General features: G+C 46.1%; 2 protein-coding genes and 2 non-coding genes across 6 annotated transcripts in view; 1 reads left to right on the top strand and 3 right to left on the bottom strand.

Moving 5' to 3' along the window:
* Sbf2 (SET binding factor 2) overlaps positions 1 to 14,521 on the top strand; it is a 365,757-nt gene extending 351,236 nt beyond the window's left edge. For 2 of the 3 annotated variants that reach the window (XM_052201159.1, XM_052201176.1), the window contains exons 33-40: positions 1,678 to 1,804; positions 5,249 to 5,376; positions 6,999 to 7,232; positions 8,129 to 8,233; positions 9,373 to 9,566; positions 10,067 to 10,154; positions 12,244 to 12,375; positions 13,059 to 14,521. In XM_052201159.1, the coding sequence (XP_052057119.1) occupies positions 1,678 to 1,804; positions 5,249 to 5,376; positions 6,999 to 7,232; positions 8,129 to 8,233; positions 9,373 to 9,566; positions 10,067 to 10,154; positions 12,244 to 12,375; positions 13,059 to 13,157 (1,107 nt within the window). In that variant the 3' untranslated portion in view covers positions 13,158 to 14,521. The remainder of the gene's footprint in view (positions 1 to 1,677; positions 1,805 to 5,248; positions 5,377 to 6,998; positions 7,233 to 8,128; positions 8,234 to 9,372; positions 9,567 to 10,066; positions 10,155 to 12,243; positions 12,376 to 13,058) is intronic. The other variant, XM_052201166.1, reaches the window with a different exon arrangement.
* Positions 14,522 to 40,390: 25,869 nt separating this feature from the next.
* Positions 40,391 to 100,507, bottom strand: Swap70 (switching B cell complex subunit SWAP70). Its single transcript, XM_052201308.1, has 12 exons — positions 100,303 to 100,507; positions 78,616 to 78,756; positions 66,420 to 66,593; positions 59,754 to 59,981; positions 57,880 to 58,026; positions 54,305 to 54,413; positions 52,390 to 52,571; positions 49,405 to 49,512; positions 47,945 to 48,111; positions 43,397 to 43,595; positions 42,171 to 42,267; positions 40,391 to 41,640 (listed from the first exon to the last, which is right to left on the bottom strand). The coding sequence occupies exons 1-12, from the start codon at positions 100,399 to 100,401 to the stop codon at positions 41,534 to 41,536; spliced, it is 1,758 nt and encodes a 585-aa protein (XP_052057268.1). The 5' UTR covers positions 100,402 to 100,507; the 3' UTR covers positions 40,391 to 41,533.
* Positions 59,511 to 59,641, bottom strand: LOC127676519 (small nucleolar RNA SNORA36 family). The gene has a single exon (XR_007975993.1). It is a non-coding gene; the product is annotated as a small nucleolar RNA SNORA36 family (small nucleolar RNA).
* Positions 61,122 to 61,252, bottom strand: LOC127676518 (small nucleolar RNA SNORA36 family). The gene has a single exon (XR_007975992.1). It is a non-coding gene; the product is annotated as a small nucleolar RNA SNORA36 family (small nucleolar RNA).
* Positions 100,508 to 144,179: the final 43,672 nt, after the last annotated feature.

The following is a 144,179-nucleotide window of genomic DNA, read 5'->3' on the forward strand; positions in this document are numbered from 1 at the left end:
GATCCACCTGCCTCCACCTCCCAAGTACTGGGATTAAAGGTATGAACCACCAGACCAGGCCAGAGGAACTTATTTTAATATACAGTGATAATGCTATAAAATAATGTTTCCTGACTTCAGTTTTATTTAATTATAACTTTAAACTGCCCAGCTATTCTTACTCTTTCTAATTAATTGTTTTTATACTGTAATCATAGGAAACCCATAGGGTCAATTTCCTATATTTTCATTAATTAGAAAATTCATACTACAGATGATTACAGTTCTAAAAGGCTACACTCACCAGTATTCAGAACATGTCAAAAAAAAGAGGTGCCATTTTTGTACAGGCCCACTAGATATACTTCAGATGCTTTTATTTAGCATTACTTAATAAGGTAAACATTTAGTTCAATCAAAAAAATCACTAAGAAAGTGTTCTGTGTGTGTGTGTGTGTGTGAGAGAGAGAGAGAGAGAGAGAGAGAGAGAGAGAGAGAGAGAGAGAGAGAGAGAGAGAGAAGAGAGAAGAGAGAAGAGAGAATATCACAGAAAACTGGATGTCTAACCAGATGATAAACTTTTCAATTTTTTTTTTATGGGTTTTTTTTTTTTTTTGTTTTTTTTTTTTTTTTTTTTGGTGGTGTTGTTGTTGTTTTTGGTTTTTGGTTTTTGGTTTTGGTTTTGGTTTTTTCAAGACAGGGTTTCTCTGTGTAGCCCTGGAACTCAGAGTGATCTGTAGACTAAGCTGGCCTTGAACTCAGAAATCCGCCTGCCTCTGCCTCCCAAGTGCTGGGATTAAAGGCATGCTCTACCACCGCCCGGCCAAATGTTTATTTTTAATAGGTGTTTTTGATAGCTTCATACATGAACACTACATCTACATCACCCTCACCCCTCCAACTCCTACCTTATATTTCTTCCCAGACTCACGATCTCTTAATTATTGTTACACATATAAACCTGTGTGTGTGTATGCATACATGTGTATGTATAGCTTATTGTAGTCCTTTAATTTTGTTTATATATAGCATGTCAAGGAATGACACCTTGGGCTCCGACCACCTCTGGAGGAGCTCATCCCTGGAGGAGTTTGAGTCTCCCTCTCTGAGCAGCCACTGCCCGCCTGTAGCTCTCATCGGGGGTCCCACTGTGTGGAGTGCCCATCTGCGGCAGCTTGTCAGCTGGTGGTGTCAGTGGTCTTGTTCAGGCAGCCATACTCACAGTTCACTGATCTAGAGGACACTATGTAACATAAAGCTTCCAGACCTCTGCCTCATACAGTCTCATGAGTCCATTTGTTTGTGTTTTCACACTGTTTGCCACACAACATAAGCCACACGCTATGTTAATTTATATTTGTCATTTTTTGGCACATTATGTTATGAATGGACCTAAACAACACATTATTCAAATTTGTGCCTAAAAGGTTCTATTGAGTGGTGTTGCTGACCCCAACCCTCATTACATGTAAATGGAGCGCAATAAGGCCTGTCTTGTAGTGTTGTAGAAATTATTTAAGAAGCCCTAGTCTAGTGTAGAGACTCAAAACACCTGCCCCTTCTCATCTCTGCAGTGGTGGAGTTTCAAGCTTTGTCAGATGATGGCCAAAGGTCTCCTGCATATTTCAGCTGAGCATCCCGTGGCGTGCTTTAACTCTTCTGTTGGATTCCCACTCTTTCTTTTTTTGTATATTTCAGGTTCACAACCAGTATCCAACTGAGTTTGAATTCAATCTCTATTACCTAAAGTTCTTGGCTTTCCATTATGTGTCTAATCGCTTTAAAACATTTCTCCTGGATTCAGACTATGAAAGACTAGAACATGGTATGTATTTATATGGCCCTGTACTGTCTTTTTTGTTAGTTTTGCATGTTTTTAGTGAAAAGTTCAACAACGTAAACTGATCCCAGGCACTTGAGTGTAGAGTGATCAGAGTTGTTGCCCAGTTCCAGGGAGATGTGCTCTCCTAGCCGGCAGCTACAGCAAGTACTCATTCTTGTCCTACCTTTATAAAGTTGAATATGCTCACTATTACAACTACCATTGTGTTGGAGACATGTTTAATTCGTAGTATTCCCATTCTTGCCTGCTCTGAAAGAATGGACCTGTCCATGGTGGCAGCTTGGGTAGCAGTTCGTGCAAAAGGCTCCACACCAAACAGACACTAAGGAAAATTCTAGCATCACTGGGCCTCGTCCTCCACATCTGTGAGGCGGGGACAGTGTAAGGTACAGTAGGGCCCTAGTGGCCGCAGGAGAAGCAGCGAGCAGCATATTTGCTTTCGTGTCATAAGCATGGAGGAATTGCAGACAACACTGTCATTATGGTTTCTAATAGCTATGTTTGTTAAAAAGTATATTCTGAAAATCTATTAAAGCATTTCCTGGAGGGTTGTTGTTAGGGAAAGAGGGAAATATGCATGACAATTTTTGTTAACACATGAAGAAGGGAGGGAGGGGGGAAGAGAGAGGGAGAGAGAGGGACTGCAGTCAGCCCTTGTCTAGTATGCCCAAAGCTCTGCGTCCTCTCCCTTACGTACATCATGTAAAGCAAACGTAGTGCTACATGCCTGTGAGTCTAGAACTCACTCAGGAGATGGGTAATTAAAGTAAAACAAAGTTGGTATTCTCTGTACATCATATGAAACAGTGTTTAGAAAGAGGACCTTTCATAATTAAAGCTTTACCAGTGAGCTCTGTTTAAAAGCTTAAGTCAAGAAGTCCTTCTTCAAGGGCATGTTGTTAAAATTGTCTATAATATTTCGCTTTGGGTAAAGGAAATAACACTGGCCAGACCATCCACCCTAGGCCTTTGTCACACACTGTATCACAGTCAGAAACAGGCTCTTAAGCAGCATGTCGTGGGGAAGGAGGTAGCAGGGATGGTGACAGCTCTGGATCTGGCCTTCAGCCAGCCTGGGTGTGACAGGCTGTCAGTGTTATCACTAAAAGGTGTATCATGTGCATGGATGGCTGTCAGTGAAACACTAAGCTAGTCAGAAAATTGCCTTCACCCCATGCAGATGTGGCCAGAGACCAAGATGCCTACTGTGCCAAATGAAGTGTCTAGTTACAGAAAGACCAGAATCCGGTACAACTGTTCTCTGACTTGACTAGGATTAACTGGGGACATCCAGGCAGCACCTCCAGCCAGTTGAATCAGAATGGGAGAGTGGGGCCTGGGCAGCCAGAGCTTCTTAAAGCTTCTAAGTGATTCCGCCATGTTGACAAGGCCGCGTGCTCCACTGACCCAGTAAGGATAGCATCAAAACTAAGATAGAAAGTGATGCAGTGGCTAAGCAGCTTCATCCCTCAGCCCCCGTCAGCCTGGGAAATGGCCACGGCCCTGCCCTGTCTGTGTCCTAAAAAAGATTAAACAGAAGATGAAAGGAACCAGATTAAGGGAATGTTTTGCCAAACATGTTGACAGGTTGCTATGATTATTTGAAAGTGAAATTCTTTTCAGGCCCAGCAATGGTGGCAACACATCTTTAATATCAGCACTCAGGAGGCAGAGGCAGGGAGATCTCAGTGAATTTCCAGGCCAGACTTGTCTACAAAGTGAGTTCTGTAACAGCCAACACTATACACAGAGAAACCTTGTCTGGGGGGGGGGGGAGGGGGAGAGAAAGGAAGGAAGGAAGGAAGAATGGATGGATGATTGCCATCCTGTGTCTCACGTGTTTTTTATAAACCACCTAACCTATTTAGAATCTAGAATGCCATTACCAAAGGGTTCTCTATCCAAACTGGCTTATAAGCCAGGCCAGTCTGGGTCACCTCGTTGGAGTCTGTCCTTGCTCGGTAGACATACCCGTTATGTAGCCTGCTCAAACTAATGTCAGTTACCAAGAGCTGTGAGAACCATCCTCCTCTACCTGCCAAGGTCAACAAGTAGCGACTAGGACTCTCACCACCACTGTTGTCCTTCATTAGACCTAACGCAAGGTTTCATCAGAGAAGCCTCATCACCCTGTCTCTGTCAGGAAAGAATAGTGTATTACTGCTTTGGAATTGGACCTTGATAGGGCTTGAACATAGTGTCTGGTAGTGCAAACAGTTTTTAAAGTGTTCCCTACATTGGTATATTACTCTGAGACAGTCATCTGGATACTGTAAAACAAAAAGAGTCCATTATCTTATGGTTCCAGTCACCAGGCAGCACCAAGATGAAGAGAGGAGTGTGTCCTGAGAAACAGGTGTCTCTTGCACCTTCTGCCTTTGTCCTATCTAAACCCTGTCTCAGAGCCTTCAGGGTGCTGCTTCCCGTAGTAAAGCCGTGATGTGCCTTTAACAGTTCAGCTTTAAATTCTTAAATGACTTACCTCCGAGGCACATCACATCCCCATAGATTATAATACAATTGCTCTGAAGGAAAACATGGGCATTGAGATTTTTTAATTTTGGTATTTCTAATGCAATCAAGGTTGAGAACCACTGAGCAGGACTCTGCAGTTAAGAGGGAAGGACAACACAGAAAGGAGACAGTCAGCAGTCTTGGGGCCTACAGTACAGGGATTTTGTATAGCCTAGGGCCTGAGGCAGTCTCTTGTGGTAAAAAGTTAATTTGTCACTGTATCATTTCCTGCAAAGCAAAGTAGTACTGCCTTTCCAGGATTGTTCTTGCCTCATCCTGGCATGTATATACCCTTCCCTCCCCATTTAAATAAAGGATGCTCAGCCAGGCTTGGCAGCACACACCCCCACACCCCTACATAGACCCACCCCCCACCCCAGCCCGCACTCAGGAGCAGAGGCAAGCTGATATCACAAGTTAGAGAGCAACTTCCACGACAGCCAGGGCTACAGAAAGACCATGGGGAGGGGGTGAGATTAAGTTTATTTAGTTAGTCACTTGAGGCACAACACACTGTCTACCATCCAGAATCTCTGTGACTATCATTTGTACCAAAAATAAACTTTTAATCAAGAATATGCTTTAAATAAACAAGTTTTCTTAATGCATAAAATTATGTTTTCAACTGCGCTTCCTCAGTCCATTTTCTATTAAGAAATGTGTAGCCTGTGTGCTGGCTCAGCTGGCTCTACATTCAGAAGCAGGCATGAGTGGGAGGCCCCGCTATCCTGGGCTTCCTCCAGGTTTGGCTAGCTTGTCCCTGGTTTTTGTAGCTTTTAGGATTTTTGCACATTTGCTGCTACTCTCAAGAATGTAAGAAATAATTTCACTTTCTTTTCTTCTCCATGTTTTATACTTTTAGGGAAAAAAACTTATTTTTTCCATTTTGATCGATTTTTTTTTAATTTACAGGAACGTTGTTTGATGATAAAGGTGACAAGCATGGCAAGAAGGGGGTTTGTATCTGGGAATGTATTGACAAGATGCACAAGCGGAGCCCCATTTTCTTCAATTACTTATACACACCAGTGGAAACAGAGGTAGAGCTAAGAGATCATTTGTCTTTTCTAAATGTTCTATATCAAAGTTTCCCTTCATTTTAATATATGTAAGCATTTGAGTGGGTTTTATCCCAAAGGTATTAAAAGTCTGAGGCAGCATAAGTTTGGGTTGTAACACAATTGGGAGACTATTCGCTGAATACTTGATGAGAGTCTCGGAACCAGCCCTCAGAGCTTAGAAGGGATAATGTCAACACACTCAAAGCAAAGCACTCTACCTGTGTGGGATTAAAGGTGTGCCACCACTCCAGGCGATAGCTGAAATTAGGAAGGGCACTGACATTTGGACCCCAACCCAGGAGATGGTATGTCTAAGGGTCAGCAAGACTTAGTCATATATGCATCTATATGACCTAGTCCCAAACCTGCTAGGTTTGACTGCCTAAAGCTGGCTCTGGTATCTCAGATCCCTGGAAAACGGCAAGTATTCGTGATAGTTGAACCATCTCTCCAGCCCATAATTTCATCTTTTACTTATCCGTGAGGCTCAGTGCCACTTAAGTGATAGGAGCAGGAGGAATCACATGTTTAAAGAGAAGTGCCAGCCTCTTCTACATTGTGAGTTCTAGGCCAGCCTGAGCTGCTTAGCAAAACTTTGTCTCAAAAACATCAATTTTTGTCCCAAAAATTATTACTGAATGGGAACAGTTTTATACAATACATAAAATACTTGGGATCTAGGCAGGTGTGCTAAGGAGAACTTCAGTGCTTAGGGGATGCAGAGGTCCCTGCCCTAGCCCAAGCATTTAGAATTCTATCTTGCCTTTCTCCAGTGGAACCTTCAACAAGAAACCAAATGCTCATTTTTAAGTGATGTCTTAGTTTGGATATCATTACTATGAAGAGACACCATGACCAAGACAACTCTTAAAAAGAAAAACAGTTAATTGGGGCTGGCTTACAGTTTCAGAGGTTCAGTCCATTAGCAGCATGGCAGCATGCAGGCTGGAGAAGGCACTGAGAGTTCTACGTCTTGATCCAAAGGCAGCCAGAAGGAGGCTGTCTTCCCCAGGCCCCAGGAAGGGTCTCCTCCTTACTGGACAGAACTTGAGCATAGACCTCAAAGCCCACCCTCACAGTGACTCACTTCCTCCAACCAAGGACACACCTCCTAATACTGCCAGGTGGCTTCTCCTCATCCAATCCATGCTCTGGTACCTCCACATTGCTGGCCTAAACCCAAGCCACTCAGCAGGCTACTTCCCAAGTCAGCACGCCTTGCCAGTGCAGAGTGCCAAAGCCCAAAGGAGCCAAGTAGCTGCTTGGCAAAGGCTGAACAGAGGTTAGCTTTGTGGTCCAGGGTGTACACAAATGTCCATGCAAGGCCAGGACAGGAGGAGAAGGGTAAGCTGAGGGGCCCGCCTTCCCCTGTGCTGCTACTTCCTATGAGTGACACAAGAACCTTTTATTTGAACCTGACCTTCCAAATCATTAGGAGGGTACATTTATTGAGGAAGGAAGGTTTCAACATGTTTTATTTGATGATTTATCAAATGTGTAAGTTTTAAATATTTTAGATGAATTTATGAACTTGCCTAGTAGTGAGTACCAAGTACTTCAGGGTTGAGATGAAATTACATCTTGGCATTTTCTTTACACAGGCCCTGAAGCCTAATGTCAACATCTCCAGCCTAAAGAAGTGGGATTACTACACAGAAGAGACCCTGTCTGCAGGTCCTTCCTATGACTGGATGACGCTGACCCCCAAGCATTTTCCCTACGAGGAGTCAGATGTAGCCGGAGGAGCTGGGTCCCAGAGTGGGAGGAAGACAGTGTGGCCGTGCTATGATGACGTGACCTGCAGCCAGCCAGATGCCCTCACGAGGCTTTTCAGTGTGAGTCAGCCCTGGGAAGACATACCTACAGGTGCTTTGAGCTCCAGGACGGCAGTATAGACTAATGCACATACTTACAGCTGTAATGGCTCCTTAACTCTGGGCTGCATCATAGATAGCATTCTGAACCTGAAGAATCCAGCCTTGATCCCATGCTGCAGTGGACACCACACTTAAACTCTTGGCAAAGGCACCCATGAAAGTGACTACAAGGAAGCAGCTGAGAAAACAGCCATGTTCCTTGGTTGCCGTGGCTACTTGAGTTAGCTCTGGGCAATAGCTTTTGAGGACGCTTTCCTTCCCTTGGGTAGAAATACGGAGAAATAGCTGATGGCCTGGTGGAGCACATTATGCACGGCACATTCTGGAGCGGAGCCGTCCTGGCAGTAGCCACCCAGGAACAGCTTTGTGTCCTGATGTGGGTCAGACAGCTCCCGAAGAGCCCTCTCTATTCTCAAGCCAGGAAGAACACGCTGCAGTGATGGCTGTCTCAGAGACCTGTCAGAGGAAAATCATTTTCATGAGAACCTCTTAGTTCATTCTTTGCACATCTGGTTTGAGTCTCCAAAGTTGAGGGGCTCCTCTCTCTCAAAAACTTGTAACTGCCCAGTCATTAGGATGGGATGTAGGCCCACACTTGGCCTTTCCCTTTGGTCATCAGATTTCCTACAGGCTGTCTAAGAGTGAAGGTGTTTGAGACACATACTACATTTCTTACTATTTAAGTCAATCTATTCAAAAAATCCTCCTGAGTCCTAATAAATCATGAAACCCAGCTACACTCTAGCCACACTGCTCACCTGTGCCTGGTACAGAGGAAACCTGTGCCTCTGGGTACATCCTGACCCTCTGTGAAATACTGCTCTGTCAAAACTATCTTTTTTATTTCTTTGCAGGAAATTGAAAAATTGGAGCATAAATTGAATCAAACGCCTGAGAGATGGCAGCAGCTATGGGAAAAGGTCACCGTGGACCTCAGGGAAGAGCCAAGAACAGACCGTGTAAGCTTGCAAAGGACCCTGAGCTTGGGAGGGTGCTAGGTCAGATGGAGCCTACAACCCACAAGCCAGCCATGCTTGTGGCCAGAGAAAATGGTGGAAAGAGGGGTCATGTCCTGGGGGGTCCAGGGCAGAACGTTCCAGACGACCAAATGCTTCCTGAATGTCTCATTCCCCACAGTGACATAATGCACATGTTTCAGGCATTGAGTCCAGAGGAAATTACTGGGTTCTCTCTCTCAGTGCCACTGTGGTCTCTGTTGACCTACCACAAGGGACAGGGAATGCCAAACCCAAGGCTGCTCCAGAGAAGCAAGCGAAGAAGAAGAAGAATTCTAAGACGGCAGCTTCTGCTGCTTTCTGTTTCCTGCACTTCCTTTTCTGTTTGCTTTCAGTTTCTTATATCCTGTTTCCTATTTCTGCTATTAGAAATGTTTATCAAATACATATGTCTAAGGTACTGAGCCCTGTGTAGTCCACAGTGAGTACAGTTTGTACCTCACACATTAGGAAGGCGGCAGAGACTTCTCACGGTTACTAACTGGCAGGGCCACCACTCAAACCCACCGCAAACTGACTCCCAACCAACACAGGAAAGTGAGACTCAGGAGCGTTATGAAGAGCTTGTCTGTGGGGAGAGAGTTAGTCAAGCGAGCTCACTGAGAAGACAGCCCTTGGTCAGGGCCTGGGCCGCGCCCACCTGACCTTCAGCCTCGCCTCCCATCACTACTCAGGGACTCTTGCTGCTTGGGCATAAAGCACCATCAGCCAGAAATAATATACTGTCTCTAGATTTTTTTATTATGAAAGTAAGAGTATACAGATATATAAACTAGAAATGAGATCCTTACTGTATGTGATATTTTAAAACCTACCTTGTTGGCACACGTGCCGTGCATTTGCATCATGTTGGTAGCAGTCTGTAACTCCACTGTAAAGGAACAACAGTTGTGGGGTTGGTTGGTTGGTTGGTTGATTTCTACTTTCCATACCAAAACAAACAAGCACAGTTTAATGCCTTTCTACACGTGTTGGCTCACTAGTGAGTGTTTACCCTGAGATCATTTTTATGAATAACATTATCAGGCCAGTCTCTTAAAGCCACTGGGAAACTTTCCTAGCTTCTATTCTGTCTTTTTCAGCCCCTAAGACACTCGCCGGGGTCCCCAGGAATTGCATCTACCAACATGCCTTCCTATCAGAAGAGGCCGGCACTGCACCCGCTGCACCGCAGCCCGGGCGAAGATCAAAGTACCACCAGCGCCCCATCCAATGGTGTCGAGCACAGGGCGGCCACACTGTACAGCCAGTACACATCCAAGAATGACGAGAACAGGTGACAGAGTTGGAACCCCATGGTGTTTGCCTAAGCAAGCCCTGTGCAGAACAGCCTTTGCAGACTCAAAATAGATTTGCTTTGGTCCTTGGGTTTTCTTAAATGCTTCATTTAGATGGTTCTGCGGGGACCAGTATTTGAGAGAATATGAATCAGGAAATACTTTTTCAGTAGTCTACATCACACCTCCTACTTGTCTTGGCTGAAAGAAAAGAATTTACTCACATAAACTAGGGATTCCAAGCGCATGCTAGTGTCCGTCAAGGAATCTTCAGACTTCTCTTTCCAGCTCCGGTTTCCCTCAGTAGTGCAGCACTCCTAGCAAAGCAGAAAGCATGGAATCCAACCCAGGGCACCTTGACCCGGCACAGAGTCAGCCTCTCCCAAAGGGCCAGGCCTGACCCCAAGGAGAGCTCTGACAAACAGAAGCCTGACAAGCACAAGACAGCGTTGTTTGATAATAAGGTCAGAATAAACTGTTTTGTTGTTTTTTCTTCTAGATCCTTTGAAGGAACATTATACAAAAGAGGAGCGTTGCTGAAGGGCTGGAAACCCCGCTGGTTTGTTTTAGATATAACAAAACACCAGGTAAGACCTGAAGACCCCTCTGTGTCTGGGCTCGGGCCCCTGCTTGTGTCTTTCTCATACACACCCTGCTCACCCAGGCCTCACCTGTGCAGGTGGTGGCTCTTCCTAGGCCCCAAATGCCCCTGAGCCCTGGTAGTAATCTTTGGAAGGAAGTGTTAAAGGACACTCTACTTAGAGCACAGCTAAGGCAGGACATTTGAGCCCAGTGTGCTCAGAGCACTGGAATGCTGATACACAACTGTCTCATCTTAACGTACAGGGCTGGGGGCAAACAGGAGCTTTAACCTGGTGCATGAGTGCAGGAGCTCGTGTCCGCCCCTCCCTTCTAGGGTACAGCTGTCCTTCATCCTTGCTGCAGAAAACATCCATTTATGACTGCATTTACTCAACAGTTATTATACTCCACCCCATCGCACTGGTTATTAAGCAAGGGTCTGCTGTTCTTAAAAGATGGGAGCACTGGGAGGGAATGTGCCCACCCAGCCCTGGGATACAGCAGACTAGGCTAACCCTTCCTTAAGACATTTCTGCCTTGCTTTAACTCTTGCCCTAACTACAGGTTAGACATCCCATCATGCGCTCTGCTCCTGCACTCCATCTGACCCATAGCACCTTCATTACAAGAGCAGTGACGCCTCTGCCTCAGGCTGACTTGTTTGTGGTCAGAATGTAGTGTCAGGAAGGACCTCAGCTGTGGGACCCCTTCCAGGTCAAGGCTGGTCTGGGGCCACCTTTTCCTCTGATTCAAATGTGTTCTTGGTTTTTTGTCTGTTGACCCATATAAAGACTGTTGAGATGTTTTCAAAATACAAATGAAGCCCTTTTTAGAGCTGCATATAAAATAGCAGTGTCCCCTGGAATCACAAAACCTTCACTGTGCAGAAAGGTTCCATTGAACCACTAAATATAACATAGGAAAAATCATGATTTTACTGTAATTTAAAATTATATCAAATTATACTTGCATTCTTACCAATCTTCTGGATATTTTATCGTGGAAAGTGACCGGTTTTTCCATTTAGTCCTGCTGACACCGTGCCTGGGGGGGGCGGGGGCGAGCCCAAGCCCCAGTGATGGAAATGCCAGTCGCAGCGCTGTCATGTACGTTGGAATCCCAGCTGGGCCAGGAAGGCTCTGACCAGCAAGCTTTTAAAATACTTCATCATTTCTTATTCCAAAGTAATACACGGTTATCGTGCCAAACTTACACGTCTCCAAGAGCTGGCAGCTGGGAGCTGTTGGTGATGTCCTCGGCGCCATTTTAGACAGCTTTCTTCTCCTTCCAACTGCTGTTGCTTTAAAAGCCTTCCTTGTCCTTGTCCATCCCAGTGCCATGCTGTCACTTAGAGCCAGTGCTCAGTGCTGAGCTGATAAACACTGCTCTGCTGAGGAGACTCCGCATTTCCTGCCCAGTGCAAAGCAGAGGTGGGGGAGGGGCTGCACAGCTCTCACCCTTCACCTAAGTCATCCTCCTCCTCCTCATCCTTCACCTGAGTCCTCCTCATCCTCATCCTTCATCTAAGTCCTCATCCCTCACCTGAGTCCTCCTCCTCCGTTCTTTCCAGGAAGGTTTCTAACAGCATATGGGTCCCCTGCACCTTGCTGGCTGTTGTCAGCACCATGGTATTCCTCAGTCAGAGTAAACACTGGACTCTGTCATTTCCTTTGCTGGGCCAGGCTCTCTGTAGCTCACCGGTGGTTCTTCTGTGACTTGCTGTTGAGATCCTTTGACCTTTTTCAACTAGATTAAAATCATCATCGAGGAATTCCTTTTTGTTGTTTGTTTGTTTGTTTGTTTGTTTGTTTGTTTTTTGAGACAGGGTTTCTCTGTGTAACAGCCCTGGCTGTCCTGGAACTCACTTTGAGGACCAGGCTGACCTTGAACTCACAGAGATCCACTGTCTCTGCCTCCCAGCTGCTGGGATTAAAGGTATGTGCAAGAGGCAGCCAGCATTGTTAGCATTAGGATTCTCCCATGCAGAGTCAGCACCCACAAGCAAGCACGGTGCAGAGGAATGTGATCAGATACAGTCTGGAAATCCATGTCATTTCCCCTTCCTGTGTCCTATGTGTCTCTTTTTGGTTCTAGCTGCGATACTACGATTCGGGAGAAGACACAAGCTGCAAAGGCCACATTGATCTGGCTGAGGTGGAAATGGTTATCCCTGCGGGCCCCAGCATGGGAGCCCCAAAGTATACAAGTGACAAGGCTTTCTTTGATGTAAGTTCCTCTTTCCTGTTCTGCATGTCTCGCCATGACCTCCAAACATTATAGGGCCCCCGAGGAGTTGGTAGTCACTCAAAAGGGGGTGTTTAATTAAGGCTGTGGGTGAGTGGCAGATGAGTCCCGAGGACTTTCCTTTCACACTGCTCAGCACTCTCCCCTCCTCTGCCTCTGCTACAGCACTGGCACTGCCCATAGTCACTGGAGTGGGAAAGGCACAGGCAGGTACAGTGCTCAAGAGAGTGGGAAAGGTCGGACACACAGAGAGCCAACACCGTCCCGGGGTTGCCGTTGATAAAGGAGATGGCGATGGGGTCCCAGGGCCAGCTGGTGCCCCTGGCCTCTCTTACACAGCAGCAAAGCAAGAAGACTGTGCCAAAGCTCTCAGGGGAACTGTGCCACCCCTTTTGTCAAGTAGAGCCATAACAGAAACCCAGAGCCAAGGAGCAGCACTGTAGCCTATCACTCCTACTTTAGGAAACTATCTTCATTGTAAGGACTAGTTAGTCAGGGACTAGGAAGTCATCTGTTTGCATGGCCCTTAAAATACCCCAAGACCTACTCATGATGTTAGAACGGGCAGTTATATCTGTCCAGGATGAGATTAGTTTGCCATTCACCCAAAGCCAAAAACAGTCCTGCTTCATTCATACCTGCCCTTCTGTCATTTGGTTCTGTAGCTCAGGACCAGCAAGCGAGTGTATAACTTCTGTGCCCAGGATGGGCAGAGTGCCCAGCAATGGATGGACAGGATCCAGAGCTGCATCTCCGATGCCTGATGCCCGTGACTGAAGCCCAAGAAGCAGAGGTAGAGGAACTAAGTCATCTGCCTGCAGGGCGATGGCCCAGGTCATCCCAGGGCCTGAGGTTCTGCTTGCCCTGTCCCTTCTTGAAGCAGTTGCCATGTCACACAGGTCTGGGTAGGAGCCCTGGCCCTCTCCCTGCAGCATTCCCACAGGATGTAAGTGGCTGGGGGTCAGAGGCTTCTCAGACCTGCTGCTGTCATCTCCTAGGCAAGGCGGCTCCCACCTGAGCCCCGAGTCAAGACTTCTTTTGTTCTCCAAAGCCATAACTTCCTTTGAGAACTTTGACAACAAATCCAAACCTTCACAGGTCACTGTCTCTCCACATAGGTCTCCCATCAGACGCCTCCTTTACTGCCTGACCCTTGAGATGCGTGCTTCCCTGGTGCTGCGAAAGGTGCTTTCATGGTCCCTGCCCAGGGCTTCACAGCAGGCGACATCACTGCTCAGTGCAGGCAAAGAGGGGGTTAACTGTGGCACAGAGGGACCTGGGCCAGTGCAGGAAACCACCAGTCTCAGGACACAGCGCCTGGTCCTGTGTTCTTCCGTTCCTGACAGCCTTCTGTAAAGTTAAAAGCCGGAGCAGAGCGTGCGACTCCACGGAACACTAGCACTAAACTAACCAAGGAGTTTTGGGACAAACTGAGGCCAGCTGCTGCCAGCTCACATGGGACACAGCCAGCTAACCAGACAGCACTGCTTGTGAGAAGAACTGCTCTGAAGGCCTCCCAGCTACGATAACCTTGCTTTCTTAAGCCTAAAACTCAAGGATGCTTTTTTGCATCCTTGCAAACTGGTGGCTTGATCAGTGGCTTTATTTTGAAATGTTAATATGTTAAATACCAAACTAATATTTCAAAATATGTATATATGATTTCTATATCCTGATTTTTCAGATAGCTTGCTTATAATTTAATATAAAAATAACTAAACCGATTCATAAGATTTTAGTAATAAAAAGTTGTTTCCTTTTTAAAGAATAAAAACTACTTTGTAGATTAAAAAAATCAAATTTTCAAATTAAAAATTATCAACACACTAGAAAATAGAACTGTATTAATATATAAGAAATTGGGAAATAAAAATGAAGGAGTTTTTTATCATATTCATTTTATAAATTTGCCACCTGTGAAATGGTTTTTGCACATTATTTGTATTTTCTTTGTATATGAAATCATTTTTTGTACTTTGTAAACTCTGGAGCCCAGAGCTGGAGTCAGCTCTTGGAAGCTGTGCCCACTGCTGCTTTTGTAACTGGATTCTTTTAACTTCCATGAAGGCATTGCGTGCCGTCTGGTCACTAACCACCCAAAATTAAATTTATTTCTTAAGAAAAAGAACCTCTTGCATGCTGTGAAGTCAGGTTCACTCTGCATTGTGCAGTACTCAGGAGCAGCATGGGGCCAAAGTAGCTCAGAGATTGATGGACTGCAGCCTGAGCCTCCTGTCCCAGACAGCACTGCGGCATTAGGGAAAGTCTCAGGCGTCCTCTCTGCTTCCCTAGTAAGCTGTGCCTGGTGCCAAGCTCCTGCCTCTCCTGGGCCACGGTTTCCTCTGGTGTGTGACAGATTATATTGATTTCAGGCAGAAGGCACTGAAGTCTTGCTGGGTCACAGACTTTCCTGGGTGAGGAGTTGGTTTCTACAGGGGACATTTTGTCCAATCGTCTTTGGAGTTTACTTCACACAGCTGAAAGGAATGCTGGTCCTTATGCCAACCAGGAGCTTTAGCCAGGGGTCACAGGCCTCCGCAGTGGCCAGCCTAGGACCTGCACAGTGCCATACTGTGTCCCTGTCGTTCAGTTAGGAGGGAGACTGGAATCAGAGCTGAGCAAATCCTGTCACAGCGTTGAGTCACCGCTCTCCACAGCCGCAGTCAGAGCTAGGGGAAGGGGGGGGAGAGAGCCAAGGCTGTCCTGGTCCTGCTGTGGCTCTGGGACTATGGGGGGTGGGGCTTGCGAGCATAGGTCCCATTGCGGCCAAGGCCCAGATCCTCCCATGTCCTCACCTGCTGCCCTCCTCCAGAGCCAGTGCTCACACTGCTAACAGCTGCCTCCTCCATGGAAACTGGCTTATTTAGCTATTTTGTCGTGACTTAGGAGTTATTGAATAATGCCATCATAGGATGAACACATCGTGAGAGCCTAGGGTGCTAGGCAGGCAGTGCCCTCGGAGGACGTGGGTGTGTGCCATCACATGCAGTCTCTTGTTAATGGCACTCTATATAACCCACATATTCAAGGACTATTTTAAAGTCATCAAAACTCATCACGAGGTGGTTCATAGTTTGTTCATACTAAGTCCTCAGAAGCCAGAGTGTACTTTATACACACAGCACATCTCAGCTCGGAGTACTGCTGGCTTTTCTTAGATAATAGTTCTGATATGCAGATTGCATGTCATTTTTTTTCCACACAGTCCTAAATCAAGTGGCTTGTCCAACAATTTGGTTCGGTTTTGATACCAACGCCCCGGAGGCGGCACAGTCTGCATGGGTGCACAAGACCATCCAGCACCACAGCTGCATGCTCCCAGGCCTTCTCCTTAGACTCAATTTGCTAGAGCAAACCACTGAAAGGCACACCTGCCAGTTTATCCTGAGAGACATAAACCTGGGAAATCACATAGGACATAAGGTAGGAGGGCCCTAGCTCGGCAGCCTGATGGTCCGTCCACCCTGGCCTCTCCTGATCTGACTGCTGAAGGATTTCAGTAATTCAACCACATGGCCACTCCAACCCCGAGATGGAAGGAGGGACTGAAAAATCCCACCCCCTCTTTCCTGTCACACCTTTTTGAGGGGCCCCCATCCCAAAGCTACCTAGCAGTTCTGCCCTGCATCGCCCCTTGGCATGAATGCAGACATGATTGAAAGAGGCCCCTTGCAGATGTGGAGCCTCCTGTTGCTCAGGACAGCAGCCATGTGGCGCCTGTTTGCATCTGCAAAGCCTTGTTTCTGCTGCTCCTATACAGGATGACAGTCGACGCAGTAGTCTGCTCACAGCAGAGCTGGCATCAGGAAGGGCTGTCAACAAGACACTTGGGTTGCCCTCGTTTAATTGTGTGACCTTGAGCCAATCCCTTAATTCTGCTGGGCTTTGACCTATGACAAAGGACGCGTGAGACCAAAGAGGTTTGCTCATTTGTAGAGTACATGGGGCACTGGGTCCGGTCTACAGGGATTCCAAATGCAAACCTTGCCTTAGCAAGGAGTTACAGTTTAAACTGAAGATTAAAAGAGCTACTGAAAAGAAAACAAATCATCTTGTTAAAATGAAGATTCCTAAGGTCAGGGGTGCTGCTGAGGAGTGGAGCACGTGCTTAGCCTCACCACACCCTGGTTCCCATCCCCAGCACCAAAGCAAATAAAAAACGATTCTAACTGAACAGGTCTGGGGTGGGGCTGCCATGGCAAGAGTGCAGCAGGCTGTCCCGTCCTCAGGAGCAGGTACCAATGAGAGGATACACAGACAGCCAAGAGGCCACGATGCAACCAGGTCTTGGGTTCATCTTCCAGGGATACTGGCCTACTTTGAGCATAGCTTGTTCTCCCTAATTGCACAGTCTTAAGTTAATCAGGCATCTCATGACCAAGTTCCTGAGACCTACTGAAAGCCCAGTCCAAAGGTACAAGTTCCCCCCAGTGCAGCTGAGTCAGTCACAATTGTCATCACGCTCTGAATGGCTCATGTCCAAAGACCGGTAGACAACAGGAACTACTGCATGCCCAGTGGAACTGAGCTTTGACACTGTTGCCTTGACACCTGGGGCCTTCGGCAGTGGCAGATCTTGCTACCATATTGGACATTCAAGGGAAGGGAACATGTATTTTTATTGGTATGTAAGAGTCCTGGCGGTGGGCCCTCCTGACATATGTGAGCCAGAGCGCTCCTTTGAAGGCAGTGGCAAGGACAGGCACCTGTGAGCTGTACAAATCATCCTCACTTGCTTAATCAATGCCTGTTCTACACTGGGTGCTTGCTGAGGGCATTAATATGTAGTACAAAAGCCACATGCTAGCCAGATGGTAGTGGTGCATGCTTTTAATCCTAGCACTTGGGAGGCAGAGGCAGGCAATCTTTGAGTTTGAGGCCAGCCTAGTCTACAGAGCTAGTTCCAGTTTAGCCAAGGCTACACAAAGAAAACCTGTTGAGAGCACAGGAAGGCCATGTCTGCTGCCACATCCATACCCAGCCACACCTGTCTCCCCCACCCCCATCTCACCTCTCATTCCTTTACTGACTGTCTTAGTCAGGGTTTCTATTCCTGCACAAACATCATGACCAAGAAGCAAGTTGGGGAGGAAAGGGTTTATTGAGCTTACACTTCCACATTGCAGTTCATCACTAAAGGAAGTCAGGACTGGAACTCACGCAGGTCAGGAAGCAGGAGCTGATGCAGAGGCCATGGAGGGATGTTTCTTACTGGCTTGCTTCCCCTGGCTTGCTCAGCCTGCTCTCTTATAGAACCCAAGAGCTCCAGCCCAAAGGTGGTACCACCCACAAGAGGCCCTCACCACTTGATCACTAATTGAGAAAATGCCCCACAGCTGGATCTCATGGAGGCACTTCCCCAACTGAAGCTCCTTTCTCTGTGGTAACTCCAGCCTGTGTCAAGTTGACACACAAAACTAGCCAGTACAATTGACCCCTTGTCAACTTGACACACAAACACATCATTACTAAGCCTCAACCCTTACTTTCTTATTCATCCCCAAGATCTAAATTACTTTAAAAGTCCCACAGTCTTTACATATTAAAAGTTCAATCACCTTAAAATATCCAATATCTTTAAAATTCAAAGTCTCTCAACTGTGGGCTCCACTAAAATACTTTCTTCCTTCAAGAGGGAAACATATCAGGGCACAGTCACAACCAAAAGCAAAACTCAAACTCCAATTGTTCAATGTCTGGGATCCAATTCACGATCTTCTGGACTCCACCAAGGGCTTGGGTCACTTCTTCAGCTCTGCCTTTGTAGCACACAGATTGTCTTCTAGTCTCCAGCTGCCTGTACTCCACTGCTGCTGCTGTTCTTGGTGGTCATCGCATGGTACTGGCATCTCCAAAACGCTGATATCTTCCACTGTAATTAGGCTTCACCAATAGCCTCTCATAGGCTCTCATCAGGGTGACAAGCCTCTGCTCCTATGCATGACCCCTTCAAGTCCTGGGCCATCAATTGCACCTGAGGCTGCACCTTCACCAATGGCCTTCCGTGGCCTCTCACTGTGCCAAGAGCCTCAGCTACTCTTCATGACCCCTTCATGCCTTTAAAACCAGTACCATCTGGGTGACTCTTACACAGTACCAAGTCCAGCCACAGCACAAAATACAACTGTGGCTATCTCTGGAACACACTCTCTGTGCTCTCAGAAAACACTTCCAAGAAGATTTCATCTCAGTGATGCTGGTCTCTGCTTAATCACCGCTAATTTCTTAGCTCCAGCTAACCAGCATCAATAGTCCCAGTAACACAAAGGTTTGCTTTAGTGGTTCTGGTATCTTGTTACTCACAGCTGATTCTTCAGCCCCAGCTAACCAAAACCACAGAATCTTCACAATCAAACATGGCCACTTTAAGAGTCTTTAATCTTCCCTCTGAAATTTCACAAGCCAGGCCTCTATCTTCTGCACTGTTCGTAACATTGTCCTTCCAAGCTCCTACAGAACTTTCCACAGCTTTTCTAGCTCAAAGTTCCAAAGTCCTTCCACAATCCTCCCCCAAAACATGGTCAGGTTGTCACAGGAATACCCCACTACGCTGGTACCAATTTGTCTTAGTCAGGGTTTCTATTCCTGCACAAACATCATGACCAAGAAGCAAGTTGGGGAGGAAAGGGTTTATTCAGCTTACACTTTCACATTGCTGTTCATCACAAAAGGAAGTCGGGACTGGAACTCACGCAGGTCAGGAAGCAGGAGCTGATGCAGAGGCCACGGAGGGATGTTTCTTACTGGCTTGCTTCCCCTGGCTTGCTCAGCCTGCTCTCTTATAGAACCCAAGAGCACCAGCCCAAAGGTGGAACCACCCACAAGGGGCCCTCACCACTTGATCACTAATTGAGAAAATGCCCCACAGCTGGATCTCATGGAGGCGCTTCCCCGACTGAAGCTCCTTTCTCTGTGATAACTCCAGCCTGTGTCAAGTTGACACATAAAACCAGCCAGTGCAGGCTTTTCCTTGTCTTTCAGCTGATCACACAGGACTGACTCTAAACGGCCACGTGTCCAGGCAGGAGAACAGGCTCCAGTCTCATGCAACGCGCTCGTTCCCTCTGACCCTTCCCGGACTCATCCCCAGATGGAAGCTTTCTCTGTTCCAATGGACAGCCTTGCTCGCCTCTCCTTAGGACTTTGTGAGTCTGTCAGAAGCCCACTCAGGAATAGCAGCTTCGCCTAGTCACCAGTGTGCAGATCTCTGTGGCTGGGATGGCCTGGATGTAGAAGCCCCAAGTCCTATACAGCAATTTCTGCAGTCTGCCACACAGTCACCCAGTCTGGCAAGTCACTGCTTGCACCACAGCCTGAAACTTTGGCCAAGTTCTTTGCTCTTGCAGGCCCTCTAAAACTGCAGTCTTTCATGCCTCCCAGAATTAACATGGTGCCTCTGATCTCCAAAAAGGTCACTTGGCACAATGTTTTCTTTACTGTGGCATTTCTTTAGCCTGGATGGGGATATCCCAGAATATTCCTAACTACTGGATCCCTTAAAACAGTGGCTCTCGGCCAGCATGGTGGCACATGCCTTTAATCCCACCACTCAGGAGGCAGAGGCAGGCCTGGTCTACAAAACAAGTCCAGGATAGCCAGGGCTTTGTTAACTCAGAGAAAGCTTGTCTTGGGAAAATAAAACAAAACAGTGGGTCTCTACCTTCCTAATGCTTCAACCCTTTAATACAATTCCTCATTTTGTGGTGACTCCCAACCATAAATTATCTTGTTGCTACTTCATAACTATAATTTTGCAATGGTTATGAATCATAGTGTAAATATCTGATATGCAGGACATCTGATATGTGACCCCTGTGAAGGGATTATTTAGTCCCACAGTTTTAGAACCACTGCCTTACAACCTTCACCAGACCTGGGCTCTTCATCCTCATGGGCTTCACATGCCTGTGAGACAGCTTTTTATACAAGGCACTCCTAGTGTAGCCCATTGACCCATGTGACATCATTGACATGTGAATGGACCAGAAATGTGGAGAGCCACTCCAGATGGTCCTGCTCTTCAGACTATAACAAGAAGCAGGAGAGTTGACACAACCCGTGGCAAAGCCACAAATGGATAACACTTATCTCAAGTGAATGTGAAATACACCCAAGCCTGTTAACTAACTGGAAGGGAAAGGACACATTTGCCAAGTAAAACCACCCTGCAAACCTCTCCTGTGGCTGGTCTAGAACCCGCTGTTAATAAGGGTCTTTATTTATTAATCTGTGCTATTAACTATGTCATATCTGCACAGCTGCCAAGGAGAGTGACCCCTGAGCAAGCCTGAGGCTCACTGTGTATCTGCAGGGGTCAGGCTGGAAACACAAGTGAAGAAATGATAGAGGCCAGCAACCCTGGTGGCACTAACCTCTGACAACCATTGCAGGGCAGACGCCATCTTTATATCCTTCATAGTTAAGGCAGCAGACTAAACACAACAGAAGTCGGTTTCTCAGGCTGCCAACAGGTGGACCATGATAAGGCTTTGAGTATAGGTGTTAACGTCAACTCAAGCTCCCTTTGCTAGTCTTTGACGTTTGTTGTTGCCTGCTGCTCGTCCTTGTAAACACACAATGGTGTGTTTAAGGTCCCTGCCTTAGTTACACTGACGAAAGCAACTTAAGGGAGGAGGGTTTCCCTCGGCTCCCGGCCGGATGGCACTGTCTGCTGTGTGGGGAAAGCATGCCGACGGTCTCAGATGGCAGTCACCGTGTACCTGTCCTGGGAGCAGGGTGCTGGTCCTCAGCCTGCCTTCCCCTTCTCTCCATCCTGGGACGCTGGCCACCGGCTGGGGTAGCCACATGCAGAATGGACTTTTGAGCCTTAGCTGACTCTCTGTGGACACACCACACAGACACACCCAGAAGTATGTTTCCATGATTATGTCAACCCCATCAAGTTGTCTGTGGACATGAACAGACTGTCACAGCACCTATTACGCACTGAAGGCTCGGTCCTCAGTCTCTAGTCTGTCACATGCCTGGGGCAGTAGGTCTGTCTACTTCATTGAGTGATGCCCACAGTGGTTCAGACTCCTAAGGGCCGCCTCAGCAGAGGCCGTGCTCCCTCTGGCTCCCCACAGGAGCACTCTCACCAGGATGCTGCCTCTCTACCCCTTTAACTAACTGCACATCTCAAAACCTAAATTCAGGCAGGCCAGGCCTGGCCCCAGCCAGTCAATCCTCACTCTTCTCAGAGTGTAGTCTTTTTTTCAGACCTAGCATGTCTTCAATTATTATAGAATTCTAATTCTAATCCTTGACAAGTCAAAGGATAAATGGAGATGCCTTTTGCCCTAAGAGTTGAGACCTCAGGGCTGGAGAGATGGTTCAGTGGTTAAGAGCACCAACTACTCTTCCAAAGGTCCTGAGTTCAAATCCCAGCAACCACATGGTGGCTCACAACCATCTGTAATGAGATCTGATGTCCTCTTCTGGAGTGTCTGAAGACAGCTACAGTGTACTTACATATAATAAAAAATAAATCTTTAAAAAAAAAAAAAGAGTTGAGGCCTCAGTGACCCTCAGCACAGGGCACAGCTCTCAGCAGGATGGTTGCTGCCTATAGCTTAGGCCAGAGAGGCCATGCCAGTGTCCTCGGGGGACATGAACCCCTAATTCCCACTGGTGACAGAGCTAAAGAGCCACCCCACTCCGAGCTCTTTTGCTGCCGCCCAGTGGCCTCTGGATCTGCACTGCAGGAAACGTGATTTCTTTATAAGCCACCACAGGGACCTCCGACCTTCATAGCTTCATGACCAGGCCACCAGCACATAGTCCATGGTGACCAGTAAGTCCTTCAAAAAGCACCAAGCCGTCCCTACATCATCCATGCCTCAGATGCTGAACCGCCACACCTGCTATAGCGTCCTCCCCCGGGGGAGACTTCCCCGTCACCTCTGCTGAGTACATTTAGCAGCCGACCCAGAGATCACCTCTAACCTATCTGTCACCTGGGATGGAACGGGACGGGCTCCCCATCTGATCTGTGGGAGATGGTCCCAACCCCACCTACCCATGGAGACTACTTGGACAATGTTAGATCCTCCGAGAAGCAGACACCAAACTGGGATCTAATATGCAAGAGATTTATTTCTAGGAAAAAGGCTGTGTGAGGGGCAAGGGCAGGGGCAAGCCGTGTGTGACCAGGATGCAGGTGCGATGTCATGAGGGACACAGGGACAGCAGGAAGGCTATATGGAGAAGCATCAGGCTCCAGGAATATAGCCATTTGCAAGCTGTGACAAAACTATGTGGGCTCAAGTACTTGCCTAGCATGTATAATGAATGTCCTGGGTCTGATTCCCGGCTCCACAGACCTAGGACTCCAGCACTGAGGGGTAGCAGTGGGAGAATCAGAAATGTCAAGTCGTCCTCAGCTACATAGAAAGTTTGGAGCCAACCTGGACTAACTACATAAGACCCATCTTAAAAACAATCAAAATTGTCATGAAATTTTGCATCATCCAAGAATGGACATCCTTAGTAACCAGCAAGAGCAGCCCACGGCCACAGCGATGCACCTCAGAGCAGCTGGGCCATGGCCAGGAGCACTCAGCCTTGGCCGGGACGCGCCGCCAGCAGCACAGAGCTTTAGCTCTCTTGGAGCTCTCTGCCCAGAGGGAAAGGCAGCAGCACCAGTGTGCACAGCACACTGCCCACACTGGCCGTGGGCAGTTAACCTCTCGGTTCTCCCAGCCTTCTGAGAGAGAGGCTTCACCTAGACGTGAGGAATAAAAACTGAAAATGTGGCAGAAGGAATCGCCACGAAACCTGACCACCTGAGTTCACTCCCTAAGGGAAGTGAGTCCTCAAATGGTCCTCTGACGTCCACATGTGCACTGTGGGACTCAGGTGTTCATGTAACACACACACACACACACACACACACAGAGTAAATGCAATAAAAATTGTATTTTAAAAACTGAAACAGCCAAGAGGTGGGTGACACACACCCTTGATCCCAGCACTGGGAGGCAGAATCAGGTAAGATTTGTGAGTTCAAGGCCAACCTGGTCTACAGATTAAGCTCCAGGACAGCTAGGGCTGTTACACAAAGACACCCTATCTAGAATAAACAAAAACAAAACAAAAAACCCTGAATATATACATGGCCCCTCCCTTAACAATGGTTTGACAACCTCTTAACAAGGGTTCGTTTGCTTGTTTTTTACTTTACAATAGTGCAGAATACAAATTCAATAGAAAACATAGTTCAAATTTTGACCTTACATCTTTTCCCAGGATAAAGGCATAGGCGTATCAGATCCATAGCCTGTGGGCAGAACCTCCGGTGAGCAGGGCACCAAAGCCAGTGTATTGTCTGTGTCACCCGACAGCAAGCACTGACTAATGCTATCAGGCCCCTGAGTGGCTACAGTGTGATCTGGAGAGACCATAGGCCGCCCCAGGCAGCCTCCCCTCCCAAGGAGATGCCACTGACGTGCAACAGTACACTGGGTTGACAAACAAGGATGCTAAGGAAGGGCTAGGCAGTTCACACATCTTCATCTTACACTAGCCTCTACTTAGGTGGATTAAACAGAACAGATCCATGCAGACCAAGGGATCTCCGTATATGCGAGTACTGTACCAGATAAGGTCTCAAACCGTGAGCTCACTGGAGTGACATAAGGACCTGCTGGTCCACAGCTGTCCTCAGGGATCTACCGTTTAGGATTCAAGAAACTCACACTGTAAGGTCAAAGTCAACCTTTTGTGTGGCAGCACAAAAATGGCCTCCACCCTCTATTCCCCGGGCCCTGGGACCCCATTGTCCCCACAGTAGAGGATGAAGTAAGGTTGAAGGTAGGCTGGCCTCAAGATGATATGCTGGACAGATGGGCCCAGTGCCGCGCCAACGAGGCCTACCAGTGGGGGATACGCTGGAGCAATGCCCACAGAAAGTCTCAGGCAGCCACTGAGGCCTGACAATGGAAGGACACTGTGAGCGGGGAGCACACAACCTCCAGGAGCACACGGTAACCACGGCAACGTGCTGCCTCTAGTCGATTGCCATAGCATCGTGAAGTTACACGCAGCACCAGACAGGCCCGAGGATGTGGGGAGGGGAGGAGCCTGGACCAGGAATCGGGGAAGGATGGCATAGGGTTAAGAGTCAGACACGGTGCCGGGCAGTGGTGGCACACGCCTGCAATCCCAGCACTCTGAGAGGCAGAGGCAGGTGGATTTCTGAGTTCAAGGCCAGCCTGGTCTACAGAGTGAGCTCCAGGACAGCCAGGGCTACACAGAGAAACCCTGTCTCAAAAAAACCAAATCCAAAAAAAAAAAAAGAGTCAGACATGGTGACTATATCTGGGATGAATCTCCAGCTGGGACACTCCCCAGATGGCCTTTCCTTCAGTCTCTGCTCTACACTTTATCTACATATTTGGGATCGGGGCTATGGGGGGGGCGGACTGGGAAAGGGGATAACATTTGAAATATAAAGAATATATCCAAGAAAAAAAGAGTCAGACACGGGGCAGAGGTGCCTCAGAGAGTGCGGGCTGGTGTCTGCGGAGGATGATATGCTAATGCAGTCATGTGCACACACCAGCAATACTGTAAAAAGCGTGTGCATTCACACGCACACAAACCACACCCTGGTGACATCAACTCCTTTTGGACACGGACACACCCTCACCCAGTTCCGCCAGGTTTTGGTGGCCTCTTAATACCACTGGCTGAGTTAGTGGATGAGGACACGGGCTGCCATGCCCATCCCTAGCCTGGCTGTGGGAAGGGGACTGAGAGCCTACCAGAAAAAGGCAAAAACACCTCCCTTCCCAGGACCCCAGGGTGTGAGGATCCTCCAACCCTCAGCCTTACCCCCACCCCAAGCATGGGACGATATATATATATATATATATATATATATATATATATATATAGAGAGAGAGAGAGAGAGAGAGAGAGAGTGAAGGACCCAGTCATAGGAAACCCCTGACCATTGTTTATACATTCAACATGCGTCCCTTGATACCCCGTGTAGATGCCTGCTCAGATTCTCTGGACCCTAAATAAAGTCTGCAAGTGTACCAGGGTAGCCAGAGCTGTGCGGGTAAGGGGCCAGGGCACAAGGCACACACAGCCTACTGGGAGGCAGAGTCTCCCTGACCGGTGGCATTTATGTTGACTCTTAGGTGCAGTGATGGCTGGGTAGAGGGGAAGGGGGTGGGGGGCACAGAAAGAAACCCAGCCAGTTGCGGGCATCTCCGGGGCGAGGCGTGTTCAGCGGGACAGGCAGGTTGGGAGCTGTTGAGTCTGTCCAGACTTGAGGAGGCAGAAGGGCCGGGTAGGTCTGGGCCCTATCTAGTGGGACTGTTGAATGGATTACCAGGTAGCCAAAAAATGGCCTGGGGAGGGGATAGCTGGCCAGGCAGGGAGGGGCCAGGCCCTGACAGGACACGTGTGTCGAGGAGACTTGGGGGGGGGGGGGGTAAACGACCTTGTCTGAGGTCACGCAGCAGAGCCCTAATGAACTAGGATGTGAGCCCAGAATTGTCCGACTTTATCCTCCGTGCCTTTCTTCCAGCCAGGCCAGAGGGGGGAGGGGCCTGTCGGCCCTGCCAGGCCAGGCTTCTGGACAGCTGTTCAAGCTAGGAGTCCCCTCCTGGGGACCCAGACAGGACATAAAGTTCCTTCTCAAGGAGGGAATTTGAGCCTCCTCGTAGAGAACAGAGCCCCAGCTGATTTAGCCCCTCACACCCTCTGCCACACACAACCAGAACACTGGAGAACACTCCAGAACACTGGAGAGGCACATCAGCCATTTGGCCCTCGGGGCCCCTTGACTCCCAAGAGGAGCCTGGCCCAGCTTGGCCCCACCCCCACCCGCCACAGCCTGACCATAGCTGAGCCTTCTAGGAAATCCAGGCCTGGGCAAGAAACAAACTGATTTGCTCTGGGCTCAGGAGGTGGCGCCTTGCGACCCCTGTGGGCCAGGCTTTTTCTCTCCAGGCTCCTGTAGCCTCGCTTCCGCGCCTCCAGCTTCCACTCTGCAAGGCCTGGCCTCAGTCAGCCAAGGCTCCAACAGCAGATGCCTGGACTGCCCCCACTCTGGCCACAGCAGATCCATCTCCTCATTCCCTGAGGTCCCCTGAGGTTCGAGGGCCTGTGCAGCCCCAGCCAGAGGAATGCGAGCCATTCCCGGCATCTCCTCCCCTGCGGCCAGCCTGGAGAGAGGCTGGGGCCTCCGGGCCGCTGACAGGAAATTAGCTGGGCCTGGCCTTCCCCACCGCCAGCTGCTCTGCTGACCCTGACCTGTGTTTTCTGAAACTTGATCCTGCGAATTTCAGGAGGCCTGTGGATCTCTGCACGGCCTGCAAGCCTGTACCCCACACTCAGGCTGGCCCCACCTGCCCTGCAGAGCCGGCTGGACCTGAGACTGGGCTGGATGCAAGGCTGGAGCGCTGTCCTGAGCAGACCCCACTCCTCCAGCCCATCGGCCCCTGATCTCCTGCAAGGCACAGCCGAGGGACAGTGGCTACAGAGGGGACCGGAGAGGCACCCCAAGACCACGTGTGAGGCTCCTGTGGGCTGAGGACAACGGTTCAAGCTCAGCCGAGCAGACGGAAGTGTCACGAGACACTCGGGTGGGACAACTCTGCAAAGTAATGATGGAGAAAGATGTCCACTAGTCACTGTAGGCCCGGCCATGGAGAGTGAATGACAGCCGTTTCAAAAGTGACTTCCTAGGTTTCCCAAGCCACACCTGGTGGCGGGATAGCCCCTCTCACTGAGCTGCTGGCACTGAGAGATGACCACAGCTCAGGCTGGGGAAGGGGGACTGCAAATCTCTGCAACCCACGGCACCAAGAGCAGACGGTGGGCTTTCAGAGACCCTCAGAGGAATGTAGGAGGCAGGAAAGCCGAAGTGAAACCGAGCCCGGGACAGCAGCATCGCGAGGGAGCGCGCCCTGGCCGTGTGGCCGGAAGTGAGCCGCACAGAGGGGGCAGAGGGGCGTCCAGGGGGCGGGCCCTAGGGGACAACAAACAGGAGTGTCAAAGAAAAGATAGGCTTCAAGCCAGGCTGTGGCCCGCACTCCTTTAATCCCAGCACTCAGGAGGCAGAGGCAGGAGGATCTCTGTGAGTTTGAGATCAGCCTGGTCTACAGAGTGAGTTACAGGACAGCCAGGGCTACACAGAGAAACCCTGACTTGAAAACCCAAAAAAGAAGGAGGAGGAGGTAGAGGAGGAGGAGGAGGAAGGAGGTGGCTCCAGAGGGAAGGCGGCTTGGCAGCCTGAGCTATGAGAGAAAACAGTCTCAGGGGTAAAAGGCTGAGGGGTCAGTGGCAGAACCCTAAGGCCATGGGTTTGGTGCCAGCATCCGAATAATTCAATAAACAGACAAGTGTGGTGAGGGATCTGGCGTCCTGGGGTTACCAGTAACTTGGGTTCCACTGGTGGAGTGGAAGGGGCGGAAGCCAGGCTACAGCGTGTAGGGAAGGAGAGACGAAAGCGGTGAGGAAACAGGCCGGATGTGCAAGAACTAACGGGGGTGGGGTGGGGGTGGGGGTGGGGTGGGGTGGGGGATGGGGGATGTGACTTCCAGGAGAGCAGAACGAGGAGGAGAAAGGGGCTCGTGGTTTCAGGCTACTGGAGTGGCCATGGGTAGCAAAGGTCTCTGTTGAAGAGGCTGGCACTAGCTGAGCTGGCAGGACTTGCCAAGGCCGCTTGACAGTGAGCTAGAGAAATATACAACCCTTAGTTACCCAAAGAGTCAGGGACAGCTCTAGGTCACCCCGATCCCCATGTGACCTGAGACGAGACACTGACCTGACGTGGATCCTGAGGTTACAAGTGGTGGGCGCAGCTTCCGGGCCCAGGGCTCCTCCCCAAGGTGCAGCACACACCTGGGACTGCCTCTAGCCCTGCAAAGCAGTTCCTGGCACCAAGTTGGCATTGGCCCCCACTGTGAGTGTCCCCCATGTCCCCACAACTCAGGCCTTGTGATCTCACTGCCTCTGGGGGCTTCCAACCCTGTGTGAGGTCAAGAGTTAATGTGCTGGTTCCATCAGCCCCTGCCTGGGAATCTGCTAGGCGGCATCCTTGAGGCTGGAGGCTACAGGTCCTTCCTTGTTAAGGGCCTGTGAACCAAGAAACAGATGTCTTCTGTCAGGCCCCCCCACCCCTGTCCCCATCATGCCTGATCTGTGTTCAGAGCATTGGAGGACACGGGGGTCCTCTCTGCTTCTCTCTAATCTCACAGTCTGCTCCCCTAGGTGTCCTTCCGTTCGCCCTTCCCGGTGTCACCTAGCATGGGGACTCAGCCCCTCTCTCCTGTTCACAGAAGAGCTTTGGTCACATGACTTCAGATGGCATCTAAACAACATAGTTGCAAACTTTATGTCCAGCTCAGGCCCTTCCTGAGCACCCCCCACCCCACCCCCACCCCCACCCCCAACCCTCCCACCCCACCCCCGTCTCCACAGCATTGACTGGATCGGCTCACTGTCTGACCCCTTTAAGAAGCCTGCTTCTTGTAGGATAGTGGGTCTCAGGCCTTTAATCCCAGCACATGGGAAGCAGAGGCAGGAGGATCCCTGTGTTTGAGGCCAGCCTGGTCTACAGATCAAAGTCAGGACTGTACAGAGAAACACTGCCTTAAAAAGAAAAACAAAAGAGTAGGAGAAGGAGAGAGAGAGAAAGAGAGAGGAGAAGAGGGAAGAGGAGAGGAGAGAGAAAAGGAGAGGAGAGAGAAGAGCGGAGAGGAGAGGAGAGAGGAGAGGAGAGAGGAGAGGAGAGGAGAGAGGAGAAGAGCGGAGAGGAGAGGAGAGAGGAGAGGAGAAAGAAGGAGGAGGAGAAAAGAAAGAAAGAAGTCCGCTGTTGCCAGCACCCAACCACGGCGGTGCCTGCCTGGGAGCCCAGCACTTGGGGAGGCTGAGACAGAATCACCAAGGGCAGCTTGAGCTGCACAGAGAAACACTACATCTCAACAATAAATCTCTTTTTTTTTTAATTTTTTTATTCGATATAATTTATTTACATTTCAAATGATTTCCCTTTTCTAGCCCCCCCACTCCCCGAAAGTCCCGTAAGCCCCCTTCTCTTCCCCTGTCCTCCCACCCACCCCTTCCCACTTCCCCGTTCTGGTTTTGCTGAATACTGTTTCACTGAGTCTTTCCAGAACCAGGGGCCACTCCTCCTTTCTTCTTGTACCTCATTTGATGTGTGGATTATGTTTTGGGTATTCCAGTTTTCTAGGTTAATATCCACTTATTAGTGAGTGCATACCATGATTCACCTTTTGAGTCTGGGTTACCTCACTTAGTATGATATTCTCTAGCTCCATCCATTTGCCTAAGAATTTCATGAATTCATTGTTTCTAATGGCTGAATAGTACTCCATTGTGTAGATATACCACATTTTTTGCATCCACTCTTCCGTTGAGGGATACCTGGGTTCTTTCCAGCATCTGGCAATTATAAATAGGGCTGCTATGAACATAGTAGAGCATGTATCCTTATTACATGGTGGGGAGTCTTCTGGGTATATGCCCAGGAGTGGTATAGCAGGATCTTCTGGAAGTGAGGTGCCCAGTTTTCGGAGGAACCGTCAGACTGCTTTCCAGGGTGGTTGTACCAATTTGCAACCCCACCAGCAGTGGAGGAGTGTTCCTCTTTCTCCGCACCCTCTCCAACACCTGCTGTCTAATAAATCTCTTTTTTAAAGAAAGACACTTTGTTTCATCTGCTGTGCATTTTTTTACAGTATAGGAATTTATGCCCTGGAATGGTAGAGCGGGGTGGAGATACCAGTACTTGCAAGGTAGAGACAGAAGGGTTAAGAGTTCAAGGCCAACCTCAGCTACATGGCCAACCTCAGCTACATAGCCAACTTGAGGCCAGCCTGAGGTACATAAAACCTTACCTGAAGAAAGTGAGGGTAGTCTTGTATAGGTACAAACACACACACAAACACCCTGGGTCTGAAACCTCTGGGAGGGAAGAGCGAGAGAGTCCCGGAAGGTGGCTGCCACACCACAGGACGCCTGGGCAGAAAAACATCACTGAAGGGACAGGAGACCACGGGGACCCTGAGGGCTCAAAGCTCCTAACTTCCCTTGTTTCATCTCTACCAGGCGTGCGTGCTGCTGGCAGACGAGCCCACGGGTTCCCGACTAGGCCCCTCTTTCCTTTCTGGTCTTTTGATTCCTTGCACTGAAAACAGTCTTGACTTAAACAGCTTCCTTCTACCTCTCTGCCTACCCATCTCTCCATCTCTCCGTCTCTCCGTCTCGCCATCTCTCTGTCTTGCCATCTCTCCGTCTCTCCATCTCTCCGTCTCGCCATCTCTCCGTCTCGCCATCTCTCCGTCTCGCCATCTCTCCGTCTCTCCATCTCTCCGTCTCGCCATCTCTCCGTCTCTCCACGTGCCCTGTCAGCCATACATGCAGTCCTCTGGTTGAAATCAGACGGCTAGTCAGTCCACCCACATGAGCTAGCCAATCACCCCTCCATCTCTGAGCCTTCAGTTTCTAGTGCTGTGATGAAACACCTCAACCTAAGCGACGTGGGGAGGAAAGGGTTCGTTCGGCTTACACTTCCACAGCACTGTTCACCATCAAAGGAAGGAAAAGGAAGGAAAACAGAAATTCAAACAAGTCAGGAACCTGGAGGAACCAGGAACCTGGAGGCAGGACCATGGAGGGTCGCTGCTCATTGGCTTGCTCCTCATGGCCTGCTCAGCCTGCTCTCTTATAGAATCCAGGTCCACCCGGCAGGTGAAGGCCCCACCCACAATGGGCTGGGCCTTACAGGTTTGCCTACACCTGGTTTTATGGAGGCATTTTCTCAATTGAGGTTTCCTCCTCTAAGATGACTCTAGTTGTGTCAAGATAACATAAAACTAGCTAGCACAACTGACCCTTCTCAGGTTGACACACAAACATATCACTTTTCAATTAGAACCTTTCCTGCCTCAGTTGTCCCCAGGATAGCATGTTAATATTAATATCTCAATATAAAACATAAACGACTTTAAAGTCATACCATCTTTATAGATTCAAACACCTTAAAAGTTTAAAAGTCTCTCAACTGTAGACTCCTATAAAACCAAAATAAGTTAAATACTTCCTTACTTCAAGAGGAAAGAACAGGGCACACTCACAGTCTAGAAAACGCAAAAGTACATTCCAACAGTGTAAATATCCCAGGGTCCGATCTCTGCAATCCACTCGCCCTTCTCTGGGCTCATCCTGAGAACAGGCTAACTTCTCCAGGCCTGCCCTCTACAGCACACCCTCCACCCTCCATGCTGCCGCTGTTCCTAGTGGTCATCCCACAGGACTGGCATCTCCGACATGCTGGCGGCTTCTGCTGCCACAGGGCTACACTTCCGCTCATACCTCAGCCTCTCTCCACGAGCCCTTCACTGCTGGGATTTCAACTGCACCCTAACCTATGGCCTCCCTGGCCTCTCACTGTGCCAACTTAGCTCCTCTCCATGACCCCTTGATGCCTTCAAAACCATGCCACCTGGGAGACCAAAATGAAACGCCGGAGCACAGCCTCTGTGTGCTGACTCTGAGGAAACACTTCCCAGAAGATTCCACCGCAGTGATGCTGGGTGCTTCTTAATCACCGCTAATTTCTCAGCTCCAGCTAACCACCATCAATTGTCCCAACAAAGCAAAGGATTTACCTCAGTGGTTCTGACCTCTTGTTAATCACAGCCTTTAACCCCAGCTGACCAGAACCACAGATTCTCATCTACAAACATGCTGTGGCCCCAACAGAAGCGATTCGCAGGCTTCCCTCTGGAACTCCGTTCCCAGTCAGGCCTCTATCGCCTACATTTCTCTCAACACTCTTACCTTCCAAGCTCCCACAGAGCAGCTCACTGAGCTTTGAACACGCGATGGCCTTTCTAGCCCAAAGTTCCAAAGTCTTTCCACAATCTTCCTAAAAATAACATTGTTAGTCTAGCACAGCAATACTCTGAAATGCTGGTACCAATTTCTGTCCGAGTTAGGATTACTGTTTCTCTGACGAGACACCATGCCGTAGCCTGCAGTCCTGCAGTACAGTCCCTTACTGAAGGCAGGTAGAAACAGGGCGGTAACCTGGGGGCAGGAGCTGATGCAGAGGCCATGGGTGTGTGTGGGGGGGGGGTGCTGCCTACTGACTTGTTCCCCATGGCTTACTCAGCCTGCTTTCTTAGAACTCAGGACCATAAACCCAGGGATGGCACCACCCACGATGGGCTGGGCCCTCCCACATCAGTCACTAATTAAGATGCCCCACAGGACTGCCTACAGCCTGCTCTTGCGGAGGCGTTTTCTCAACCGAGGTTCCCTCCTCTCTGATGACTAGCTAGTGTCAAGTTGACATAAAACTAGGCAGCACAGTGCCCATGTGACAGCCCTTGGAAACACCCAGGTGGGGTGGACCCAGCGGAGACATCTAACTTGCCTACTCACCTCTAAGAAATCACGGGGAGCCTTTCCAACAAAAAAGGCTGAGTCAGATCTTTATTGTAGAAAAATGCCCGACAGCTGTGAGCAGGGCAGAGCAGAAGGGACAGGAAGCCAATCAGGTAATACTGCAACTGCCCAGCTGCATCAAGGCATTGGGGTGGGTTGGGAGGGGTGTCAAGAAAAGAGGATTCTACCCAGTCCCAGTGGGTATATCTTCAAAACATGCCATGACTAAGGCTCAGGGAACAGAAAGATTGTTGGGAACCAGAGGATCAGCGTTTGCTGTGAGATCCTGTCTCCTAGTCGTGTCAGATGCTACACCCATGAAGTCTGACCAGCATGACTGCCTGAACATAAGCTGAATGTCAAAATACACGGGGGTGGGGGTGGGGGGCACGAGGCCCCAGCCCTCCATAAAGGACTACACACAAGCAACTAAGCAAAGTCTTCCTCAAGGAAAAACACTCCAGCTGATTATCTAATGTCAAATGGTCAGGCCTGAAAGTGTACATATGTACATACAAATGACATTATACACAGTGACTAGGTTATATTTAGGAAAACATGCATGCACACACACACACACACACACACACAACAACAACAACAACAATTAATGGGGGGGGGGGAGGAAGCCATGAATTGAAAGACAGCAAGGGGGTTATTAGGGAGGGTTTTCAGGGAGGACGAAAGGAGAAATGATGTAATTGCATTATAATCTCAAAAATAAAAGAAATAATAAAAAAAGGAAAGATTCCAGAAACACAGGAGTGGCCCTGGGAGCAAGCCCAGGCCAGAGGAGGGACAGCCCAGCAGGGGGTCTGGGTTATGCAATCAGCGGGCAGGCCCCTGCCTGTAGGCCCCAAACAGTGCCAGCCCAGAAGCTCTCTGTGCCCATCTGCACCACCCCTGTCCCATAGTCCCAGGGGCCCGGCTCGCGGCATTGACAGCTCCAGGCCCACAGTTCAAACCTGGCTGCGGGAAGCTGTGCATTTTCTCCAAGTCCACAGAGGCTGGGCCCTGGGCCCGGTGAAGTCACTGCCTGCAAAGCATCCGTGGCTCCCTGCCCATCCATGAAGGCTATATTTGGAGCAAGACAACTCCCTGCAGACACAGAGCACTGGACCCACCCTGAGGAGCTGCCCTGGCCAATTTTACCAAGCAGGGGAGTTGTCGCCCATCTCTTTATTTGTCCTTCCATTCATTCTGCTCACATGTTCATTCAACAAGTATTTTTGACACACACACACCCCAGTACAAAGCAGCCAGGACACTGAGCTGTACTTTAGGCACACGTCCTTATGTAGGCATGTGAGTATTTGCTTTTAAACAGGGATGGCAGAACAGACTCCCGGTGCCCCCCCTCGGAGCTGGCTGGCACCGGTGACTCACAGTCAGGTGCACCCTGCCTCTGTGTACCTGTGTACACATGCGAGCCAGCACGTGCTCCCCAAGGAGTGACAATGACTCAGCTGCACAAGGCATCTGGGTACCTGTGTGGATATGTCTGTGGGCACAGCCCTGAGTACAGGCTCTTGTTGCCTGGGGATTGTGACTCAACTGCACATGGTGACCCAGGAGCCCACAGGCCAGTTGGGTCTTCTCAGCTTCCACGAACTTGCCAAGCCAAATAGACAGTGGTGGGTGCAAATATTCTCACAGAGTGAGCCTGGAATAGTGTGAGGCCAGGTGACCTTGGAAGGCCAGAAGCCGGTAGTCTTTCTTATCCAACAGCAGGCCATGGACACCCCCACCCCACCCCAGCCCAGCGCTTTGCTGGCTGAGGCCCCTCAACCTCTTTGCTGATGCTTCCTGGAACTTCCGAGGTAACACTCCCTGACCCCATCATTATGTGGGGACATGAGCCTCAAGAGTCACACACACACACACACACACACACACACACACACACACACACTGGGACCCAGGCCCAGGCATTAGCGCAGTCCTTCAAGCTGGCGGTGCAGCCAATGTTCCAGCTACACCCCCAAAGTGTCTGTGGCAGCCCTGACAATCCCCCAACTTTTAGCCAGCACAGGGCCGGGTGCTGACCCCTGGGGCTCCCCACAGCAGCTGCCCCATCCTCACCTCTCTGCTCCATCTGTCCCTGGCTGTCTCTGTCCTTATCTGTCCCTGGTCTATCTTTGTCTCTTCTCCCCGTCAGGCTGTCTACTTCAGAGGCCTCGCTGGAGCCGAGGTGCTGACAGAGAGGGGGTGTGGGGTGGACACTTGGTGTCCCTTTTTCAGCCTTATCAAGAAAACTGAAGTCATTGCTCAGGGGGCTCAAGCTGGAATTTCGCCCTAGATGACCTTCCTGGGTTTGGGGCCTCCACAGAGACAGCCCGGGTCAGGGAGTCAGGAAACAGGCCCCTTCCCGCTGGCTGCTCACCCTCCAGCCTCCACCCTCCCCATCCCCAAGGCGCCTCCAGCCAAAACTCCAAGCCTGCTGGCTTGCTCCCAGTCGGCATTGTAAAGGATGGCCCGACAGAAGGCTGTGGTGAACACAGGGGACCAAGGATGCAATTCAGGGTCCCCTCAGCTCCCAAGGGAAACTGCCAGGAGCCTCAGGGACAGAGAAGCCATAGAACTCACACCCCATGCCTTAGGCCTGCCTGCATCACGGGAGTAGTGGGGACCCTTTGGCATAGAGGATCCCTCATTTGGGCTTTCTGGTCCCCAGAGCCTGTGACTCCTTGGGGAGACTGCCTGCCTTCCTGAGCCCAACTTTTCACATCTGTAAAATAGGTAAATTATGTCAACACTATGGGTTGGGGAGATTCTGTGAAATTAGGTAGGGTCTGGCCCCCGGCAGGGCTTACACTTGGGACTGTCCCCACTGACGGGATCCTTGTCTGCACAACACAGGCTTCGCAGTCTTAACCCGCGGACGCAGTGCACGGCTGCCACCTGGCGGCCGCCCTGCCAGTGAGCGCAGTACCGACCTTGCTCCCACAGCCAACAGACCTGAATCCTGCTGACTGCCCCAGAAGGTGAGCTCACAGCTGCTTTTCCATTTCCCACACAGGGTATTTATCGCATCACCTTGTGATAGTAAAAAGCTACAGAACTGTGTGTTAGGAGAAAGAGTTCAAACGAACCTGTCCATCAAGAGTCCGGGAAGTCCCTTCAAAGGCATGTGGGGGAGGGGGGGTTTCCACTTAATATCTGCTTTCATGAAGATTCCTGGGAGAATTGGAGACTAGACGCCTGGACTGGCTTTCTCCTCTTTCTTCTTCTTCTTCTTCTTCTTCTTCTTCTTCTTCTTCTTCTTCTTCTTCTTCTTCTTCTTCTTCTTCTTCTTCTTCTTCTTCTTCTTCTTCTTCTTCTTCTTCTTCTTTCTTCTTCTTCTTCTTCTTCTTCTTCTTCTTCTTCTTCTTCTTCCTCTTCCTCCTCCTCCTCTTCCTCCTCCTCCTCCTCCTCCTCCTCCTCCTCCTCCTCCTTCTTCTTCTTCTTCTTCTTCTTTTCTTCTTCTTCTTCTTCTTCTTCTTTTTAAATATATGACCTCCTCCTCAGAAAGAGATTCTCTTTGCCAGCTTTTTTTTTTTAATTTATTTATTTGAATACATAGTTGCTGTCTTCAGACACACTAGAAGAGGGCATCAGATCTCATTACCGATGAGCCACCATGTGGTTGCTGGGATTTGAACTCAGGACCTCTGGAAGAGCAGTCTTAATCTCTTAACCTCTGCGCCATCTTTCCAGCCCCTGGACTGGCTTTCTTTAGGAAGGAGACATTTGTCTCCAACGTCAGGGCAGGGTGGGGTAGATACTGTTCCCACAGCCAGAGCTGCGGGGTCCACTCAAGCTCAAACAGGTCCACAAACATCCAGGGCATGTTTGTGGACCAGGCATGTACGCAATGGGAAATCTGTCTGCTCCTGGCTCACCTGTGGGGGCAGCAGGAGCTGATCAACCCCGAACACAGAGCATCTGTGACCATGGCTTAAAACTTCAGTGGCCACCCAAGAAGTCACAAGGTGCAGGAGCAGAGATGGAGATCCTGGGGGACCTGCTGAGATATAGCAGTCCCGGCCCCTTGAGATCCCCTGACCACCTCCTTAGGGGTAAGGAGGTAGGCTATGAGATGACAGGAACTAGGTATTTCTGGGCCCCGTTCGGGAACTGTTTGGTTCATTCCTCAGAAGTCGCACACCTGCCTCTAAGCATCTAAGATATTCCCCCAATTCTCCAGAAGCCTTGCCTGAGCAACTCACAGGACACCTGCAGACAATCACCAGAAACCCCCAGCGCACGGCCTGACCTAGCTCAGATGGAAAGTCCCTCACCACGTGGCTTCCCCTGGCAGCATTCTGGGGTGTGGGGAGTGTCCCCACCAGCCTTTAAGGGGCAGGTGGCCATCTTGTGCTCCAGCGGTGGCACGCTGGGGACATCATCTGTGCAGTGCCATTCTCAGGGCACACAGCCTAGTCTAACCCTTTTAGTTGACCCAGTGAGCTGGAACTGTCACCAGCAGCCCTGGGCAACCCTCTTAGAGCCGCGGGGTTTGGGGGTTTGGTACAAAAAATGAGAGGGAAAAAAGTGGAGGAGGGGCTAGAGGTGCAGGATGGGGGATGGGGTGGGTATAATAGAGATACATTAAAAACATGAGATTGTAAAGAATAGAAAAAAGTATAAAAAGGTAAACTTCAAGTAAAGCAACTTTCTGAGTTTACTGTTTAAGCAGGAAGACACTCTTGAGGGAGGTCACACTCAGGAAAGGGACACTCCTGCCTCCACGGTGGTTCTCCACAGACCCTGGGGCTCTGTGAGCAGATTCAGGGACTGAAGAAGGCATGAGCCGGCGCACCCCTTTGCTGGTGCATATCAAGTTGTCCTTCAGGAGGCCTTCTGTAGGCACACTGTGTGTGCGGCTGGAAAAGTTGGTTCTTGTAGACAAAAAACAGAGGTTCCCCCCAGATGGACTGAGGACTTGTTCAACACACCACGTGAATCTAGTGGCAGGTGTTTCTCAGAAAGAGAGCACTGTCCTAACGCAGGAAACATCAGTGGTCAAAAACTCCTGGGTTAGCCCTGGAGTGGAGCTCAGAACTTGGTATGTATGGAAGCAGGAGTGAGGGGAGTTGTAGCCATCCTGCCTCAGAGCCACAACCAAGGGACTGATGCCCAGACTCCTTCCCAGGTGAGTGTTCTGATCCTAACAGGGGCAGGAAGCACAAACCGCTGGAACAGGCCCTTTCCTGCCGTCGCCAGCTTCCAGCTCAGGACAAGGGCTGCCGGCCTTGGGCCTCCGAGATGAAGTCTTTTCCCTAGATCATGTTCCCTGTAAACACTCGTTATCTCCTTGTTTTCATAACCGGGGGAGTGTGCTGGCTGTGCTGGGTGCCTCGAACCAGCCCAGCTTGGCAGGAGTGCTGCCAATTCCTGTTAAGTCTTGCTGACCCTTCTGAGACTTCCACTGCTGGTCTTAGGTAGTGGGCATGTTTGTGGGGGACACTGAATTCCAGCCCTGGAATGCTCTCCCGATACAAAACCCATGCCCTGGCAACCTAGGACAGCCTAACTCCCATTGGACACACTTTGAGGGTGAACAAGGAGGTGGCATCTGGTCTGAAACCAGTTTGAGGTGGACCCTGTCCCTGGGCTGCTCCTGGCTAACGAGAAGAGAGGAAACAGAGAAAGTGAGTCTCACGATGCCACCTTCAGAAACCCAGTTTAGGCTACTGGTTGTGTTTGGGGTGAAGTGGGATTTAAATGTGGAAGTGGGATCTGGCAGAATGAAGGCAGCTGGACAGAACTCGCCTTGGCTTACTCCAACAATCTCTCTGGCCCTACAGCTGCCATACAGGAGGCAGACACGGAGAGAGGCCCGTGTTCTGTGGGTGCACAGCCCTGACAGACCGTTTCTGCTACAGTAGAAACTAGACAGAGAGGCTGAGTCTAGACTAGGGTTGGAATTTAGTGCCCACCACAAATGTGCCCCACTGGCCAAAACCAGCGACTCAGAACCCTCAGAAGGGTCACTGAGGGTCAACAGGAATTACCAGCAGCTTGTCCACGTGGCTGATGCAAGGCACCCTGACAGCCAGCACGCCCCTTCCAGTTATGAAAACCACAAGTGTCTCCAGTCACTGCCAAGTGTCCCTCAGGAACAAGTGTCCCCACTTGAGAGCACTGCAATAGAGAAAGAATAGTCTGGCAAACTCCTACCTCTCCTTGCCCTCCTCATGAGGGAAGACCAGCTTGCCAATACAGCCAGGCAGAACAAGCTTCATCCATAGTAAGCATTTTAATCCTGGTGACCATGTAAAACTAAATAGAAAACCACAATGTTTATTCTAGTGAAAGAAACACACAAAGACATAAAAAATTTTGACAAGAGGAAAAGGCTTCAGAGGTAACAGTAACAATGAAGAGAAGTCGGTTCTGTCGGTCCTGAGCTGACACACTCACCAAGGCTTCCCACAGCCGTGACTCACACACCCAACATGAGGTCACAGCTAACTTCTTGAGGTCTTAACTCCCAAACCCAGTGTTTTCAGGAGTATCCCTAAACCACATCCACATGACTGTATGAAAATGAAGATTAGAGAAACACACATGCAGGCACGCACGCACACACTTTACTCTGTTTTATTAAACCAGTTTAAAATGTATGATATTCTGGTTTGTTTATTTTGTTATTGAGTCCACCAAACTAAAAAACAGAAACTAAAATCCCATAGAAAACATTTTAATATCTTAGAAAAATTAACAAAAAATAAGAAAGAAGAGCATATTACATTGTATGTGCAGATAAGAATGCTTTAAAATTATAAATATTTTGTTCATTCTCAATATAGTAGATCACAAAACATTTTCAAATGCTTTTCATTCATAATTCCTGCAGATAATCTCTCTCTCGTTGGAGGAAAGGGCTGATTGCAATGAATGCACAGACAGACACTCCCCTAGTTTCCTGTAGTTATTACAGAGATGAGGCCAGGGCTATAGGCACTTAGCTGAAACCGCCTTGTGTATCAGGAGGAACCCACCATCAGAGCACCGGCCCGACGGGAGCCACACGCTTCACATCCGCGCAGTCTTCTCACCCATGGTTTAGGAAGGACTTTCACCTCTCAGCCAGTGCTGCTGAAGCTGGTAAGGCCAGCGTGACAAACTGCAGACGGCAGACACCTTCTGCGCAGCCTGTACTGAGGAGGGAGCACGCAGTATCCGGCTCGCACACCAGACGAGGAGGGCACGGCAGCTGTGGCCACACTTCCAGCTGTGCTGTAAGACAGCCCAGGCTAGGGAGGGATGCTCTGCCAGCCCAGACTCGGCGATCCCTTTACCCCAGTCTCCCCTGAACCCCAGGACCCACTTCCATGCAGACATTTCACATCGGTCAGTATCTTCTTGGCGTTTCTGTGTCTCTTCTCCCCAGGGACACTGAGGTCCCTAGGAGACAGGTCCCTGGTGCCCCTGGTCTGATTCCCAGCAGCACTAATAGGGAAACACGGTGAGTGAATGACCAGGGCCCAAACCTACACCCAAGTTACCTGCTAACTAAGAAGGCTCATGACACAGTGACACTTTGCATACAAATTTAAACTGTATGAAGGCAACTATAAACATTAAATAAAATTACTTTTATTAGCCCAAAAATCTTAAGAAAGACTGATAAGACTTCCATTGGCAAATGTTGTCCAGTCATAAAAGGTAGAGGTTAATGAGATTCTAGCCAGCCCTTATATAGATGCAGGAACACTGAAACCTATCTCTAGACTTGCACAAGTCTGGACCGGTCTTTCTTCTCTGAGGCCAGGGTGGACCAGGACACTGGGTCCCTGCTCTGCTCCTGAAGTCCACCTTTTCTGTAACGCACAGATCGCCTTCCTGCTTACAGTGTAAAGTATCTTGGCTGTCCACGGACTTATTGCTGGTTACAGATTCCAACTAGGGCAGTAATTACGGCTCACTTTCATAAACATTATTCTCAGTCTCAGACCAGATGAGAGCTGAAAACATTCCTCCAACAAGAGGTGTAGAAACTGTGACCTGTGTCACCCTTGGAGGAGGGGAAAGCAGAGACACAGTCCTAGTGAAAGCCACAAGGCTTGCCATCATCCTGTGACACTTCACATCTATCCAGCCCACATACTGTCAGCTTCCACTGTGCCCGTGTGACCTCCCAAACTACCCAATCATCAACAGCCAAGCAGCCAGGGACAGAACGCCGGAGAACTAAGTTGACACACTGGGCCAGGATATGTTTTGCTTTGAGGTGAGGGGACAGAAAATGCAAATGAAGCATGCCAAGTGTGTGACAGGAGGGAGGGAAGCCTCTGAGCTGAAGCTGGGAAGTCGCCAGTCAGATCCCATCCTCAAGGGCACCGGCTGCTGACCCGCCCATCAGAGCACCAACATCAGAGGCTCGCCAGGCCACCACACGAAAAGGCAAGCGGACCAGCCAGTCAGCGGAGGGAACATGCTGCCTGAGGAGACAGATGACCTCCCATCTGAGGGGGGCTGAGCCCAGGGCTGCAAGGGCTGCAGGAGGTTCCAGTGAACGTGGCCCCAGCCCATCCGTGCCTATGTTCTTGCCCGGAAGAGCTGAGCCATCGCTAGAAGGTAAATATGGCGTCCTCAGCACATGCACCCCGCTGGAGCCCTGAGGGAAGGCTAGAAGCAGCAAAGCCAGTGTCCTTGTCCCAGGTACAAGGCTCTTGACTCCTCACTGATGTGACTGACTGGGTGGCGGCTGGGACAGCTGTCACTCTGTGGTCTTCTTCTCTTTCCAGCACTTCTCTCTCTCCTCAAGCTCTGCCTGCGTGAACGCTGCGGGTCCCCAGTTGGTGATCAGGTGGGGGTTCTTGGAACCTAAGCGACAAGCATGCTTCAGTGCAGGAAGGCTGGCTCTCTCCACACCTGCCGTCACAGCAGGGAAAACAACTTTCCTACTTCCTCTCTGAGGAACACCCCATGAGCGGCACAATGCTTGCAGGGAGGCTACCCGGGGTCACTTACTAAGGAGGACAAGCTTCTTAAGAGAAGTCCCAGAAGCATGGTGGCTTCAGGGCTGTGCTCTGCTCCTAGCTCCCTGTAGCAACCCTGGGATTGCAAAAGTACATTTCCCCATCCAGGCGGGAAAGGGTTCCAAGGACTCGGACTTAAGCAGTCAGACCTACAGAGAGCCTTAACCCTTGAGTCATCTCAAGGATGAGCCCACACTTCAGACCCCAAGCGCTAGCAGTACAGGTAGCTGCCCCACCCCCAGTTTCATGTGGTGCTATGTATAGAAGCAAGGGCTTTGTGCCCCTAAGAAAGTTGTTGTTGTTTGTTCATATAAATTCAACCGCATAAATACAACAGAAAATAAATTAACATAATTATATATATATAAATATTACCTGGTTCTATCAATCGTATCAATCCCTCATGATGGGCCACTTTGTCCTTCCAGCTCTTGGTCATATTCGTTGCCATCTCTAGCTTCTTTTTAACTCCCTAGGACAAAAGTGGCAGTTTAAGAACTAAGTAGCATGGACTGGCACCTACTCTATACCCGTGGATTCCCTCAGTAAATGACCAGAATCACTGTAAGGAGGAGGAACTATCGTTACCCACTGCACATTTGCAAAAGCTCAGGCTCAGAGAGCTAGGGCATCTGCCCAAGGTGGAGGAGGCAGGGCTGAAGGCCAAGCCATGTGACTACAAGGCTCGCTCACCTCCTGCATGTGACTGTAGGCCGCCCCGAGTGTCGGCTTTCTGCCTCTGCCCCACACCTGCCCTTCCCGGACCTGTCTTGTTGCTAGCTCAGCTCTTTCACAATAGCTGCCAGGCCTAGCTTCATTAGTAACAGCTTCTGAAGGACACGAGGAGGACACTGTTCTGCTGGCCCACACTCAGGACAGCCATGGCCACAGTGGTGTGAATGAGTGGCCCTCGAAGGCTCACGTGTTTGAATGCTTGGTCCTCAGTTAGTGGAGCTGTTTGGGAAGGGTTAGGGGAGTGGCTCTGTGGAGGAGCTGTGTCACTGGGCTGGACTCTGAGGTTCCACAAGCCTCAAGCCATTCCGGTGCTCCTCTGCCTTGTGCTTTCAGAAGATGTGGGCAGCTGTCCTGCCTCTGCCTTCACTCCCCCACCATGGACTCTAACAACTGAAACCATAAGTCCAATTGAATACTTTTTATAAGCTGCCTTGGTCACAGTGTTTTGTCACAGCAACAGAACAGCAACTGATATTGGTGTTAAGGAAGTAGCTTCTCAGTGACTCCCTCTGGTCTCAAATGTCAGCTATCTCTCTGCCACCATGGCCCCTCCATGGGTCTGAATGAGGAGCTGGGAGCAAGTGCCCTCCCTGGGCACTCTCCCTCAAGGTGGGGCAATGGGCACTGCCCACACCTGCATGCTATCCCTGTGTTCTCAGACTGCATTCTGCAATGTGGGGATCCTGTCACAGGATGCAACTGTACCTCCCCACTCACGCTCCTGCAGGGTCCCCGGGTGGACAGACACCTCATCCTCTGTAGAAAACACTGTTTTCTGCAGGGCTCAGTGCAGAGCCCCACCCCCACCCCTACCCCACCTGATCTGAGGTGCCAGTTACAGGTGTGTCAGGGTTAAGTCCAGCCACCTCATACTGCTCCAGGGCCTGCTTCCGCTCCAACTCCAGCTGTTCCAGCTGTGCCATGGCCTCCTGCAGAGCCTGCTCCTTCATGACACGCTGCTGTTCCAGCTCCTGCTTCTCCGCCTCTGTTGTCTGAATGGCCTGCTGCTGTGCCAGGTGCCACTTTTCCAGCTCCGCCCTCTTAGAAGACTCTTCCTCCAGCAGCCTGTAACAGAGGACTGGGGTCACGCCCTGCTGGGGACCCGACCCAGACGGGCCAACATTTCAGAGAGGACATTTTCTCAGTCATCTAAGGCCTCCCATCTTAAAGGAGGCTGGGAGTCAAGCAGTGTCTACCCCAAAGCCTGTGAGCAGCCCGCAAGCGCTGTCCCAAGTGTCCTCAGTCTTACATGAAGTAAAAGAAAACTAGCATTTCGTCATTGGCGAGTGTCTGCCAAGACCTGAGGTGTATTTCCTCCACTGCTCTGCAGAGTGCACGTAAGTGCAGTAAGTGCAGTCCGTAGTCACACCCATATGATATGAAGAAGCAAGGCGCAGAGCTTATCTACCTGCCGGGTGCCGGAGCCACGCTGAGCCTGCCTGGTCGCCACAGCACTAGAGCATTTATTCATCTAATAAAGACCTGTTACCAGCACTCCAGCAGGTACTAGTCCCTCGTCACAGATGAAGGAATGTGCCCACAAGAGTCCTGCAGAGGTCACCGTGGACTTCAGTGCAGGTGTGTGAGTCTAAAGGTTAGCCATTTACAAGCTAGCTTGGATTCGCCAACTGCATTTGTGTTTAAATAAATAAATCAAGACACTGCCCAAGCCTGCACTCAAGATGCAGATAGTGTGGTCAAACACCAACAGTGGTCAAGGCACAAGTGTAACACGAGGAGCCACAGAGTCAGTCAGCCATCTGGCAGGGCAGCCACTGCCCCCTGCAGCATCTGCTCTCTACAGCAGCAGCAAGGAAAGAGCGAGGTCTACACCGTCCCTTCCAAGTCCCCCTGGAGGCACACTGAGCTCCTTGGGAGTCTCCTGGAACACTGTGCCCGCCACGGAGCCCAGCGCTGCAGAAGGCACTCCTCGTTCCCAGCTGTCCAACAGGCATCTGCGTCCTCCCCAGTGCTCTTCCACAGTAAGGGACAGTGCTGAAGTACAGGGAGAGGAGGCTTTCGGGGGCCAGGCTGCTTCATGCAGCCAGAGAACAGCACAACAGGGTCTTGTGGGAGGTGGCGCCCTGTCCCCAGTACAGAGCCACCACACAGAGCCTGCCACCTGCCCCTGGCAGCAGAGCATGGCGGGATGAGAACTGCACTTGGAAAGCAATTGTTCCCTTGGAACTCTGACTCAAAAGAGGCTGGCACAGAACCAGAGACAATGGATCATTTCTCTTACTGGTGGCAGAAGCCATGGTCGTGCTGACACTCAGTACCTGCGTCTGGGGAATCGTCCCGGGGCCCAGACCCCTTGGTTCCTGTCACTGTTCAAGGCCAGGCCACCTGCCCGCCATGGAACTGGAGAACTGTTTAAGAACGCTCCCATAAAGCATCTTCTTGCCTTCCCTCATCCAAGTTGGTTTCTGTGTTTGCAAACTAGCCTCTGAGTAAAGACTCCAGCACTTCCGCCCTTCCTGTGCGTAGGTGTCCTCCTTTATAGAGAAGGAAGAAGTGTGTGTGCACGCCTGTCCTAGCCACTCAGGAGGCTGCGGCAGGAGACTCAGTTGTGACCTGCCATATGGGTCCTGGAACCGGCACCCTAGCCAGCCCTCCACAAGAGCAGCAAGTGCTCTTAGCTGCTGAGCCCTCTCTACTCCCTCTACTTGCTTTTCTGATATTTACTCGGCCTAACAACTTCCCCATCCACGAACGAGATAAAAGGACAGAAAGCTACACGCTGCCATGCTAAACACTGTACCTGCAACATCTAACTTCATCCTCACAGTCCTGAAACCAATCGGCAATCACTGTTATTTTATGGATAAAAAACTAAAAGTTTGACGTAGTAAAATACTACTCTAAACTCAAGTACCATAGAGATTAAGTACTCACACCTCACTCGGTGAGTGAGGAGCACTCGGGCCCCGCTGCCTTCAAACACATGATAACATCCCAGCAGCTGGCAGAGGGGCAGCAGTGCACACTACCGTATCAGGCACAACTCTTTCAGGCATTCAAAAGCTATTCCCTGGGCCTGGGGGTAGCTCAGGGGGAAGAGTGCCAGTCCATCAGTACAGCTCTGGGTTCAGGAACCAGAAAACAGTGTGGTACCTGTCTGTAACCAGCACTCTGGAGGCGAGTAGAGGCATGAAGATCAGGAGTTCAAGGTTATCCTCAACTACATAGCATTTTCCTCCTGAGGACAGCCTTTCTCAAAAACAGTGATAAGAAGTTGGGCTGTGGTGGTGTACACCTTTAATCCTATCACTCAGGAGTCAGAGGCAGGTGGGCCTGGTCTACAGAGCCAGTTCCAGGCCATCTGGGGCCACATAGTGAGATTATGTCTTAAAAATAAAAATCAACTTTAGTTTGGTGACATAAAAACTTACAGACCCATATGACCTTCAGCCGCCCCTTCTAGCCATTCCCATTCCTTTGTGCCACAGGTGCAGGCTTGGTAAGCCTTACCTCACTTCCTGTCCCTTTGGCGGGTGGCAATGTGATGAGGCACTGCCTCCTTTTGCCACCATGCCCTCCCGGCAATTACAGGCTCCCCTCTGGAACCACCAGCCCAAGTAAACCCCCCTTTTGTCATTAACAAAGGAGAGAAAAGTCGCCACTGCAGGAAGCATCTCCTACCCATACACAGGAGAGCTGACACTTCAGTAAACTTCTGAGTTACCTGGTCTTCTGCTGTGTTCTATCCAATGTCCCTCAGGACTACTGAAACACAGCATGCCTTCCCCACAGACCCTGTGCATGAGAGTAATCTATAAGCTCCCAGCAAGAATGAATCTGTGGCTCAAAATATGTCTAGTGGCACTCAGAGTGGCACTCTCTGGAAGTGACAGGATTTGCACCTTCTCCTGAATGACCTGCTAATGCCACTGTCAACAGCACCGTCAGCAGCTCCAAGTGGCCGGCTAGGGCAAAGGGGAGCACTGGGCCATGGCTTCTCTCCTTCCACCTTCATGTGGCTCCCATGGACGGGACCTGGGTTGCCAGGCTTAAGCAGCAAGTGGCTTTACCACTGAGTCACCCTGATGACCCCAAATCGTTTCTTTTTCTAAATGAAACATTTAATGTCTTTTAGCTACGTTTGTTGGGTGTGGCTGGTGCTGAGGTGCACATGTGGAGTCAGACAGGTTGTTCTCTCCTTCTACCATGTGGGTCTCAGGGATCAAACGCATGATGCCCGAACTCTGCCCTCCCCCCACGAGCCATCTCACCAGCCCCATCACTTTTGGCAAAGTATACAACTACAGGAGCCTCCTTTTCCAGTTCATTTTCCATGTTTAATATTTTAAAATTATTATCATGAGTACGTGTGTGGTGTGTGTGCCGTGTGCTTTGGTGCCTGTGGAGGTTGGAGGGCAATCCCGTGACTCGGTCTCCTCCTTCCACCTTTACATGGGTGGCAGCAACAGAGGAGCCTGAGGCTCGCACAGCGTCAAGCATCTTCTACCTGCTGAGCCATCTGGGGTCCTCTCTTCTTCCCAGGCTTAAACAGCACCTTTGGCTTCTCACTCGAGGACTGGCAGCTATACATATTCTACCAGCTTCCCTCCTAGCGTTCCCAGCATGGGGCGGGGAGCGACAGCTCAAGGCCCAGGTACGCAGGTACTGCCACCCACAGTACTGCCGCCCACAGGCCTCGTGAAGAAGTAAAGGGGACACCGGGTTAAACCAGGAGAGCTGCTCGTCCCTCTGCCATCCTCCCTGATGTTACAGACCCCAAGCAGGGACTGAAGAGATGGCTCAGCGGTTAGCACAGGCTGCTCTTCCGACCGACCTGGGTTCAATTCCCAGCACCCACATGGCAGCTCACACATGCCTGTGACTCTAGTTCCAGGACTTCTAATATCCTCACACAGATGTATGTGCAGTCAAAAAGAAAAGAAATTTTCTCTGAGAATATAAGAACCATAAATTGTAAACCGGATTTTAAAAGTTCGTTGGTGGGGTCAGGGAGAATCTAGTTTCAAAACTTTTAAAACTTGGATTACATGTAATGGCTACTGAAGAAATGGTGCCAATCCCACACTACCAAACACAGAGTACATTCCCACCACCACCACCAAAGCTCTGCAGCCTGGCCCAAGGCAGTCCTCCGTCTGCAGCAAGGGCCACTCAGGTCAAACTCAAGTTTCCACCAAAGCTGAGCTGGCTGATAGATGTTCTGGAACAGAATGAAGGGCATCCCGGCAAACACGACTACCAGACTGCTCTTGATACAAGGCCCTTAGACCCCCAAGCAAAGGAATCTGTACCCAGGATCAGAAGAAACCCCCCCTGCCAGCCCAATGCTCAGGGTCCCCCGACTAAGCAACCCACGGGCTCCAGCCATTTCTGATAGCGCTAGAGTCCCAAGCGGCTAAGCCCCCAAGGGAGGGCTGCAAACCGGTCTGCACCTGGCCTGAAGCTTGCGCACAGTCTCTTCATCCTGTCGGGCCTGCCTCTCGTCCTCAAGAGCCTCCTGCAGCTTGAGGTACATGGCTTCCAGCTCCCGAACTCGCTGCAGATACTGCTCCAGTTCAGAGGACTTCTGGGCAACCTGCTCCTCCATCTGCTGTCTGATCTGGAGGAGTGAGAGGATGGTGGTCTTGCTTAACTTGGGTGACTTCATCCCCAGGATGAGGCTCCCAGCGCACCTCTGCTTGTCAGCTGAGGACGTAGGGAATGGGAGCATACACTCAGCCTGCACACTAGGAGTCCAAGAGGATAAAGTGCAGTCCCAGTGCCACGCTCCTGCGGTATGCGCTACCCTTTCTACGCAAGTCAAGGCAAAAGGTCTAACTTCTCTTTAAATTCTTTCCTATTTTTTAAGACTTATGTATTATATATACACTATTCTGCCCGCATGTATGCCTACAGGCCAGAAGAGGGCACCAGATCTCATTATGGATGGCTGATGGCTGTGAGCCACCATGTGGTTGCTGGGAATTGACTCAGATCCTCTGGAGGAGCAGCCAGTGCTCTTAACCTCTGAGCCATCCCTCCAGCCCCCAATTCTTTTCTATTTTAAAGCCAAAAACCTCTTTTCCAAATCTGAAGGAAGAGTGAGCCTTCATCCAGGCAGAGCAGCCTAGGAGTTGCAGGCCCTACTGCCTCTACTTCCCCACCCTGGGGCACCTGTACACGGACCAAGTGCATGGCTTTCCCCTCAGGATTGAAGAGGATTTAATCCCTGTTTTAAAAAACATAAAGACAGGGCTGGGGTACAGCTAACTGGTAGTGTTCACTTCTACGTGTGAATCGTGGGGCTCCGTGCTCAGTACCCTGACGTACGCACGCACTATCAGACATGTTGGTGTACTTCTCTGCAGTGTAGGAATTATGTCACCAACATTAGCTCCCTGAGAGTCCTGAGAACTCCTAGAATGACCTGTGCGGGAGCACATACCCATCACAATCACACCAGTACTCAGAGAGACAGAGCATGGTGGGTGGGCAGCTGACATCTTCAAACACATCATATGCGTCTTCCTGAGCACAAGCTGAACTCTCGCCTCTAAGCAGCAAGTGACTAACGGTAACACCAGCCGGTGTTCAGGCTCAGGTCAGACAGCGACACTCTGTCCATACCACAAGCCTTTGGAGAATGAAAAGCATCCTGGTTGCCTCAGGATGACAGGGGCACCTCAAGGCAAATGAGGACATACCACACTAAGCATGTATCACCCCGCTGCATGCACTTCTGCTTAGGGGTCTGGAAAACAAGGTGCCCATCCTTTTCCTCTACCTCTCTGGTTCACAGTAGAGCTTGATAAAGGATAATGCACAAACAAGCACACAACTCCCAGAAGCCACAAGGCATGGCAAAGCCAGGATGAGGGAGCAGCCAGGCCTCCCGAGCGGCTCTCAGACTTACCAGCTTCTCGCGCTCCAGCTCCGTGCTGAACCTGGCCTGCAGCTCTACCTGAGTCTGCAGGCGTTTCTTCTCCTCGTCTGCGGCTCGAGATGCTGCTTCCTCCAGTTTCTAATCAATCAGTCAGAAACCCATCCCCAGAAAAGCAAAATTGTTACAATGGAAGAGAAAGTCTTGCTTAAGCATATAACAAAACCATACATTCAATAAAAACTAAATGAGAGCTGTGAGACCAGCCTGCCCAGTCAGCATATAAAACAAGTCAAGTATGAATGACCTCATTCTGCACAATGTGCACAGAGAATCTGGGAGGCCACTGAATCTGTCACTGCGACCACGCTCTCACGATCTGACTAGTTCTGGAGCTTCCTATACAGTGCTGTCTGCTACCACACTGCCCCTTACCAGAGCTCGGCTCCCAGGTAGGTGACACAGGGAGCTTCCTCAACCCCTTCCAAGAACAACTAGTTTAAAAAAAACAAAACACATTAAAGCTTACAGACTCTCCTAGCCTACTGAGGCTGTAGCTGGGCAGTAGAGTGCTAGCCCAGCATGCAAGGCCCCAGAGTTGATCCCATCCACCCTCAAAGCACAAAAAGCAAAACACAAACAAATACATAGAAAGCAAAACAGTAACAATAGATAATCTACTGGACCTTAGAGCACAAAGGGCCTGGCATTTCAGGCACTCCCTCCCCTCCCCTCCCAAGAAGGAAGTGCCACTCCTGGTGGAAGAAAGCTGAGACCAGGGGCCCTCTGTCCTCTGCTCACAGCTCAGGCTTCAGTAAGGGAGGAGCAGCTGTGGGTTTTCACAGGGGTCAAGGCTGGCAGGCAGAGAAGACGGGTCTGATCACCCTGGTCTCAACTCACTTGGGCAAAAGCCCCACAGGGGGAGAAGGAAACAGAGGTGACATCAGGCTGTACCCTCTGCTCTTAAAGCAGGACTGTGGATGGCTCCAAGTATGTGCTGCAGTCTCCATCCAAGCTCAAACAACTGCAATCCTCCTGCTTCAGCCTGCCAAGGGCTGGGGTTATAGGTCCCTGCCATCACACACACCCAGCCTTCCAGGGAAGTTTTGCTCAAGGAGAAAAGCAAGCTTGGTAGCTCTCAGCAAACATAACTTTGTTATGTGAGGCACACAAACGAGATTTGGGCTGTGACTAAGAGTAGTCCCACCGGGAAGCAAACCAACAGATTAGCTGAGCCTGACAGAAGCTTGAAGGTCTGGCTAGGCCAGGCCCTCTTTAAGACTGGCCTGGAGAATCTGAATGTAACCTCAGACTGTGAGTCTACCTCATTCCTAGGGCACTGCAGAAAACATATCAAACACCCAGGAATCAGTGAACTCTAGCAGTCAGTCAGGGGTGGCAGAACAAAGGGAATCAGGGAGGCAAGGAAAGGCGTGTGGAGGGTCGTTCCAGGTGACTGTGGCTGCACACACTCCTGCTCTGAGGAGCAGACTGAAGGCCTCAAGGGTCCAGGAAACAGTCCAGCCAAGTCACTAAATAAATAAGCACACAATGACAAGCTAGGGATAAGGGTATCAGGATCAGCATCCATAGTTCCCATACCACCTTATCTTCTAAAACATCCAGTTTTCAACTAAAAAAAAAAGTGTGAGAAACAGGAAGGTGTTACCCCTATGTAGGAAAACAGTCAACAGGCTCTGCCTTTGAAGCAGCCCAGGGGCCTATCTACACAGCCATTACAGTAAACATACTATAAAGAATGACAGGAAGTCCCAGTTAAAGACATAATGGAAGGAATAACAATATCCCGTCAGAGTGGAGAAAGCATATCAATAAAGAGGCCAATTTAAAAGAACCAAATGGAGATTGCTGAACTAATGTCCTCTAGCGAGCTACCTAGCGAGCTACCAGCGTGCACAGCACTAGGAAGCCAGGGCGTGGTCTGCTGGGACAAACCTATGACTTCTGAATTTGGAAGCTGGAAGCAGGAAGCACAAGTTCAAGCCCAAGGTCCCTAAGTAAAGAGTTGAAGGCTAGCCAGGGCTACAAGATCTTATTTCAAAAAATCATCAACTAGAGGGACTCGACAATCTATTTGGGCTACTAGATTTTCTGTGTACTAAAGAGATACAGTCAGAAGGACAGAAAAATAAATAGCATCAGAGAATCTGGTCACTGCTAGACACAATATTCTGTTCAACAGCATATGGAACAAGTAAGAAGGGAGGAGAAGTACTTGAAGAAATACACTGAAAATTTACCCAATATAACGGAAAGCCTTGGTCTACATTCTATAAACTCTAAACAGGCGAAAAACAAAGGCAGTGCCAGACATGGCCTCACCTTTAATCCCAGGTAGAGGCAAGCAGAGTTAGTGGTCTACACAGCAAGCTTTGGGCCAGCCAGAGCTACATACTGAGGCCCTGCCTTAAAAACAAGGACAGCGGCAACCATGACACCACAGTAAAACCACAGAGAGACACTGAGAACAGGGAGACATAAAGATCTCCAGCAAACTCCACGGCCAGTTAGTTCCCCTCAGAAACACATGACTAGTCATAGTCGAAATCCAGTTCATAACCTGAAAGGTGCCATGTCTGGCTGCAGCAGGTAACTGCCAAGCCTCCCGCGGCACAGTGACCAGCACTGAATAAGATAGGCGCTCTTCCATCGGCCCAGCCTTCCTGCCTGGAGTTGGCTCAGCTCCGACTTCTCAGGTCTACTTCTGTGTGTACCCGCAGAGCTGTCCGAGCACACGTGGCCAGACATGACAACGGTTGAGTCTAAGCCCTTTAGCACCGTCTCTAAGAGGGACAGCTCAGAGCTGGTGCCTATAAACACAGCTGGACACAGTGTCCCAAGGCTGGGCACTTCCTGAGAACTCAGCTCACTAAACCGCTCCTAACAGTGTGCATGAGGCAAAGCTCCTGAGGCAGGCTCCTGCGTGGCTGGGGCACTACCTGGGACAGCGTTTGTTTCCCTTGCCGGCTCTGTCTACCACACTCTGCCTGCGCCCACCTTCCTCACGCTCTCCAGCTCCTGCTGCTTGTTTTCGTTGGCCGTTTGGAGTTCCTTCATCTGCCGCTCCAGCTCCTCCTGCTCGGCTAGCATCTTCCTTCGGAGCTCTTTCCGACGCTGGCGGGCTTCCTTGTATGGTGGGGGGCTGCCCAGCTTCAACAGATGGATGGTGGAATGGATGGCTGTAAGGAAAAGGAGAAAGAAAGGAATTATAGTCATATATCTAAACTTAACATTAATCGGGGGAGCTGGGGAGCTGGTGCCCGTCAGCAGCGGCTCAGCCTGAGCGGCACCAGCTTCTCCAGATCCCACTGAGAAAGACATGCATTCAAGTCTTTCTGAGGTCCACGGTTCAGTCTGTCCTCAAACTCACAGCAACCCTGCTGCCTTTGGCTACCAAGTGCTGACATACTTTCCTTCTCCCCAAAATGCTAAATAAGGACAGGCAAGATGGCTCAGCATGTAAAGACACTAGCTGTGCAAGCCTGGACCAGTCAATCCTGGGGACCCACACATGAGATGTAGCATGTATGCCCATACACACGCATCAGGAGCTCACATATACATAACAGTTTTTAAAAGCCAAATAAAATTAAGACACACTAAGGGCAGAGAATCAACATTCTTAGCAGATCATGTGCAGTCTATTACACTGATTCTGCCCTCAGCTCTGTCTATGAAACCACTTCCATCCCTATATGTAAAGACATATCACTACTTATGCTATATTTACATATAGCATAGCACACAAAGGACTTCAGAGGACACATTATTGCAGATGAACACTGTCTGTATATATATATTACATTTAATATAAAATCTCATTTCTTTTCTGTTTTTTATTTATCTTATGTATATGAGTGGTTTGCCTGCATGTATGCATGTGCACCATGTGTGTATCTGATCCCCGAGAAGGTAGAGGAAGGGTGTCAGATCCCCTGGGACCAGAGTTATGGTGACTGTGAACCATCCATCAGGTAGGTGCTGAACATCGAACCCTAGTCATTTAGAGGAGCAGCCAGTGCTCTTAATCACTGAGCTATCCATCTCGCTAACCACTTTTGTGATGTGACTCTGTAACTGAAGTTGGCCTAAAACCTATTATGTAGTGCAGACTGGTTTTGAACCAACAGCAATCTATTGCCCTGTCTCCTCGGTGGTGGGATCAAAGGCTCAATCCACCACACCTGGCTCTTGGCGTTTTCAACCACTTAAATTTAATGTCTTTTTTAACTATTGTTCAAATTCGAAAAGCATGAACAGACATCCAGGAAAAGTTTCTGCTTACTCTTACCCTCTGAGCTCTGGGCCTCCTGTCCATCAGCAACCGATGCTAACATTTCTCTGGTCTCTTCTGAGATACTTTAAGCAAATGAGTAAGGTTGCATCACCCACTTCCTCTTAAATGCTAACATGATGCTCTCTCCTCATTTATTGGTTTCTTGAGTTACAAAACCACTCAATAAATTCCCTTTCTGTCTTGTGCATGACACATTCTTAACATTCTGTGATTGAAATCTTAACAAATCTTAACATTCGCTAACATCTCTCACACGCCTAAAGGAAAATTCCATATGCTTTCAAGAGTTAGGGCAGTAAGACCTAAAATATAGTTTTGTCCCCACAAAGTCAGAATGCAAATAAATTGGCCAAAAAAATTTTAAGAGGGGACTTGTGTTTCCTTGGTTTTCTTTCACATGTGGCAACAGCCACCAACTCGAGGACACAAACTGCCAGTGTCTAGGCGAGGGTTGAAAAGACAAAGTTGGAGCACTCACGGTTTTATTTTGTTTTTCCCCCGTCAGGGTCTAGAGTAGCACAGGCTGGCGTGGTCTGCCTCCCGTGTGCTGGGATTAAAGATGTGCCCATGCCCATCTTCTGTTCCTTGTTGTAGAATACAATAAAAATGTCCTACCCTGAATCCATTCTTGTTTCTTCTTCTTATCCGAGGCACTGATTTCAAAGGTCTTATCAAAGCATTTTATTAGAAAAAGACATTTCTTTCCATCTTTGTCAGGCAGAGACTAAAACAGAAATCACAGAAACCATGATTAGTTCTTTAAAATTTTATTATTTTTTGTTTGTTTTATATTATTTAAAAAGCAGCTGAGGGGAGAGAAAGGGAAGGAAGAAAGAGACTTGATCTGACCTTAAGTAGGACCATGCTTATTCATGGCAAAATGGCATCTTTGTCACCCACTATGTGGATGCCAAATGTCCAGAGGAAGATAGGATGTGGCCTCTTGTTGGGGTGGAAATGACTTCCATAGTCCTCAAGGAAGCTGGGAAGTGTAGTCCATCAGCAGGAAACTACCATTTTGTTTATGGAGACAAGGTCTAAGAACGTAGACCAGGAGGATCTTGAACTCAGGATCCTTCAGCCCCAGCCTCCTAAATGCTGGGATTACAGGCATGTGCCACACCACACCTGGCCTAGTTTTCTTCTTATGTATTTCAATTAATTTCTTAACATATAAATCTAACTGAAATTCAATGCCAATGAAAAGTACCTACAAATGCAAATGTCTGATTACTAATGCTGTCCCCAGGCGGCCTCGTGTGTGGTTACAATGACTCCTGAGTGAGAGGCCACATCTACACAGCACCCGCTGAGGACAAGAGGACCCCATGCTTTTGCTTGCACTCTAGCAGTTGAGTGTGTCCCCTGCAGGCACCCGAGAGGGGACACCCACATAACCGGCACAGGAGACCTCTGCTACTATGGCTTTTCCTACACCTGAGGTGTCACCGCTAGTGCTCTGTGGTTCTTGACCTCTGTCTTTATGAGTAAAATGGCAGAGCCTATGAAAATCCTGTAGGTCTCAGGTTAGCTGAGTATGAACAAACCACAAAGTATTAATATAGCTTTATACCATTCTACAGTTTGAGTGTTAATTCCCATATTTAAATGTTGGTCAACAATACCAAGACACTAGTGGTGGCTAATACACAAATCAAGTCTAAAAACCAGAAAGTAATTTTTTTGACACAATGTCTTGCCATGTAGCCCTGGATAAGTAGAGCAGGCAATCCTCCAGCTTCCTGAATGCTGGGATTACAGGTGTGTCACTTTGTCCCCACAAAATTAATGTTCTTGAGGACTTTACATCGTTACAGAATTAACAGCTAAAAAGTATATCACTCAAGACAGACATGGAGGCTCATACTTGCAATCTTAGTACTGTGTAGAAAGAGGCCAAAGAATGAAGAGTTCAAGGCAATAGCAAGTTTAAAGCCACTCAGACTAATGAGAGTCTGTCCTCATAAATAAATACATCCTGTCTTTAAAAAACTAAAATGAAGAGTGGCAGCACATGCCTGTAATCCTAGACCTGGGGTAGAAGAAGCAGGAAGATAAGGAATGCACGGCAATCTATGACTACATGAGTCCGTACCTTACCAAAATGATCAGTTCTCTTCTATTTGCTTTATTTTAAAAGCTCCAGATCTGCTTTTTTTTTTTTTTTTTTTTTTTTTTGCCTTTTTATAATGATTTTTTTTGGGTTTTTTTGTTGTTATTGTTTTTTGTTGTTGTTGTTGTTGTTTTTCGAGACAGGGTTTCTCTGTGTAGCCCTGGCTATCCTAGAACTCACTCTGTAGACTAGGCTGGCCTCGAACTCAGAAATCCTCCTGCCTCTGCCTCCCAAGTGCTGGGATTACAGGCATGCGCCACCACTGCCCGGCCTTTTTTTTTTTTTTTGCCTTTTTAATGACTTGATTTTACTCAATGATTCCTTAAATGCAAATCTCTCAGATTTAATCCTTATACTTTATTCAAAGCATAAAACAATATATTCATATCAGGTGCACGTTTTGTCAGCTGTCTTTAATTTTTAGTTTAGAAGTCACAGTGACTATACTGTATTTTGAAAATGTCCACTTGGGGATATTTGAAGATTTAGTCTGTAAGAGTGAGGCTGGGAAAGCCCATGGACCGCAGAGGTCAGCAGAGGTCAGCAGGGGGCAGCAGAGGGCAGCAGGGGACAGCAGGGGGCAGCAGAGGGCAACAGGGGGCAGCAGGGAACAGCAGAAGAAAGCAGGGGACAGCAGAGGGCAGCAGAAGAAAGCAGGGGACAGCAGAGGGCAACAGGGGGCAGCAGGGAACAGCAGAGGGCAGCAGGGGGCAGCAGGGAACAGCAGAAGAAAGCAGGGGACAGCAGAGGGCAGCAGGGGACAGCAGAGGGCAGCAGGGGACAGCAGAAGAAAGCAGGGGACAGCAGAGGGCAACAGGGGGCAGCAGGAGACAGCAGAAGAAAGCAGGGGACAGCAGAGGGCAACAGGGGGCAGCAGGGGGTAGCAGGGGGCAGCAGGGGGCAGCAGAGGGCAGCAGGGGACAGCAGGGGGCAGCAAGGTCAGCAGGGGACAGCAGAGGGCAACAGGGGACAGCAGAGGGCAGCAGGGGCAGCAGGGGACAGCAGAGGGCAGCAGGGGTAGCAGGGGTAGCAGGGGGCAGCAGGGACAGCAGAGGGCAGCAGGGGTAGCAGAGGGCAGCAGAGGGCAGCAGGGGGCAGCAGGGGGCAGCAGAGAACATCAGGGGGCAGCAGAGGACATCAGGGGGCAGCAGAGGTCAGCAGAGGTCAGCAGGGGGCAGCAGAGGTCAGCAGGGGACAGCAGAGGGCAGCAGGGGTAGCAGGGGGCAGCAGGGGTAGCAGGGGGCAGCAGGGGGCAGCAGAGGGCAGCAGAGGGCAGCAGAGGGCAGCAGAGGGCAGCAGAGGGCAGCAGAGGGCAGCAGGGGACAGCAGGGGTAGCAGGGGGCAGCAGGGGACAGCAGGGGACAGCAGAGGGCAACAGGGGACAGCAGAGGGCAGCAGGGGCAGCAGGGGACAGCAGAGGGCAGCAGGGGTAGCAGGGGTAGCAGGGGGCAGCAGGGACAGCAGAGGGCAGCAGGGGTAGCAGAGGGCAGCAGAGGGCAGCAGAGGGCAGCAGGGGGCAGCAGAGGGCAGCAGAGGACATCAGGGGGCAGCAGAGGTCAGCAGAGGTCAGCAGGGGGCAGCAGAGGTCAGCAGGGGACAGCAGAGGGCAGCAGGGGTAGCAGGGGGCAGCAGGGGTAGCAGGGGGCAGCAGGGGACAGCAGAGGGCAGCAGAGGGCAGCAGAGGGCAGCAGGGGACAGCAGGGGTAGCAGGGGGCAGCAGGGGACAGCAGGGGACAGCAGGGGGCAGCAGGGGACAGCAGGGGCAGCAGGGGGCAGCAGGGGACAGCAGGGGACAGCAGGGGACAGCAGGGGGCAGCAGGGGACAGCAGAGGGCAGCAGGGGGCAGCAGAGGGCAGCAGGGGACAGCAGGGGGCAGCAGAGGTAGCAGGGGGCAGCAGGGGACAGCAGGGGACAGCAGGGGACAGCAGGGGACAGCAGAGGGCAGCAGAGGGCAGCAGGGGACAGCAGAGGGCAGCAGGGACAGCAGGGGACAGCAGAGGGCAGCAGAGGGCAGCAGGAACAGCAGAGGGCAGCAGAGACAGCAGGGACAGCAGGCAGAAAGGCCACACCCACTCACCTCCACACAGCAGCTTTCATCCAACAGGATGTCTCCTTTCTTATCTTTCAGATCCTCGCTCACATAGTAGGAAATTATGTTGGGTTTTAATACAAACCAGCGCTCAGTCCAGTTTTTCCGTTTGTGGCCTTTCTTCATCATGTAACCCTGTGACAGATTAAACCAAATGTAGCATGTGAGCTTTCATGTAAGAGCTGACAATTTTTTGATTGTCTTATTTACTCTATTATCTGACACCTGGTCCAAAATATACAAATGTCAATGGTTCTCACCTGTGTGGACCATGGACCGGAGTCTCTAAGAATCTGTGATCCAGAGACATGAACCCAGTGGAATCCACCAACCACACACAAAGGCTTACATGTAAATTTAGACATTTCAGAGTCTCTGCAAGTGACATACAGATAACAGAGCCTTTGGTATTAATAAATAGTGAATTTCCCTACACTGCCTTACCTTTTAAGACATTTATTGAAATATTTATAGGTAAACAGAAATGTTCGGGATGCAGAGAAAAAGGAGACGTGAAGGGATGTGGACAGAGACCACACCATACACCCTTGTAATATCAGACCCCTGTTCAAGTTAGGCCTTAATAATGCTTACTGATGGAAGAAAGAACAAGGGCAACAGTAAGCACCTGCCGAACAGAGGAAGAGTGAAGTATGGAAAACAGAAAGCAGATCATTTGATATAATAATGTAAGACGTTTGAAAGCTATATATACATATATATATACACACATACATACATATATATACACATATATATACATACACACATACACATATAATAGACAGACAGACAGACAGACAGACAGACAGATAGATATGCACATGCAGCTGGTATGCATCTTAATCTTAATCCCAGCAGGCAGACTGAGGCCAGCCTGGTCTATACAGTGAGTTCCTGGCCAGCCAGAGCTAAGGTGAGATCCTGTCTCAGGACAAACAGATGTTCTATTTAACTAAGTATTTAGTTTCCTACATGTATATCAGACACTGTTGGGTGCTGAGGAAAAAAAAGTATAATTGTTAAGATAAATAAAACTTTGCTATATGAAAGTACCACTTTCTAATGGTAAAGATATTTTTATAATTCTATAAAACACTGGAAAATCATGTACTTTCTAAAAATACAGGAAAAAATTATGTAAAATTCACCAAAATCACACACTCCGGAGGTGACCACTAGATGTGTTGGTGAGCGTCCTTCTAGACATCTCTACACGTGTGTCATGTTACACGAGCAGGAGTTACAAGAGTCCACTGTCCTATGGCCTGTGTTTCTATTGAACAATACACCATGGGCATCTTTCCACATTAGTGGGTACAGGATTACATATGACATCAGGGTGCTTTTTAAAAATCATTTGGAAACTTGATTAACAGTTCCTTCAAAAATAGTAACTTCTCAATTCTAACTGTGGCATAATTTTTTAAAACAAGCGCCTAGGACTAGAGACACAGCTCAGCTGTGAAGCACCTTCTAGAATGCATAATGCCTTGGTTTAGTCCTCAATCCCCCAGCTGGGTGGGGCAAATCCTAAAAGTCTAATAACAGAGAAAATAGAAAACTTTATTTTTGTTCTAAATCATCTTTTACACTTTAAAAATTTTTATTCTACTCGTTTGTGTAGGCTAGAAGTATATGAATAGAGTAATACTCTCTATTCAGTTATTCCCCTCAGCCAATTTCAATGTCCCAAAGTTTAATTAACAGAACAGGGAAGCTGCCCTGAACTGAACTCAACACTTTGGGGTGTGTTCTAAATCATTTGAAGAGCCTAAGTGACTTATGGAGAGGAAAGGAAGCTACTTAGTTCCAAACATCAGACTCTAAAGATGAGGGAGACAGTGTTATGGTCCTCTTACCTGCTTCAATACATCTAAAATAAGCTCATTGAAGACCTCGTTAATGGCCATAGACACCGTCTGACGATCCATGCCCTTGCTAAACTGGCCATTCCCAATCAGCTCAATAAGTTCCCAGGCAGAAAGGCCATCTTTATTGTCATCAAAGTTTATTTTATAATGTTCAAACTGCTCTTGTTGCCAGCCTCCTCCCATAGCTTCTGTAAGTTTCTTAAGCAGGTATTCAATCTGTAGGGGAAAAAAAAAATTAATTATCTTTTTTTTTTTTTTTTGAGACAAGGTTTCCCTGTGTAGCCCTAGCTGTCCAACTTGCTCTGTAGACCAGGTTGGCCTTGAACACAGAGATCCCCCAGCCTGTGACTGACTCCTAAGTTCTGGGATTAAAGGGATTCTCCACCATCACCTAACTAATTATTTCCTATTTTTAACATAGGAATTCATTTGTGTTATTCACACTATTGGGTTCAATTCAGAAAATATTCTTTATACTTCCAAAAGAGTACTTCTTTAAAAAACAAACTCCCATTGCTAGGGAAAGCTGTGCACATGAGACACCCACCAATGGTTGTTCTCTGCAGGTGCAGTAGTGAATCAAACTCGACAGCCCATATTTGTATGTATGTAGCTAAGGAAAGCTACAGATACACACACACAAACAAACCACTGGCACCTCATCATTCTCTTTCAGTAAATACTTCAATATACCAAGAACATTAATCTTTTCTTCCTTCTGTTTTGATCTGTTTGTCTATTTTGAGACAGGGTCTCCTATAGGAGACCTATAGGGTCTCCAGACTAGCCTCAAACCTACTTTATGTAGCCGAGTCTGACCCTGAACTGATCTTCTGACCACAGCTCCCTCGTACTGAATTACTGGAGCATGTGCAACCAGCACCCTGCTTTGTACACGAACCTCACTAAACATTAGTGTTAAATAAACATCTCAAATGCACAAGCTATCCCCTAATTTACAGATTTCCTATGTAAACCAGTTACCCCTCTCCTGTTCCCCCCACCCACCCACTAGAACACTGATGACATTATAGATACGACTGGATTCCTAGTCTGAACCAGAAAGTCTTACTAAATCCTGAAACATCAGACATTATGTAGGAAAATACTGGGAGGTAGGGGGAGGCAGTGATGCTGAATGAGATGACATTGCTTATCTTCAAGAGCCCGGTGTGATAATTCATCTCTACCTTCCCTCTCTATCTGATATGTTTCTAGAGCATATTCACAGTACAGACAGATGAGTCTGACTATGACAATTCCATACGTGCACAGCATATACTTTCAAATATTTACCCCACCTCTGTCCTCTCTGATCTCCTCCCCTCGTTACTGACTTCAGTTTATTTTACTTGTTTGTGTAGGCTAGAAGTATATGAATAGAGTAATACTCTCTATTCAGTAATTTCCCTCAGCCAATTTCAATGTCCCAAAGTTTAATTAACAGAACAGGGAAGCTGCCCTGAACTGAACTCAACACTTTGGAGTGTGTTCTAAATCCCACAAAACCCCACTTCAGTGTTCTATGTCCTCACCATGTACATCAAACTAGTAACAAAGTGCTACTGATATTATTCCTGAGATCAGCAGTTTTCACTATGAATTAAGCCAGGATATTTGTGATGGAATGAAAATATTCTAGCTCAATCACAATATAGCCAGATACAATTTTATTTTTATTATTTATTTATTTATTTATTTACTTACTTACTTATTTATTTATTTATTTATTTTGGTTTTTTCGAGGCAGGGTTTCTCTGTGTAACCCTGGCTGGCCTGGAACTCATTCTGTAGACCAGGCTGGCCTCGAACTCAGAAATCCGCCTGTCTCTGCCTCCCAAGTGCTGGGACTAAAGGCGTGCGCCACCACCGCCCGGCCAGCCAGATACAATTTTACAAGGTTTTTATGTACACATATTTGTTTGTGCTGTGTCTGGATATAAAATGCTTATCTTCCTATAAGATTGAAATGGGAAAAAAATATTTAGCTTAATGCCATGGCATACTTAATCCCTGCACTTGGGAGACTAAAGCACAGCTATTTCAGGCCAGCCAGGGCTACAGAGTGAAATGAAACTCTGGGTCACTGCACTTGGGGTACTGGGTCCCGCTTTCTACTCCTCCTTTGCTTTCCCACCCTTTTCTGAATTCTTCACAGGTGCTCCATCTATCTCTGAATTCCCAGAGCTCAGCAGGGGACCAAGTACAGCAGGACTCAGCTGACACCTAAAACCAAGCTAAGCTCCAAACTCCTCATCTGTGAAATGGGGACAACAATACCCGTCACACAAAGAGAGATGAGAGACCGTTCACACACAGAGAACGGTCAGCACAAAGCCACCCAGCAGACACACCATCATTGTCACTTCCCCTCCACACTGGGTGACATATCACACAAACACTTAACACACTTGTGAAAATGTTTACCAAGTATGAAAATAAAGAATGCAAAGTGAAGCTGGCCCATGGTTTCACCTGCATAAACAGAAAATGCAGACTTTCTGGCAAATATTTGTTAAAAACATAGAAAGTATTTAGTTACAAATAAGACCTGGGGTTCATTTTTCTTTTTTATTCTTTGCATTCCTGTTAATGTGACTATAATGCTGCTCATGAACTAAGTATTCCTGTTAATGTGACTATAATGCTGCTTATGAACTAATAAAGTGTAACAGGAAATGGAAAGAAATTCCATTTACTAAGTACAAGTTCAAAACCATCACAAGTTTTGTGATAGGAGCTCCTTTGGGATAAACATTAGCCAAGGCCTTGAAAAAGTGTGAGCAGTGTCAGCAAACGCTCTGAGCAGAAGAGAAGCACACTCCGGCCCTTCTCTCCTCTCGGTGAGGAGGTGTCACTCACTGCCTAGTCTTCCGTGCTTCTAAAGAGGTACAGACGACAGAAGAGGAAAAAAGATAATGGAAAAGATGATTAAAGTCAAGAAGAGACTAAAAACAAAATAACAATTTTTTAAAAGAAAGGGGGGGAGGGGAGGGGGGGAGGGAGGGGGGGAGGGAGGGAGGGAGGGAGGGAGGGAGGGAGGGAGGGAAGGAAGGAAGGAAGGAAGGAAGGAAGGAAGGAAGGAAGGAAGGAAGGAAGGAAGGAAGGAAGGAAGGAAAGAGGGAGGGAGGGAGGGAGGGTCAGTTCGTGGCAGGAGGATCAAAACCATCCACAGCTAAATAGTGAATTCAAGACCATCCTGGGCTAATGAGAGTCTGCTTACCCTGCATTCAGGTAATAAAAGACAGATACGCAATTGTCCAAGGTGGTACTAACATCCATAGATGTTCTAACTCCCTAGGACGACCACAACAAGGCACTGGCTGCTGGCTGTGACTTAGCTCATCAAGGGAGCATTATGAGGAAGCACACGTGTGTAGCCGTGTGTACAGGAAGAGGGACGACTGTGGATCTGACAGGATGCTGTGGCCCATGACAGGAGACAGCCTTCCCTTACTCGCCACAGTGAGGCCACACCACCACCTTCCTGCTCCAGGTGACCTTTTGCTTGCAACTCAGATTCTCAATTCAATTATCAAAGCAGCTTCTTTGATATCAAACCAAGTTCTTCTGGAACCTTCCTATAATGGTACCTCTCAAGCCCTGGGAGGCTGACTTTCAGCCCCAGCACCAGCAAGCCATCACTCCCAGCACCTGTGTCTTTCCTGTTGACTTGGGACACTATAACCAAGGAGCAGAAGGACCTTTTGACTGTGCTGGCCAAAGAAACACATTCTCACTCCACTATTCAAGTAAACTAAATAATGAGTCACGTGTGTGCCAGGTTGCTTTACAGAAGAGCCTGTGCCAATTCTAAGGCTCATTCAGCTCAGGAAGCAGCCTGCTTCCTCCTTCCAAGCAGATTTCACTAAAAATAACAAAGAAGAAACTTCAAGCTGAATGTGATTTTTCTAGGTCTTTGGCTTGGATTTTTATCCTGTCAAAACTTCTCTCTGACATTAAAGGAGCAACCTACATTTTACCTCACCTAAGATCACTTTAAAACATTTCAAGTTTGAGTTTTCACTGCAGCAAGGCACTTCTTCCAAGTAAGTGTGTGGCAGACACATCCTGTTTTGTTCTTGGTTCTATGGGAAATGACACTAGTAAAAACTATACTTTATGCTTTACGAGAACACATTTCCAGGAATATTACCAGAAGAAACTGTGGAACCAACTCAAAGGGGCTCACCATCTCTACAAATGTGCCGCTACAAACCCTTGACTTTACCATGTAACATAAATATTTATTTAACATTCTTGACATTCATTCTGGGTGATAGAAAACATAGTCAAATACATATTGTGGATGCATTATTCACACAGCTGCCATTGTTAGACAGTACTGGCTAAAGCAGAGAAAAAAACTTGACTTCTCTGGGTATGGTATAGTATATCTATGATCTCAGTGCTTAGGGTGGAGACAGGAGAATAGCCACAAGTTTGAGGCCAGCCCCTAGCTTCCCTGTGAAACCAAGTCTCAAAACAGAACAAGTGACAACAACAAAACCCATAAACTTAAAACACAAGCGATCATTATGATAGATGGGTTACTAGAAACAAAAATTACGCAGGAGTCGGGCAGTGGTAGCACACGCCTGTAATCCCAGCACTCTGGGAGGCAGAGGCAGGCAGATTTGAGTTCGAGGCCAGCCTCATCTACAGAGTGAGTTCCAGGATAGCCAGGGCTATACAGAGAAACCCTGTCTCGAAAAAAACCAAATCCAAAAAACAAAAACAAAAACAAATTACGCAGGAGTGGTGGAACAGGAACACACCTTCAGACCCAGCATTCAGGAAGGTAGAGAATCTCAGTGAGTTTGAGGCCAGCCTATTCTACACAGTCAGTTCCAAAATAGCCAGGGCTCTGTAGGCCATGTTAGAAACCTTACATGAGCTGGAGAGATGGCTCAGCAGCTAAAACCACTGCCCGCACCCACCTGGTGGCACACAACTTTCGTTAACTCCAGTTCAAGGGAATCCAATGCCCTCTTCTGACCTGTAAGGCCACAGAGCACTAGGCACACATATGGTGCACAGACATATATGCAAACAAAACACTGGTAAACAGTAGTAGTAGCAGCAGCAGCAACAGAAATAAAATTATTTTCTAAGAAAAAAAATAGTATATCATAGCCCGGAGCAGCAGCCATGTCTGTTAAGGCCTTTCAGGGCAACCATCCCCCACTCTGGATTATGCTGGGCAGTGCGTTAGGATGCTGCATTCTGTGTTCCCTTTAACACTCATATACACTTAAACATTATCATATTTAACACCAAGACAGTGTTCCCACTACCACAGAGAAACTTGTCTTTCCCTTGCTACCAATGGCTACCTATTGTTAAATCCTGAGGCCCCTTCTTACTGCTATCTGATTTTTCTGCAATTTACATTCTCATACGCCTTTTCTTATCGCACGGCCTACAAGTTTCTGCTTCCTTTACCAAATCTACTTCCTCCTGCTGCAACTGAAACAGCCCCAAGGTTCTCCTAGGCCCTCACAACTCCTACTAAGGTCACTTCCTCCCTGCCCTAACCCACTTCCATGGTTTCTCCATATCTCTCCAGCCCTAGCTTCTCAGGAGCTCTAGCTGTGTATTTCCACAAGGATATATTCTATCTACAACACTAAACATGCCATACACATTATCATGACCCACTTGGTGAGATATATCACACAGGGTTCAGGCACTGCATCAAGTGTTTCACATACATCAACTTTTTTAGCCTCACAGGGTACATTGTGGAAACCAGCTATCTCCATTCTACAGGTGGGGAGACACAGATTAGAAGATTACTTTGTTACTCTATGAAGAAGTGGTAAAGTCTGGTTTCAAAATCAGTCTGTTTCAAAGACAACATTTTATAAAAACATTGTGCTACCTCTAGGTGCCTGTACTTCCCCACAGCCAGGCACTATCAACATGAACAGACAGGGAACACAAGGATAAAAATTTATCCTGCTGGTTATGGCCTTATCTAGTACAGACCAGTTAGCTGTGTTCTGCAGAGGACTCAAACCCAGAAGTTCAGCCGCAGAACTCAATAACATCATAATCATGTATCATACGGAAATTGTCATCCTGACTCATAAAGACCCATGTCTGGTCATCCTCTCCTGCATGCTTCCATCCTAACCCCCAATCCTCCCCTGGGTCCTTCAAGGAGAATAACACAGAATAGGGTCAACAGAGGTGCTTGCCTTTGCTTTGAGCAGACTAGAAAAAAAGCCATCATCCTAGACTGAAACTTGGAACGAAAAAAAGCAGTGCCTACTCCTAACACGGTGAGAGAACAGTACTCTGGATCTTCCATATTTCCCATGGAGCATCAGCCAGTTCTTCTGCAAGCAGACAATTAGGTTGTCCCTTGTACTGAACGTATGCTCTTTAGATACCAAGAGGATGGATTCACCTGCAATCACAGCAATTCCAAGAGGAAGGGTCACACTGTTCCTGCAAATCTCCAAGGAAGACTTTAGATTTCCCCCAAATCCCTAAGTTTGGGCTTTTCTGGATTCTACCTGTTTTGTCTTGATCAAAAAACAAAACAACAACAAAAAAGCAAAAATAAAAGCAAATATCAATACAAATTCTGCAGGCCAGGTCTTCTCAGTGCTCAGACATCTAAAAAGTCCCCAAAGCCACACTTACCTCTTCTGGCACAATAATTAATGGATACTTGTCCTCTGATAAAAAGTTGAAAATGACCCACACTTTAAATGCATCATCTTCTGAAATAAGTAGTGGACTCTTTGTGAGGTTTTTCTTGACACAGAGGGTCCAACACATTCTATTGAATTCAATCTTGTCAAAGTTGTCTTGGACCTAAAAAGGAAAGAGGAAAACTCCTAAGCCAGTTCAAAATAATGTCACACACACACACACACAAGCACACAATAAAAGAAGATAGGCCGCACTCAAGCTTTCTACTAACCAGTAGTCACACCCTACATATCTGCTCCTTTGACTCAGCTAATAATTCTGCTCAACCTCTGTCCTTGACACTGACTGAGCACAGATATTCTCTGTCAGAGCTGAGAAGGCCAAGCACTGAAGGCCACATTCTGATTTTTTTAACCCCATTTTTTGTTTATATAGGCAAAGATGAAAATCTGATACAAGAAAGTGCTTAACTGACATTCGGAGACAGCTGTACCACTAACTCCTGGGCCCAAACACTCAAGAGTTATTCCTGTGCTATGAAATAAAAGGCAAAGCTGAAGAACGTGATCTATGCGCTTACATGTTTAGTTTATCAGAGAAAACATATGCAAGTAGACAGTTGAAATATTAGTGTGGAATCAATAGTTTCTCATTCCTCAACAAGAAAAATGTATACTATAATTATCACTTTCCAGAGACAGACCCAATCAATACTAGCCTGTCTCTCCAAGAAACATAAAGACAATTATTAATATGGTATGACAGTTATTGTAACCAAGATTCCACGGGAATGCTGAGCAGCTAATCTGACCTGAATGTGGGGCTACTGATATTTGAACTGAGGTGTGGCTCAGTGGTGGAATGCTTATGTAACATGTTCAAGGCCTGGGTTTGAGCCTCATACTGAAAAAAAAAAAAGTTAAACAGATCAAGAATGGGATAAAGCAAGTTCCAGATTGTAGAATAGAATGTCAAAACACCCAGAGGTGGTAGCAGCCATGGCCAGTTGAGAAGGAGTGCGGATGGTTAACTGTAAGTGGAAACTACACGCAGAAAGGTGGTCTCAGTGGGACAGAATCCGTTTATTAGGAGAACAATGAATAACCTCACAGATCCAACAAGAGCAAGAAAAGAGGCAATGCACCTGTGCCAGTACCAAAATACGGTAGGAGTCAGAACTTCAGCCCTAGTCAGTCAGAGGAAGAGACTAGTGGGGACCCCACAGCCAGCCCAACATGAGACAACACCACTGTGCCTGTCCTGGGGCCTCTGTGCCACTCACTACAGTGGGTCCCCCTGAGCCAGGGGCACATTCTCATGTTCAGGGAAAGGAAGGACCTATACTTTTCTGTGTCTCCATGTGAGACAGGTCTTGCTCCCCACCAAGAGCCTGTGAAGTGTCTCACATTAGAGTTCAATGCCAAGCAGGCCAAACTTGGCAAATGTGCACTGCAAGGAGTTGAGGCTATGGGAAGAGCGGATCAGGAAGAGGTAGAGTCGGGACTTTATCTGTACTGACAGTTGAAAGCTCAGGGGTCTTCATTTTTACAGCCATATTCTGGGGCAATATGGAAGGCAGCGTGGAGGAGCTGCAGAGCAGAACAAGGGCAAAGCACGTCTTATTGTCTTTGGAGAAGCACTCTGTGTTGTGTATAATGTGACGCCCCTGCTGGCATCACAGAGACGCTTCTCTCTTTAACCGAGTCTGTGGCTGGCAGGTTCATCTTCCTGGAGAAGCAGGGAGATGCTCTCTGTACTCTGTCTTTACCCCATCATGCCCCATGCTTCACCATGTGTGGCAGGCCACATGTCCCTGCCTGACTTGTTTATTTAGCCCCAACACCATTGATTGGAGACTTACTTATATGTGAAGGTCAGAAGATATCTTTCAGGACTCAGTTCTTTCTTTCCACCACATGGATCATGGGAGCCAAACTTGGGTGGCCAGATTTGATGGCACACACATTTACCAAGTGCATCATCAACACCCCCAGCAGGGACGAAACCCAGAGCATCGTGAATGTTACACAGGCACTTGAACTTATAAAACCAATACATCACTAAGACTAGTGAAGACTAGCCCTCACTTAGACTAACTTCATATTAATTTTATAATTTGAACAGCATCCCTGTTTTATAGATCAGGAAATAGGTTCAGAAAACAGTGAGGTGCTTTACTCAAGTTTACGTGATTGGTACACATCAAAACTAACGCTTAAAGGCCTACTCTCTCCACTCTGTCAGAGATAAAGGTTCCTGTGTGACACTGGGTATCTGTGCAGAACTACTTCTAACAGTCACTGACACCAGCTCTGCCTGCACCGGGGAACAAGGCACTAAGTGAGAGACGGGCCATATGAAAATGACAAGTGCACAAAAGCATGAGCTCCTGCTTTGAGGAACAAGAATTGATTCCCTGAGTGTGGTAACTGGAAAGTGAACATAGGTCAAATCACAAGGGCTGACAATTTTAAGAAATAGTACACAGGCTAGTTTAGTACTTTGTAGAAAAGAGAGCATTTGAAGTGGACCTTAAAATACGTTGAAAGCCAGCTAGATGGCTCAGTGGGTAAAGGAACTTGCTGCTAAGCCTGACGACATGATTTTGATACCTGGACACGGCACAATGGAAACAGAGAACTGACCACCTCAGTCTGTGTCATATGGCAAGTGATGTGCATGCACACAAAATAAATGTTTTGTTTGTTTTTTAAAATCAGGGGCACTGACAAAGACAAGGTAAGGCATTCAAGAGCAGGAGAGGAAATGGCTGGAGCAAAGGCATGGGGGCAGCAGCACTCACGCAGGGCAACTTGAGCTGACCGGCAGGAAGATGGCAGATCAAACGCCAGAGGCGGGCTGAAGCCACGTGTATGCTGTGTCTGAGCACAAGAGGAAACAAGCAAGGTTGTTAAAGGTAGGCCGTGCTTCTGTCTGCAGAGCACACTGACATGTCGTGTAGGGTTTTCAGGAGGTAGAAGGAAGATACATGCGATGCATGGTATACACGGCCCAGGGAGTGGCACTTTGAGAAGGTGTAGCCCTGTTGGAGTAGGTGTGCCACCATGGGTATGGGCTATAAGGCCCTCACCCTAGCTGCCTGGAAGTCAGTCTTCCACTAGCAGCCTTCAGATGAGGATGTCAGACCCTTAGCTCTTCCTGCACCATGCCTGCCTGGATGCTGCCATGCTCCCACCTCGATGATACTGGACTGAACCTCTGAACCTGTAACCCAGCCTCAATAAAATGTTGTCCTTTTAAGAGTCGCCTTGGTCGTGGTGTGTTTCACAGCAGTAAAATCCTAACAAAGACAGTGCACAAAACAAGGGAGAAGGAAGGGAGGTAGGTATTCAGCTGTGAGCATCTTCAAGTTGATATTCTAGAAACACAGAGATATCCAAAAACAAAGAATGGAAAGCAAGCCACAAGAGGCTGATTTATGAGACTGCAGACAAGAGCACCATGACAACCACAGACAAAGGATGGAAAGCAAAAATAAATGGAACTAGAAAATGAACTTCAAGTTGGGCACATCACACCTGTAATCCTGGCACATGGGAGGTAGAGGCAGGAGGATCAGCAGGTCAACACTCTCATCTACTTGGTGAGTTCAAGGCCATCCTGGGTTAAGAACAAAACTACAACTGGCAGCCAGCCAAGAGTGGCAGTATACCCCTGTAACCCCAGCACCTGGGAGGCTTAAGTAGAAGAAAAAGGATGAATTTGAGACCACTGTGAAGTGCAGAGTGAAACCTTGTCTGGAAAAAATAATAATAGTAACATCACATCCAATGGTGAGAAACTGAAAGCCCTTCCTCTAAGAGGAGGAACAAGGCAAGACCATCTACCTTGTTACTTCTTGACATAATACTAGAAGGACTGGCCAAAGCAATGAAGCAAGGAAAATAAGTAAAAAGCACACAGATTGGAAAGGAGCAAGCCACGTAAGCCCCTAAGTGTAGACGACTCACTCTTATATACCATGTATCTTATCTTACTTCAAGAAGTCTTGCAATGAAAACTGTAACATAAATTATTGCTGGGAGAAAAAAATTCTAAACAAGTAGCAAAGCATCTCATTATGTTCATGAATTAGAAGACCTAAGATGTTCATAATGTCTAGAGTAATCTACAGATTCTATGAAATTCTTACCAAAATGTCAATGAGTTTTTTGCAGAACTAGACACAGGAAAAAAATATTCTAACATTCATATGGAATCTCAAGGGATCCTAAATAGCCAAAAACAATCTTACAAAAAGAAAACAAAGCTGGAGGCCTCACATTTCCTAAAATAGAACACAAAGCTAAAATAACCAAAACATTATATTACGAGGACATAAAAACAGACATGGAAACAGACAAAACAGAATCCAGTCCTCAAGCACATAATCACGTGATCTTCAATAAAGCGCCAAGAATATACACGAAAGGACAATCTCCTTAATAAATAGCATTTCAGGGACTAGATATTAACATGCAGTAGAATGTTCTTTACCTAACACTGTATACAAAAATTAACTCAGAATGTTTGGAGCTAGCTCAGTGGACAGAGTGCTTACCCAACACGCACAAGTCCCTGAGTTTGATCCTTAACAGCACATAGCTGGCAAGGTGGTGCCGGCTGCCATTCCAGCCCGGGGGGTGGGGTGGTGGGGGTGGAAAAAGCAGAGGTCAAAAGCTCAAGAACATCTGTAGCTACATAGGAGGTCTGAGGTCAGCCTGGGATACATGAGGTCCTTCCTAGGAAGGAAGGAAGGAAGGAAGGAAGGAAGGAAGGAAGGAAGGAAGGAAGGAAGGAAGGAAGGAAGGAAGGAAGGAGGGAGGGAGGGAGGGAGGGAGGGAGGGGGGGAAGGGAGGGAGGGAGGGAGGAAAGGAGGGAGGGAGGGAGGGGGGGAAGGGAGGGAGGGAGGGAGGAAAGGAGGGAGGGAGGGAGGGAGGGAGGGAGGGAGGGAGGGAGGGAGGAGGGGGGGGAGGGAGGGAGGGAGGGAGGGAGGGAGGGAGAAGGAAGGAAGGGAAAGGGAGGGAGGGAGGGAAGGAAAGAAGGAAAGAAGAAAAGAAAAGAATGAATTATATCAAAGTGAATTAAAGACCTAAAACTACATTTAAACAACTTCTCCAAGAAAACATGGAAGGAACACTTCAGGACTTTCTAACAAGGATATCTTGTTTTTAGTAACCGTGTATTTATAAGGGGCTAATTATTAGAAAACAACAGATTCCTACAACTCAGTGACAATACTACCCACTTAACAATGTCAACAGAAAAAATTTGAATGAGCAAAAGGCTTGAGTAGACAAGCATGTGTGTATGTGTGTAGACACAATGAGCTATGAGCTCATACCCCTCAGATGCCCGCCATCGAAAGCAAATCAGCAAGATGAGGACGTAGAGAAACCGAACGCCAGACCACGCAGGGCTCAGATTCTGTATGTCCTCCTTGGTGTGCGGTTGCTAAAACTGAAAAATGCCACAACTACTGAGTAAAGCGGTACAGACGTTCCTCAAAAATTAAAAAGGAAACTACCACATGATCCAGCAACCTCATTACTGGGTAAATATCCAAAAGAACTAAAAACAGGACCTTGAGGAGATACTGTACCCCCACATCCACTGCAGCTCTGTTGAACAACAGCCAAGAAGAAGAAATATTCAGAATAGGCAAACGCATGAGGCAGAAAGTAGGTTGCTTGTTTCCTGAGAACTGGGAAGGGAGAACTGAGAGTACCATAAACAAGAACAGGGTTTCTGAGGGATGACGGGACAGTGATTGTCCTGACAACTACGATAACCATACAACTACTAAGTTGTACACTTTAAGATGGTAAGTGTGAGCTAAGCATGGTGGTGCACACCATTAATCTTAGCACTCTCGGGCTAAAGCACGCAGACTGCTGCAAGTTAAAGGTCAACATGGACTGCATAGCAAATATACAGAAGCCAGCCAGAGCTACATGGCAAGACAGAATCTCAAAAAAACAAAAACAAAACTGGGTACCATGACACATGTCTTTTATCAGAACACTTGTGAACCAGTGGCAGGCAGATTTCTGTGAGTTCAAGGACAGCCTGGTCTATATAACAAGGTCTGGGCCAGCCAGCAAAACCTTGTTTTTAAAAAAAGCAACAAAGTGGGCGTGGGAGATGGTTCAGTGAGTCAGTGGGTAGAGTGTGTTTCCACACAAGCATGAGGACCAGAGTTCAAATCCCCTGAAATGAACAGAAAGCTGGTGTTTACATGTGTCTGTAATCACAGTGCCCCTATATACAGAGATCAGAGGCAAAGGTACTCACAAGGGAGTTAGCCTAGCATAAGCAGTGGACAAAAAACAGAGATCCTTCTCAAGGAAAGTGGAGGGCAAGAACCCACGGCCAAGGTAGTCCTTCTCACACACACACACACACACACACACACACACAAAAGAGAAATAGTTTGGGTTGTAATGATGTCCAGCATGTCAAAAAATAGACAAAAGAACAAGTTTTCTACTATGTGAATTATACCATAATGGAAAGAAATAATTGTTTTATGAACCATAAAAGCAGAGCAAAGGTGTGGAGTAGGAAAATGCAGGACAAGGGGAGGCTCCTACTGTGGTCACACAATTTCTACCTTCAAATTCCTCCCTGAGTCCAAGCTTTTCATTATTCTAGCCTTCATTATTCTAACCGTGTCTAACGCTGTGACCCTTCAATACAGTTCCTCACGTTGTAGTGACCTCCAACCAGGTAACTGTTTTGTTGCTACTTCATAACTGTAACTTTGCTGTTATAAATTTTAATGTAAACATTTCATATGTAGGACATCTGATATGTGACCCCGAATGGGTCACAACCCAGAGGTTGAGAACTGCTGCTCTAGTTCATAGCAAAAAACAAACAACAAACAAACCACAAATCCTTTCCAATATAAGGCCATATTGTATTCACATCTGAACACCCAGTGTCTAGTATGCAGGGTTCATTTGTTCATCTGCTTAAATATTTGTAAAGGAGCCAAGTATGGTGCTTCAAGCCTAAAATACCAGCACAGCACTTGAAGAACTGATGCAGGAGGACCGCCATGAATTCAAAGTCAATGGAGGCCTGCCTGGGCTACAAGGCTGCAGAGCTTTTTTTTTTTTTAAAGTGGTAAGCATTTACGAGGTATCAGTCACTGTACTCAAACTGGACAGCAGTGGACTGACCATGCGGGCACAGGATACACATTCCAGGGGCTGAACAAGATTCCCTAACACTGCTGTCCTAACAGAGAAGTGCAGAATGCTGAGAGAATTCCAGTTCACTCTGAAAGGGTGGGGCACCAGCTAAGGAAGTCATTAGAGGATGAAGGAGACTGGCTGTTTCTAAAGTGAAGGCCTGACCGAGGGGGAAGCAGGAAGAGCCTCAGCAATTAAGAGGAACAGAAAAAAGGCCAAAACAGTCACACTGAAGCACAGCTCAAATGTCCACCAGTTGATGACGGTGTGAGCAAAACATGGTCTGTCCATGAAAGAAAGGGGAGAGTGGGACTGAGGGAGGGATCTTTTTTTTTTTTTAAAGAATGCTTGCTGCTCTTGCTTCTTGCTAGGAACCCAAATTTAATTCCCAGTCCCACGTCAGTGGCTCATTATTGGTAACACCAAAGTCAGGGTTAATCTGATGCCCTCTGCCCGACTACAAGGGTACTGCAAGCACATGCATGTATAAATACAGGCACATGGGTGAATGCACACGAGTGCACACACATACATGAATAAAACTAAAAGTAAATCTTTTAAAAAATATTTTAAGAATATGATTCTGCCATAAGAGTAGAAACAAGAAACAGGCAAGGTGACATATGTCAGATACAAACGCTGGACATGAGGTGGTTCCGTTCATGATGTACAGACTAGTGCTTGCCTAGAACTGTGGGGGACAATATTATAAATGCTAGTTGGATGAGATATTTTTTGGAAGGGAATAACCAAAACGTTCTAAAATTGAACCTTAATTCTAAATTAAGGTGATGGTTATACAAAACCAGCCATACTAAAAACCACCAAAATATAAGGTTAAATAGGCAAACTGCATGGTGAATTTTCTGCCAACATCACTGCTATTTTTAAACACATCATTTCTTTAAACCACATTGCTATTGCATTTACTGACCATGGTATTTAGGAGCATAAAGTCACTGGTGGCTCTCAGCATGAAATGCCTTATTCACTCAAAAGTACACAACCTGAATTCAACACGGCTTAGCGGTGAGTGCCTATGATTCAAAAACCTAGAGGGGTGCACGTAGGACAGTCGGGAGTTCAGGGTCATTCTGAACAACTGAGTAAGTCTGAGGCCAGACCGGGCTATATAAATTGTTTCAAACCACCTCCTCTCCCTCCAAAAAGAAAGGATTTATAAATATGATGGAAGGCAATTTGGCCATAGTGATAAATTAAAACTACTTAATTTTTAGGCTGGAGAAATGTCTTAGCAGGTAAGAGCACTGGCTGCTCTCCCAGAAGGCCTGGGTTTGACTTCCAGTACCCACTTGGTGGTTCACAGTCACCAATAGTTCCAGTTCCAGGAGATATGACCCTCTTCTGGCCTCTGCAGGTACTAGGGACACACATAGTGTGTAGACATATATACAGGAAAAACACCCATACATATAAAATAAAATAAATTGAAGTTTTTTCTGTTTTTTTTGTTTGTTTTCTTTGTTTTTTTGTTTTTTTCGAGACAGGGTTTCTCTGTGTAGCCCTGGTTGTCCTGGAACTCACTCTGTAGACCAGGCTGGCCTCGAACTCATAAATCTGCCTGCCTCTGCATCCCAGGTGCTGGGATTAAAGGTGTGCACCACCACTCAGCAAAGATTTTTTTTTTTAACCTACTTACTTTAGAACATAGGTAGATGCAATGGAAAAGAACATGGACCAGCCTGGGCTTACGCTTAAGGACAGCAGTGGGAAAGAACATGGACCAGCCTGGGCTAATGCTTAAGGACAGCAGTGGGAACGAACATGGACCAGCCTGGGCTAATGCTTAAGGACAATGACAGATGAGAAAGCCGGAGAGCTAAATGCACAGCCATTCATAACAGAACAGACCAAGAAACAGATTTTTATGGGGTTCAAGATGACTGGTTAGAGCACCCGCTGCCCCTCGAGAAGACCCCAGCCCCTGTAACGCCAGGTGTGGGGATCTGCTTCTGACACCCTTGGCACTGCGTGAATGTGCTGCACAAGCACGCATGCAGGCAGAATGCCCATGCACATTAAATAAGCAAAATTTATTCAAAATTTTTTCAGATACTTTGAAAAAGAACAGGTTTTATGTAAGAACTGTAACTATCACACGAGCAACAATCACGGTAAGAAAATATAGAAAAGGAAAACTGCAGAAATGTGAGGCCAGAAGAGCAGGCGGAAGCTGTGAGGTTGAGGAGACACCACTGAGCTGCGACGCTGGTCTGTCCTCTGTGCTTCCGACAAAGGACAACACACCAAGGCAGATCCTGCTGGCAAGCACGGGCATCTCCAGCATGAACCTGGCATATGGCCGGCCACAGGATCTGGTTATAGTCGGCTAGCCCAGATGAATCTTTAATACTCAAGGAGAAGAGCTGTTAAGAGTGGGGGCAGGCAAGCCTAATGAGCCATGGATCTCACGGGAAAACAAAGCTGTCCCAAAACGTGCTGAGGCGGAACTCTGTGTGGCTAATGAGACACGGTTGGTTTTCTTTTTTTTTTTTTTTTTTTTGGTTTTTTTTTGGTTTTTTTTTTTTTTTTTTGGATTTGGTTTTTTCGAGACAGGGTTTCTCTGTATAGCCCTGGCTATCCTGGAACTCACTCTGTAGACCAGGCTGGCCTCAAACTCAGAAATCCGCCTGCCTCCGCCTCCCAGAGTGCTGGGATTACAGGCATGCGCCACCATTGCCTAGCAAGACATGGTTTTTTAAGAAGTAATGTCCGAGCCAGGCACTCAGGAAGCAGAGGCAGGTAGATCTCTGTGAATTTTGGGCCAGCCTGATCTACAGACAGCCAAGACAGCCAGGACTACACAGAGAAATCTTGTTTCAGAAAAAAATAATAACTGACCAATGTCTTCAATTATTCACCATCAAGTAATCCAAGTATAATGTTTTCAAGAAGAGAAGGTGGGTGAGGAGGAAAGAGAAAAGGAAAAAGAAGGCCTATAAAACTAACAAAAAACCCTACAAAATCAAAATACGTGGTAAATAACAATAGACTGGCTAAACATCTGAAGTCTCAAAAAAACTGTAAGTAAATTCCGTCAGTATGACTAACATCAGGAATGTGTGTTAAATAGTTTAAGTTCAAATTCTGCTTACAGGCCAGCAAGCTGGCTCAGTGAATAAAGGGGCTTGCCACCAAGTCTGAAAACTGAGTTCAATCACCAGAGCCCACACAGAGGAAGAAGCTGACTTCCACAAGTTGACCTCTCACCTCCACAAGCACACGCACCCTCTTCCTCTTCATACAGACAATAAACATATAAAACGTAATTTTAAAAGTTGTTTTAATCTACTTGCCCTCTATTGGCTACGCTATTCCTGCTCACAGGGTCACCACTGGGATCCAGCAAGGCTGTAGGAGCCTGAATGCACGAGTAGCAAGTGCGGTCAACAGCTCACATTCTCAGTGCGTTAAGGACAGCAATCCTCCTCCATCACCCCTCGCACTACTGGCTCTGCTGCTTTAGCCCCACTGCATGGAAACCTTGCTGCTTTCCTTGGGTGGCAAGGTGGTCAGCTTCCGCTCCAGGAGGCTGGGCGCACTATCCATCACACCCTCACTGGCTGTGTGACAGGCTCTGCTCCAATCCTGCTATCTGTTGGGGAGTGTTTTCTCCCAGTTATTAGACTTTAAAGTATCAGACTATGAGAGTATTTCAAAACTTAAAATGCAAATCTAAAAATGCACTACATCAAGGGGAACAAAATACTCTATCAGAGCACAGAATTTTAGGACGTGAGGCCAGTGGACCATGCCCCTGCCGCTGACTCAGCCCACACTAACCCTGCTGCTGAAAACAAAGCAATTTCCAGACTTCTGAGAATTCCGTGGTATGTCTCATAGCATCTTAACAACACAAATAATTCTCCTTACAGCCTATAATTTCTATTTATTTTGATTTTAGAAATAGGGTCTCATGTAGCCCAGGCAGGCCTTGAAACTACTCTGTCACCTTGAATTCTTAATCCTCCTATATCTGACTCCTAAACAATAGAACAATAAGCATTTATAGCCACACCCAAGTACTATCTATAATTTTTAAGATTATGTCTGGCCATGATGGTACATACCTTTAATACCAGCACTCTAAGAGACAGAGGCAGGTGGATCACTTTGAGTCTGGGACCAGCCTGGTCTACATAGCAAGTTCTACGACAGACAGGGCAACATAGAAAGACTTGTCTCTAAAACACACACACACAAACAAAAACAAAAAATCATAAGGTATAGAGGGTTGGTTCAAACATACCTTAGAGCATGTAACCTCAACCTGATGCTGCAACCCTTTAATTCAGTTAATTCCACACACTATGGTGACACACACACACACACACACACACACACACACACACACATCTCGCGCGCGTGAGATTCTTTGTTGCTACTTTATAACTGTAATTTTGCTACTCTCAGGAATTGTGCTGTAATTATCTGCCAGCACTGAAGAGCCATATTTCCCAGAACATGTAAAGCAGTCTGAGAGAAGACAGACACGGAGTAACACAAACACAGTTTAATTTCAAAGAAGGAACCGACCTGGAGGTCCAGGAAGAGAAGGAGAAGCCTCAGCCTCCTTCCTTCCTACCTCCTGAGGCCTCAGCACCTGGCTTCTTTTTTGTTTGTTTTTGTTTTCCAAGACAGGGTTTCTCTGTCCTGAAATCCAGAGATCCACCTACCTCTGCCTCCCAAAGTTCTGGCACTAAAGGCGTGCACCATCATGTCTGGCTTCATACCTAGCTTCTTAATGTGCTCACCAGTAAGGGCTGCCTTGGCCCACCGGATGCACGAAAAGGAAGAAAGAAAAGAAGAAAGAAAGAGGGGGGAGGGAGGGAGAGAGGGAGGGAGGGACGGAGGGAGGGAGGGAGGGAAGGAGGGAAGGAGGGGGGAAGGGAAGGAGGGAGGGAAGAAAAAGAAAAGAAAAAGAAAAAGAAGCCTTAGGTGAGAAGGGTTAGTTAGCATCATACCTTTTCCAAAATGAACTTGTTTAAATATGGCATGTAGCCCTGATTGGAGACAGGCCCCTCATCGTCATCCCTAAAGTGCTCCTCGAGGGCAACAGGGTCATGTGGAACCTTCAGCACCGTGCACAGGTTATGGGAAAGGACCTAGAGGAAGGGAAACAACAATGTAAAGACACTCACTTACTCACATAACACCTTATGTTACTCACATAACACCTTAACCATGTGAGCACAACATACTGCTCCCTGCTCTAGAAAAGAAGACAAGAAGAATCTACCAAACACAGGGTCAGCTCAAGTTTTTTCATTCCTTTTTTCCAAGATCTGTTTCACTTCAAATTTATATATTACCTGCTCACTATGAGCCAGGCCCCATGAAGGCCTGAGAACAAATACTCCTTGTCCATTTTTATTAACTCATCCACATTAAGGAGGAAAGGGGAGCAGGCACAATACAATGCATTCAAAATTGGACTTTTCCCCTCGTCAAGCAGCTTGGCCATAAGAATCTGTTTACAGAAACTCACAAATGTTGCAAGCATTTTGGAGAAGGTATTTGACCTAGACAAGACACAGCTGCTCTGGACTCAACATTCCATGTATTAGAAAGAACCATATTAGCCATCCAGCTAGCTTTGTCACACACAGTATGAAGCAGCAAAGGTGAAGGAGAGATGGCTATGTGGACAAGAATTGCTTTGCATGGACTCATTTGAGATGGTTGCATTCGAACTGTTGTAAGAATTATAAGAATCTTGACTTTCTTTTTTACATTTGGAAACATCAAATAAAAATGGAAACAAAAAGAACCATATTAATATATAAATATATCAAGTATTAATTTTTAATCTCTAAATGTACTAGTATGTCTAAATTTTTATGACTCGAGGCTAAGTTTGGCATCAGTATAAAGACACAAGATAGTCATAGCACATCTGTAATCCCAGCACTTAGCCCTTGGGAAGCTCCAGCAGAAGACTGTGAGTTTGTAGTCAGACTGGGCAACAAGTTTCAGGCCAGACTGCCATGTCCCTAGGCTCAAAACCAAAAAGGATAAATATTCACAGATACACAAGAAAAAGAAGCTGGATGCTGATGGCACACGCCTTTAATCCCAGCACTTGGGAGGCAGAGGCAGGCAGATTTCTGAGTTTGAGGCCAGCCTGGTCTACAAAGTAAGTTCCAGTACAGTCAGGGCTACACAGAGAAACCCTGTCTCGGGGAAAAACAAAAAACAAAAAACAAAACAAAACAAAACAAAAAAAACAAAAAACAAAAAACAAAAAAACACAAGAAAAAGAGGCTAGGAGCTGGAGTTGCACCTCAGTGGTAGAGTGCTTGCCTAGTGTGCAGAGGCCTGGGTTACATTCTCAGCAAAAGAAAAATGGGGGGGGGGGGGGGACCTGTTATGCCAGGACACACACACAAAGAACTACTGCTGTGGTACAGTAACCTAAGTGCACACTTAAACGCTCATGAGAGAATCAGTAAAGTCAGCTGTCTCAAGTTTTAAATTACATTACAACTCAAGCAACTTCTATTTCATATGCCCACTATAATCAGGTCACATTACAAAGGCAAGGCTGTGCTAGCTACTCTTTGCCGAATGTGCTGGACATGGCTGTGTACTTCAGTTCTTGGGTCCCAGAGGCAGATGGCTCTGAGTTCAAGGTCAGCCAGGAGTCCAGAGAAATAGGTGGGGAGGGAGCCACGTTTATCTGCATAAGCACCTTCAATTTCATTAAGGAAGTCAACTTCTGCATACACCTATTTCAGTTAGGATTTTTAAGATTAAAAGTTTTAATCTATAAAAAGAACATTTGCATATCTCCTTTCTATACTGGTTTTGTTTCTCAAAGTGTCATCTGTGTGGAGATCCTTTGTGCACGCTCTATCAATTTTAAGGAAGTCAGTTTACTAATGGTCCTAAGTGCAGCAACGCTGGCACTTACCAGCCCAACAAAGCAGGCTGAGAGGCTGTGCTCCTCAGACCCTGCACTTGCCAGGGAACCTCTGAGGGAACACAGTAGGGATGTCATGAAGCCTTGCACACCACAGTCAGCAAGATCCTAAATATATTATTTCTTCTATCTACCAAGAATATCCTACATTACACCAAAGAGGTTCTGTAAGGATTGATTTCAAGACTGTAGAGTGCTTAAAAATGACAGAGAAAAGTTCCCATATCAGGCTCAAAGACCATCCAAACGTAAAAATCACTCGGGACTTTACCAAGTAAAAATCCCCAACCACTGGTTAAATTATGGTATGTCTATAAAACATCAAAATCATGACGAAGCTCACTTTGTATTGATAGGGAAATAACTCCAAGATAAAGCACATGTTTAAAGGGTATATAAGATTCAAGTGTCACAAGATAAATGAAAAGGGAGAAAAAAATAAGGAATTCCAAAGGAATACACAGGAAACTATTAACAGTGAGCGAAAGGATTTGGCTGATGGGAGGCCAGGAACATAAGACAGGACCCACAGCAGCTCCTTTTAAAAAAAAGTTCTTTCTTTGCTTTTGTTGTCTAGTTTAGTTTCCTATTGTTTACAGTTCTTGAATGTGAACCTGGGGCTTTATACATGGCTAAACAATCACCCTAATCTGAACCTCTCCTTTTGCTTAAATGCAAAAAAGAAGAAAGAAAAAAAGAAAAGAGAAAAAGAAAAGAGACCATGGCCTGGGAGAGGCTCAGAGGGCTGGCTGCTCACACATGAGCAAATGCTGGCACCCCAGATTTAAGGAAAGTGTGGGGACGTGAGCTTGGAACCCCTGCCCTGTGGAGAGCAGGGATGGCAGCAGCTTGCAATGCCAGCACTCTGGAGGAAGGTTGGGAGGGGGGCGCCAGGACAGACAGGCTGGAATTGGTTCTGGGTTCAGAGTACAGTGCAATTAAGGAAGATACCTAGCATTAACTCTGAGCCACCAAGGCGCATGCACCCATATGCACATAAAACACACACAGAGACACACACACACACAGACACACACACACTCTCTCTCTCTCTCTCTCTCTCTCTCTCTCTCTCTTTAGGATAAGTGGGTGGGGTCTGGGGACACAGCTCGGTTGGCAGAATACTTTGCTAATGGGCACAAGGCCCTCGGTTTGACGCCCATCATGGTATACACTACGCACAGTGGCACATGCTGATGATCCCAGTACCTAGGTGCGGAAACGGGACAATCAGTTCAAAGTCATCCACAGCCAGCTCCTGAGTTCAAAGCCAGTCTGGGATATTTGAGATTCGAGAGCTCCACCTTCTCAAAAAAAGGGGGTGGGGGTAAATAAAAATGACTTTTGTGTAGCAAGAGGCAAACAGAAAACATACAGTATGGAGGAATAATATGTGGAAACAGCTGATGGAAGCAAAGCTCCCCACTTGGAGAAACAGCTCAGAGGTTAAGAGTCCTCGCTGCTCTTGCAGCCCTGAGTTAGATGCCCAGCACCCACGTGGTAGTTCACAATCACCTATAACTCCAGTTCCAAGGGACCCGATGCCCTCGCTGGCCTCCTTTGGCACCAGGCACACACATGGTGCACAGACATGTATGCAGGTAAATAATTCACACACAAAATAAAATGAATAAACCTAATAAAATTTCTTTAAATATTTTTAAAAATAAGATTAAATTTTAAAAAATGAGGCAAAGCCCTCAGAAAACAAAAAGCCACCAATGTCTCCCGCACCCGCTCTATTCCCTGCATTTGAGTCTCACAGATTCCCCACTGTCAGTGCTGCCATGGCCTGGACACCATCCTTCTCATCTTACACAGAAAGTACTAACTCGGAAGAGGACAAGCTGAGTTTTCTTGACTAACATTAGTACACAGAACTGAGACCAGAATTCGGGTTTCATAAACTCTTGTCCAACAGTCTAGTAATAAACTTTCAGTTCTCTGAAAAGAATGCTGTTCCTGGGTGTTTCTCCCAGAGGACCCCTCCCACACTCAGGAGTTCTCACTTTCCCTAATAAATCTGTCTGCCCTACTTTCAAAAAAAAAAAAAAGAAAAAGAAAGAAAGAAAAAGAAAGAGAAAGATGGGCTGGAGAGATGGCTCAGCGGTTAAGAGCACCAACTGCTCCTCCGAAGGTCCTGAGTTCAAATCCCAGCAACCACATGGTGGCTCACAACCATCCATAACGAGATCTGACACCCTCTTCTGGAGTGTCTGAAGATAGCTACAGTGTTCTTACATATAATAAATCTTTTAAAAAAAAAGAGAGAGAGAAAGAGAAAGAAGAAAGGGCCGTGCCAGGCAGTGTTGGCACATGCCTTTAATCCCAGCACTTGGGAGGCAGAGGCAGGCTGATTTCTGAGTTCGAGGTCAGCCTGGTCTACAGAGTGAGTTCCAGGACAACCAGAGCTATACAGAGAAACCCTGTCTTGAAAAAACCAAAAAAAAAAAAAAAAAAAAAATTTCTGATGCCCAAAATACAAGCTGGTAAACAAGATTGCAAAGTTAGTAGGGTGGTGGGATTAAAACTCACTTTTAATCCCAGAACTCAGAAGGCAGAGGCAGAGTTATCTCTGTGAGTTCCAACCTTGTCTACAGAATGAGTTCCAAGACAGTCAGGAAAGCCAGGGATATACAGAGAAGCCCTGTGTTAGAGAAGAAGAAGGAGGAGGGGTAGGAGAAGGAAAAGAAGAAGAAGAAGAAGGAAAAGAAGAAAAAGAAAAAGAAGAAGAAGTGGAGGCGTGTGTGAGAAAGAGATTGTAAAGTTTCATAAACCTCCACAGCAACCTGGGCCTTTTACAGTAGGTCCACAACATCCACTTTGGATACTGCAAGGAGAGTAAGGAAAGTAGCTACTTCCACAGATAAAGATGATAAGTATGAAGATCAGAAGATTTGCCCCAGCCAGGCGGTGGTGGCACACGCCTGTAATCCCAGCACTCTGGGAGGCAGAGGCAGGTGGATTTCTGAGTTCGAGGCCAGCCTGGTCTACAGAGTGAGTTCCAGAACAGCCAGGACTATACAGAGAAACCCTGTCTTGAAAAAAGCAAATCCAAAAAACCAAAAAAAAAAAAAAAAAAAAAAAAAAAAAGAAGAAGATTTGCCCCAAATAAATCCTGCATGTCAGGAATGGGGATTAGGACCCAAGCTGCTCACTCTGGATTCTTTCCTTGGCGTACCACCTTCTCTCTGCTTTGCCTATGAAATGGTAACTCCAAAGACACGTGTGCATGCTGTCTCTAGGCTGCAGGGGTGGGTAGTGCTTCCTTAGTAGTTCCCCAGAAACAGCAATAACTGGCATTAACCCTGTGGTGAAGAACTACTGCAAACCCAGAACCATTCCCTAGTGGAAACCCTCTTCTCCCAGCACAGGCCTATGATGAAACCACGCCCAGAAGCATTAGCCCTTTCTCCACAAGAAAAAGCAGAAAAACAGATCAAACAAAAGCAATCAGAAGTAAAAAAGACTACAAGTCCCTAATTTGTAAAAGGGTTGCCATGAGCTGCTTCTATTAGAGTCTTTACAAGTTGCTTGAAAAAGCTGAATTTATCCCACTTCAAATGCCTGCTCCTCCAAAGGCCATTCTTTTAGCACCCACATGATTGCTAAGCAACTTTGCTCCCAGTCCCCTAGTCTGAAGAATAAATCATTGTTACACAAGAAAATATCCACATCCATGCCAGAAACTCATCTCTCTAAGGCCTTCATGGCAGCCTGCTGCTGGCCCTGGAGAGTGACTGAGTCCGGGTGGGAGCGGCTGCAGTGCAGCGCATGCCTGCATTCATCCTCTTGAGCATTTTGCCCTAGTTATCTATCATAAAAACAAAATCAAGGAGGGTAAGCAACTAAACAGTGTTTTCACACACACACACACACACACACACACACACACAGAGAGAGAGAGAGAGAGACAGAGAGAGAGACAGAGAGAGAGAGAGACAGAGAGAGAGACAGAGAGAGACTGAAAGTTCACCCTCCTCCCTCCCAAAGATGTAGAGATTGTAAGGGTTCTTTGAAATGGCCCCAGTCACACAGCTTCCCTTTACAGGATGTGCGCAATGGGCAAGATTCAGCACTGAGAAAAGGGGGTGGGGATCTCTATTCCAAACACTTGTCTGAACTGGCACAATTACAGAACTGTAATTCATAATGAGTGATCTTTTTTAAAACATGAAAATTCCTATCAGATTTATAAAGTTTCAAGCTAATGGCAAGTTACCAGAAAATTCCTCCTAACAAAGAGTCAGAATGACCAACTTCCTACCTTGACTCTGCCCTGCCTTAAAGGCATTGTCTACTAAAAGTTCTGTCCCCTTTCCAGGGAAGTCATTTTCCCTTTCGGACAACAGCCTTTCCTCCTGCTTATCCCTACTGTGTCTTACCTGCTTCTTTTAAATTATCTTCATTCTATTTAGCCTCAAAAACAAAAAACCAAAAGCCACCTCAGTCCAAGTACAATCAATTACCATCCTAGACACTTTTACCAAATAAATCCTCAGGTGCTATTTACGTTGTCTGAAGGTCACCAACAGCTCACAGAATTAGAAGCCAGTGAAATACGGAGCTCCACACATAAGTCTTCCCACAAGCCAGCTCACTTTACCTTTCTAGCCTTAGCTTTTCCTGCGACGCTATACAAACACTACAAATGCAACCAAGCAAGTTCATTCACTAGATCTCAGGCAAACCCTACAGCTCTACTTTCCTGAGTGAGGTCCATCTACCTCCATTTCTACCTAAGTACCAGCTCTTCTAAATCCTCAAAGTCTCTTCTCAAGCTGGGCATCCCAAGCCATCTAGCACTCTTCCACACACTGCTCCAAAAGCTTTCCTCCCAACAAGATCAGACACTGCTGGGCAGTGGTGATGCACGCCTTTAATCCCAGCACTTGGGAGGCAGAGGCAGTGATGACCTAGACTAGAACAAGCCTCCAACCCACCCGCCTCCTTCAGCACAGCTCATTCTTCGTACAGTTGTGCCCTGCTTAACAACGCACAACACAGCATTTATTCAGTTCCCAGTGCCAGTGGGAGCACAGATCCCTATCTGAAGTTGAGGAAGAAAGCTCAACTTGCTACTGCTTTCTTCTGTTGCCAGAGAAGAATGATGGAGCCAAGGGAGGAGCATAACCCAGAGGGCGTCCCACTCACTCTAACTCACATCTAACTAAAAGCATGTCTTCATGCTGTCCATGGAATATGCACCACTGAACTATGAATGAGACCCTGGATCACATACTAAATGAAAAGCCCTTAATTTTCTGGTAGATTTATCAACTTTACCAACAATTTACTAGAAAATACTAGTAAATTTCATCTCATAAGTTTTAAATTTTCCATTTCAGAAAAACAGATATCCAAGCAAACAAAAAGGTTAATGCCACAATATCCAAACCACTCTTAGAAATAAAAAAATAGAAACAGGAACAGATAATAGGGAAATGAGCAATGAACATGGATAGAAAGCTGATAAAGGAAACTTAAGACTAAAAAATAAGACATTTTGTAAGTTCAGTTCAAGACTGGACAACTGAAGCCTAAGGCTGATTGTTGTGTGTGATATGTTGGTATGTCTTACCATCTCTCTACATTTTAAATTCTTTATTACATTATTTATGTAAGTGTTGGGGTGGGGACGGGGACTGAGGGTATGCACATCACAGCACACATGGAAGTCAAAGGACAAGCTGGTTCTCTCTTTCACCACATGTGTCCCAGAGATCAAACCAGCCGTCAGTCCTTGCCAACTCGTCGTATTGCTCTCTACAGTTTACTGTCCCCAGGAGGAGGAGGCACATATGTACCATGGGGAAGTACGAAGGCCAGAGGGCAACCTAAGGGATTAAGTTCTCTCCTTTCTACCATCCAAGGAGCATTCCAGAGACTAAACTAAAGTCATCAGGGTCGGCAGCAAGCATGCCCCTTCTCCCACTGCACCGTCATGTCTGTTTTTAAATGAATTTTTAAACATGGTTTGTTAGGGTAGCAGTTTTACAAAGAAACTCCACTTAAGGAGTTGTAGCTGAGTGTGGTATGGCATGCCTCTTTAATCCCAGCACCCAGCAGGCAGAGGCAGATGTCAGAGTTCCAGGCCATCCAAGGATACCTGGTGAGACCCTGACTCAAAAAGCCCTAAACTATATACACTGCATGGAGATCACCCTCTGACTTGCTTCCTGTTTTGCTATTTATTGGTTTTGGAGAGCTTGCTGTGGCTGTTCCTATTCTTGTTGGGGTTTTGGATGGTTGGTTTGGTTTTTGTTTTGTTTTTGAGACAAAGTCCTTTAAAGCCCAGTTTGGCCAAGGAAGAGTGAGAACTCCCGACCCTTCTACCTCTACCCCAAATACTGTGATTACAGGAAGGTGCCAGCCACCACGCCCAGCCTCCATGCCCAACCACCATGACCAGCCACCATGCCTAAGACTCCAATTTCTGTGATTTCATGTCTTGTAGTGCACTACAAAGATTAATTTCTATCCTATTCTTTACTTGAAAAATTGAATCAGTGAACCAATAAGTGATAGGAAAAGATACCTAACCTTACTAATATAAATTAAAATAAGCTGCCTTTTTGCTGAGGCACATTGATACTTGAGCCGCTACCATAGCATCTACTGCTTACAGACTCAGTCAACGCCCGGTGTGGGGTAAGCAGACCACTCTCCTGACTATAGCATGACCGACAGACAGATGGGAACGGATGAGCATTTGTGTGAGCAGAGACAACAGGGAAGTGACCTATGCACTGTAGCATGTTTGGCAATGTGGCTGAAGGAAAACAATAACATCTAAAACTTCTATGAATGAAAAACAGTAAAATAAAACCTAATGTATTAACACTATGGAACAGTTCACCAATGTTATAAAGAATGACATTGGTTTAATATTGAAAGATAAAGGTAGATCGCAAAAGCACAGGAAATATGATCCTACTTACATCAAAGCATATGTTTGTCTCAACTCACACACATGCACACACACACACACACACCTGCATATCGGCACACATGTATGAATTTAAGGATAGGAGTATTAGGAAAGATAATCACTGAAGCCAGAATCATCGGTGAAAACAAAATTCCAATAAGCTTCTCGTCTGTGACTTGCACCCCTGTGCACTCCTTATGCATGGGGTCTTATCCATGTGTGCAAAACTCCCCCCCCAATTAAAAAAAAAACAATAAAGTACTTCATGAGAGATGTAGCCAACACACATTGCTAAATCGAGGACACTTGACATTTTTGACAGTGCTAGAGCCAGGCAGGCACAATTCCTCAGGCTTGAGATCTAGTGTGGCAGCCTCACTCCTTACTCAAGTATAGTGTCTGCCTTGCATGCATGATGCCCTGGGGTTGAACCCAACATGGGAGTGGGAGGAGTCTATAACAGGAAAGAGTTGTGAGGTAGCCCAGTGTAGTGCCCTCTTCTCCAGGGAAAAAATCTAAAGCTATAGTGGACAGTCAACTAATGACCAAGATCTCCAAGTCTGAGGTTCACCTCTGCGTCTTCTCCTCTGACCTCCTACCTCCCTGTGGTGCCTATAATATGGCTTCTGTCCCTACCAGCCTCCCAGCTAATCTGTGCAAAAACATATTCTAACAGCTCCCCAAAATGCATGAAACTGCACCCAGTCCCAGATCCCAAATATACCATGCTTTCTTCATGTATCAATGATAAAATTCAATTTACAAACTAAGCCCAGCACAAGATTAACAATAACTTAGATGACGACGACGACGACGACAAATGAACAACTAGAGCAACACACTATAACTCATTTAAAACTTGTGAACTGGGGCTGAGAGATGACTCAGTGGCTAAGAGCATAGACTGCTCTTTCAGAGGTCCTCAGTTCAATTCCCAGCAACCACATGTTGACTCACAACCATCTGTAACGGGATCTGATGCACTCTTCTAGTGTATCTGAAGACATTGACAGTATACTCACATATATAAAATAAATAAATCTTTAAAAAAAAAAAGGTCCTGGAGAAAAGATAAACAACCTTTAAAACAAAACAAAAACCTGTGAACTGTTTATTTCTGGATGTTTTTTCCACTTGATATTTTGGGCTCACAAGTAACAGAAGCAATCGAAAGTTAAAAACTAGGATAAGGGACAGGAAGGGGAGAAGGATCCTACATCTTAATCTTCCCATTTAACGGAAAAATATAGAAATAGAGGGCTAGAGAGATGGCTCCCTGGTGATGGCAAGCTTCACCACCTTAGTTCCATCCCAGAACCCACACGGTGGAAGAATCACCTCCTGCAGGTTGTGCTCCAACCTCCACAGACGTGCCAACACATGCGCATACCCCGTCCACTCACAAAATAAATCAATGAAAATGCAACTAACAGAAAATTTCCCAAAGTTGTCCAAGTAAAGGACCTCATAATCTTAATCAATTCTGCCAACATCTGCATAGAACAGCAGTTCTTAGTCCATCACCGAGATCTATGTCAGTTGCCAGCAGCTGCCTCTCAACTCCAGCATAACAACTACCTCACTGAGCACACAGCATCCTGTGGCTAGAAAGAACTGTTGGGGCTGTACTCCTTGTGTAGCCCTCCTTCCACAATTCAGGGAAATGTAATACTGTCTCTACAATCAATGAGAACTGTTTTGGTTTTGATGGTGGTGGTGTTTTGTTTGTTTGCTTGGTTGGGGGATGGACGGATGGACGGAGTGGGGGTGGGGGGGGAGTCTGGAACCGAGAGCCTCCTGTGCCAGACAAGCGCTCTACCACTAAGTCATACATGCCCTAGCTCCAGAACAGCTTTTTACCTTATCTAGTGTCATTTCTGGCAGGCCCACATTGCACACATTTATCAGTCTTCTAATTCAAAGCAAATGTAACAAAGCTAATTATTCCTAAAGAGACAAAAGACACAGAAGGCCTAGAAATGTTCCATCTTTCTTCTTCCTGTGAGAAAGTTAGCATGTGTGGAGTTCTAACCAATGCTTTTCCTCTCAACTGCTGAGAGCCGCAGTGTCAATAGACTTGGAGTACAAAAGGACTGTGAATAAGTGACAGAACTCGGAGTGAGAGCATCCTGGGAAGCCATGAGTTCTAGGCCAGGCTGGGCAAATCAGTAAGAATCCCATTTCAGATGGAAAACTCAGGCATGATGGCTCACTACTGTAATCCCAGTACTGGGAGGCTGAAGAAAGAGGGGTGCCTTGAGTTTTAAGCCAGTGTGGGGTACACAGTAATAAGTTCCAGGCCACAGTGGACTTTGTCCAGACAAAGAGACTTTGTCTCAAAAAGAAAAAAGAGAGTGGGATGAGAAGAACTGAAGGATGCTGAGACTCAGGCTGCGTTTCTGTCACAACAGAAGGAGATATGAGAGAACTCAGCTGTTCTGATCTACTACTTACACTCACAGGAGGAAGGTTCTGAACACCCCTTAGCTGGACAGGAATGGGAACACCCATCCAGAGGAAGAAAGCTTAGAAAGCAGGTAACTCTAGCTTTGTTACTGTGTCCCTGTGACACTGTGATGAGACCCAAAAGAAACAGGAAGTGAGGCTCAAGAAGGTTGTAAACTGAGGTTTTTGTGTTGTTGTGGAACTCTGTGGGTTAGGCTGGCCTTGAACTCAACAGAGATCCACCTGTCTCTGCCTCCAAAGTGCTAAGATTAAAGGCATGTGCCCTATAAACTCTTGAGTTTTAAGATCAGAAATGCCAGGTTAAAGTAGACACACAACACCAAAACTATAAACCTGAGATTCAAGTATTATCTTCAATAAGACAAGAGTTTACTTTTTTTAAAAAGATTTATTTATTTTTGGTCTACAGATCAAGTTCCAGGATGGCCAGGGCTACAAAGAGAAATCCTGTCTCAAAACAAAACAAAAAATAAAAACAAACAAACAAATTTATAGTACAAGGATCAGGGTTTTAAACGCATGTATAAATGTAAACCACATACATGCTGGTGTCCGCAGAGGCAAAAGGAAGCATCAGATCTCCCCATCTTTAGCCCCCCACTTGTATTTTTTTTTTTTACATACCAAATTTCCAAGTTATCATACTGTAATTTTTCTAGCAAAGAATAGAAAACAGCTCATAATTCACTCCTACCCACTTTAAGATTTGGAAATATTTGATGCTCTTGTTATTTAGAAAGCTATCTTTACTCTTTTGTTTTGGTAAAATATTAAAACTATTTGCAGAGACTTTTTCCTTTGAGGGACCGTCTCTCCGCGTGATCCAAACCTGGCGTTCTCATTCTCAGGCCTGTCTCAAGCCTGTGGAGTCTGCAATTACAGGCAGGGACTGCCACCATGCTGACTGACTTTTAGTAGGCTGGCTCACGATTCCAATCCCCCAATCTTACTTCTTAAAATTAGAATTTTTGATTTCCCACCATAGCTTTTTACCTCAGTGGTGAGCAGAAAGAGCCGGCAGGTTTAGAGACTCAGTACTATTCGTGGCAAGAACAGGAGAATTAACCACGGCTCTGTGCTGGGTGTCACACAAAGTAAGACCTTTACTGCCATTTCCTTCCTTTATGTTTTCAACTGATTACTCTTGCCTGGCTCAATTACTCTAACAATCCATTCTAAAACTGCTGAAGCTAGATGCCTGCTTGGGAACAAAACACAAGGTATTATTCAAAAGGTGAAGAATAAAAAAAGAAAAAAACACAATTGATTCAAAAATTCTTCAAGCCTAATGGTTCAGTCCTGTAGTCTGCCCTCTTGGGAGGCCAACACAGATGTGATGCTGTGAGTTTGAAGCCAACCTGGGCTACAGAATGAGAACTATTGGGGGAGAATATGAATGAATATCTATCATTGAGAAAATGAGATGCAAAGTACCCATACAGTCCCTCTAAAATCTTAAAGATTTATATTAAAATCTTCACTATAGTTGTAAGCTCTTCAACTTCAAAAACATACCAAAAAAAAAAAAGAAAAAGAAAAAGAAAAGTGTTTCTAAAAACAACAGGATCAGAGCAAGGCCAGGACACTTATTTTAAGACATTCCCAGCACTAATGTGTAATTCACACTGAAGCCATAATTGCAAACTAAACTTTATAATAGAGGTTGCAAAAATATCTCTAGAGTTTGCTATATTTAAGAGGAAAGCACTCACTATGTAACGGTGTTAGATTAAGGTACATGGTGAACTCTGGAAGAAGCATAAAGGCAGAGAACTAGTGTGGGCTGGGAGAGGCTTTTCATGCTGTAAATGCCCTTTTTTCAGTCTTATGAATTTAATACTATGTGTATATATGAACTATGACAGTTCCTCTTAAATAGTTAAATATTTATTTTTAACTTTATTATTGTGTTGGCATTATAGTTCTGAGCAAGGAACAGCCAGTGAGATGCTAAATAATGTGATGATGGTTTTTATATAACCACAGAGTAAAGAACAATCAGAGGCCAGTAAAATGGCACTTGCTGCCAATCCAGTCCGGACTAGCTGAGTTTGATCCCTGGAACCCTCGTCTAGAAGGAAAGAGCCAATTCTCCCAAGGTGGCCTCTGACCTGTGTGTGCACACTGTGACATGCTCACACCACCTCACCTAAACGGACAAATAAAATGTAATAGAAGAATAATCATTTCCTCCATTTCAAATCATACATCCAAACTTATTTCCATTATGACTTCTGCAATTATACCGTGATCTAAAAGTAAGGTCTATTTCAAGTGGCAGATTACTAAGGTCTCCTAAACTATGGAATCTACCGCAATTGTCTCTCATTTAAAAATAATAATAAGGGTACTGGAAGGTAGACGTAGGTGAGCTACAAGGCCAGCCAAAGCTACATACTGAGACCTGTCTCAAAAAACTAAAACATGACACCCCCACCCCCAACATCAGGAAGCAGGCAGAACTCTGAGTTGGAGGGAGTAAATCCCAGGACAGCCAAAAATATACAGAGAAATCCTGTCTCAAAAACAAAAAGTAAAATACCAACAAAAAAAAAAAACATGAAATAAATAGAAATAATAATAAAAGCTGGGCATTGTATGGGTGCTCGCAGTCCTGGGGCTGGGGAAGCTGAGATGAGGGGCCCGGAGCTCCAGCCAGTCTATCCTGGTGAGCCCCAGAGCAGCAAGACACTGTGTCTCAAAAAAACAAAGGAGATCTTACGTGAGGAATAAAACCAAGGCTGTCCTCTGGTTTCCACATGCACCTGCACATACTCACATTCACACGCACATGTGCTCGTTCTCTTTCCCTCTGTCACACATACACACACACAAAGATAGACAGACAGACAGACAGACAGACAGAGAGACAGGCAGATGCATAAAATAGCAAATACAATTAGACAAGAGTCTAAGAAGTTCACTCAGGGAGTAAAAAGCATTTGCTGGCTAACTATGAGAACCAAAGTTCAGATCCCCAGAACCCAAATGAGAGCCTGATGCAGTAACTTGTATACTGTAACCCCAGCACCCCTACCAGCAGATGGAATGTAGCTTCTTCACTGCTTTGTGGGTTCTTCTTTTTCCCACCCTTTATCCTCCCGGTTTCACCTCATCACTAAATAGGAGAGAAAGAAGGATGGAAGGAAGGAAGGGAGAGAGGGAGGGAGGGAGGGAAGGAGAGACAGACAGACAGACAGACATCTTAAATCTAATTTCTTTCTTGTTTCTTCTTTGACCACAGCTACTAACAAACCACAACCAACCTCCCTAAACAACCAACAACGCACTCCACCTCTCGACCCTAGCATCTATGCATCTTCTGAAAACTTCCCAGAATTCTAGATGCCACACCATCACAGAAACAATCTGCAGCTGGCAAAACCACACTTCTGCTAGAGCATGAGGCAAATCGCAGTAAGATGCTGTGGACAGTCTGAAGCAGCCCCATATCCTTACATCTGGGATTAAAATGAAAGCATATTATAATATTTCTGTGTTTTTTAAAGAAACAAAAATTCCAGAAGTCTCAAAAATGTCACGATGGAAGGCAGGGAAGGAGAGCTGCGGGAAATGTACAGGTTGACTAGTTTGCTGTTTGCAACAATGAGCAAAGATGTGGAAGGAGGTGGAAGCCAAGACTGACTCCAAGCTTGCCCTCTGACTCTGTGGGGCACACACACAAGGACGAACAAAAATCCAAAATTAAACCAAACCAGGGGAAGACATTATTTAAAAAAAAATATATATATATATATAAACTTCAACCATATTTATTCAGCTTCCTATAAATAGCCCTTTCCTACAAGAAAAGGTGCCAGGGTCTCTCCATAGTTGACAATCTTTTAATAGCTATCAGAAAACACAAGATAATTCCAAGATGAATGATGTAATTGATTTGTTCTAAGAAAGGAATATTCTTGAAAACAAGTTTGAAAGATTCTTTCTTGATAATCGAATGCTATCTACCCCTGATAATGAGTACATCTCTACCCAATTAGAAAAAGCTGAACTTAGTAGCCAGGAATGGTGATGCTTGCCTGTAATTCCAGCATTTGGGATGTGGAGGCAGCAGGATCAGGTCAAGGGTAACCTTGGCTACATGAGTCCTTATCAGAAAAATAAAATGGAGGTGAGAAGTGGGCTAGAGAGATGTCTCAATGGTTAAGACTGAAACTGTTCTTGCAGAGGACCCAAGTTCAGTTTCCAGAGGCCACCTCAGGCGGCTTGAAGCCATCTGTAACTCTAGCCTGTGGGATCTGATGCCTCCTGTCTCCTGTGCACATAACTACTCTCAGATACACACATACCTAAAAATCTTTTTTAAATTACAATTTTAATTTTTTTAATTTTATGTATATGAATGTTTTGCCTGATATATATATGTACAGTAAGTGTCTGTCTGGTACCGAAGAGGACATCAAAAACCCTGGAACTGAAGTTAAAAATGGCTGTGAGCAGCCAGGCAGTGGTGGCACATGCCTTTAATCCAAGCACTTGGGAGGCAGAGGCAGGAGGATTTCTGAGTTGGAGGCCAGCCTGGTCTACAGAGTGAGTTCCAGGACAGCCAGGGCTACACAAAGAAACCTTGTCTCGAGAAAAAAAAAATGGCTGTGAGCCACCATGTGGGTGCTGGGATCCAACCCCTGGTCCTGTGCAAGAACAAGTGTAGTCAGGTGTAGTGACATTTAACCATTTAACCACACATTTAGCCCAGTCCTCGAGAGGCAAAGGCAGGCAGATGAGTCTGAGGATGGTGTGGTCTACACAGTGAGTCCCAAGATAACCAAAGCCTTAGGGATTTGGGAGTTGGGCGACAGGACAAGAGCACCAAGTGCTCTTACTGAACTATTTTTACAGCAATGTGATGAAAATTTTTAAAATGAAACTAAGCATACTATCTTAAGTGCCTCGGTGTATTCTAACCCATGAAACAGAGTAACACCAAATCAATTTTAGAACAAAATAATGAGTTGCTTTTTTAACAATACATTACAAATTGGGCTAATGGAGCTGACAGTTTCTACAGTGAGCAAAAATGGTTCCCTTCTTTGCGGAGAGGAGGGGACTTTTGAAAACTTTCAGGAAAATCACTGACCTGCAGTAACCTATACCCACTTGCTTTAACAAGGAAGCTTCCCTGTGACAATGCTGAACTGCTCCTATCAAAATTTTGTAAGTCACACAGACAGGGTTTTTACAATGTGTTCCATGTTTTAATATTTATGTGCTTGTTTGCACATGTAAATGTATGTGCCTGAATGCACATATGTGCACTGTGAGTAAGCAGGAGCCCCTGAGGTCAGAAGAGAGAATTGGATTCCTAGAGCTAGAATTGCAAATGGTTGTGAGTAGCAGTAGGAGCTCTTTAGCCGTGGAGCCATCTCTCTAGCCCCCACATATTTTTATTTTACTGACAAGTTCAGTGACCGTCTATATTTGTAACACAAAATTACATTATTAATTTTTTCTTTGGATTTTAAGTTTCAAACTGAGTATCTTCTATTCAGTGATATTTCTCCTGCCTTTGTATTTCCTACCTTTACCACTATATATGATGCCATGTATGCTTACCACTGCATGCATGTGGAGGTCAGTGGCCAGTGCAGGAATCAATTCTCTCCTTCCGCCATAAGGGCCTTTGGGACTTGCTTTGGGATCAGTGCCTTTACCAGCTGAGCCCTTCTGTTTTTTTTAAACAGTCTTGCTCGGTAGCTTTGGCTCACTATATAGATAACCAAGACTATCTCAAGGTTGCGCTAATCCTACTGCCTCAGATTCTCAAGTGCTGGGATTACAAGTATGAACTCCCATTCCTAGCTAGACTGTCTTTTCAAGATAGGGCAATTAATTATCTAAGCAATATAGTCTATATGAGCAGGGGGCAGAGAGAAGGAGCAAACAGGCATTTTCCAATGATTTCATCCTCTTAATTAAATTTTATTTTAAAAATTAAATTAAATGTTAAATTAATTCAAACTCTTTGAAAGCAAAGACTCCTATTTCTGTTTTTTTAATTTATTTATATATTTTATACATGAGTACACTGTAGCTGTCTTCAGAAGAGAACACACCAGAAGAGGACATGGGACCCCATTACAGATGGTGGTGAGCCACCATGTGGTTGCTGGGAATTGAACTCAGGACTTCTGGAAGAGCAGTCAGTGCTCCTAACCACTGAGCCATCTTTCCAGCCCCAGACTCCTATTTCTTTTTCTCCTCCATCTCACAACTCCTACACTAGGCACAGTGCTCAACACAGGAAGCATCCATTCTGTATTTACCGAATGTATCCATCTGTGCCAAAAGATATAAAGGTAGGCCAGCAAGATGGCTCAGCAGTATAGCTCTATCCCCACTGTGGAGTGGGGATGTCTCTGGCCTCCTTAGGCATATGCAGACATGTGCACATACCTACAAAGACATAAACATATGCATAATTAAAAAATAACAAAAATAAATCTTTTAAACACTAAAAATTTTGATTAAAAAAAAAAATTTAAAAGTACACCAGCAAAATGGCTCAGTGGGGAAAGGCATTTGTACCAAGTCTGACCTGAGTTCAATCTCCTGAGTCCACAGGGCGAAAGGAGGGAACTGACTCATTTCCACATGCATGTCACAGCACACACATGCTCATATGATTGTGCACACACAAAGGTATATACTATAAATAAAATAATTAATGAATATAAACAAATAAAAAGATAAACCAGGAGTTTGCGGCCAGCCTGGTCTACAGAGTGAGTTTCAGAACAGCCAGGGAAACCCTGCCTCAGGAAAATAAATAAATAAATAAAGATAAATTAAGCATGGTTGCCATCTGCAGTCTTGGCACCTGGAAGGGAGACACAGGAAGATTGCTGTAGACTTAGAGCCTGCCTGATCTACACAGCACATTCTAGCCCACCCAGGGATATACAGAGAGATTCTGTCTGAAAAATAAAATATAGATATATATAAATGGAAGTATAGCTCAGTGATAAAGAGCTTGCTTAAGCGTATAGGAAGTCCCGGGCTCAATTTGCAGTACTACAAAAGTAGGATCTGTGTGTGTGGGGTGTGTGTGTGTGTGTGTGTGTGTGTGTGTGTGTGTGTGTGTGTGTGTAAAGTGTTTGGAGACCTGAATTCAATCCCCCTAGCTCCTATGTGAAATACCCAACCTGGTGGTGTGTGCTTATAATTTGAGCACTGGGAAGATGGAGACAGGAGTATTTCCGGGGGCTCAGCAGCTAACTAGTCTAGTCTAGTCTAGTCTAGTCTTATCCAATTGGTAAGCTCAAGCCACTGAAAGACCTTGTCTGAGGGAGGGAGGCGCACGCACGCACGCACACACGCACGCACGGCATTCCTAAGAATGGCACCTGAGGTTATTCTGTCTTCCATATACCGTGAAGCCATGTGCACCCACACATACAAGAACACATGCATACATATACTTTTTTTTAAAAAGTAAAACTAGGGCTAGAGGTATAGCTTAGGGGTAGAGAATTTGCCTGGTATGCTGGGTTCCATCCCCAATACAGAGAAGAAGAAAAAAAAAATCTTACTTAACAGTCTAAAACTACTAACCTTTTATTAAATTAACATGGTACCTTATACACAAATCAATACATTAGTTCCAAAACACAACATTCTCCCAGTGAAATGGAGTCAGACACCAAGAAAAAATTTAAGTTAAAATATTTTCAGTTCCAAAACACTGGCAAGATGTACTGAATTAATCCAAAGTCTCTTATGTTGTCCCAGGAGAGATCAAATACATCTTCACAGATGTGATACCAACATCTGGTTGAAAATTATGAACTGAGAGTTTACACTTCCGGCCTAGCTGCCCATCCCCTAGGGGGCCAGCAAGATAGCGCGGTGGCTAAAAGATGCTTGCAGCCAAGTGGAGGACTTGAGCTTGACCCGGGGGGGATCCATACAATGGAAGGACAAAACTGACTCCTGAAAGTTACCTTCTGATCCCCATACCCACACTGCGACAGGACAACCACCCTATGCATGATCCACACATATGCACACACAAAGACACTAAATAAATGGAAGTTCTCTAGGACCAGCAGAGGTTTCATTTGATTAAAAAAGAAAAAGAAGAAAATCCCCTAGGTTCTTTCCCTCAAATTTTTAATGGAGTGCAACGAAAGTAATAGAATGTTATGTCATCAATTAGAAAGAGGAGGGCAGATTAAAAACCACTGGCTTTAAAATGTGAAAAATCTTGCCAAAGCATGGTGTCACACCCTTTAATCCCAGAACTAAGGAGGCAGAAGCAGGTGGATTTCTGTGAGTTCTGTGAGTAGGCCAGCCTGGTCTACATAGTGAGTTCAGGACAGTCAAAGCTATATAGAGAGATCCTGTCTCAAGATAGATAGATAGATAGATAGATAGATAGATAGATAGATAGATAGATAGAAGATAGATAGTAGATAGACAGACAGACAGACAGACAGATAGGTAAATAGGTAGGCAGGCAGACAGACAGACAGGGAATATATAGATAGATAGGCAGGCGGCAAGCAGACAGACAGGGAAAATCTTGGTTCTAAACTAGCTACTGCTTACACTGTAACTTGAGGTAAATCACGTCTCTGAAGCTTCAATTACCATATCAACAAAATTGAGGGGCACCATGGGACTATCTGGAAGAAAGAGGAGCTATAACAGATGATGATGATGTTTTTCAAAGTATGTAGAGTAATAAGCATGATAATCACAACATAAAGCAGGAAGGGTAATGGATCTTAAACGGCATAAGATTTCTACATTCCCCTTAAAGTGGCAAAATAGTAATTCTAAGTACACAGAGCAGAAAGAAAGAAAGAAAAAGAGAGAGAGAACAGAAGCCAATCATAAAATGGCAACCCTAAATCTATCAATATCAATCATTACATTATACGTTAATGGCCTAAATACTCTGAGATACCTCAGAATGGTTAAAAGAAAACCTGGCTACCCACTATCTAAAAATTATAATAGGTAAAAGTAAAAACAAAGTCATACACAAATAAATTATAAATAACAAATCTTCAAGAGTGAATGGATAACCATGGCACGCCTATAAGATGTAATAGCCTAGCAATAGCAATACACACAAGATAGGTTAATTTCTAAGGCATTCATCTGAGCAAAGGAAGCCGGTTTCAGAAGATCCCATTCATATAACACTAGAAAAGGGAAGACTAGAACAGATCAGTGGTTACCACCTGTTGGAGATGGGGCTGAATGACAAAGCTTTGTGGGACGGAACTGATGAAATCCTAGTTAGTGATAGTGACTTCCTACATGTGCTAAAACTCATTCAACTGTACACCAGAAAAACCTATTATTAACTTTTAAAAGTATGATTTTTAAATTATGAACATGCGTGTGAAAATGGGTGTCCTACAACCCACAGAAGCGAGAAGCATCCGCTGGAGCTGGAGTTGTGGGTTCCCTATAGCTTTGAGAGCTACTCCACGTGGGTGCTGGGAACAGAATTCTGGATCTCTGAAAAAGCGGTCTCCCTTAACCACTGTGCATCCATCTCTTCAAGACCCTACATATTACTTTTTTTTTTTAAGTAAAAGTATGTGGCTAATTTCCATCGGTCCTTCCAGACTAAGATTTAATGAATAAGATCAAAAGGAAAACAAGTGAGAACGCCAGATCCTGCTAGCATAAAAGTCACTACTGAAAAGAACTTCCTCATTTACTGCACAAAATCTATAAAGCAAACCCAAACTTCGGAAATGTCTTCTCAGAAGAGGCTAAGAAAACCAGTCATTCGGATCCAAAACCTGTATATTTTAAAAATGCCTGTTGAATAGCTTCTCTTGTCTGTTTCTATATTTCAGGCTTTTCAAGACGCTGCCAATTTCTCCTGGCTGGATGCCACTTTGGGGTTTACTCAACTTACAAGTAGCCCTTTATGCGTACCTCATACTCTGGGGTCTTTGGGCAGCCCTAAGGAGGACTCTGCTGAAGCAATGGCCTTTGCACGGAGCGGGCAAGGCGGGCCGCTCGGCACGCGCTCTCACTAGCCCCAAGGTCCGCGGACGCCGGGGCGGGGAGGCGCTGCTCGGCGTCCCGGAGGCGAGCCTGGGCTCCCGGGCCCCCAGAGCGCCCGTCGCGGGGGGACGCTTAGCGGGTCCCGCCGCACCTCTGGAGCGCACCTCAGCCGTCGCGGGAGCCGCAGGAGCGCGCCGCCCCCGCGCACCGCCCGGAGGCCTGAAGGAAGAGTGAGGACCGCCCGCCCCGCCACATTCCCAGCCAGCACTCCCTGCGGACACCGCCGCCCGTCCCGCCGCCCGTCCCGTGCCCTACGGGAAGCGCCGGCAGGGGGCTCACCTTGAGTTGCGACTTGGAGACCTTGCCGCTGCGGTCCAGGTCGAGCGCGGTGAAGGCGTGCCAGATGGCTTTGAGCAGTTCGTCTTTCAAGCCCCCCATGTCCGCTGCCGCGCTGCCCCAAAAGACCTGGTCAGCCTGCTCGGCAACTCAGCCCCTCTGCCTCCAGCAGGATCTCCACAGACGACGCTGCCCGCCGTGCGGTCACCTGACCGCTGTAGGCCCCGCCCTCCAATAGGACACGCCCCTCTGGTCCCGCCCCTCCGTCTCACGAGCCAGCCCCTGGGATACCCTCTGTCCACTACCCGGACGTAAATAAATACGTAAAGTCCTTGTGGTGGGTTTCCACACCAACTCAGGCCCTTTTCAAAGCTCGCATGTGCTCCCAAAGGAATTTCCACCATCCGAGGAACACTCAAGACTGGAGTGATCGGCTTCTGCAGGAGTCCCGCAGTTATTTAAAGAGCCTTGGTTCAGTCCTGGGATGGAATCACAGTCTCAAGAGGCCAGACAAGACCCCGAAAAATGCCCAGGCAGAGCCTGGAATGCTCAGTCCTAAATCAGGAAGGATGAAGGAGGGGACAAAAACAAAAAAAGAAATCTAAGAAAGCTGCTTCGTGCACTTTGCAAATATGCATTGATGGCCCACTGTAGTGGCCTCTAGGGGCAGAGTTTTAAGAAGAGTTAAGAAATCAATGATATGTCCTTTTGATGGTGTCCTTTGCCTTACAGAAACTTTGTAATTTTATGAGGTCCCATTTGTCAATTCTTGATCTTAGAGCATAGCTATTGGTGTTCTGTTCAGGAACTTTCCCCCTGTACCGATGTCCTCAAGTTTCTGTAAGGCAAAGGACACCATCAAAAGGACAAATCGGCAACCAACAAATTGGGAAAAGATCTTCACCAACCCTACATCACATAGAGGGCTGATATCCAATATATACAAAGAACTCAAGAAGTTAGACCCCAGAAAACCAAATAACCCTATTAAAAATGGGGTAGAGAGTTAAACAAAGAATTTTCACCTGGAGAACTTCAGATGGCTGAGAAGCATCTTAAAAAATGTTCAACTTCATTAGTCATTAGGGAAATGCAAATCAAAACAACCCTGAGATTTCACCTTATACCAGTCAGAATGGCTAAGATTAAAAGTTCAGGAGATAGCAGGTGTTGGTGAGGATGTGGAGAAAGAGGAACACTCCTCCACTGCTGGTGGGGTTGCAAATTGGTACAACCACTCTGGAAATCAGTCTGGCGGTTCCTCAGAAAACTGGGCACACCACTTCCGGAGGATCCTGCTATACCACTCCTGGGCATATACCCAGAGGATTCCCCAGCATGTAATAAGGATACATGTTCTACTATGTTCATAGCAGCCCTATTTATAATAGCCAGAAGCTGAAAAGAACCCAGGTATCCCTCAACGGAAGAATGGATACAAAAAATGTGGTATATCTACACAATGGAGTACTATTCAGCCATTAGAAACAATGAATTCATGAAATTCTTGGACAAATGGATAGAGCTGGAGAACATCATACTAAGTGAGGTAACCCAGTCTCAAAAGATCAATCATGGTATGCACTCACTAATAAGTGGATATTAGCCTAGAAAATTGGAATACCCAAAACATAATCCACACATCAAATGATGTACAAGAAGAACGGAGGAGTGGCCCCTGGTTCTGGAAAGACTCAGTGTAGCAGTATAGGGCAAAATCAGAACAGGGAAGTAGGAAGGGGTGGATGGGAGATCAGGGGGAGGGAAGGGGGCTTATGTGACTTTCGGGGAGTGGGAGGCCAGAAAAGGGGAAATCATTTGAAATGTAAATAAAAAATATATCGAAGAAAAAAAAAAAGAAGTCAATGATAGGCTGATAAAGGCCCGATATAGATAAAGGCTCTTGCTGCCAAACCTAAGGACTTGGAGTTCTATCTCCTAAACCCACATGGTGGAATGGGAACCGCAAGTCGTCTCCTGACTTCCACCGCATGCCCACACACCTACACTGACTTCCACCGCATGCCCACACACCTACACTAAATAAATAAATGTGTAAGAAGAAGTGGATAAACCCAGCAACATTTTCTTTCCAACCCCAGCGGCTGGGGATCAGTTCACATCTTAGGAAGAGCTTCACAGAGGTAAGGTTGCTGTGGCTAGTGGACTGTGCTTGTATGAATGGAAATCATGCAAATCACTCCATCCATTTTACTAATGAGAGTACTTGACCCACTTAAAAGAACCCATCCAGACGTAGAGAAGTGCCCTGATGATATCTCTTACATCTTCCATCTCTTACACTTGAACTCTTCTGGCTTCAAATTCTCCACAAATAAAACGAGCATGAATACCAGATATACCAGAAGACTCTGTTCCACTGCCTGGGGTAGTGACTATGAGTAACAGGAACCTCATCACAATAGCACAATCCTCAGACACTATGGAGAGGATAACGAAAAAAAGTCAAAAGCAGCTCTCATGGCTCTCTCCTCTTAGCATTCTCACCTCTCTGCCCCACCCCCCAGGTGGTCATGGCCGCCTCCACTCCTCCACTTCTCTTCTCCTCTCCTCTTCTCTTCTCTCTCTCTCTCTCTCTCTCTCTCTCTCTCTCTCTCTCTGCCTCTGCCTCCACTTCCCATAACTCCCATCCTCTGCCCTGAATAAACTCTATTCTAGACCAAAAAAAAAAAAAAAAAAAAAAAAAAAAAAAAAAAAAAAAGTCAAAAGCAGGAGATTTCCAAATCAAAGTGTAGTTTATTTTTCCTTGTTAAAGTTCCCTTGAGCTGAGATGTAGCTCTGTCAGTAGAGGGCTCATCTAACATTGCAAAACCCTGAATTTATCCCTAGCACTGCATGGTGCTAGACCAGGCATGGTGGTGCATAGCTGTAATCCCAGCCCTTGGAATTCAGAAGTCCAAGGTCATTTTAGCTACATATGGAGCTCAAAGTCAGCCAGGACTAAATGAAACCCCTGCCTGTAAATAAATTAATAAGCAAACTTCTTGATGTCCACATATGTCTTATTTTAAAGGAGACAGGAGAGACTTGGAAAAAGCTGAAAAAAGAATAGGCGGTGTCAATGAGTTTAGGGCCAAAGGGAAGAGTTAAAGGTAGGAAGAAAACAAAGGGACCATGATGTCACCTCTTCCTCACTCTGGCAGCCTTTCATCACTGATGGTCAGGATTATTCTTGCCCTCCCAGAATGTGGTTTCTAATGTTTATCTTCTTTAGCTCCAGCCCAAATCTTTAGTCAGCAAAACCACGATTTAACCTCTAATTTATTTATGCCAACTCAGCTAGCCCTAAGTAGTGGCAAAAACAAACAAAAACAAAAAACTAAACCAGGTATGGCAGTATATACCTGTACTCGGTCAGGGGAGACAGGGCATGGCTACATGTTTGAGGCCACTCTGGTCTGCACAGTGCATTCCAGGACTACAGAGCAAAACTCTGCATCAGGAGGGGGAAAAAGAGGAAGAGGAAGAGGAGGAAGAGGGAGGAGGGGAGGCAAAGGAAGGAAAGTGGGAAGGAAAGGAAGAAAGAAAGAAATCCTAATTCTGAAGGTTCAGTTTAACCACTAAATGACACTTTCAGAATCCAGACACACTAGGCATATTTCAAAGCCTTTTCTCCAGGCTATTCTGTATTTCCAAGTGCCTATTTTTTTAATCCTAGTACCTTTTTCTTTTAGGTTGGATAGTTGCTCAGTTAGTTTATTTGCTATATTACAAATAAGAACCACCACACCTTGCTCCTACATCATCTTTTTTTTTTTTAATCCAGCCCTGAGTGTCATTCACCATCACTTGTTCAATGACTTACTAATTTCTCAGGTCCATCCTATTTAGTTGGCAGTGAAACTATTAAATAAATATCAGTAGGCGCAAGTCATCTGGGGTCAGTTGGGAAGGTGGCTGGTTACTACATAGATGGGGGCAGAATCTTGGCTTTCCCATATACTCATGTATGAATAAATATGAAGTTTCATTTCCTTGCTTATAAAATGGAGTGGAATACTATTATTTATCTGGAGTACTATTAAATAACATATTTAAATGATTAGGATGATTAAATAAACATGACAGTAGAGTGCTATTAAAATAACATGAGGCTTAAATGAGTAGCTAGTGTGGCACACACTATCACAATACTGCTCATATAATGGATTTGTCTATGGCAATTTAACCAAACTGCAATTTAGTTCCCTAAAGTTCCACCCACCCCCTTTCTTTGACACAGTGTTTCACTATGTAGCGTTAGCTGGGGGGAACTCCTACATGGACAAATACCTGGCTGGTCTACAACTCTGCCTCTGCTTCTGGGGTGGTAAAATTAAAAGTAGACATCACCACATCTAGCCTCCTCCTGAAAATTAAAAAAAAATCTTTATATTTACATGTGCGGGTGCTTTATGTATGCAGGTATCCAAGGAGACCATAAGAGGGTATCCTATCTCCCTGAAGCTGGAGCTAGGGGCAGTTGTGAGCTGTAACCATGGCCCTGTGAACCAAACTCAGATCATCTATAGTCACAGTACACACTCTTAACCACTGAGTCATCTGGTCAGGCCTCACAAGGAACGCATTTTAAGTTCTGGCACTCGGGAGACTGAAACAAGATCATCAAATTACTTTCTGCCCCACGGCTGGTTACCTGTGCTCAGGTACCAAGCGTTAGACCACTCACATCTTCTCAGGCAGTGCCTGGCTCTGTCCCAGAATTCTTCCTACCTCCCAGATGTCCTACCTTCTATTATACTCTTTCCTATAGCCATAGGTTTTTTAATTGACAGGTGATGCATCAATACAATACACAATACAGTCTTTCTACAGGGGTGAAAGAAGAAAGTAAGGGAGAGAAAGAATAAAGATGGTGTTAGTGTCATCCCCAACATTCACTTGCTGAAGTCCTAATACTCAGTATTTCAGAATAAGATCACATTTGGAGATGGAGTCTTTTTAGAGACAATTCTGATCCAATATGATTGGTGTCCTCATAAACAGGCCAAATTTGGACATAAATATGCACATGGGAAGAGCACCTTGCAAACAGAAAGGCAGACATCAGAGTCATACACTTCTACATGCTAAGAAACACTAAGAAGTAAGAGCAAACAGTCAGCCTCTGAAAGAGAGACATGGAATACATTCTTCCTCACAGTCCTTAGATAGAACCAAGCCTGCCAACAACTTGGTATTAGACACTTCCCACCACCCAATTCCATCCCCCCAGCCCCCACCCTTATTATCCCAACACCTAACAACAAATCACTCTTGCTTAATGCTGCACTAATATGGTTTAAGGTACTCATTCTGGGATACTTTGTTACAATACTTCTAGACGCAGAAGATGACACACCTGTTACATAGTGACAGAAAGCTCCACAACACTGTTGCCTGGAGTTACAAAAATTAGAATGAGAAACTGGCCAGTGGATAAAAGCATTTGCTACCAAGGGTTTAATCACAGTCTGAATCCTGGACTGCACATGCTGAAAGAAAAGAATCAACTCCAGAAAGTTGTCCTATCTTGGTCCAAATATTCATCATGGTATATTTGAGCCCACACACATACATACCAGTGTACACACATGCACCAAATAAATAAGTGTAACTTTTAAAAGTTTAAAAATAGAAAGGAAGATGGGAGGCGTTGTCACATACCTTTAATCCCAGTACTGGGGAGGAAGATCCCTGTGAGTTTGACGCCAGCTTGGTCTACAAAGCTAGTTCCAGGACAACCAAGACTACCCAAAGAAACTCCGTCTTGAAAAAACAAAATTAACTAATTAAATAAATAATTAATTCTATAATCATTAAGATTAATTTTGATTAATATATTTATTGATTTATGATTTATAATAAATTTTATTTTATTACATAATTAATTAACAATGGATCATTGATTGAATAATTAACAAAATTGTTTAACTACTTGAATAAAATAGAATATGCTAATTTAAAAATAAGAGGATTTGAGCACAAACAGGTACTCTGCATGAATGGACAGTGCCCAGCATAGGGTATATTCCTGTGATTTATTGACCAGGGAAGACCCAGAGTACCTTCTCCACAAACAAAATAGACTATGGCTATTACTCTTAGTTGCCCACTAAAAGTAGAGTGTAAAATCCTATTACTGCAGCTCTGTTGGTGAAGAACAGAAAAAATCAAGCTGGAACTAATCTGAAAGTTTCCTCCCTGTTCACTAGACTTCACAGTGCCAGAATGTATGCAGACCTCTGAGGGACAAAGCCATGAAGGAAAGTACTCAGCAGCATCTTGTATCTTAGTAATTGTTTTATTGAAAAGACACCATGACCAAGACAATTTATAGAAGAAAGCACTTAACTCAAGGCTTGGTTACAGTTTCTAAGGGTCAGTTCATGATCTTCATAGCAGGGAACATGGAGGCAAACAGTCAGGCATGGCTTTGGAGCAATGGCTGAGAGCTCACATCTGATCTGTAAGTTGCAGACAAAGTCTGGGTTTGGCATGGGCTTTTGAAGCCTCCATGCCTACCTCCAGTGACACACCTCTTCCAACAAGGCCACACCTCTTTATCTTTCTCAAACAGTTCCACTACTGGGGAACCAAACATTTGAACATATGAACCTACGAGGGCCATTCTTATCAGAACACCACAACCTGTATTCTCCAATACTGACCTGTCAGGTAAAATGAACAGTATTGTAGGTTCAGTGAGAGACCTCGCCTCAGTACATAAAGTAGAGAATGACCAAGAAAGACATCTGACAACTTCTGGCCTACACATGCATGCAGACCACACACACACACACACACACACACCACATACACATGAAAAAGAAGAAGCTGAGAACCGACAAGTTCAGAAATAAAGCTGCCTCTAATCCTTAGTCTTTGCCAGCAAAAGACAAAAGACTCTCCAAGCAGGAAATGGTCAAGTACTAAAGACTGGGTGTGCTGGCACATTTCACGGAAAGCCTCTGGGTAAAAATAGTTTCTGATTTTTCTCAGCACAAGGAACAGCTCTAAGATTGAAGGGCAATCTTCTAATTAGAAAACAAAGCTCCTAGAAATTCTAAGAGTTTCATCTCAGAACTGAACTCCAAATCCAAGAAAGAGAAAAGAATGTTTTTTAGAGACTTTGGTGGTTTGTGTGCATCCATCACGTGCCTGTCATGTGCCCAAGGATATCAGTATAGAGTGTCAAATTCTGTAGTGGTAATGGACTAAACCACTTTATGTTCCCAGGGGTTCACACTGCCAGCCACCTACCAGAGCCCTCTGGATTCACAAACACACACACACACACACACACACACACACACACACACACACACACACAGTTAATTTTTGACATGCCATGACAAACTCAAAGTTTGGGCACTCCTAAACCTTCCTGATAGCAAACACTTTCCTCTGGTACTCCTGACATTCCTAAACCTTCCCCTATTACCCCAGGCCCAACTGGAGAAGTGGACAGTGGCCACTTAAATTCTTACATGGCTGGTTGGCTTTCTCTCCTGCAGCTCTTACATCCCATCCTGAGTCATGGTGATTTCCCTCTCTTCCTTTTTTCCAGTTCCTAACTCACACAAATCTAAAGGTTCTGCCTCAGTCTACCTGCCCAGACATTGACTGTTCATTGATTGATCAAAAACTAACTAGAGATGAGGACCCTTCAGCATTTGGATAGCAGATTCCCAATTTGGAGGTGGTCAGATTAATTCAAAGCATTGGAACCAATCCTCAATAGAATTCCCTGGAACTGGAGTTATAGATGGATGTGAAACACCATGTGGATGCTAGGAACCGAACCTGGTTCCTCTAGCTCCAAAAGCAGCAAATTCTCTTAACCACTGAACCATCCTTCCAGCTCCTTTCATTGTGCTTTTAATTTACTTTTATTGGTAGAAGCACCATCAATCTGGACTGAAAACAACAGAGATTTCACTCAAAATAAAAAGAGGCCCCCGGGCACTATATATATATATATATATATATATATATATATATATATATATATATATATATATATATAATGAGGGAGGATGGGCAGGGTGAGAAAGCAACAGGTTTGCAAACAGACTATCTCTTTGGAAAATATCTCCTTAGATATTCTTCATGCCTAAAGGTAGTGCCAACAGGCCGAAGAACAGAGCCAAGAATTTCCTGTAGCAAGACTGGGCATTAATCAAAGACCTGTAAATGAGTCTGGATGAGTTTCAGAATTTCTATGGACAAATGACTACTGTATGTCTCATGTCCTTTTCTTCTCCTTCCTGTTTTGAATGGAATTGTTTAATGTTATTTCATTCTTATATCATCATTACATGTTCTGCCAGTGTTGAAAATAGAGTGTACAGGTTTTACTGCTTATCCTTAGAAAAATATACCTTTTAGTATTTGTTATATATAATGTTTGTTAATATAATGCTATGTGAGGAGGGTACACATGCACGTATGTGCAAGTAACTGTGGAAACCAGAAGTCTGGATTCCTTGGAGCTAGCATTATAGGCAGTGTGAGCCACCCCAGTGTGAGTACTAGGAGCCAAACTCAAGGGCTCCTAACAACTAAACACTCTCCAGCCCCTAGAAAGACCTATTAACGGTGTTAGTATTCTGTTTAAGCTCCACCCCACACTTACCTGGCAACAGCCAGGTATGCCCCGCCCCATAGACCTGGCCCACTATAAAAGGGGCTGTTTGCCCCTCCCCTCTCTCTCTTTGCTCTCTCTCATCCCACTCTCACCTGTCTGCCCCTTGGGCTCTCCTCCCCTCCCCCCTCTTTACATGTGGTCATGACCGGCCTCCACTTCTCTCTACTCTCTTCTCTCTCTCTCTCTCTCTCTCTCTCTCTCTCTCTCTCTCTCTCTCTCTGCCTTTCTCTACCTCCACTATACCATTAAATCCCATTCTCTGCCCTGAATAAACTCTATTCTATACCATGTCTGTGTGCGTGTGGTCCCTCAGGGGGAAGAAGTGCTTGGGCAGGGGCCTGCCTGGGCACCCTCCTTCCCCCACACCACCATGCCACACTCCCTTAACCCCCATTCTCTCTTTTTAAGCCCCCTTCATTGGTGCATTGGCCCTTCAAATGGAGCTAGTAAGCTGTCTCAACAGGTAAAAGTGCTTGCTGCCAAGCTTGACGCTTGAGCTCAATTCCAGGATCCGTGTGTAGATAATCCTCCAACCTCTATATAGTGCCATGTCCCACTTGTGCCCACTGACATAAATGGTCACGGGTGCACACTACATAAAGGTAATACGAGATCTATTTAAAACATTGACCTTTGGCTAGCAACTGGGAACTTTGTCGACTACATTAGTGCTTCCCCTGCTAGTCTGCCTTTTTGCTTCCTGGTCCCTCAAGCTGTGAGCAGGCTCATACCTGCTGCTGTACCTGCCCCTTCCTGGCATAATGGACTATAAACACAAGCCAAAATAAATCCTTCCTGCATTAAGTTGCTTCTTGTTCATTATTTGGTTTTAGCAACCAACACATCCATATCTCTCTCTCTCTCTCTCTCTCTCTCTCTCTCTCTCTCTTTCTCTCTCTCTCTTTCTCTCTCTCTTTCTCTCTTTCTCTCTCTCTCTGGGCTGTTCCTCTCAGAATCATGTTGCCATGCTATAAGAAGTGAAGTCGTACAGAAAGGCTACATGGAGAGAAGGGATATAAGCCAATCTTCATATATTTCATCCACACTAGTCCAGACATCACATTGTGAGGAAAGAGGTGTAGGAAGCCCCAGACGAGACAACTACAGGCAAACAAGCTGTCTTTGCCATCTCCAACTCTCTGAGTCAATCCAGATTAATCCCTGGACTCTGGGAAGCAAAGACAGGCACTGCACGCTACTGTGCCCAGTCTTCTGAGCTGCTGGATGATGACTGAGTTTTGCCACTGTTGGGGGTCGAGTGCTTAAATTGCATTAGATAACCCAGCAGTGGTGATAAGATATTTCCAAAATGGTGTTTCCTTCTGCTCCCCAGAGAAGATTGAGTCTTGGCCTACTCAGATTCTCCCCTCCACCCTGCTGGAAGGAAGGCCCTCCCTTCTCAGACCAACATTTAAACTGCTTTCTATAATGAAGAATTAAAAAGAAACAGAGGGAGGCTGGAGAGATGGATCAGTGATAAAGAGCACCAACTGCTCTTCCAGAGGTCCCGAGTTCAATTCCCAGCAACCACATGGAGGCTCACAACCATCTGTAACCATATGACAGTGTATTCATATACATAAAATAAATAAACTATTTAAAAAAAAAAAGCAGAGGACTGAAAATCACCAGACAGGGGTGGGTTAATTTGTTTTGGAGGACAGTGTCGGTGTGGGAGGTTGTTTCTGAGGAAAGAAAATAGCTGTCCCCTGTGGAAGCAGCGACAAGGGAAGGGCTGAGAACTGAATGCAGGAGGTTTCAAATGGCTATGGCCGCCATAGTGATCAAATGGCTATGGCCGCCATAGTGATCAAATGGCTATGGCCGCCATAGTGATCAAATGGCTATGGCCGCCATAGTGATCAGGGCTACAGAGACGTTGGAACTTCGAGGAGAACTGTGGAAGACTGTTTTCATTTTTCCTTTTAAACTTTCTATTTGTAGATGGCAAAAAGGTCCTGTGCACAGAGATAAGCACTAGAGAATGCAGGGAAAGTTAAACTTACAGTTGATCTCTCCAAAGGAGGAAGATATTCGGCTCTTCTGGAATGCTGGGGGAAATGTAGTTTACAACTTGGTAATTCTTTGCTACCTGTTGAGCCAGGCTCCACCCATATGCCCAGAATATTATGTTTATTTCTCCCAGCCCCCTTTCCCCTAAAACCTTGAGCAATACTTGTAGACCATAAAACTAACCCTTGTGAGAAAGGTCATTTGTGCTTTACAACAGCCCAGTTGATTTCTCTGGCTCCCAAGGCATTCTGTCTACCCCAGGCATTCTCCCTAGACCATGTCTTGAGCACTGTATCGAAGTCAACAAGATCTCATCTGAGGGATGAAGCCGCATGGACTTTGTAAAGAGCTTCAACGTAAACACGTCTTAATCTTTGATGTACTCATGGAGATGAGGTGTTACCTGAAATTTTTTTCTAAAATTGTGGTTTGCCTGAATATGGCAAAAAATTTCATGAGCTGATATCAGACTCTCGAAGTATTAGCCCATCACTCAGTACCAAAGATTCTGGCTGAGCTGGGTTAGGTTCTTATTTTTTCCAGGATCATTTCAGCTAGCAGGACCTCCACATTTATTTATGTGCGTGTTTGTGTGTGACTATGACATGTACATGAGTATTGACAGAAACATGAAGAGCGTGTTGGATCCCCTGGAGCTGGAGTTATGGGCAGTTATTAGGAGCTAACATGGGTGCTGGGAAAGGACCTTGAGTCCCTTGAAGAGCAGCCAGAGCCCTCAACCACTGAGCTATCCTCTGAGTACCACACCCGATCTTTATCTTTGAGGTAAGGCTACATTCTGTCATCTAGACTGACCCCAAACTTATAGGTTCAAGTGACCCTTCCTTCTCCTTCAGCCCCTAATGAGTCCACAAACACCTGCCAGTGCACCCAACTTTGAATCTTAGTGGCAATGAGAAGGTTGAGATAGGGTCTCATTAACCCAGGCTGGCCTCAGACTTACTATGTAGCCAAAGATGACCTCAAACTCTTGATCTAACTGCCTCCATCTCCCAAGGATTAGGATCACAAGCATGTGCCGCCACACCCAGCTGCAAGTGAAATAGTTCTAAGTTCGCTTTTTGGTTTTGCTCTTGGTTTCATTTTATTTGTTTTGTTTTGTTTCTGAGGATCTTGAGTAGCCCAGGCTGACCCCAAACTCACTGTGTGTAAGAGGAAGACCTCCTCCTGCTTCCACTTGTGTGAGCATGCTGGTGCTGTAGACTTCACCACGCAGGGTTCAAGCACTGCTGAGACTGGAGCCCAGCGCTTGCTGCATGCTGGCAAGCACTCTACCGACTGAGCCATGTCCTAGTTTTGTCTGAGCCATCTTTGGTCTTTTATTTAGGACTAGCTTAGACTTTTTTTTTTAAGATTTATTTATTTATTATATATGGATACACTGTAGCTGTACACCAGAAGAGGGCATCAGATCTCATTACAGATGGCTGTGAGCCACCATGTGGTTGCTGGGATTTGAACTTAGGACCTCTGGAAGAGCAGTCAGTGCTCTTAACAGCTGAGCCATTTCTCCAGCCCTAGCTTAGCCTTTTTAAGTGTTACAGATTAGCAGCATTCCTCTCCTGAGTCCCCATTCCATGTAATTCTGTCTTTCCTGTTACCTGCTACGGTGTCAGGGTTGATAAAACAGTACACACATGAGCACGGCAGTCTGTCGGAGACGAGGAATCGATCATGAGTTTTAGTTTGAATAGCCAAGAATGAGTCACAGTTAACTGCACCAAAGATGGGAGCCGAGACTTCTGAGCGGAAAAGAGAATGGTGAGAGGCCGTGTGACAGAGCAGGGTAAATGAGGAGCAGAATGGAGCTGAGAGGGGCAAGTGGGGGACATCAAAGCCCAAGAAGCCAGGAGCACCAGGCCTATTGTCAGTGCTGTAGAATGCTTATCTCCCACCAAAGGCCTGAAATACCCTGTAATCAGTGGGCACGATCTGGCAGACGGAAACAGAAACGCTGAGTGTCTATGACGGAAGTTGGCAGATGCGGACTGACATCCTGCCCCTGACACTGGGATCCCCGACTGATAACACCCTCATCCTGCCATTAACCAGAAACTTTCCTGGGAAAGTGAGGAGACTTCTGGTCCTAGAGGAAGGTTCATAGCCCTTCTCAGGATTTAGGATAAGCCTCAGGAACTCTGCCAGCCTCCATGTTCAACTGGTGGAAACAACGTCCTTTCTGCCTCGTAGGGTTATTTTATGGTCACGGTAGGGCCATGGAGACGGCTCAGTGAGTAAAGGGCCTGCCCCCAAACCTGAGTGATGACCAGAGTTCAACTCCTGGAGCCCACGAGGTAGAAGGAGACAAGCCACTCCTAAAGCTGTTCTCTGGCCTTCAGATGCAGTCACAGCACAAAGTGAGACCCCACACACATTTAAAATATATATTTTTTACAAAGGTAACAGCTGTCGTTCAGATGATGGGGCATATCTGTAATCCCAGCACTCAGGAAGCCAAGGCAGGAGGACTGAGAGCCCAAGGCCAGTGTGGGCTATCTAGATACAGATAGTCCTTTCCTCAAAACAAACAGCCGTGACAGCAAAGACACCGTCTACGTGGACGGGACCACAATGAGAGGAGGGAAGAGGGACTAAGACAATACAGGGTCTGTTCCCTTCGGTTTTTAGGTTGCAGATTTTTGTCACTGTGATTGTTATTGTTTGCTCATTTGGGTTTTGTTGCTGTTGTTGTTGTTGTTGTAATTGTTTGCTCATTTGGTATTTTTAAACAGGGTGTTTGATAACCCTAGCTAGCTATTACTCATAGCCCAGGGTGGCCTCAGGTTGTAGTGATCCTCCTGCCTCAGCCTCCGGTCTGGCATAATCGTTCTGATAACAAATACACAGCTTCTATAACACGTGCACAAGCTTCTATAACAAGAACACAAGCCTTGGGGTTGGCTGTTTCATTGAAGATGGAGATGAGCCTAAACCACACCTTTAAATAACGGGAAAGTGAAGCAGGACAGCCCATCAAAGACTTGTTCTGTGCAAGGTCTCAATGTAACGGTTGTCCCCTGAGACCTAGGCCAGGTGTACATCGCACTGAACACTTGAAGGAAGAATATACCAGCCAGCTCAGTCCTCTGAGGACAGAAGTAAGGGCAGTCAGCAAAAGCTTATCAGAGGTGAGAGCTGAGCTTTGAGTCTGTGAAAGGTCACAGATGGCTTCAGGGAAGAAGGAAGGACATTCTGTAAGAGGGTCTGAGCTGCATGTGCAGAGGTATGGAAGAAGAAACAGCAACCACAAAAAATGTGAGAGACGAAAGAGGATATAGAACAGTGTTCAGACCGAGGGGGGTTTGTTGTTGTTTTGTTTTGTTTATTTGTGTGTTTGTTTTGGTTATTTGGGTATTTGGTTGGTTTTTGCTTTGTTTTCTTTTGCTTTTGCAGGCAGAGTGACATTTTCAGCGGACACTCAGTCTGTACCCAGGCAATCCTACAACAAACATCTTACCTAATGGTGTGAAAATGAAAACTTTTCCTGTAAGGTCAGGGCCAATGCAAGGTGGCCTGCCATTGTCACTTTTACTTAGGATAATAGTAGACAAAGATAGTGCGGTCAAGCCTAACTTAGTGGGACTGAAGAAATAGCTCAGTGGTTAGGAGCACTTGTTGCACAAGACCCAAGTTCTGTTCCCAGCACCTACATAGTGGCTCACAATAATAAGGAACTCCAATTTCAAGAGATCTGATGCCCTCTTCTGACTTCCATGGGCACCAGAAATGCATGTGGTATTCATAACATATATGTAGACAAAGCATTCATAGACATAAAAAAATAAAAATTAAACAAATTGCTAGACAGTGGTGGCACACGTCTTTAATCCCAGTACTTGGGAGGCAGAGGCAAACAGATTTCTGAGTTTGAGGCCAGCCTGGTCTACAGAGTAAGTTCCAGGACAACCAGAGCTACACAGAGAAACCCTGTCTCGGAAAAAAAAAATAACTCAGAGAGGCTGAGGAACTAGCTCAGTGTTTGTGTAGCATGCAGAAAGTCCTGGGTTCCACCCCAGCACTGCCCTAACCCAGCATGGTGACACATGCCTATAACGCCAGCATCTTCACACAAGGAAGCAGAAAGATCCAAAGTTTGAAGTCCTATTCAGGTACTCAGTGAATTTGAGGTCATCCTAGTATACATGAGACCCTGTCTCAAGGAAAAACAAAAGCAAAGGGAAAAAAACTATGTCAAGGACCAGCCTCGGCTTGGTCAGGAGTACTAAGGAAGGGGTGTTTGGAAGCAACAGAAGAAACAACTCCAAGTTAGTGACAGCTCTGTAGTCTGCTTGAGATGGTCCTCTAGACAGCTCTCTGCTTGAGACAGCTCTGTGCTCTAGATAGATCTCTAGATAGCTCTTGGGTTTTCCCACCAAAGTCAGAAAACCTGATAGAAAAATTCTTGGTTTTTCTGACCAGAGTCAGAAAGCCCACCAGACAAATTCCAAAAAAAAAAAAAAAAAAAAAAAAAAAAAGAAGAATGCAATAGCTCTCTAGACATCTCATCTCTCAAAGACCACAACTCAGTCTTTTATTTATATATCAATTCAATCATTTACCCAGACCTCCATTTTGATTATCCCACAAATCAGCATTTTATGACCTAAGCCCCTTGATTCTTAGAAAAAGACAGCAAGTACATTTTTTTAACATTACAAATGAATTCAGAAATCTGCCTGCCTTTGTAAGCACAAACAATAAGCTCGCTGGGTGGGATCCCATCCTGAGATCACCACTCCCTAAATCTCTTTATCTCCTTCCCTAATATCTTCCGACAAGCCTGCTCATTAGTGCATTTGACTCAGTTCTTTTAGGTCTATGAAGTCCTTCATACAATTTATATTGCATCCTTATATGTTACATGGTTGAGAAACTATTCTTGAACTCATGTTTTCAGAGTTCTTTCCCATGGCCTTAAGGGTCATCCTGAAGGTCACAGCATTACCATTTTGCTGAGGAACACAGTCTTGCCTCCCAGACTCATGCTGTTTCTAATTATCATGGAGTCATTAACATGGAGTCATTGGCAGGGAGGACATTCCCCCAAAGGAGAAACATAAAGTAAATATATGTAATTATTATTTATTATTATTATTATACAAACAAACTTCTACCTACAACAAGTATCAACACTTGTGGAGGCTCATGTTCTGCTGGGGTGGAAACCATGACATACTGTCCCTTCTGCAGTCATGGAGGACCCCAAGACTTGGCAAACTTAGAAGCTGGGCAATGGTAGTACATGTCTTTAATCCCAGCACTAAGGAAGTAGAGACAGGAAGAGCTCTGTGAGTTTGAGGTCAGTGTGGTCTACAGAACTAGACTAGACCACAACTCAGTCTTTTATTTATATATCAATTCAATCATTTACCCAGACCTCCATTTTAATTATCCCACAAATCAGCATTTTATGACCTAAGCCCCTTGATTCTTGACAAGGAAGAATGTTCCAATGTCCTTGTTCCAGGACAGCCAGGGCTACACAAAGAAACCCTGTATTGAATAACCCAAAAAATTAATTTAGAAATATGTTTGGAAAAAAAAGAAATATGTTGGGCGGCACATGCCTGTCATCTCGGTACTTGGGAGATGGAGGCAAGAATCTCACACATACACACACAATGGAAATAAATTATAGAAATTTAATTTTAAAATCTTAATTTAACTTTAATTTAAAAATCAAGATGGGCAGTGCTTACACATACATTTAATCCCAGAACTCAGGAGGCAGAAGCCCAAATCTTTAGGAGTTCAAGATCAGCCTGGTCTACAGAGTAAGTTCCAAGACAGCCAAGGCTACATAGTGAAACCCTATCTCAGAAACAAAAACAAAACAAAAATTGTATCAAAGCAAAGCATCAGAACAGTAAAACGTAAGGTTACACCCAATGAAGCCCGAGGACCCAAGTTCAATCCTACTACAGACACGAGCATTGGCTCCTGCAAAGTGTGCTTGGACTTCCACATTCACACCGTGGCATGCATGGCCTAAATGCACAAAATCAATCAATAAATATTTCTTAAAGTCAGTATCAGTATCAGGCCTGGAAAGTTGGTTCTGTGGCTAAGAGTACTTCCTGCTCTTGCTGAGGACCTGAGTTCAGTTCCCAGCACCCATGTCAGGTGGCTCACAGCTGCTCCTCACTCCAGATCCAGTGGTTCTGATGCCCTCTTCTGGGCTCCACAGGTTCCCTTACACAGATGCACACACAGAGAGAAATACAATTAATTTTTTTTAAGGCGGCATCAGTTGGATGTGATCTACATAGCAAGATTAGGACAGCCAGGTAGTGATACCCTGTGACAAAAACAAACGGTCAGCATCAATATAAGTCTGTAAGTTTTACATCTCTGATAAGGCTTTAATATTCACAATATTTGTTTACATTCCTAAATCTTAACAACAGAAAAGCTAGACAACTCAACTCAAAGATCCAAAGGGCACAAGCACAGATTTCTCCAATAGGTAAAATGGTACTAATCCTTAGGAAATGAACTTGGAAACTGAGTCACATTCCTATACCATTAGGCTGCTAACTACCAGAAGAGGGAAAGAAAACAGAAAATAAAAGTGCTTCAGAAGAAACTGTAATTTTTGTGCAGTGTTGTTAAGAGTATAACACGGTACAGATACTTTTACAGAACTGTAATGGTAGTTCCTCAAAAAGTTAAAAATAGATTACCATAACCTAGCAATTCCACTTCTGTTTACAAGTCCAAAAGAACTGAAAATGGCCACACACACTAAAAACAATTAAATGAATTAAAAACAAGATATAGTTTTTGTAAACTCATATTTTTTATTATTTTTCAATCATGTTGGTACACTAATTTGAGATCAAATGCCTGAGCAGTCAGAAGTGACAGGTGGCTCTGAGCTGCCCAACACGAAAGCTAACAACTCAACTTGAACTCTCTGCAAGAGATATGTTCCTAATCATTGAGCTATCCATCTTTCATACCCTTTATTTGTTTATTGGAGACAGAATCTCATTATATATATATATATATATATATATATATATATATATATATATATATATATATATGTGTGTGTGTGTGTGTGTGTGTGTGTGTATGTATGTATGTATGTATGTATGTATGTATGTATGTATATATATATAGCCTTGAACTCACTTTGTAGCTCAGGTTGGTCTTGAACTCATGACAATCCTCCTGCCTCTGCCTCTGGATTCCTGGGATGATAGGCATATACTAACATGCCCATTCCTTGTTATTCATAGTAATCAAGAGAAAGAAGCAGCCTAAGTTTGCATAAGTTTATGAATGGAGAAGTACAATTTGATCTATACACACCATGCGGTACATTCAGTCAGGTGCAGAGACTGAAGAGGGTAAAGTTTATGCTGTACGCATTTTATACCACAGTAAATGATACCAGGAGTCAGGGAAGCCATGAAGGCCTCAAATGGAGTACCAGACATAGAGGAAGGGAGAAGAGTATAAGCCAAAGGTACAGAAATCAGGATAGCAGACCACATACCACAGAGGGCGGAGGCAGAGCCTGAGGAAGCGCCTGTGGTCAGAGGCAAGGGTGTGGCATGATGGATTATGGGTAAGGCCAGCTCAGGTATGACGTTCATGTGGATGAGTGAGATCAGTCAGAGAAAGTGGACAGATGAGACTAGAGTTGTAGAGAAGAATCCTAGGGAACACCAGGCCACAAGGCATGGCTTAAAGAAAGAACCCTGGCAGATCTCAGCGAGTTCCAGGCCAGCCTGGTCTACATAGTGAGTTCCTGGCCAGCCTGGTCTACATAGTGAGTGAGTTAGTTCCAAGCTAGCCAGGGATATGTAATGAGACCTATCTCAAAACAAAACAAAAAAATGTTTTTAAAGAAAGAAGGGATGAATCAAAAGCCATGAAAGAGGCTAAGATAGCCAGAAAGAGCCAAGGTCTTCCTAGCCACTAGCAGCCTGGTCCCACACTCCTTCCAAACTGGGTTGTTTGCTTGCTTTTGCTGTTGGTTTGGTTTTGGTTGGTTGGTTGGTTGGCTTGGTTTTGCTTTGAGACAGGGTCTTGATATGTATGTAGCCCTTTTTATTTTCTAATCTACTGGAAAAGCCGTACCAGGAAACACAGGGGTGGGTCAGCCCCTCTGTGTGCAGAACACCTAACTGACTAGCCACCCTGCTACCACACTACCACACCCTCTTCCCCCTGGTCTCTTTGTGGCCCCCAGGGATTATTCAGTCGGTGTTTCCTGTCTTTGCTTCAGCTCCTGTTTGGTTTGATTTGGTTTGATTTGGTTTGGTTTGGTTTTGAGAGAGCTCTTTGGCTTTATCAGGGGCTTCAGTAAACATTCTTTAACGAATAAGTTGAATGTGCCCTTCTGGAACTCATTCTGAAGGGTGGGGATGTCATTCCGCCGGTATAGTGCTAAGCTGGCGTTAGAAAAGGCATGGGCTTGATTCCCCGTGCCATGTACACCAGGCTTGGTGGCACATACCTATTGTCCCCATACTCTGGAGGTGAAGGTAGGAAAACAGTTAAAGGTCACTCTGCACTGTAAGTTTGAGGCCAGCCTGAGCGACCTAAGAACCTGACCCCCAAACAAAACAAAACCATGCCATGTTGAAATGTTACTGTGAAGTTAGGCAGTAAGAGGGAATCCTTACTCAACTGTGTCACTGGGGATGAGACCTTCACACTGCAATGAAAGTTAGATGAGGCTGTAAGGGTGGGGCGCTATACTTTGGGACTGTGGCTTCTTAGGAAGAAACACGAACTTGAATTCTGCCTCACCATATTAGGCTCTGCCATCCCTTGGAAATCCACCAGCAGGAAGGACCTCACCAGATGTGGCCTCCCACTCTGAACTTCCCAATCTTGTCAGTCAGGAGGCAAATAAACATTGTCTTTCTGTAACATCTAACCTACAGTATTCAGTGACAGCAAAGGAAAGGTGCCAATGGAACCTCCAGTGAGGCTTGTAGCGGTCACACCTCACTTTTCACCACAGCAGCTGATTTTTGCTATCTGTCAGCCCTGCCCAGTCTGTCAGGAGTGGGAGTTGGAAGATATTGGTTTTAAAGTTAAAAGTGCTAGGAAAGTTCAGGAATGAGTAACGTAGTGATCATCAATTCCAACTGTTTTGTTCCTGTTGTTGCTTTTTGACATGGGATCTTCCTAAATAGTGTGTGATCCAGGCACCAGCCTTGAAGAACTCACTACATCTTCCTGGCTTTTCTCAAAATCGCATCCTCCTGTCTCTGTCTTCCAAGTACATATGGCAGCATGCCACTGTGCCTCGGTTTGGTTTATTTTCTTTAATTCTTGGTTTGGTTTTTTTACCAAAGATTGGTTAATTAATTAATTAATTAAATGTATGTGAGTACACTGTCACTTTCTTCAGACACACCAGAAAAGGGCATCAGATCCAATTACAGTTGGTTTTGAGCCACAGTGTGGTTATTGGGAATTTTACTCAAGACCTCTGGAGGAGCAGCTCCTAACTGCTGAACCATCTCTCCAGCCCCTGGATTGGGGCTTTTGTTGGTGTTCTTTTGTTTGCTTGCTTGTTGGTTGGTTGGTTTATTAGACAGAATCTTGCTATGTTGCTCTGGCTGATTCAGAACTCATTATAAAACCAAGGTAGCCTCAAATCTGCAGCACACCTTTCTCTGCCTTCTATATTAGAGTTACAGGTGTGACCCACTACACCCTGCTCAGATATTTTTTTCTTAGCACTCTTTTCACAGTTCCCTACCTGACTCTCCCTTCCTCCAGGCTATGCTTCAAACAGCCTTCATTTCTTCCCCCCACCCCCTGCCCCATAGCTTGTTTTGTTGTAGGTTTTGCTTCTGTTGATATCAAGTCTTCCAAGCTTCAAACCTGCGCTCTTCCTGCCTCAGTATTCCAAACGCTGGGGTTGCTGGTGTGAGCCACCACAGCCGGCTTCGAAACCCTGGTGTCCACTATCTTCTGAGGTAGACTGTGGAATCCAGCTGACTGGTGAGCATGACAACTCAAGGGCAAGTACTGGCAGCAGAACATGGAGTCTGGGCAGGGCACACTTTTTCTTCTTTTATTTTAAAGATTTAATTACATGTATGTATGTGTTCACGTGAGTGTGTTCACACATGTACAGGTGTCTGCAGCAGCCAGGGTTGTTGGGCTCTCCTGGAACTTGCCTTACCTGTGAGCCTCCCAGTGCGGGTGCCCAGCTTGGAAGAGCAGAGTGTACTCTTAGCCCCCGAGCCATCACTGCTGTCCCCACTTTTTCTTTTAAAGCTTCTGCTTTGCATTAAAAGTCCACTTTTACCTGATGCTGTTATTTTGAGTCTAATACAAAATTGTAACTTCTACTGACTGCTTCCCTCGCGTTAACCCTTCCTCAAATCTATTACTGTGACATCTTCTTCTTCAGGGTTCTGATTTGAGTCACTAGTGTCATTCAGAACAGCCTTATCGATGCAAATTTGTTTGAATTCATTTTAGGTCCAAAATAAATCGAATCTTCAACTGTGAGACTCATTTTCCAGTCAGCCGCACACATCTACACCCTGACTATTTATGAATGATCTGTGTTATATTCCAATGTAAAGTCTTTTTTGGAAGACCCTAATTAAATATGAAATAAATAAATGAACAATATTTAAATCAGACTTGATCAGGAAACCAATAAAGCACACATTAATCTTGAGTTATTACTGTGCTGAGACTGTTAAGCATGGACATATACAAGAGTCTGCCTAGTGGCTGGGAGAATCTCTTGTACCAGATGAGAAGCTACTCCAGGCAGTGGTGGCGCACGCCTGTAATCCCAGTACTCTGGGAGGCAGAGGCAGGCGGATTTCTGAGTTCGAGGCCAGCCTGGTCTACAGAGTTCCAGGTCAGCCAGACCACAGCTACACGTTTTCATTATAATCCCAGGCGTGGGCATATGGGGCTGCTTTGAACCACAGCAGCCGACTATGATTTGCCTCCTGCTCTAACAGGGCACGGTTTTGCCAGATGCAGATAGTTTCTGCAATTGTGTGACATTGGGAATTCTGGGAACTTTATATAAATGCTAGGGCCCCAAGAGTCACTTTGTAAGTTGTTGGTGGGTTGTTGGTAGTTGGCTGGTGATTGGTTGTTGGTTGTAGTTAGGTAATCATCCACAAAGAAGAAACAACAAAAAGACATTAGATATCCTGACTTCAAAGATCAGACTTGCCCTAAGGAATTCAAACGTCCCTAATCAGGAGGAGGCAGTCTAACTGTGAAGTTGCTCCCATGTCAGGCCCTGGCTCTCCTCAGGGAGTGCTTTCCTTTCCCCTCTGTCCTCTCTTATCTAGTGATAGGAGGTGAACTAAGGGGGAGGGAATAAAGGCGGGAGGAAAGAAGAACCCACAGAGTAGTAAAAGACTGACTACAAGGTACAGTGTACAGACCAGGAAAAATTAAAGGATCAGTCAGGGTGATAGAGAAGAGATGAGGGGGGGGGATTTTTAAATTAAGAACAGAAAAAAAGCTAGGTGGTTGTGATGCACCCCTTGCACACCTGTAATCCTAACACTGAGCGGCACGTCCTGCTTTTCCAGAGAACTCCAATGCAATTTCCAACACCCACATCAGGTGACTTACAACTACCAACTACTGCAGCTCCAAGAGATCCAGTGCCTGTGGTCTCCCAGATCACCTGCACACTTGTGTACATACACACACACACACATATAAAATCTTTAAAAAATATATATGAAAATGAACCCACTCAACAGAAAGGTCCTAGAAATCTAGATAACTACTCAATGCCAGTGATGTCATGATTATTGAAGGAAAACCTACAACCACTACTTTACTAAACCAGAATAATCCCTAACAATAATCTAAGTATTTGCCCGGTTTTTTTTGTTTTTTGTTTTTTGTTTATTTGGTTTTTTGGGGGTTTTTTCGGTTTTGGTTTGGGGTTGTTTGTTTTGTTTTGTTTTTTACAAGACAGGGTTTCTCTGTATATCCTGATGGCTGTCCTGGAACTCACTCTGTAAACCAGGCTAGCCTCAAACTTAGTGATTTGCCTGTCTCTGCCTCCTGAGTACTGAGAATAAAGTATCCACCACCACTACCCAGCTGAATTGGGATTTCTATTACTTCATCCAAATTATAATTCATAATCAGAATTTAAATGGAGAAATGGGGGTGTTATTTGTTTTGTTTTCAAAGATAGGGGCTCACATAGCCTAGACTGGGCTTCCAACTCAGTATGTATGAGCATGACCTTGGATTTCTGATCTTGCCTCTACTTCCTCCTAAGTGCTAGGATCATAGGCCTGTGCCTTATGGTGTGGTGCTGGGGACCCCAGAGTCTGTGCAAGCTAATCAAGCACTTTATCAATTGAACAACATCCCAAGCCCAGAAACATGGTTTAAACGTTTTTTAAACGTTTTTCTATGTTCTATTCACAAAGTGTATGAATTTAGTAAGTTGAACATCAATTCCATTGGAAGTTGGAGAGTGTTTCTTTGCTCACACAGAACCATCTTGGACTTAAATAACCTTGAAACAAGACTGGCTATGGAATCCTGAGGGCTGGGATTACCGATGTGGGCCAGCACACCTGGGTTTTTCAGCGCTGGGAATTAAACCTTACGCGTGTGTAGACAAGCTCTCTCCCAACTGAGCCGCAGCCTCAGCCCCTCAATTCAACCTTAAAATGGAAAACATAGCTCTATAGAGCCAAACAAAATGCACCTACAGGCTGTCTGTGGTCTAAGGAGCCACGTAGCCACAGGGTTACAGCCGAACACTTGAAAGCGGACGCCTGAGTGCTGCGGTTGCCCTGTGCCAGGCAGAGCCAACACTGACACCCACCTCGGGGCTGGAAAGTTCCGTGTGTGTGTGTGTGGGGGGGGGTTGTTCATTTTCTGTGTACAACTATTGATGGTTTTGTTTTTATTTTATTTCTTTGAGATAGGGTCTCACTATGTAGCTCTGGCTGTCCTGGAACTCACTGTGTAGACCAGGTTGGCTTCAAACTCAGAGATTCACTTGCCTCTATGTCCCAAGTGCTGGGATGAAAGGCGTGTGCCACCAGACCTGGCAGGCTGCTGGGTTTGCTTGTTTGCTTGTTTGTTGTTTGTTTGCAGATTGATTTTTGCTTTTTGTCTTTTTGTTTTTGTTTTTTGGAGACAGGGTTTCTCCGTGTAGCCCTGGCTGTCCATAGCCCTGGCTGTCCTGGAACTCACTCTGTAGACCAGGCTGGCCTGGAACTCAGAAATCTGCCTGCCTCTGCCTCCCAAGTGCGGGATTAAAGGCATGTGCCACCACTGCCCGGCCTTGATTTTTGTTTGTATTATGTGTACAATATATCTGTGTATGCTCCCCACGTGTGCAAATGCCAGTGGAGACGAGAAGAAGGCAGTGCAGACCCTGAAACTGGAGTTACAGGTGGTTTTGAGCTGTCAGACATGGGTGTTAGTATCTAAGCTAAAGTCTTCTATAAGAGCAGCAAGCACTCCTGACTTCTGACCCATCTCTCCAGCCCCAAAAGATATATTTATACAAACATGGCAACAAGAAATATCAACTACAAACATACACAAGTAAATGAAATGACCTGTTACCTGAAGCTGTTATTTTTTTCCCATGAATGTGTATTTTGCCCACGTGTACCAGGTACATGCCTGGTGTCCAAAGAGCCAAAAGAGTGTCTCAGGTTCCCTGCAACTGGAGTTACAGGTGGTTGTGAGTCACCATGCAGATACTGGGAACTGACCCAGGTTTTCTCGAAGAGCGTCAGTCCTCTTAACCGCTCCAGCCTGCCTGAGCTATCTAATGCCATCTGCTGAAGGCGGTCACTGCTAGGCCACCCGTGTGGTTGGTCCTGCTGTAGTGCCCTCCTTGTCTCATAAGTCATCAAAGTCATCCACCTGCAACTGAAAGGGGAGTGAGTTGAGTGACAGAGGGGCATAGATGGCCCTGAGCTGCAGGAAATAGGAGTCTCATCACAACTCTCCACAGCTTTCCAGTCAAGCACGGCACAATTCTGGTCTGTAGTGCTCACCCACCGAGCAGTCACTGGCTTCCTAAAGACAAGTGCAAACCCAAGGCCAGTCAGTGCCTCTGACTCATAGAAAATGCGGCTCATTTTCATAGGTCTGATTGTCACGTTAAAAATAAATGTGCTGTGTGACACCATAGCAAGAGGAACTTCTGTTCGAATTCAGAACTCCCTCCTCACAGATTGTGAAACTATAGAGCAGGCTACAGATGAGGAAACGGAGGCCACAATCACGCAGGACTTCTGGCAGGAGGGCAAACGTCTGATGTGTGGGTCAGATGTTATCACTGTAAGGCAGGGAGGAAGTAATCGTGTGACACGTCTGCTCCAGTCTGCCCATCACCTCCACTTACAACCTGCTCCTCATCTAAGTCCCTCACATTAGAGCACTTTCAAACCCAAAAGGCAGGGCCGGGAACTCATCATCTGAACTGTTGAGACCCCAAAAGATCAAACCTCTACACTCAAGACATGGGGATGGCATGCTTTAATCCCAGAACTCAGGAGATAGGGGTAAGGAGACGTCTGTGAGTTTGAGACCAATTCACATAGTGAATTCTAGGCCAGGGCTGCATAGTGACACTATTGCAAAATAAAAATAATAAACAAAAAACAAAGCTTTACATTTTAAGATTCAAGCCAGATTAGATCATGTTAAATGCAGATTTATTGGGAAGCTGCTCTTGGACACGTTCTCTGGCCCCAAGGACAGAGGACTGGGAAGTCACCGTGGGAAGGGGCAGGGGAGGGGGAAGAGAAAGAGAGAAAGGGTACACTCTCAGAGAGAGAAAAGAAGTGAAGGGATAGAGGAGAGAGCAAAATGTCTGGATTATATAGGGAAGAGCCTCTGGGGGAAGGGCAGCCCAGCGCCAGGGCTGGAAAGTTCTCTCTTGGGGGCAGGGTGTGCCAGGCAGGGACTGAGGGATGCTGGGAGAACCTGGAGGCCAACTCTGCTTTGGTATGTAAGCTACACCTCAGTCCCAAGTTCTGGGGTCTGAAACTAAACATAATGCACATCTCTAAAGCTGGTAAGCATGTGGCACTCATATGAAACACTGTGACAGACACCCAAGTCTGTAGACAAGGGGGATATGAAAACATGGGTGGGTCACCACCACCTATGTAGCCATCCAAAGTCTTTCACAAACAGATATACAAAAAGGACACTGTTCCATTTACTGAGGAAGTGTCAACATTTTTTGCACATGTGCACACAATGCTCACTAACAAATGCAGCATTTAGAGAATGTACCGTCACTGAGTCAAAAAAATGCACAGTGTGTTAGAACACAACATGTGTGGAAAATAGTGCAAAGATAACTTTACCTTTCCATAACATAGCAAATTATAAAAATAATGCCAGGGAATACTATTCCTGATGCTCAGGACATCGCTATTTCTCTGAAACTCATCCCATTCCTGCCATGCAGACCCTAACTCAAAGAGCGTGTGTGTGTGTGTGTGTGTGTGTGTGGGTGTGTGTGTGTGTGTGTGTGTGTTTGTACGCTCAAGTCAGAAGACAATTTCCAAAGTCAGTTCTTTTCTTTCTTTCTTTCTTTCTTTCTTTCTTTCTTTCTTTCTTTCTTTCTTTCTTTCTTTCTTCCTTTCTTTCCTTCTTTCCTTCTTTTTCTTTTCTTTTTTTTTTTTTAAAGAGTCTTTGAGCCAGGCGGTGGTGGCACACACCTGTAATCCCAGTACTCTGGGAGGCAGACTCAGGCAGATTTCTGACTTCAAGGCCAGCCTGATCTACAGAGTGAGCTCCAGGACAGCCAGGGCTATACAGAGAAACCCTGTCTTGAAAAAACCAAATCAAAAAAAAAAAAGAAAAAAGAAAAAAAAGTCTTTGAATGTCTGCATTTGTGTCTAAGCTTGGTGCCCTTACAGGCCAGAAAATCCCAAAAGACTAGAATTACAGAATTACAGATGGTTTGAAGGGCCACATGAGTGCTATGAGTTGAACCCAACTCGTCTGGAAGAGCAGAGGGTGCTGTGAACTGAACCACCATTTCCCCAGCCCCCAGTGGGCAGTTCTTGCCCCCCACCTTGTGGAGTTGGAGTCTCTTGCTGTTTCTGCTGAAGAGCAGGGCTCCAGGCTGGCTGGCCTGGAGCCTCCAGCCGATTCTGTGGTCTCCCTCTTCCATCCTGCCATAGGTGTGCTAGGATTGTCGATCTACGCCACCGCATCTGGCTTTTTACCTGGGTTCTGGGACCAGACCTCAGGTCATCAGGCCTGCCCGACAAGCAGCTTGGTCCTGCTAAGGTGTCTCGCCAGCCTTATATAATCCTTTGTGATTGTTGGCTCATAGGATTTCATCATTCTGCATATTAATCTTTTGGGATTTTAATCATTTGAGATTTTCAAACTTTAAAGATTTTTATCTTTGGGAATTTCAACATCAGAGAAATCCTCACAGAAACACAGTACAATCAATTAATTATCCCCATTTTACAATGATAGAAATTAAACTCTCACTCAATTTTCAAGTTCAACTTGAAGTACACTCTGTTCACAGAAGGAAGAGCTAGGACTGGAACCCATGTCTGACCCTCCACAGGCCGGGGCGCGTCGGAAGGTTGTGGTGCAGAGCCCCTGTGTCTTCCAGTGGGATGCATAACTCAGCTTGCAAGGGTCCCAAGAAGCCAGTAATGGGATGGAGCCTCCCTGAGGAAATGCAAGCTGGGCAGAACCTTCCAGAAATGAGTGTTTCATGAGGCTGAGATGGCAGGGAACAGGAAATACCTTTAAAGCAAGACCCAGAGCTGCCAAGAGTCAGACTTGAGCTGCTGCATTACCATGCTTAGATTTTCCTCTGGGGCGCAGGGCTTGCTCACAACGGTTTGGGCCACTTCCCCTCCCCCACCCTAGAACTGTCTTCGTTGGGCAGGAGCTGAAGCATTGTTTCCAATGTATGCTGCAGTTTAATTAGATGCTTATGTCCTTCCTTGGGATACCAGGAATCATGAAACTTTGCTCTTGAAAGAGAGAGACCCAGCACTCTGGGAGGCAGAGGCAGGCAGATTTCTGAGTTCGAGGCCAGCCTGTTCTACAGAGTGAGTTCCAAGACAGCCAGGGCTATACACACACACACACACACACACAGAGAGAGAGAGAGAGAAAGAGAGAGAGAGAGAGAGAGAGAGAGAGAGAGAGTTGATGGCAGCTCACACCTTTAATCCCAGCGCTTGAAGGCAGAGGCAGACAGATCTCTTTGAATTTGAGGCTAACCTGGTATATACAGATGGAGTTCTAGAACAGCCAAGAAACCCCATTTCAAACACACACACACACACACACACACACACACACACACACGCAAGGGAGCACTGAGAAAGACCCACATAGTCCTCTGGCTCCCAAATGCACGTGCATAAAGAAAAAAAAAGGTAACTTGAAACCTAGGTGGTTGGCATAGTATAAATCAAGTCACATGACTTGCCTTCCTCCCCACCCCCACACCACCCTCTCTTTTTTTTTCAGAGCACTACCACAGAGCTCCCCAGCCCATAGCCTTTCTACTTAACACCTGAAAAGAATATGCAAAAGAACAAGTTTCCATAAAACAAAATTAACCAAAGGTGGTCCATCCCAGGCCCCCTTTGGGACAGGGGCTTCAGGGAGCACTATTTTTAAATGATCTGAGCTTTTTATTATCATCACAGAACTTAATTCTTAAACTCCAGTGATTCCAGTTATTGAAGCCTTCATGATGTTCAGTTAGAAATAAGGGACAACAGAAACAAGGCTGAGCCAGGCATGGTGACACAAGCCTGTTATCCCGGGCACTGGGAAGGCTAAGGCAGGAGGGCTGTCCATTTGAGACCAACTTGAGCTACACAGCAAGATCCTTTCTTAAAAAAACAAAGCAGCAGAAACCTGAGGTTAGGCTTTAAGAGTTTTATTAAGACAGATCTGATTCCCTTAAGCTCAAAACTTTCTGGAAAGTTGACCTCTAACAGGAGGGGAAGCCACAGGCCTGTGCTTCGGGTGAGTAAAAAAGGAAATTATGTCATTCGGGCTGTGCCTTAAAAGGACAGGAAGAGGAAAATAAACCAAAGGGCAAATAAACAAACAACCAGAGAGTCTGTTCAGGCTGTAAATGGCTGTAGCCTACTCCGGGAAATAATTTAATACAAGCAGACCATCTTGAACTGTTAATTTACTCCACCCACCATGGAAGGCAGGGGGAGCCAGAGCTACATTTTATCTAGCACTCCTAGGAAACGTTAAAGTTCAACCACACTTTCTGAGACTTTGGCCTCCAGATTAACAGAACTCTGGGGAAATGCTTTGCATTTTAGATTCATTGAGTTACTTCATAATCATTTATTAAGCGCCTTCTATTTTCTAGGGGCTGAGTTAGAAATGGTGGGAACATCCAAACAATGACTTGGTCTAGAACCGGCTCTCTAGCTGCTTGAGGTGATGTGGGGACACAAGACACAGAACTACATGGCTCTATAGAGGAGGGCAAAGTGCTGGGGCCGGAGTTGCTGTCTGTTAAGAAAGGCTATGGCTTCCTAACCAAGAAAATGGTATCTACCTCTGGGTGGAGACCTGCCTGAACCGTCAGTTTGGTCAGGTCAAGCTCCTGGCCAAGGAGCCACCCTCAGAAAGGCAGGATAGCCTTAAGCCACACTAAAGAATGGGAGGAATAATTAGCCCACCAAGGAGATAGCATTCTTTTCCTTCCAGAATCCCTGCTACTAACTTTTCTTTCCCAGAATTCCCACTCTTCCCTTTTCCTTCCCAGCATCCCCACTCCTTAGCACAGTAGTTACAGACCTGCTGTTCTGCTTTCCTAAAACAACATAGCCTTTCCTTTTTGTCTTCTTGTCCCTTTTCTAAGCAGAGTTCCTACAACACTTCAGGCTTTGCTCCTTCTCTAAAGCTCCCTCCCCACCACAAACCTGCTTGGTTGACATGGGTCTGACTTCCATGGCAGCTTTAATCCAAATAACAGGTTCTTCTCTCTCCATTTTCCCCCTCCAGTCAGCTGCCAGTATGTTCAGCTGCCTGGTCTGGAGTTTTTCTTTAACCTCCTCAAGGTTCTCTGAGTTAGTCCTTAAATATTTTATTTAATATTATTATATTGTATTATATACATTTATTTATATTTATATATTATTAATGATAATGAGGTTAAAAACTCCAAGAAGAGCCGGGCATGGTGGTGCACACCTGTGATCCCAGCACTCTGGGAGGCAGAGGCAGGTGGATTTCTGAGTTCGAGGCCAACCCAGTCTACAGAGTGAGTTTCAGGACAGCCAGGGCTATACAGAGAAACCCTGCCTCGAAAAAACCAAATCCAAAAATCCGGAAAAAAAAAAAAAAAAAAACCAAAAAACTCCAAGAAGAGACCCAATATCCCCATTATCACAGGAAGATGACACACGAACAATATGACTCTACAAAAGAGGGAAAAGGCGTTGAGGTGAGGGGCTAGAAAGATGACTCAGTGGTTAAGAGCTCTTGTCCTTGGAGAAGACCTAAGTTGGAATCCCAGTTCCCACAAAGCAGTTTACAACTGTCCATAACTCCAGCTCCAGTGAACCAGTGCCTCTTCTGACCTCCACAAGTACCAGGCACATAAAAAGTACATAGACATACACACACATGTGAACACTTATATACACAAAATGAATAAATATGAAAAATTAAAACAAAATACCACCAAAAAAGAATTGGTTTGAAGGAAATCTTAGAGTTCAGGTCTTAGCCAGTCCCAAGACAACCTGGAGTACCTAAGAACCTGACTCAAAGTAATCAATTAATTAATTAACTGGAAAAAAGGAAGAATATGCTAAGTACACCAAAACTTAGAAAACAAAATAACATCAGTTATATTTGAATAGTCGGGGTGTGTGTATTTATGTGTCTGTGTGTGTATGTGTATGAGTGCATGCACCTGTGTTCCTTTGGGAGGAGCACAAACACACACATGTGTACATATGTGTTCACGTGTGGGAAGGTTAGTGTTTAATGAGTGGGGTCTCCACTGAGCCTGGACTTCACTAGTTCAACTAGGCTGCTGGCCAATGAGTTCTAGGGATCTCCAGGTCTCTACCACCACCTAAGCTCTTACATGCTTTTCTGGGGATCCCACATGAGGTCCCCGTGCCTGCACATTTCCAGGTAAGCCATCTCCCCCAGACCCATGAGTGGCACGCCTGAAGTCAGTCTTCTTGACTGTCTTGGCCATCAACTCGTGGGCAGCAGGCCTCTGGGCTGATTCGTTTCACTACATCAGTACATTCTGGAAAATGTACTGAACTCTCACTGAAGAAACACAATACAGCTACTATGAAGAGGAAGATGTCTAAAAAAAAGAAAAAAGAAAAAGAAAAAGAAAAAAGAAAAAAAAAGATGAAGATGTCCACAGCTTTAAGAAGCCCAGCCCTCACCTGGGTATTTTTCTTCTTTCTTGAGTGCCTTTTTTCTTTCTTTCTTTTTTCTCTCTTTCTTTTTTTTTTAAGCTTAAAATCTATACCATAAGCTGGGCAGTAGTGGCACACTCCTTTAATCCCAGCACTTGGGAGGCAGAGGCAAGCATGTCTCTGAATTTGAGGCCATCCTGATCTACACAGAGAAACCCTGTCTTGAGGAGGGAAAAAATAAAAACAAGTATAAAGAACTAGTCAAGAGGATTTCTGACAAAGAAAGCCAGAGATGAGGAACAGGCCCACCAAACAGAAGACACGGGTCTACACTGATTAGAACATGAAATGTGGATACAGAATGAGCAGGGAAATAAAACTCTATCCACAATTCATGGGCTCTCTCTCTCTCTCTCTCTCTCTCTCACACACACACACACACACACACACACACACACATACACACACACTTCATTAATTAAAAAACAACCTGAAAATAGAGTCTAGAAGAAACTCAAATACATATAGGAATTTTATATGTGCTAAAGGTGGCATTTCAAAATGATTGCTAAAAAAATTATCTGATGCTGTCAAGGTAGCTCAGCAGATAAAGGTACCTGCTGCTGCCAAGTCTGCTGATCCACATAGCAGAAGCACAATCAACCAATCAATCAATCAACCAATAAATAAATAAATGTAAAGGCTTTTTAAAAAATAAATGCTGGGGAACAGAAGGGCTCAGGAGGCAGAAGCAGGTGGATCTCTGTTTGAGGACAACCTGGTCTTCAGAGCTAGTTTTAGGACAGCCGGGACTATACAAAGAAAGCCTGTCTCAGAAAACAAAACAAAACTAATATTCATAAGTTAAAGAAGGTGTAGAGAAAGGAACATACAGTCTAGACATACAGTTTTCTCTTTTGACAAGGGTGTGGCCAAGGGGCAGAGAGCATGTAAGAGCCAACCCCGAGAGCCAGGTCTTTCTAGCTTTGAGCTGCACATCAGGGTTTCAGCAGGACAAGGGGATGCGATTCAGGTGTGTGCTAAGTGACAAAGTAGACTACTGACTTTAAGAAGAGAGTGGGGGACGGGGTGTAGCTCAGTGGTAGAGATCTGCATTCCATACACACACACAAATAAAACCTGAAATAACTAGGCCTGGTCGAACACCATAATCTCAGGACTGAGATGAAGGGCATAGTGTCAGAGGTGGAAGGCCGTCCTCAGCTACACAGTGAGGTCAAGGCCTAGGTCAAGGCCTAGGTCAAGGCTAGCCTAGGCAACATGAAACCCTATTCAAAAACGCAAAAGTTAATAAATTAAGTAAGTAAAAAAAAAGTAGCAGGGAAGTCAGGTGTGTCAAAATCCAAGGATGAGTCAAGTAAGATTAGGAGGAAGAACAGTGCCCACCTGTGGATTGGATTGGCAACAGGCAGATCAATGACCTTCCTTGTCTTTGGTGGTTTCAACAGTAGGTGGAGGGAAGAAGCCAGGTATGAGGGGTTGACCTCAGTAAAAGGAAGTGAGCTTAGGACTCAAAAATAAACCCTTGCATGTCCCCCTAGCCGTGACATTTAAAATACAAAGATGACTTTTTAAAAAGGACGCTGTTACCAATTCTGGCAAATCCCCAGGAACCAGAAATAGAAGCCCCTAAGGGAGATGGTAGAGGTAAAGTCTCAATCATGCTTGAGGTCTCTAAGGGTGGAGTGTAGTCATTAGGGTACTCAGAAGGTGGAGACAGGGATCAGAAGTTCAAGGTCAGCCCTGCCCTGACAGCATAGTACAAGGCCAGCCTATTCTACATGAAACCATCTTGAGAAAGAGAGACAGATGGACAGGCAGACCAGCCGGCTGGAGAGATGAGACAGTTGTGTGGTTAACAGTGCTTTCTGCTCTTCCGGAGCAAGAGAACCCAGCACCCACAGCAGGCTCACAGCTGCCTGTAACTCCAGCTCCAGGGGATCCAGCACCCCCTTCTTATAGGCTCCCCATGTACCCACCCCCACAGACATACCCAGGAATAAAGAAACAGGGTGGGGGGGTGGGGGGGGCTGGACAGATGGCCCAGAGGATGTACAACTCATCAAGAGGTCTGGAGTTCCATTCCCAGTCCCTTATCAGACTCTCTCAGTCTACAGAGGTGAGATTCCACAGAATGGCTGAGGTGTCTGCTGCTCCCACCACTAGATCCACCATCTGGCATATCCTTGGTGTGGAGCCAGGACTCCAAGTTGAGGCCAGAGGCCACACCAAACAACTTGGGCCCAAATCAGACAACCCAGATAGGTCCTTAGCAGTGAAAAAGATTTGACCTTCACATCAGATCAGAAATGTTCTCAAGTTTCCTTGAGAAGTTTGTAAAGGGTATGAAAAGTTTTAAATTGAGTGATGTTGCAGACACTCAATGGATGCACACTTTCCAATCCAAAATGAAATTATTAAGCAGAAATAGGCAGAAATGAAACAAGATGAGAAAGAACCCGTTAAAAATCCTTGAAGTAGAAAGATAGCCTAGCTGAAACTCAGCTTACCAGGGAGAGGCTCTAGCCTGAACACTGTAAATACGTTCTCCAGGGAAACCCGCTGGGGCTGGATTCTAACAGTAAAAATGAAAAGCTGGTCTCAGGTGACAACTCAGTGGGTAAAGCGCTTGCCGTGCAAGCATGAGAATCTGAGTTTGGATCCCCAGCACCCGTGTAAACGGCTGAACAAAACACTGTTTATAAACAAAGTGTTAGATAGACACTCGAGGCTCCCTAGGGCTCGGTGGCTGCCTAGTCTTGCTGAATAGAGCCATAAGAGATCCTCTCTCAAAAAGAAGGTGGAGGGTTTAGGGAGAAGGCTCAGCCGGTAAAGGTGCTTGCCAGGAAAAAGCCTAACCACCTGAGGGCAAGTCCTCGTGTAAAAGGCTGGATGTGGTGGCGTGAATCTGCAGTCCCAGCATTCCTAGAGAGACAAAGGAAACAGAGACAGATCAGGCAGGAGCTGTGGACCACTTCTCCCAGAGTACACCATAGCAGAAACACGTGAGTCCCTCACACCCAGACAGCGGTGGTGCACCCTTTAGTCCCAGCACTTATGAGGCAGAGGCAGAGGGATCTCTGTGAGTTTCAGGCCAGCCTGGTCTACAGAGCAAGTTCTAGGACAGCCAGGGCTACACAGAGAAACCCTGTCTCAAAAAAAAAAAAAAAAAGTAAATAAATAAATACAAATAAAATAAAAAACCCTGTTTCGACATGAGAACCACTCAGGAAAGTTGTCCTCTGAACTCCACTCAAGTATACAAGGTAGTCTACCTACATTTATCCTCAGCACAAAAAGGAATTTAATTTTGTTTTTCAAGACAAGAGTTTCTCTTGTGTAGCCCTAGCTGTCCTGAAACTCACTCTGTAGATTTCTGCCTCCTAAGTGTTGGGATTAAAGATGTGTGCCACAACCACCTGGCCAAAAAGAATTTTTTTAAAAGTGGTGGGCACGTAAGATGGCTCAGCAGATCAGGGAACCTACCTCCAAAGTTGATCACTAGTATTCTGAGAACTCACAAAGCAGGGGAGAATGACTCTTCCAGGTTGTCCCCTGGCATGGATATTTGTGCTGTGGCACATATACACACGCTAATTAATGTAAAAATATTCTAAGGCAGATAGCCACAGAGGAAGACATCTGGCATTGACTTCTGGTCTTCACACACAAGCACACTTGTACATTTGAACATGTACATACACAAATACCACACGCATACACACAAAGTATCAAAACCATACTGGGAGGGTGGGTCTGGAAAGAGCTGGGAGAGCAGTGGGGCGTAAATATGATAAAAAATACATTGTATGCATGTGTGAAATTATCAATAAACTAATAAAAATGCTATTTTTTTTATTGAAGATAGGATCTCACTATACAGCCCTGGATAACCAGAAACTCATTTGTTAACTAGGCCGGCCTGGAACTCACAGAGATCCTCCTGACTCTGCCTCCCAAATGCAGGAATGAAAGACATAAGCCACTATGCCTGACCAAATATATATAATATGTAATTATATATATATATGTAAATATATATAATTTTAATTCTAGGCCTAGAGAGGTAGCTCAGGGTAAGGGGCAGTTACCACATAATTATGAGGCCCAAACAACTGTAACTCCAGTCCAAGGGATCCCCATGCCTCCTCCCACCACCTTGAGCACACAGGAGTGCACAATCACACACATGGGCACTCATACAGACACATATATATACAAATAAATAGAAATAAAAACAATCTCAGGCTGGTGAAATGTTACTAAGCTTAACAGCTTAACAGCCTAAATTTAATCCCTAGGACCTACCCTCACATACAAGCCTTTAAGAATAGACATTTGTAGGGCAAGAGGACACACACACACAAGCACATATTAATTGAATTAATAAATTATTTTTATATTTGGTTGGTTGCTTAGCTTTTTGAAGGCAGTGTTCCTTTGTGTAGCCCTGACTGTCCTGGAACTCACCTTGTAAACCAGACTGGCCTCGAACTCACAGAGGATCCACATGCCTCTACCTCCTGCGTGCTGGGATTAAAGATGTGCTCCACCACTGGCAACACTCTTTTTTTGGTTTATTTATTCAGTTTTGTTTGTGTGCGTGTTCTGCCTTCACGTATGGTGCCCGCAGCAGAGGAGGACACAGGATCTCTGGACCTGGAGTCACAGAGGACTGAGAGCCACCATATCCATGCTGGGAACGGTCCTGGGTCCTCTACAAGAGCAAAACGTACTAACTGCTGAGCCCTACCTCCAGCACATTCGTTTAGTGTTTTTAACTCTGAGCTGGCTCAGTGGCATTGCGGCCCTTACACAGCTTTTCAAGGCTGGGGTTCAATTGGTAGCACCACAAAAACAAATTAAAATGTGTGGCTCCCATGTTCCAGCAAAGGGAAGGAAGGTCGGGCCCTCAGCAGAAGCGATGCCGATGACAACCACGCCTCAGAGGCAAGCCTTACCGTTCCTTACAATGCATACTTCCCCTTTGGAAAGAGGCTATGGTGACTGGGGACTCAGGCGAGTTAAGAAGCAGAAGACAGAACACTGGGACAAATTCAGAATACAGCATAAGAGAAACAGTCAGGAAAAGCATGGAAAACGTGTAAAGTGCCAGATATTCTGGGAGATGAATTTAGAAGAAACAGTAAAAAAAGAGCAATATTTGGGGGGGAAAAGCAGTTTTTCCCTCCTAGCCTTAAAAGACCATAGAGACCTTTTTAGACCCTGGCTAGTGGAATCCTCCTGTTCCGCAGAGTTAGGGGGCTCCAGCTATTTTAGGTCATAAACATCAAGGGCTCGTGCCTGTCATAGCACGTGGGGAGGAGACAGGAAGATCAGGTCAGCCTCAGCCTTGGTGATATAGAGTTCTAGGCCAGTATGGGTTCCGAGGAACCCTCTCAAGACAAACAAACAACAAAACGGAATAGACAAGGAAAAGCGACAAACCTCTGCTCAGAACCTTCCAGTTCTTTTCAACCGCGACTGAAGCCAGAGCTGGCCCCCTTGTTTGCTGGGTTCACCTGCCCCGCCCTCTCCTCTCCTCCTCTAGCTCCAGGCCGATTGGCCTTACTGCACATCTTTCCCAGAGCTCCAGGTAAGAAGACCAGCCACATTTGCTTCACTTTTGGAGTTTTTGTCTGGAATGTTATTCCCCAGGTGTCCACACGACTACCTTACCCCTCCCTTCTTCACTCACGGGCTTCTGTGGGTGCGCATGCTCAGACCCCACCCTCGCTATCTAGCGCTCTCTGCTGCTGTCAACATGAACCTCGATCACCCATCATATTTTCATTATGGGGGGGTTCTTTGTTTGGTTTTGGACTAGGTCTCAGGTAGCCAAGGCTAGCCTTGAAGTCCTGCTTCCATCTCTGAGCCACCACACCTGACGTCACCAGCTGTTCTTGTCATATTTAAGTCTATGGGTGGGAAGGAATGGGGGGGAGGGGTGGTACCTTCTAGTCCCAGTGGAAGTTCAAGGTCATAGGGAGCTCAAGACTAGATCTGAATATATGAACTATATTTAAAAACAAAAATAAAAATGCCAGGCAATGTTGGCATACTCCGTTAAGCCCAGCACTCAGGAGGCAGAGGGTGGTGGATCTTTTGAGTTTGAGGCCAGCCTGGTCTACAGAGTGAGTTCCAGGACAGCCAGGACTACACAGAGAAACCCCATCTCTGTCTTGAGAAAGAATATGGCGGCCAGAGAGATGGCTCAGCAGTTAAGAGCAATGGTTGCTTCACAGAGAACTAGGGGGTCAGTTCCCTACACCACACCAGACCCTCTGCCCTCTTCTGCCCTCTTCTGCCCTCCCAGGCACTGCATGCTTGTGGAACACTTACTACACACAAGCAAAACATTCATACATATAAAAAATAAAAATAAGAGGAAGGGATGTGGGGCTAAGGAGATGGCCTAGCTGTTGGGAGCACTTGCTGTGCTCCCAGAGGACCAGCATTCAGTTCCCAGCAAGCACACACATCAGGTGACTCACAAGTACCTGGAACTCCAGCTCCAGGAAATCTGACCCACTCTTGTGCACAGATATGCATGAAATTAAAAATAAAACTTAAAAAGAAAAAACAAAGAACAAGAGCTTTTGTCCACAAACTTCATGTAAGGAGAGACCACTGGATACTATTCAATGTGACTTCCAACTCTAGTGCTCCTGCCTCTGCCTCCTCAGCGTTGAGAGACTGACACTTACCACTCTATCCTCGGGCAGTGTTCTCAGCCTTCCTACTGCTCTGACCCTTTAGCACGATTCCTCGTGTCCTGGTGACCCCCAACCATAAAGTATTTCCTGTTGCTACTTCATAACTGTAATTTTGCTACTGTTATGGATTGTAATGTAAATATTTGTGTTTTTTGATGGTCTTAGGTGACCCCCCAAAGGGGTGGAGACACACAGATTGAGAACTACTACATTAGGGTCTCGTTCCTTATACCAGATTGTCATGGGAGTCACTCAGCAGCCCAGGCTAGCCTTGAACTTCCGACCCTCAATTTGCAGGGGTGTGTGCCTTTGTTAGTTTTTGACACAGTGTCTTAGTCTACCTAGGCTGACCTAGAACTCAGAGATCTTCCAGCCTCAACCTCCCAAATGCTAGGATTACAGGAGTGAGCCACCAAGCCCTCTGCACGCAGAGAGACAAAGATGGAAACATAGCGGGTGGAAACTGAGCTGTGAATGGGAGCGGAGCGAACGGTGTCCGGGAGAACACTTGGTGTCAGGTGAAGGCCGAATGTCCAGGTGTGGACAACCGGGATCAACCCCTGCGGGGGACACCTGCAGACTGGGAAGGGATCAACATGCTCTGAATGCTGAGCACAGTCGGGAAGCCGGGCTGGCCTGGCTGCCATTCCTGTTAGAAGGAAGAGCAGCAGGTAGTAGGACAAAGAGGGCCTCCTGTCTCCCGGCCTCTAGTTCCCCCTGAAGCGTGGGAGGCCAGGTTATCTGCCTCAGGACTGGATGGCCTGAGAAGAGCGGACAGAGAGGAGTTAACTATGAAAAACGAGGAGGGATTTCCAGCCAGTCACCACTGCTCCCTTAGGCTGAATCAAAATTGAAAATGAAAGACGTGGCTGAGTTGGAGTTTTCCTCGGGCAGCACCCAGAGCCACAGCCAAACGTGACTGAGAACCAAAGTGATTTTAACGCCTTTTTCTTTTTGAGGCAAGCTCTCTCACTATATAGCTTGAACTGACCCTGAACTCACAGAGTCATGTCCTAGGATTACAGGCCTACACCATCCCACATAGCTTGGCATTTCATTTTCAAATAAATTATCCTGGAAGAGGCTGAAGATGTGGCTCAGTGAGCAGTGCATACCTGCAGTACAAATGTGAAGCCCACGAGTTGGGATCCCCAACCCGCACTTACGAAGAGTCAGGCTGGAGTGGCTGGCCTGAAATCCCGGCACGCTGGAGCAAGCTAGCCAGACTAAACAAACCTGCACGCTCCTGGGTCAGAAGATTAAGGCAGAGCTGGCCATGGTAGCACAGGCCTTTAATGCCAGAACTCGGGAGGCAGATGAATGTGGATCTTTGTGAGTTCAAGACCAGACTAGACTACAATGTGAGCTTCAAGCCAGCCATATTTTTATGTTCCCAATTCTCGAGTATATTCAATATACTCGAGAATCTCTATTTGTAAGTTAGCCTTGGCTAGCCCACATTAGCCTTGGCTAGCTACCTCAGTATTAGATGAGTAAAGGCATTTAAGTGAGTAAAAATTATTTTTTTCCAAAAAACATCAAAATTGGATTGTTACCTGATACATTTATTTGTTTTGAGACAAGGTCTCACGCTATAGTGTGACTGGCCTGGAAGTTGATATTTAAACCAGGCTGGCCTCAAACTCATAGAGAACCTCTTCTTCTTGAGTGCTGGGATTAAAAGTATATGTCACCACACTAAGTAAGCTGATAAGTTATTAAAATAAATTATTAAATAAAATAACTGTAGCGTCTTGTTATTGTTGTTTGTTTGTTTTATTCTACTGGGAATCAAACCCCAGGGCCATGACCAGGCATGGTGGCATGTGCTTATAATCCTAGCACCTGACAGAGGAGATACGGAAGGCTCAGGGCTAGCCTGAGCTACATATCAAATTTGAGGCTAGCTTGGGCTTCTCAGAAAGACTCAGTTTGTATACACCTGTAATTTGAGCAGTGAGGAAGCCAAGGCAGGCAGATGGGGAGTTTCGTGCTAACCTGGGCTACACAGTGGGTTCATGCCTAGCCTGTACAGTTTATTAAGACCCTGTCTCCAAAAACAGACTCTGGAGTAGCCAGAGTAGGGGAGTGAGAGGTGGAGCCCAAGGTCACAGGGTACAGGCCTGCTTCTAGACCCAACCTGCAAGCCTAAGCCATGTGATGACTCCACTGACCCACACATAATTTTTATTGAATTATTTTGTTTCTTGAGACAGGGCTTCTCTGTGTAGCCATGGCTGTCCCGGAACTCACTCAGTAGACCAGGCTGGTCTTGAACTCAGAGATTCTCCTGCCTCTACCTCCCAAGTGCTGATATTAAAAGCATTAGCCATCACCACCCTGCTGAATTTTATTTTTAAGTGTGTGTGTGTGGTGTGTGTGTGTGTGTATACATGAGTACAGATGCCTGTAGAGGCTATAAGGGAGCATTGGCTCCCTGGTTCTAGAGTCACAAGTGAGTTGAAACCACCCAACATGGTTGCAGGAAACCTAACTTGGGTCTTCAACAAGATCATTAGGTGCCCTTATCTCCTGAGCCATCTCTAAGCTCCCCGCCCTTACCTAACCTGACTCCTTTAAGAATAAAGTTAAGATATATTAAAACAGGATCTCATGTAGCCCAGGCTAGCTACAAAACTACTATATAACAGAAGGAGGCTAGCCTTGAACTTCTCATCTGAACTTGCCCCATCTCCCAGGAGCTAGGATCATAGGCATTTCCTGACACCATGCCACCAGCTGCTGCAAATCCTTCCTTGGCTCCGTCATAGCTAAGTAAATGCCTACCAAAGGCCTCATCTCTCTCTGGTCACCTCCCTTTCTTCCCTCTTGTTCTGGCCCACTCGACTCCTGTCACACAGGACATTCCTACCACAGGGCCTTTGCATGTATATTTCCTTGTCTAGAAGGCATTTTCTGGGATTTAAAAAGCATTATTCATACACTTCCTGTCTTTATTCCAACGTCACTTTATCAAATCGGCCTTCTCAAGCACTTCACACACAAAGTCCATTCAGCCATTGGATCTCCATTGCCCTGCAGTCCCCACAGTAACTAAGACTCTCTCTTATCCATTTCTATATTCTTGAAGCAGTTACTGGCATGTAGTTGATGTTCATTAAATAGCTGCTAAATGGATGAATGCAACAAATGTGGCTTCTGCAGAGAATTCATCATGACACCAGAAAATGGGATAAGAAAAGAAGAGGTTGCTCTGTAAATTCTCTGAACATAATCTTCACCACACACATACACACACACATGTACATGTGTGTGTGTGTGTGTGTGTACACTTCTCAACCTAAAAGTCAGGCAAAAGTGTACATGGAAGGGAAATGATGAAGTACACTGTGTGGTGGAACAGTATACAGCTATTTGAAACACTAACTCTGAGGCCGGGGTGGAGTTGGGTTGGAAGAGTAACTTAAAGGTCCAGGTTCGAGGACCAGCACCACATAAGCCAAATGCAGTGGCTCACTCTGGCAATCCCAGCACTGAGGGAGTGGAGGCAGGGGGATCAGAAGACATTCGAGGTCATTTGTCTATTCGGAATTTGAGGCCATCTGGGGATAAGAGCCAGTCTTAAAATAAATAAGTAGCTAGAGATGGTGCCACAAGCCTTCAGTTTGAGCACTAGGGATGCAGAGGCAGGTGGGTTTCTGTAAGTTTGAAGCCAGCCTGTCTACAGAGAGAGTTCCAGCTAGGGTATATATACAGTGAGATTTTGTATCAAAAACAAGTAAACAAATGAAAACCAAGCCACTGGTTATAAAAACAAAAAAAGGGGGGGGGGACTGTGATGACGGCTCAGTGGGTAAGTGCTTATTGTGTAAGCATGAGGGTCTGATTTCAGATCCCCAGAGACCCTTGGAAAAGCTGGGTATGGGAACAGGCTTGTAACCCCAGGGCTAGGGGAGCCCAGAAAGGGGTGGGGTCCTGGGGACTCCTGGCCAGCTAGTCTAGCCAAAACTGCAAGCTCTAGATTCAGTAAGAGACTTTTTGTTTTGAATGAATGAATGAATGAATGAATGAATGAATGAAAAGTTAGAGAGACCTTAACTTCAGGCTTTTAGTAGTAACTCATGCCTGTAATCCTTGCACTCTGGAGGCAGAGGGTGGCAGATCTCTGAGTTCCAGGTCAGTCTGGTCTACAGAGTGAGTTCCAAGACAGCCAGGGCTACAGAGAGAAACCCTGTCTCAGAAAAAAATAAAAGGTCGAGGCTGTAAAGTATATCTGTTCCTAACTCGGAGTTACGTCCCACTATAATTTAGCAATGCAAAGTACGCATTCATAGGAAAACCTATGTTAGAAACAACACCTGTTGGGGCTGGAAACACGGCTCGGCGGGTCAGAGCGCTGGCTGATCCAGCAGCTGCATGGCTGCTCCCACTCATCTGTAACTCCACATCCAGAGGATCCAACACAGGCACCATAGGCACCATGCACACACGTGGTGCACTTACACACGTGCAGGCAAAACACTCACACATATAAAATCAACAAAATGTAAAGTAAAAAAAAGAAAAGTCTTTGCAGTAAACTGATAAAAGGAACCCAGTACTTTTTTCTTCATGATTAGAACAACCCGTGTTCTCTCTTTCTTTTTCTGTACCATAAAAACGTTTAATCCCCAGGTACTCTGAGGAAAATCCCAGCCCGTTGAAGTCAGCACTCAAGTTTCCCCAGGGACTCCCATGCAAGGAGGTGAGGAAGGGTCGGGTCGGGGTTGGGTCGGACTCGTGCACAAGAACGGGCGGGCGGGCAGCCGAAACCCGGTGGTGAGTGAGGCATAGAGCATTCGCATGACTAACGCAAGGGGAAAACCCACCAGAGAGCCATTTCTATTTAAATGCTAAAAATGCAGAAGTACATCTACTTGGGCCTAACATGGCTTTAAAAGGAAACAACCGTGCCTCTGGAGTTTTCTGGGTGGACATGGGGCCATCTGTAAGGAAAGGGAGTGAAGGCCAGGCCTCAGTGACTTTGCATGAGTCCTCCTGGGTGACCAGGCAACATCCCAGGTCTGGGGCAGGAGGTCCTTTTCTGCAGAGTTCTGAATTTATAACATTGGTTTTATTTCCTTTTATTTACTATTTATTTGTTTAGAAGCAAAGTCTCGGGCTGGAGAGATGGCTCAGCGGTTAAGAGCACTGACTGCTCTTCCAAAGGTCCTGAGTTCAAATCCCAGCAACCACATGGTGGCTCACAACCATCCCTAATGAGATCTGATGCCCTCTTCTGGTGTGGCTGAAGACAGTGATAGTATACTTACAAATAATAAGTAAATAAATAAATAAATAAATCTTTTAAAAAATTAAAATAAAAATTAAAAAAAAAATAGAAGCAAAGTCTCAAAGCAGCTGTGTAACCAAGGAAGACCTTGAGTTTTGGATCCTCCTGTATCTCTCTCTCCACTATAGACATGAGCCACTACACCTGGGTTATGTGTTGTGGTCATACACTCCTAGTCCAGCGTTGATTTGAGACTTTTTTTTTCCTTCAGAGTCTTACTATGTAGCCCTGGCTGACCTGGAACTCACAGGGATCCATTTGCTGGCCTCTGCTTCCATAGTGCTGGGATTAAAGGAAAGGCTATGTCCAGCCTGCATTTCTTTCTTTTAAGATTTATTTTTAACTTATCTGTGGCTACACTAAGGCTAGAAGAGAGCATTGAATCTATGGAGCTGGTCTTGAATCCCATGCAGTTGTGAAGCGGGTACTGGGAACGGAACTCTGGTCCTCCGGAAGAATGGTAAGTGCCCTTAATCACTGAGCCATTTGTTCTGAGCCCTAGACCCACAAACTAAACTAGGAACTCCTTGGTAATCAGAAAAACAACTGGACTTCTTTCCCTAAATACTGCACATCTGCCTAAAAAGTTGAAACAGCTCACCCAGTTTCATGAGCAACCCTGGATCCTAAGTATTCTACTTGAGTCAACCCCAGGTTAAGGACCGCTGGTAGACTTGAACAAATACAACATCTTATAACGCATGCGGCTTTCAAAGCCTGTTTACAGACAGTGATAAATACGAAAATAAGTAAATAAATAAATAAACAATTCATTGAAAAGAAAT

The sequence above is a fragment of the Apodemus sylvaticus genome, chromosome 1 (genome assembly GCF_947179515.1).
Source record: "Apodemus sylvaticus chromosome 1, mApoSyl1.1, whole genome shotgun sequence".
NCBI lineage: Eukaryota > Metazoa > Chordata > Mammalia > Rodentia > Muridae > Apodemus > Apodemus sylvaticus.

Coding starts and splice junctions, on each gene's coding strand:
- Swap70 (XM_052201308.1), bottom strand. CDS start 100,401: ATGGGGGGCTTGAAAGACGAACTGCTCAAAGCCATCTGGCACGCCTTC. Junction 58,027..59,753: donor TTTTAGATGTATTGAAGCAG/GTAAGAGGACCA, acceptor AATCTGTCACAG/GGTTACATGATGAAGAAAGG. Junction 49,513..52,389: donor AGCTGGAGAGCGTGAGGAAG/GTGGGCGCAGGC, acceptor CTGATTGATTAG/AAACTGGAGGAAGCAGCATC.